This window comes from Nomascus leucogenys, chromosome 9 (genome assembly GCF_006542625.1).
Source record: "Nomascus leucogenys isolate Asia chromosome 9, Asia_NLE_v1, whole genome shotgun sequence".
NCBI classification, from domain to species: domain Eukaryota; kingdom Metazoa; phylum Chordata; class Mammalia; order Primates; family Hylobatidae; genus Nomascus; species Nomascus leucogenys.
The window spans coordinates 52,436,398-52,579,545 of NC_044389.1; the positions used below are offsets into that span (position 1 = coordinate 52,436,398).

Sequence of the window (143,148 nt, forward strand, 5' to 3'; positions counted from 1 at the left end):
AGAGATGTGGTTTCACCATGTTGACCAGGCTGATCTTGTACTTTTTTTTTTTATTATACTTTAAGTTCTAGGGTACATGTGCACAACGTGCAGGTTTGTTATATATGTATACATGTGCCGTGTTGATGTGTTGCACCTATTAACATGACATTTAGCATTAGGCATATCTCCTAATGCTATCCCTCCCACTTCCTGCCACCCCACAACAGGCCCTGGTGTGTGATGATCCCCTTCCTGTGTCCAAGTGTTCTCATTGTTCAAGTCCCACCTGTGAGTGAGAACATATGGTGTTTGGTTTTTTGTCCTTGTGATAGTTTGCTGAGAATGATGGTTTCCAGCTTCATCCATGTCCCTACAAAGGACATGAACTCATCCTTTTTTATGGATGCATAGTATTCCATGGTGTATATGTGCCACATTTTCTTAATCCAGTCTATCATTGTTAGCCATTGGGTTGGTTCCAAGTCTTTGCTATTGTGAATAGTGTCGCAATAAACATAGGTGTTCATGTGTCTTTATATCAGCATGATTTATAATCCTTTGGGTATATACCCAGTAATGGGATGGCTGGGTCAAATGGTATTTCTAGTTCTAGATCCCGAGGAATCGCCACACTGTCTTCCACAATGGTCGAACTAGTTTACGCTCCCATCAACAGTGTAAAAGTGTTCCTATTTCTCCACATCCTCTCCAGCACCTGTTGTTTCCTGACTTTTTAATGATGGCCATTCTAACTGGTGTGAGATGGTATCTCATTGCAGTTATGATTTGCATTTCTCTGATGGCCAGTGATGATGAGCATTTTTTCATGTGTCTGTTGGCTACATAAATGTCTTCTTTTGAGAAGTGTCTGTTCATATCTTTTGCCCACTTTTTGATGGGATTGTTGGTTTTTTCTTGTAAATTTGTTTGAGTTCTTTGTAGATTCTGGATATTAGCCCTTTGTCAGATGAGTAGATTGCAAAAATTTTCTCCCATTGTGTAGGCTGCCTGTTCACTCTGATGGTAGTTTCTTTTGCTGTGCAGTAGTTCTTTAGTGTAATTATATCCCATGTGTCAATTTTGGCTTTTGTTGCCATTGCTTTTGGTGTTTTAGACATGAAGTCCTTGCCCATGCCTTTGTCCTGAATGGTATTGCCTAGGTTTTCTTCTAGGGTTTTTATGGTTTTAGGTCTAACACTTAAGTCTTTAATCCATCTTGAATTAATTTTTATGTAAGGTGTAAGGAAGGGTTCCAGTTTCAGCTTTCTATATATGGCTGGCCAGTTTTCCTGGCACCATTTATTAAATAGGGAATCCTTTCCTCATTTCTTGTTTTTGTCAGGTTTGTCAAAGATCAGATAGTTGTAGATGTGTGGCATTATTTCTGAGGGCTCTGTTCTGTTCCATTGGTCCCTATCTCTGTTTTGGTCCAGTGCCATGCTGTTTTGGTTACTGTAGCCTTGTAGTATAGTTTGAAGTCAGGTAGTGTGATGCATCCAGCTTTGTTCTTTTGGCTTAGGATTGACTTGGCAATGTGGGCTCTTTTTTGGTTCCATGTGAACTTTAAAGTAGTTTTTTCCAATTCTGTGAAGAAAGTCATTGGTAGCTTGATGGGGATGGCATTGAATCTATAAATTACTTTGGGCCATATGGCCATTTACATATTGATTCTCTTCCTATCCCTGAGCATGAAATGTTCTTCCATTTGTTTGTGTCCTCTTTTATTTCACTGAGCAGTGGTTTGTACTTCTCCTTGAAGAGGTCCTTCACATCCCTTTTAAGTTGGATTCCTAGGTATTTTATTCTCTTTGAAGCAATTGTGAATGGGAGTTCACTCATGATTTGGCTCTCTGTTTGTCTGTTATTGTTGTATAAGAATGCTTGTGATTTTTGCACATTGATTTTGTATCCTGAGACTTTGCTGAAGTTGCTTATCAGCTTAAGGAGATTTTGGGTGGAGATGATGGGATTTTCTACATATACAATCATGTCATCTGCAAACAGGGAGAACTTGACTTCCTCTTTTCCTAATTGGATACACTTTATTTCTTTCTCCTACCTGATTGCCCTGGCCAGAACTTCCAACACTATGTTGAATAGGAGTGGTGAGAGAGGGCCAGTTTTCAAAGGGAATGCTCCCAGTTATTGCCCATTCAGTATGATATTGGCTGTGGGTTTGTCATAAATAGCTCTTATTATTTTGAGATACATCCCATAAATACCTAATTTATTGAGAGTTTTTAGCATGAAGGACTGTTGAATTTTGTCAAAGGCGTTTTCTGCATCTATTGAGATAATCATGTGGTTTTTGTCTTTGGTTCTGTTAATATGCTGGATTACGTTTATTGATTTGCGTATGTTACACCAGCCTTGCATCCCAGGGATGAAGCCCACTTGATCATGGTGGATAAGCTTTTTATTGTGCTGCTGGATTTGGTTTGCCACTATTTTATTGAGGATTTTTGCATTGATGTTCATCAGGGATATTGGTCTAAAATTCTCTTTTTTTGTTGTGTCTCTGCAAGGCTTTGGTATCAGGATGATGCTGGCCTCATAAAATGACTTAGAGAGGATTCCCTCTTTTTCTATTGATTGGAATAGTTTCAGAAGGAGTGGTACCAGCTCCTCCTTGTACCTCTGGTAGAATTCTGCTGTGAATCCATCTGGTCCTGGATGTTTTTTAGTTGGTATGCTATTAATTTTTGCCTCAATTGCAGAGCCTGTTATTAGTCTTTTCAGGGATTCAACTTCTTCTTAGTTTAGTCTTGGGAGGGTGTACGTGTCCAGGAATTTATCCATTTATTCTAGATTTTCTATTTTATTTGTACTTTTGACCTCAGGTGATAAACCCCCCTTGGCCTCCCAGAGCCCTGAGATGCCAGGCGTGAGCCACCGCACCCAGCCTATCTGAGATCTTTCTAATTTCTGGATGAAGGTATTTAGCACTATAAATTTTCTTCTTAACACTGATTTTGCTAAAACCGAGACATTTGGGGGAGGTTGTGTGTCTATTTTCATTAATTTCAAAGAATTATCTTATTTTTGTCTTAATTTCACTGTTCATTCATGAATCATTCAGGAGCACGTTGTTTAATTTATATGTATTTGTTTAGTTTTAAGAGCTATTCTTGATATTTGATATCATTTGGCTCTGTGTCTCCACCCAAATCTCATCTTAAATTATAATCCCCATCTGTTGAGGGCAGGACCTGGTGGGAAGTGATTGGATCATGGGGGCAGTTTCCCACATGGTGTTCTTTTGATAGTGAGTGAGTTCTCACAGGATCTGATGGTTTAAAAGTGTTTTGCAGTCCCCAAACCTCTCTCTCTCTCTTGCTGGCTGCCCTGTGAGAAAAAGGTCCTTACTTTTTCTTCACCTTCTGCCATGATTGTAAGTTTCTTGAGGCCTTCTCAGCCATGTGGAATTGTGAGTCAATTAAACCTCTTTTTTTTTTTTTTTTTTTTTTTTTTTTACAAATTACTCAGTCTCAGGTAGTTCTTTATAGCAGTTTGAAAACAGACTAATTGAATATTAAGCATCATTTTTATCACACTGTGGTTCGAGAGCATGCTTTCTAGATTTTGGTGTTATTAAATGTGTTGAGACTTGCTTTATGACTATATTAGTCCATTCTCATGCTGCTAATAAAGACATACCTGAGACTGGGTAATTTATACAGGAAAGAGACTTAATGGACTCACAGTTCCACACAGCTTGGGAGCCTCACAATCATGACAGATTGCAGATGAGGAACAAAGTCACGTCTTACATGGCATCAGGCAAGAAAGTATGTGCAGGGGAATTCCCCCTTTATAAAACCATCAGATATCATGAGACTTATTCCCTTTCATGAGAACAGCAAGAGAAAGATCTGTCTCCATGATTCAATTACCTCCCACCATGTCCCTTCCATGACATGTGGGAATTATGTGAGCTACAAGTGAAGATGAGATTTGGGTGGGGATACAGCAAAACCATATCAATGACTAAGTATGTAGTCAGCCTTAGAATATATTCTATGTGTATATGAGAAGAAGGTATATTCTGTGATTGTGGGGCAGGGTGTCAGTTCCAATTATTCAAGTATTGAGTTTAAGTTCAGATTGTCTTTGTTAGTTTTCTGCCTTGATGATCTGTCTAATGCTGTCAGTGGGGTATTGAAGTCTCCCTCTGTTATTGTGCCATTGTCTAAGTCTTTTTTTAGGCCAATAAAACTTATTTAGGAATCTGGGTGCTCTGATGTTAAGTGCATATAGATCAAATAGTTAATTTCTTTGGATTGTACTCTTTATCATTATGTAATGCTCATCTTTGTCCCTTCTAAATTGTTATTGTTTTAAAGTTTGTTTTATTTCACATAAGAATAGTGGCTCCTACTCTTTTTGTTTCCCATTCACATGGCAGATCTTTCTCCACATTTTCAGTTTGAGCCTGTGGCTGTTGTTACACATGAGATGGGTTTCTTGAAGGCAGCATACGGTTGGGTCTTACCTTTTTATCTAGCTTGACACCCAAGTCTTTTTGGTGGGGTGGTTAGCTCATTTACATTCAGGGTTAGTGTTTATATATGAGATTTTGATTTTGTCATCATATTGTTAACTGGTTGTTACATAGACTTGATTGTGTAGTTGCTTTATACTCCCTGTGGGCTACTTGCTTAGGTGTTTTTTTGTTGTAGCAGGTATTGATCTTTTGATTCCCTGTTTAGCACTCCCTTAAGGAAATCTTGTAAGGCTGGTCTAGTTGATATGAATTCCCTCAGTATTTGCTTCTCTGAAAAGGATTTTATTACTCTTTCACTTATGAAGCTTAGTTTGCTGGGATATGACATTCTTGGTTGGAATTTCTTTTATTTAAGGGTGCTGAAAATATGCCCCCAATCTCTTATGGCTTGTATAATTTCTGCTGAGAAGTCAGCTACTAGCCTGATGAGGTTCATTTTGTATGTAACATGACTCTATTGTGTTTACCTTGGTGCATCTGATGGCTATATGTTGTAGGGTGGTTGTATTGTTTAGTATTTAAGCAGGTTTTTCTATTTTTTTTGAATTTGCATGTCAACCTCTAGTGAAATTAGGAAACTTTTCACGACTATATTCTCAAAAAAATTTTCCATGTTACTTATTTTCTCTCTTTTTCTGTCAAGAACACCAGTGAGTTGTAGATTTGGTCTCTACGTAATCCCATATTTCTCTAAGGTTTTGTTCATTTTTAAAATTCTTTTAAATTTATTTTTTTTGACTAAGTTGATTCAAATAATTCACCTTTGAGCTCTGAGATTCTTTTCTTAGCTTGGTCTATTATGTTGTTAATACATTCTATTATATTATGAAATTACTGTAAATTTTTCAGCTCCAGAAGTTTAGTTTGGTTCTTTCATAAAATGACCTTTTTGTCTTTAACGTTTGGATCATTTTATTGGATTTCTTGGATTCCTTGGATTAGGTTTCAACTTTCTCCTGAATCTTATGAACTTCCTTGCCATCCAGATTGTAAATCTTATGTCTGTCATTTCAGTCCACTTAAGAACTCCTGCTATGAAGCTATTGGACTCATTTGGAGGAAAGGGGACCTTCTGGCTTATTGAATTGCCAAAATTTTTGTGCTGATTACTTCTCAGCTGGGAGGGTTGGTGTCCCTTTAACTGTGGTATAAGTTGAATATAGTCAGTTGGCTTCGTTTCCAGATGTTTTCAAAGGGTCAAGGCTAAGCACAGGGTTTTTATTTGTAGTTGAATTATTGCCCTTGGTTTCACAGGGGATATATTAGTAAAATATCTTTAGTGTTATACTTTGGGTTGTGATTCAGTAAATGGTGCTTAAGAGTAATGGGCAGTAGATAAGTTCTTACTTAGCCACATGGCTCCTTTGGATTTCCTTGCATCTGTAGCCATGTGCTGTGGTGCAATGGGGAGAGAGATGGCCCCTTTACCAGGTCTGCTCCTGGGCCTTAGCGGAACCCCCTCCAATTACTGGCACTGCACTCATATTTCTTTTTATTAGGTGTTCCAGGCCACAGGGCTCACTCACCCTTTCCAGGCTGGCTCTTTTAATGGAAGCACACCCAACTCCTACTCCAGCCAACAAACACAAGCATCTCACATTGCTCAGCACTCTAAGAGTGTGGGCCACTCTTCTGCTCAAATCATGGCCACATAGCTCAGCTTAGCATTTCCAAGCTTCATGCCACATCCATGGGGTTCCAGATCAGCGTGTGGCTCTGTCCTTTGGAGTTAGGGAGCATTTTGTCAGCTCAAAAGTCAACGGGGAAAGCAGGGTCCCTTGTAGCTAGAATCCCAGTAGTCTCATATTTCCTTCGCTTGTTCATTTGCCAGGAGTCATTCAAGAGTGGAAACTAGCTCTAGCATTCGGGTACCCCACACAGGGCTACTGGCTTTTTTCTTTAGCTTAAGTGCTTGCAACATATCTTCATCTACTTTCAGCATTTACTCTATGAAGAGCTTTTCAAATTATTTTTGTTTACTCAAAATTTTGTTCTCTCTGCGGGAACAATTCTTCCTGGCTGAATGTAACTGGCCATCTTTACTTTTTTTTTTTTTTTTTTTTGAGATAGAGTCTCACTCTGTCACCCAGGCTGGAGTGCAATGGCACGATCTCGGCTCACTGCAACCTCCCCCTCCTAGATTCAAGCGATTCTCCTGCCTCAGCCTCCTGAGTAGTTGGGATTACAGGCACCCACCCCTATGCCAGGCTAATTTTTGTATTTTTAGTAGAGACGGGGTTTTGCCATGTTGATCAGGCTAGTCCTGAACTGCTGACTTCAGGTCATCTTCATTTCTTATTTCCTGCACCTTTAATAAGACCTGTCTTTCAAACCCCTAATTGTTATATTTGTTTATGTTTAAATTTTATGCATTCTTGATTTCACCCTAGTTCTATTTTCCATAAGTTTTATGACTACATTATACTTAGTAATTAAATAAATGTATCATCTAATTTAGAGTACTTAATTAATTAGCTCCCTCATATATATAATAGAACTATAATGGTACCTTGGAATACGTTTAATGAAGGAGGTGAAAAGATCTCTACAAGGAAAACTGCACTACTGAAATAAATAAAAGATGACACAAATAAATAAAAACATTTTATGCTTATGAATTGGAAGAATCAATACGATTAAAGTATACTGCAGATTTAACACGATTTTTATCAAACTACCATGGCATTTTTCACAGAATTGGAAAAAACTATTCTAAATTTCACATGGAACCAAAAAGGGGCCTGAATAGCCAAAGTAATCATAGGCAAAAAGAACAAAGCTCAAGATAATAGCACTACCTGACATCAAAATACAATATAAGGATATAGTAACCAAAACAGCATTGTACTGGTACAGAACAGACATATAGAACAATGGAACAGGATAGAGAGCCCAGAAGTAACGTCACACAAATACAATCATCTGGTCTTTGACAAGCTCAATAATAAGAAGCAATCAAGAAAGGACTCCCTAGTCAATAAGTGGTGCTGGGATAACTGGCTAGCCATATGTAGATTATTAAAGCTGGACCCCTATCTTTCGCCATACACAAAAATTAACTCAATGAATTAGAGACTTAAAGGTAAGAACTAAAACTATAAAAATCTTAGAGGAAAACCTAGGAAATACAATTCTGGAAATTAGCCTTGAAAACAAATTTATAATTACATTGTTAAAGCAATTGCAAAACCCCTCAAAATTTACAAATAGGATCAATTAAACTAAAGAGCTTCTGCACAGTAAAAGAAATTATCAACAGAGTACACAGACAACCTACAGAATGGGAAAAAATATTTGCAAACTATGCATTTTATAAAGGTCTAATATCCAGAATCTAAAAGGAACTTAAACAATTCAACGAGCAAAAAGACAACTCCACTAAAAAATAGGAGAAGGACATAAATAGACACTTCTCAAAAGAAGACATACATGCAGCCAACAAATATATTTTAAAATATTCAATATTCCTAATTATTTTTGTTTTTATTTTTTGAGACAGAGTCTTGCTTTGGTGCTTAAGCTGAAGTGCAGTGGGATGACCACGGCTCACTGCAGCCTTAAACTCTGGAGCTCAAGTGCATCCCTTACCACAGCTTTCCGAGTAGCTGGGACTACAGTCATGTGCCACCACATCTGGCTGTTTTTTAAAGATTCTTTTTTTGTACAGATTGAGTCCTACTATGTTGTCAGGGTTGAACATCACTAATTATTAGACAAATGCAAATCAAAATCACAAGTTACCATCTCACACCAGTCAGAGTGGTTATTATTAAAAAGATAAAAAAAAACACATGCTGGTGAGAATGTGGACAAAAGGGAATACTTATACACTGTTGGCAGGAATATAAATTAGTTTAGCCACTGTGGAAAGCTGCGTGGAAGTTTTTTAAAATAACTTAGAGCAGAACTATCATTTGACATAATAATGTCATTAGTGGGTGTATACATACTCAAAGGAAAATGAATCATTCCACCAAAAAGACATACGTATTTGTATGTACACTCAGCACTATTCACAATAGCAAAGACATGGAATCAATGTAGATTCTCATCATTAGTGGACTGAATTTAAAAAATGTGATAAAAGGAATGTTTTAAGAATAAATACAATGGTACAAGAGCAGTTCAGTGCTTGGAACTTATAAATGATTCAGTGGTATTTATTATTGTTATGTTTAGGATTTTAATTGTCTTATTTGGGAGATTATATTCAGCAAACATTTCATGAAGATTATTCTAATTCCTTTCTTGTATATTCACTCAGCTTTCTTGTCTCTCTCAGCTCTCGGCATACTTGTTTTGAGAAATCCCAAGTCTAAATTCAACATTCCACCCATTTTATACTCAAACATGGCTAAAGAAAACACATCGCTATAGTGACTGGTCTCGTTTTAAATTCATGGCATGAACATTTTCCCACGGCTCTTCCTATATTTTCCTACACTTCTAAAAAAATAACATTCCACATCCCCTTTGCTATTTTTCTTTGCTCTACTTTGTGTTTTATTTTTAGGTCCCTATTTCTCATCTTCCTTTTTGATAAATTTGTTAACCCATGCTTTCCAGAGCATAGTGAGCCATGAAAGCCATGCATGTGTGAGATAATTAAATATATAATTTAGTGCAACACATACTGAGGTTCAAGTTTGTGAGGGCTTTGTGATAAAATTATTATATACTTTGGAGTTATTTATCAACACTTTGAGGAAAGACATTTATTCATCATGGGACAAAACCAATACTCTTTAACTCACTAGACATTATGGTGAAGGTAGTTACACATCCTGGTAGCAGGTAAGGATGCCCAAGTTTACTCAGAATTGTAGGGGGACTATCCAGGGTAACTCTTCACAACTCTTAGTTAGACATCGAGCCCCTGAATAAGCTCCAGAGTACTAGAGAGAATTAGTTAAGACAACAAAATAAAGCATAAAAGTGAAAGATACTACCAGTGTTTCAAAAAAAAAAATGAGAGGAAAGAGGAAGAACTACTTTCACATCAGGTGCTCTATAACGATGGTGGAAGTTTGTATTTTTTTCCCCACTGCTTTCAATAGAGATAAAGAGAATGCACTATCTTTTTCACTTTAACATTGTCTGAAAAGTAACTAATCCAATAGGTCTGCAGCCTTCCCAAATATACATGTACCATCTTTCTTTTTCATCTTTTATTAAGAGGGCACTGTATTTTATCAATAAACTTTTGTTTCTCAAACTCAGCTCTAGGATTTTTCAGAAAGTATATGATTTAAGACAACAGCTTGATAAATCTTTCAGCAATTTTTCAAAAACAAGACACCACAGGAGCAGCGACAATAAAAGTTTTAAAAGCCCTGTGTATTCAGCCTTTAGGATTCTAACTCTTAAAGAGTAATCTTACAGAGCTCAGGGACACATGAAAACAGACCTAAAATGATTCACTACCTCAATAGCACTGTTTCATTCTCCATTGTTACACTGTAGTCTTCTGAAATACTCCTATACATAGATGAATTCATATTACATGGTCCAATTTTAATCGGGAGAATTTCCAGTATTGAACTTGCCTTTTACTCTTTATTTCATCGTAATTGCCCATTTATAAATCGATAGTAGGCAGGGTGTGGTAGCACACACCTGTAATCCCAACTACTTGGGAGGCTGAGGTACGAGAATTGCTTGAACCTCGGAGGCGGAGGTTGCAGTGAGCCGAGATCGCAGCACTGCACTCCAGCCTGGGTGAGAAAGTGAGACTCTGTCTCAAAACAAAAACAAAAACAAATCACTGTTAGTACTCAAGAAACTAATTAGTAAATTACGTATTTTAGAAAATATTTTTCTAGTTTTGCCTGTTTTATAGTTCTTAGTCTGGCCTGAACACATTTTCTGTAAATGATTAACTCCATGAAAAGTTATATTTAAATTATTCTATATGCCCTAATAAAGAGTATACATAGAATATACATGCGACTATATCTTTCTGCAGTGTGTGCTTAGAGTTCCATCCTGGTGTGTTAAGGGTGGTAGGTGTTCCTGTTAGTTCCTCTTGATGACTGTACACCCTGTACATTTTATTCAGACAAATATTAATACACATAGGCTGAAATAAATGAACATTTTAATCTCTACTGACTCAAATGTCAGAAAAATAAAATTATAACCATTTGGAGAGAATAGAAAGGAATTGTTATTTTATAATTTACCACTTTCTGTTTTTGCCAAATAAAAAAACAGCCTGGAGCTGACCCACTCATAATATTTGTGAGGTCTAAACAAGAATATGAATGGAAGTGCTAGCCTACAGTAACACCCAACTCCACTCTCCTCCAGAAGGGTCTCATATAAATATATTTGAACAAACCACACCTCAAGTTAAAGCTCTGCCCCACCCTTTCTCCCATGCAAAGAACCACCATTTGCCCCTCCTTTAAGTTAGGGCCGCACATGCTTACAGCCAAGGCCTGCCCTTGGGAGGAGGACCTGGGAAGAAAGCCTCATAGGGCTGCAAGTGGGCCATGACCATATGGGCAGGGAATTTCTGAGCTTGGGACACCTGAAACATGGTCTACATGGAAGGACAGTCTCTGGCTTTTTGTCCATCGTGAGGGATACAGCAAGAGAAAGGCCAGAGTATGAGCCCCTGAAACTTGAGGCTCTCAGCAGATAACAGCCAGGGATGCATTTCTCTCAGTTAAAATGAGACTAACTTATAGGATAAGGATTATGGAGGACTAAACATATGAGGAGATAAAAAGTAAATAGCAATAGCACCATAAATGCCCAGTCTGGTGGGAGATGAGGAGAGTGGGCTTGGCAGTGAAGGAAGGTTTCAAGTATGACATCCTCTAACTGTTTGTGTTTTTATTTTCTATTTGAGTTACAGAGGTTACCCTATTGCTTCAGGGTTTATCCTGCACAACTAAGGCATTTAATCAGGACTTTGCTTTTTTTTTTAATCTACGGTACTAATCAGCTGTCTTACAGCTTTCCTGCATGGCAGGTAAGAACTCATGGCATTGTTTTCTGTGATTTCAATATTACATATAAAACAAGGGAGGAGTAATAAACACTACTTCCTAGAGATTGCACTATTGTTCTGTTTCATAGAATTGATGGGAAAAAAGTAGTCGCAATTACAATTGAATAATATTTGTATTCCAAAAAATGAAATAAAAAGCAATGAACATTTCAACTGTAATAGAAAATTTGTTTCAGTATTAATTATTAATGCTATTTGTAGTGATATTTTTAAATGATGTTAAGTTGTAACACTCTTCTAATGAGAGGGGTCTTTGTTACCTCCCCTTAAGTGTGGACAGGCTTCAATCAAAAGAGTATATTGAAGTGACACTATTTAAATCCTGATTCTAGGTCATAAAATGCTGTGTAACTATCCCTTTGTTGGTCAGAATATTTGCTCTTGGAGCCCTGAGTTGCCGTGTAAGAAGAGGACAGACACTATCCTGTGTGGGAGCTCAAACCATAAGGAAGGTAGCCCCCTGGTGTTCATTACCAGTTGAGTATAGTCTTCAAGTTATCACAGCCCAGGCTTCCAATCTGTGATTGAAGACACCTCCAAAATATTTCAACACCCAGCCATTTGAATCTTCCCAGTGGAGTCCCCCAACATTATAGAGGGGAGCCAAGCCATCTCTCTGTCCCTTGTCTGGATTCCTGATCCACAGTATTTTTAAATATGTTTTCATACCACTATATTTTGGGGTAGTTTGTTGCATAAAAGCAGATAACCTGAAACATTTTAACAATTGTGTGCGTGTGTGTGTGTGTGTGTGTGTGTTCTACACAGGTACAAATATGTTAGATGAGAAATACCCAAATATTACAGAAACTAATAAAGCTATTTATAATTTCATTGCACAGTTGGTTGTGTGTTTACAATTGAATCACTTAGTATAATATTTTGTTGCAAAGAATCAGGTGTCATGGACCTTTCTTGACTTTTCCCATTTAAAGTTCTATAGTTGTGGATTCATTTGTAGAGCTGTGTTAAAATTATTACATATTTTTATGTGTTCATTTTATTAGTGTTTGAAAGAGTAATTTGAAAAATGTTGTGGCATTTTAAATAACATTTATTATATAATATACACATCTGGGGGAAGAAGAAACTGAGATTATTCAATCTTAAGCAGTTTTAGAAGTACTAGCATAGAGATTCTTTAAAACAAAACTTCCTTTCAAAGTTGTAATAAAAAGAAATAAAACAATTATTATTCTGTATAGCAATTACTTAGGTAATCTAGATCTTCAGGGATCTTTACAAGGCTTTAAATCTTCAATCCAACAGTATCTGATTTAGATCTTTATACCTTGGAGAGTTCTTTATTATACATTTTCTTCATTTATTGTTATCTCTATTTTCTATTTTTCCCTCACTTCCCATTTGCTACTGGCCACTGATTATATTATTAGAAGAAAATAACCTAAGTAAAGCAAACAAACTACTGCAGTTCTGCTCATTTTCTTTGCTTTTATGGTTAGACATTTTCTACATTAAAATTTTTATGAGACGAGGTCTAATCCAACCAAACCTCACTTAATTCTTTTTTTTTTTTTGAGACGGAGTCTGTCTTTGTTGCCCAGGCTGGAGTGCAGTGGCACATCTCGGCTCACTGCAAGCTCCGCCTCCCGGATTCATGCCATTCTCCTGCCTCAGCCTCCCGAGTAGCTGAGACTACAGGGGCCCGCCACCACGCTTGGCTAATTTTTAATATTTTTAGTAGAGACAGGGTTTCACTGTGTTAGCCAGGATGGTCTCGATCGCCTGACCTTGTGATCTGCCCGCCTTGGCCTCTCAAAGTGCTGGGATTACAGGCATGAGCCACCGCGCCCGGCCCTCACTTACTTCTTTTAACCTCCTTGCAGATCATCTGCTTGAACATCTCTGGTATCTCCTTCCTCTGGAGACATTTTGGTGTTTTTCCCAGAAGGAACCCTTACTTATGGGAGAATCACATTTGATAATTTTTAGCACTTCTAATGAGTGGGATGGTTTGGTGATTTGGGACAATTATACTCAGATAAAATGTGATTATGCCCAGTCTGAGAAAGAAGAAACTAGGCAAAGAAAAATAAAGTGAGTTTCTAATGATCACATAGCTATTAAAGCAGAATTAGAAATCAGGTTTCACTTCTAAATGTTTCTGCTCAATTCATGCTTTTTATTTTTTGTCAGTCAGACTTTCTAACTCAATTGCATGCTGAAGGATTTTTTTTTAATTCTATCAAAATAGAAGCTCTTAGTAGTATTTTATCTTAATCTGTCACAGTTTAAAGTTTCAGAAGCTGGTTCATTAAAATGCATTTTGAAAAATCGATAAAAGATTCATTTAAGAAAGAAAACCGATTTTCCTACTGATTGCCTGTAATATTTTCATGCATTGATTTTAAATTAAAAATTATCTGAAAATGTGATAAAGTTAATGGGATTATTCTTAACATATGTGTGGTGGGATGAAAGAGGTAAGAATATACTGATATTGCCGGAGAAAGAAAATTTGAGAGCAAAGGAAGAATTTTTTTTTTAATTTTAGAATATTTACCAAAACCCCTTATTAAGCTGTATTCTTTTTACGTAATTTTGCAAGATCTTTGGATATCAGGACAAAATGAGAAGATATACATGAATTTAGTTTGAAAATTATTTATACCTCTTTAATGACACTATATTTTGTAAGATTATTTTCACTTCAGAAAAAAAAAAACAAATTGTCTCATTGGCTTTCAGGACTCAGGAGTTCTTTTGTCTCTAATAAAAAAGCTGTGAAACATAAAGTTACAATCCTGTTTGTTTCTTTGGGTTTCACTTACTCTTTGGAGGATCCACATGAGCTTCTTAAACCTGGCTTGTATAGCATTGTTTTTGGCAATGCTAAAACCATGGTTTTGGCACATCACACACTATCTCGTTATTACTCATGTCAGAATGTTCTCACTATCTGGGAAATTTCCTCTATAAATGCTTTGAACTAAACACACCTGTGATAGCTGGCTGGGGCAGAATCAACACAGCTATGAAATAACGTGTTGCCTAAGGCAGGAGAAGTTTACAACTGCCTTTCAGTTCTAGGCATGTCAGAGTTTGTCTCCCTTTTCCTTTTCTTTACTTCTTTTTGTTATTGTTGAGTGTGTTTTTAAGTGTGCCTTTACACCAGATAATCATATTTAATTTCACATTTCATGGTATACATGTGACAGAAGAATTTGATGGAAATTCATCAAATTTCATCAAAATTGACTATGAGTCAATATTCTACATGTTTCTCACATTAAGATACATTTGTTTCTATTTTTTGTTTCAAAATGAATCATCTGGATGCAATTTTATGATAAGGATTGAAATTCTCATTTATATATTTTAAAGTTAAAAATACATTTCTGTCCATTACAAACCAGAAAAAATGTACTCATGCAAGACATATTTGCTGTGTGAATGTGTGTGCCTTTCTCATCCTGCCATGCTAATTTTTAGACAATTGTCTCATGCTTGTTTTTAGACAAAATTATGTTGCTTTCAGAGTTTTGTTTTTGCCAGGCTAGTCTCCAACAGATAACATTCATTTTCTAAAATGATATTCACTAAAGAGTGAGTAACATTTCTTTAGACCTGCTATGTGTGAGTAATTTCTAAGAGCTTGACATATGCTTACTAATTTTACCCTCATTACACTCTCATGAGTAGCCACTATAATTGTGCTCATTTTTAAGGAAGGAAACTGAAACAGAGGCTAAGCTACCTGATCCATAGCACCCTGCCAGAAAGTGGCAAAGCCTGCATTCTTAACAACTCTCATGTACTACTTCATTATATAATTTCAAAAATAATTGAAATAATAATAGTAATTACCATTTTTACATGTTTTTATGTACTCTGTGTGAGATTTTGCATATTTCATTTTATTTTATTCTCTTCATAATGCTATGAAATACTTTTTAGCAATGTGGAAATAGAATCAGACATGCTAACTAATAAGCCAAGGTTATGGAACTAGGAACTGGGAGCATATAGATGTTAACCTCTGTATTAATCTGTTCTCATGCTGCTAATAAAAAAACCACACTCAAGAGTAGGTAATTTATAAAGGAAAGAGGTTTAATGGACTCACAGTTCTGCATGGCTGGGGAGGCCTCACAATCATGGCCAAAGGCAAAGGGGTCACAAAAGCACGTCTTACATGGCAGCAGGCAAGAAGATGTATGCAGGGGAACCTCCCTTTTTAAAACCATCAGTTCTCATGAGACTTATTGACTACCACAAGAACAGCATGGCAAAGACCCACCCCCATCATTCAATTACCTCACACTGGGTACCTCCTACAACATGTGGGAATTATGGGAGCTACAAGTCAAGATGAAATTTGGGTGGGGAGACAGCCAAACCATATTATTTGGCCCCTGGCCCCATCCAACTCTCGTATGCTCACATTTCAAAACCAGTAATGCCTTCCCAACAGTTTCCCAAAGTCTTAACTCATTTCAGCACTAACTCAAAGTCCAAGTCTAAAGTCTCATCTGAGACAAGGCAAGTCCTTTTTGCTTATGAGCCTGTAAAGTCAAAAGCAAGTTAGTTACTTCCTAGATATGATGGGAGTACAGGCATTGGGTAAATACACTCATTCCAAATGGGATAAATTGGCCAAAATGAAGGGACAAGACACTCCATGCAGGTCTGAAATCCAGTGGGGCAGTCACGTCTTAAAGCTCCAAAATTATCTCCTTTGACTCTATGTCTCATATTCAGGTCACGCAGATGCAAGAGGTGGGTTCCTATGATCTTGTCCCTGTGACTTTGCAGGGTACAGCCCCCCTCCTGGCTGCTTTCATAGGCTGGCATTAAGTGTCTGTGACTTCTCCTGGTGCACAGTGTAAGCTGTTGGTGGTTATACCATTCTAGGGTCTGGAAGACAGTGGACCTTTTTTCACAGCTCCAGTAGGCAGTGCCCCCAAGTAGGGGCTCTGTGTGGGGGTTCACAACCCACATTTTTCTTCCACACTTCCCTAGCAGAAGTTCTCCATGAGGGCTCTGCCCCTGCAGCACACATCTGCATGGACATTCAGGCATTTCCATACACCCTCTGGTATCTATGTGGAGGTTCCCAAACCTCAATTCATGACTTGTGTGCACCTACAGACCCAACACCACCTGTAAGCTTCCAAGGCTTGGGGCTTGCACTCTGAAGCAAAGACCTGTGCTCTATGTTGGCCCCTGTTAGCCATGGCTAGGACACAGGACACCAAGTCCTGAGACTGCACAAAGCAGCAAGGCCCTGGGCCTGTCCCAAGAAACCATTTTTTCCTCCTAGGCCTCCAGACTTGTGATGGGAGAGGCTGCCATGAAGACCTCTGACATGTCCTGGAGACATTGTCCCCATTTTCTTGATGATTAACACATAGCTCCTAGTTACTTATGCAAATTTCTGCAGCTGGCTTGAATTTTTCCTCAGAAAGTTGGTTTTTCTTTTCTATTGCATTGTCAGCCTGAAAATTTTTCTGAAAGTTTATTCTCTGCTTCCCTTTTAAAAATAAGTTCCAATTCCAAACCATATATATGTGAATATATAAAACTGAATGCCTTTAACTATACCCAAATCACCTCTTGAATGCTTTGCTGCTTAGAAATTTCTTCAGCCAGATGCCTTCAAACTCTCTCTCTCAAGTCCAAAGTTCCACAAATCTTTAGGTAGGGGCAAAAAACCACCAGTCTCTTTGCTAAAACATAGCAAGTCACCTTTGCTCCAGTTCCCAACAAGTTCCTCATCTCCATCTGAGTTCACCTCAGCCCTGATTTTATTGTCCATATCACTATCAGCATTTTGGCCAAAGCTATTCAACAAGTCTCTAGGAAGTTCCAAGCTTTCACACATCTTCCTTTCTTCTTCTGGGCCCTCCAAGCTGTTCCAACCTCTGCCTGTTACCCAGTTCCAAAGTCACATTTTCAGGTATCATTTAAGCAGCACCCTACTACCTGGCACCAATTTACTGTATTAATTTCTTTTCATGCTGCTAATAAAGATGTAATTGAAACTGGGTAATTTATAAAGGAAAGAAGTTTAATGGACTCACAGTTCTGCATGGCAGGAGAGGCCTCAAAATCATGGTGGAAGGTAAAGGAGGAGCAAAGGCACATCTTACATGGCAACAGGCAAGTGGGCTTATACAGGAAAACTTCCCTTTTCAAAACCGTCAGATATCTTGAGACTTATTCAATAGCATGAGAACAACATGGGAAAGACCGGCACTCATGATTCAATTACCTCCCACCTGGTCCCTCCCAGGACATGTGGGAATTATGGGGGGTTACAATTCAAGATGAGATTTGGGTGGGAACACAGCCAAACCATATCAACCTCTTTTTATTTTAATTAAATAACAGCTCATTTTACTTTTGCAACTTGCTGTTTTTCTATTTGTCACTTATTTTATATTTGTCTGTGTTCCTCTCTGTGTGAGATCATAACAGGAAAAATGTGGATGGTTTAATAATATACTTCAGCTTCAAATAAAAGATTGAATCTAAAACCAATTGTGCAGACAGAAAATATTGCTTTGAAGGGGATTATATATTTTAGGGAAGAAACTAGATGAGATTTTTCTGGACTAGCCAAAAACTAAAATGCTTTTAATGTCCTAGGCAAGTCACATAAATGTGAGAGAGACTGAGAAGGATAGTGGGGCTTATATTGAACTGGAGATTACATGCCCCCAGGTAAAAATATTCAAATTCTTAAAAAAGTCAAGGTCAAATAAATACCTTAGTACCAACAACAACACTGAAAATTCTACTGGCCAAATAGAATACTTCCAAAGCCAAATTCCAGTGAAGAAATTCTAACTTGCCTCTTCATTGCAGATAATAATCAACACCTCATTTTCAAAAGCTAGCTATTATATTAGAAATCCAAAGTAAGTAAAAGACACTTTTTATGCATTTTGTACATAAAGTTTTCAAAGTAGAGAGAAACACCAATTTGTTAAGGGGAAAGTGAGGAATTCCCAGTATTCCAGGGAAGAGAGGTGCAAAAGCAGCTAATGTGCCCAGATGAATTCGTGAGAAGAGACTGAGGTCCAGGAGAAGGCAGGAGAGCACAGTAGTTAAGACTATGCTCAGGTATTAGACTACCTGGTGTCAAATCTCAGCTCCACTACCTCACGACTGAAATAAAATAATCTTTTTATAAAAAGAAGACCTAGATGGAGCGTAATATCTAACTCAAATGAATGAATGAACTGATGGAATCAGGTAGGTCATCAGAGATAGTTTACTGAGGAAACATTTCTAGCCAAGAGTTTCAGGATGAGCTGTTGTTGTGCCTAACTCCTGTCTACTCCAGTAAGGATGGCACCAGGTTCAAGAGGCCAAAGAAGAGACCAGAGTAAGCAAATGACACATTGGGTTTTTTTGGGGACTTACATACAGGCCTAAAAGTCTAGTATTAGTGGGCTGGACAGGAGAACCAACCACATAGCCCAGTGGTGGCAGGCTGGGCAGAAGACTAGAAGACTGAAACCACTTGCAAAAGGAATGCAGTTTGTATAGCATTTTCACGTAGCACCCTTTCCCTAACAATTTCCACCTTACAACATTTATGCAACCCAAAACTCACTCCCCTGTATGTCCCATGTCCCATAGGAGAAGCCAGGGTCTCAGAAGTTCCTCATAGGCAAGAAACAAATCTCTGGGTGGCTACTCCAAAATTCTCTAGCTCTAGATTGTAACACACATTCAGGTGCATGTGCCATGCAGGGTCATTCTCAGAATATGCTTAATTATTGCTATCAGGTGCATTTACCATACACCTGTGCCTCATCTCAGAGTGGTCAAATCCTACTCCTCAACCTCCCTGATATGGTTTGGCTCCGTGTCCCCACCCAAACCTCATCTCAAATTGTAATCCCCACATGTTGAGGGGGGTACCTGGTGGGAGGTGATTGTCTCATGGGTGTGATTTTCCCCATGCTGTTCTCTTGATAGTGAGTTCTCAGGAGATCTGGTTGTGTGATAAGCATCTGGCATTTTCCCTGCTTGCTTGCTCGCTCTCTTTCCCTGCCCCCTTGTGAAGAAGGTGCTTGCTTTTCCTTCACCTTCCACCAAGATTGTAAGTTTCCTGAGGTCTTCCCACCCACGTGAAACTGTGAGTCAATTAAACCTCTTTTATTTATAAACTACCCAGTCTCATGTGTATCTTTATAGCAGTGTGAAAATGGACTAATACACATCCCTACCTCCTTGGGTCATGTGTTGGTAGGCAGATGAGCCTTCTTCTAAGAAAAGGAGGAGAAAGAGGGCTTTATTGAGCCCCTCTCAAGGACCAGATTCAGCTGATATTTTATCATCTAATTTAATCCTCATAATACTATGATCCTATGACCTATCCTTGATAGACGTATTGTTTGTCCTGGTATTCACGCAATTGAGGAAACTGAGATTCGGCAACAGTCATAACTTGCATAAGATGAAAGAACTAGTATGTGGCAGAGATGGGATCCAACTCTGGTATGTTAGACAGGAAGGCCTGTGCTTGTCCTCTACACTACACCATCTCCCTCTGCCACTTCACTTTACCAAATGACACTCCTGCAACCCTGGCTCTTGGCCCTAACCGTGAGGTTAATTTCTATTCTGCTCAGAACCCTGGTAGAAGAACCTACTGTAGGCTCTGGAAAGCTGCAGGGACACAGTGATCCTCTCTATTAACAGCATCACCTTTTTCTCCAAGGTAGAGGGAACTTAGTTAACCAGGTGCCACACAGGAAACAAATGGCCAAGGGGAAAAGGGAGGGTCATAAGTAAAAACTGGTAAGTATGCAGAGAGGTCACACAGGAACATGATTCAACTTGCTGTCCTCAAAAGATGGTGCTACCTTGGATAAAATTTTCCCTAACAAATATAAGAAAATAGTTTGGGGATCATAAAGAGGAATTAAAACTTAGTTACTCAAGCTATTTGCTTGTGCATCTATGTGATCAACCTGTTAAAAGAGCCTGGATACTTCTCTATTTCATTTATCTTCACCTGACCTCTGGGACACTTGTTTCCATAGGTGAAAGGGATGGGAAAATGCCCTTACTAAGGTCCAGACAATGATTTCAGAAAATAATCTCCAAAGCAATGTGAGCAGGCAATGGTGGATGGGTTCCATGAGACAGAAAGGGCTGTGAGATGCCCAGGAGCTAAAGCCTGGAATCCTGCTCTCTGATTCTATGTAAAAATACAATTGATTAACAAATGAAAATTGTAGATATTCAAGGAGTACAAAGTGATGATTTGATAATCATGCAGTGAGCATCAGCTGTGGTCATCATTACACAATAATCATGTAGAGAGTGTCGCTGTGTAATAACTTGTGTAACGATTACCATAGCTGATGCGCACTGCATGCCTGCTTATCTGCTCTTACTGCAATGTCACAGCACAGAATATTTCACTTTCTGGCATGCAGAAAGCCCCTGTATAAACAGCACTGTCTCTATAATCAGTGGAGCTGAATTTGACGCTGGCTCTCAGGTATCAGCTATAATTTTGTGAAAGTTACTTAACCCACTGAGCTTCAGTATTCTCATCTTTAAATAGGATAAGACAGGAAATAAAATACATTTTTTAATTAAATGATAATAAAACCCGGCACTTCCAAAGTTGTAGTGTGGCAAGCCACAGTGGCTCATACCTGTAATCCCTGAACTTTGAGAGGCTGAGGGAGAATCACTTGAGGCCAGGAGTTTGAGACTGGCCTGGGTAACATATCAAGATGTGTGTCACTATGAAAAATGTAAAAATTAGCTGAGCATGGTGATACACATCGGTAGTCGCAGCTGCATGGTTGGTTGAGGTGAAAAGCTCACTTGAGCCCAGGAGTTCCAGGCTGCAATAAGCCATGACTGAGCCACTGCACTCCAGCCTGGGTGACAGAGCGAGACTCTGTCTCAAAAAACAAAGACAAAGAAGTTGAAGGGTGAAGATAAAAAATGTTTCAAGTGAATTATACTGATATGCACATATTAGAAAATGTAAATCTTGAAATTAGGAGAAATATGTTCTGGTGTTCAGCACAGGTGGGTGACTGTGGTTATGAATATTTTACTGTATATTTTAAAATGGCTGGAAGAGAAAATTTAGAATGTTCTGAACACAAATAATAAATGAGGTGATGGAAATCTCAATTACCCTAATTTAATCATTACACATTATATGCATGTATCAAAATATCACATGTATTCCATACATATGTACAATTCTTATGTATTAACTTTTTTTTTTTTTTTAGGTGGAGTCTCGCTCTGTCATCCAAGCTGGAGTGCAGTGCCACGATCCTGGCTCACTGCAACCTCTGCCTCCCAGGTTCAAGCAATTTTCCTGCCTCAGCCTCCCAAGTAGCTGAGATTACAGGTGCCCGCCACCATGCCTGGCTAATTTTTGCATTTTTGGTAGAGACGGGGTTTCACCATATTGGCCAGGTTACTCTCAAACTCCTGACCTCAGGTGATCTGCCCACCTCGGCCTCCCAAAGTGTGGGGATTACAGTGTGAGCCGCTGCACCCTGTCATATCAACTTTAAAAGCTGAAAATTAATGATCAAAGCTTCTATCTCAAGAAACTTGAAAACACCACAAAACAAGCCTCAATTATGAAAAATATGGATGGAATTTAATGAAATCCTAGATGTGATATCAAAAAAGCCAAGTAAGTTTGGTATTTTTTAAGAGTAATAAAATTGACAACTACCTGGCAAGACATATTAAACAGTAGAGAGGGAGCAATCATCAATATTAGGGATGAAAAAGTGGACATCACTAATATTACCATAGAAAATATAAAGATAAAATAATTAAAGAATAAATAGAAATTTTGTAAGAAATGGAAAAAATGCTCAAAAAGCACAAGTTGTCAAAACTGACAGAGAAATAGAAAACGACAATATTTCTGTATACATTAAAGAGCCGAAGGTACTAGTAAGAACTTTTCCACAAAGAAAATCCCAGTCACTAAAGTCACTAATGGCTTCACCAAAGCTTAAAAGAGAAATATCATCAATCTTATTCACAAATTTCATAGGCTAGGAGTAGAGTAAACACTTTCAAATTCTCTTTATGAGACTCCCATAAATTGATATAAAATATAACATGGGAAATATAAGAAAAAATATTATATATTAGCTTCATGAATATAAATAAAAATATCTCAAAGATTTGTAAATTGAATGTAGGACTAGATAAACAGGATAATCTACAACAACCAGGTGGGTTCATTTCAAAAATGCAATATTTATTTTATGTTATTTTACAAAAAAATAGTCATTCGCCCCTACTAAAAATTATAAAAGGGAATTAAATAATCTCAATACATGCAGAAGGATACAATTCTAACAACACATAATTAAAGAAAATTTTCTTAACAAATTGAAAAATTTCAATTTAAGAAATACAAAAAAATAGAATTAGTGATAAAATATTAAAAGCTTTACTTCTGAGACTGAAAACAAAAGCCTAAGTGCTCAATTCACTGTTCTTTAAAATATTTTATTAAATGTGCTAGGCAGCACAAGAAGAACTAAAAAAATATACAAAGTTTTTAAAGGAAAAATTATCAACTATCATTGATAACTGACATTATATTGTATGTAAAAAGACGATAGAATCTGTAGACTATTAAAATTAACAAATGAAATTAATAAGTTCTCTGGATAAAAGGTTAAACTAAAAATCAATTGCATTTCTACATATCAGCAACAAAAATTATAAAATGGCCTTTAAAGAAAATATCATTTAAAATGATCAAGATAGGTCAAATGTAGAGAACTGAATCTAACAAAAGTATATGATTTCTACACTGAAACAATGAATTATTAGAGGTAAGCAAATAATTCCCAAATAAAACCATAGTTTTTTGTAATCGTGTAATTACTTGACTAATTGATCAATAGATTAAATGCAATCCCAATACAGATCATAGCAGTTTTTTTTTTTTTAAGGGAAATTGGCAAGGTTCTTCTAAAATGTATATGGAAAAGCAAAAGGCCAATAATTGACCAGGCATTCTTGAGAAAAAATGAAATTGAGTTCTACTATCAGTCATTCAGTTACATTAATTAAAGCTATATTAATTAGCTATATTAATTAAAGCTATGTTAATTAAAGCAATATGGTGTTAGTGTAAACATTTATAAAAGACCAGTGGAATAAAGAAGTCCAGATACAGACCCACATTTATAAGGACAACAGATGTATAACAAACATGCCTGCAGTAAAGTGAGGAATGAATGGCCTTTTTAGTAAATTGTGCTAAGTCAACTGGATATCTCTAAGTGGGGAAAACCACTGGAGTCCTACCATATAAATATTCATTCCAGTTATATTTTAGATTTACATGTGAAAGGCAAACAATAAATCCTGTAGAAAAAAAGAGCATATTTATTACCTCGTTGCAAGCAAATATTTCTTATGTGGGATACAAACTGCTTACTCTGCAGAAAAAATTATAAATTGAACAATATTAAGACTAATAATACCAAAAGACACTGGTAAGTGACTAAAAACTCAAGTCGTAGAATAAGCAGATGAAATAGCAGATGTAATATCAAAAATGCCAACAGTTTTGTGTTTCTTAAGAGTAATAAAATTGACAACCACCTGGCAACACATATTAAAAAAGAGAGAGAGAATAATAATCAATATTGAGGATGAAATAGGGATTTCACTAATATTTCTATAGACAATATGAAAATAAGAAAGATTTTGAAAAGAGCAAAGATATAAAAAAGCCTTAAGGAAAGATATATATGTATATATATATACCTACATAAAAATATGTACGTATGTGTAAGCAAACATATGCACATGCACACTCATAAATAGACATGCATATTCTTCAAATCAGTGAAAAAATAGGGCAACACATAAAAAAGTAGACAAAAGATTTAAATGGGTACTTCACAAAAGAGGTATAACAAATAATCAATATGATGAATTAATGTGAAAACTTACTCAAAATGTATCAGCAGTGAAATGTCAATTATAACCAGAACATAATACACATTTACCAAGATGGCTAAAATGAAAATTACATAAAATAATAGGTGATGAGTATAAAATCTGGGACTGGAATGCTTTTGTACAACTGGTGTAATTGTAAATCAATATAACCACTTTGGAAAAGTATATGGTGGTGCATCTTAAATGAATGCACATCACTTTATTTAGCAAATCAATACCTAGGATACACTCAAGGAAAATGCACATAAAATATATATATACCAAAAATGTAAATAATATGTTCACTGTAGTACTATTTGTAGTAAACCAAACTGAAAATTTTGAAATGCTTATCAAAAGCAAATAAATATTGGTATAGTCTCACAATGCAATGCTATATAATAATAAAAATAAAAACTACAACCACATGCAACAACATAGATAAATCAGTGAAATACAATGTTGAGTGAAAAAAGTCGCCAAGTCCACAGAGTCCATCTGTACCATCCCGTTAATATAACTTTCAAAATAAAAGGCAAAAGTAATCCATGGTGTTAGAAATCAGACCTGTGATTTCTATTGGGAGTAACATTGACAGGAAGGGTGAGGCTCCAGTATGCTGGTAATGTTCTATTTCTTAAACATTAACCAAATTAACCACAGACATGAAATCTGGTTACTCAGGTGTGTTTATTTGGAAGGTTTCTCTGTATATCTATGATTTTTGGAGTTTTCTATCTGTATACTATACTTAAAAAAAAGGTAAAACTTCAACGACCATGAAAAATTCAGATATCGAGATGCAATTTTGGTACCCCTAAAATATGCCTCGACCACTAGGCTGCTTTGAACAGACTTTAAATCTATTAATTTTTATTGTATGTTGCTATCCCTTTCTGGTTTGCTTTCTTTGCATTTTGGCTTTGTTGCAGAGGCCCGGTGTGGTTCAAGCTCAAGACCCCAAAATATGACAATAAGAACAACTCAGGCAAAACAATGAGAGAGTATAGTTTTATCACATACTAATCTATTCAGAAACTTAGCTTTCAAAAAATGGAAGAAATAATTACCCAGGGATTAAGAAAAAAAATGTTCTCAATGAAACCCAATTTGTACTCATTGTTTAAGCGAATGAATAGTTTACACACTAAGCAAACTGTACTGGGAAAGTTACACATTTATTTTATTTTGAAACACACCGCATATTTGGCTAAAGGCCAGTTTTAAGTTATGTGATTCAGTTAACTTCCTCTTTCCCTTCAAATTATATTTAGCCATTGGCTTTAAGTTTTATGTTTTCATTATTTTATTTTTCTGCATTTCTAAATATGAATTTCATTTGTACAAAAAGAGCTACTTTGTAGCTGTTAAATCTATTACTTGCAAAATGAGTAGTTCATCTCTGTCACTTGGAAATTGCAATATATAATACAGCTATTGAGTCACCTCTGGTGTTTTATAAAATGTGTAAATTAGAGTCCCACTCCAGGCTTTCTTAATCAGAATCTCCAGAAAGAGCTACAAGAATCTTTCTTTTACAAAAACTTCTAATATGCACAAAATTATTGATACTTTTGCCAACAGTTCTAGAGGAAGGGAGGGAGGGGATATAGAGGATGCAAGTTGTGAAAAAATAGTTTGTTCCCTCTCCTTTTTTCCCATATTCAAAGTTACAGGAGAAGCTTTTTCATAAGATTTGTGACATCTTGTTCTCTTTCTCTCAATAGAAGAGAACAGGACAGGGTACAGTTAGTGCCCTTCTTATGAATAGGCTGCATTATCTTATTAATCATTTGTTGGGACTCTACGCATTTTACCAGAGACATTCCTTTCTAATGAGTAAGTTTTAAAATCAACACTTGAAACTCAAATTAACCTAGATGAGTTTGAACTATGGTATTGCCGTCATTATTTAAGACTATAAACAAGCACCAATTATGACATAGTTTATAGAGAAAAAGCACTCATAAATCTAATTTTCATAAGTTCTCAGGCAGTATCCTTGCCATGTGAGGTCTCTAAGAGAGAATAGAACTTGTAAATTTAACACTGTCAGCTTAGGCACCTTTACTTAATTATTTCCATGACATATTTGAGAGGTAATCTCATATCTGAAGGTGATTATTTACATATAATTCTACAAAGTATCATGTAATGTTGAATGACATTTTGAAGACAAACAGACTTATATTTGAATCCCAGTTTTAAGTCTCAGTTTGCTTGCTTTAAAATGGAACATATTGATACTTCTACAGTATTGTCTGATATCTAATAATCAATTAAAATGGTAATAAAATATAAAATATACTATTATATATCATTCTACATATCATATTAATGTTGAATTAAGTTACACAATTGCATATATCCAATTCTATTATCATATTCTATAATTATTAAGAAAATTATTTCTTCTTGTAGACTAATGAGAAAAGGCTGTGATCAGCCTTAGGTAAGATGATAAAGTAAGAGATAGAGCCCATTTGTGTTTAGCCATTTCCCAATTCCTGACCAATAAATTTATGATTATAATAGGACCAAGAAAATTTGCATTTAAGATTTTCAAGCACATTTGAAAATCATTTTCTATGTGTCCACTGGCGTTTTCTAAAAAATGCTGAGACACGGCATTTCCTAATTTATACCAAAATGATTACAAAGCATTACTGAGAGAATATATATGTGAATTTACATGACACCCAAATGCTAAGTTTGACAATGTGGACTTTATGGCTGGGCATGGTGGCTCATGCCTATAATCCCAGTGCTTTGGGAGGCCGAGACTGGAGGATCACTTGAGGCAATGAGTTTGAGAGCAGCCTGGGTGACATGGCAAGAACCTGCTGTACAAAAATACATAAATAAAAATTTAAAATTTAAAAAATAGACTTCCCCATGTAATCAAATTCCCACTGAGAAATTTCAATCCACCTATGTCACAGTATCTAACTTATCTTTATTTTTTCAATAGCTGGATTATTACAACCTATATATCATTTGCAGTGTTATTCCAATCTTTATAGCCTTGCTGTGCTTTTCTATTGAATGATGATCATTGACACACATTGAAAATATTAAGTACTTGAGAGTAATGCCTTAAGCAGGAGTACTTGACACACGTGAAAAATTTAACTTGGTAGCAAACAGCAAAAGAACAATGGTAACAGTAATAAAGCCAGAAACCTCCTTGCCTCCCAGTAATTTGCAAAATATTTGTACATTTTGAAGCCAGCTAGCAGTGTGGAACAAGAAATCTGATGCCTCAGTCCCATTTAGATAAATAAAATTTCAAGATTTTCACAATGATTACCTTCATGGCAGCTAATATTAAATGAGCACACTGAAGTATGCTAGGCACTGTTTTGTTTTATATATTATTTCATCTTTGCAAGAAATACTCATTGTCTACATTGTACAGATAAGGAATTGAGCGCAGAAAAGTTGTGACTTGCTCAAGTTTTCATGGTTAGAAAGTGGCAAAGACCTAATTCTAAAAAGGCTTTATAATTACAGATTTTGTGCTCTTATCTTTTGTTCTATACTGCCTGGTCTTCAATGTTGCCTCAAATCCCCTCCTGATTTAGCCCCTGCTCCATGCACAAAAATAATATGCAGAGTTATTAACTAGGGAAGAAGCTATTAATTTTTATGATTTTCCTACTACAAAGATACTCATCTGTATTTTGAGGGTGGAAAATTAAAATAGCCACAAAAAACAGAAATGAGATTTCAAAATATAAGCCAGTTAAATGTCATAATGGCATGCAAATAGTCATCAAATAGTCATCAATAGTTTATTGTAGCAAAATACAATAAATTATATTTTATTGAATTCATTAAGTGGCAGCTAAAAAAGGATCACTTCGCTGCTGAAAGTAATGTCTCGATAATGTGGAAATTTTACATATATGTATAAAACAGTTCTAATGATCATACATAAGAAGACATTTATGAAGACAGCTTACATAATAAAAACAATTTATACATGGGTCATTTATAACCACCAGTCTCTCTCCCTTTCCCCTGGCCTTTCCCAGTTATCTGAAGATCGCTGCACAAAATAATTGTTTTCCCATATATCATTAATATCAAGCATTTTGAAGAAATTATAGTATCTTTTTTTCTGTATATGAAAGGAATTACAAAATATGAAGAAGAGTTGTATGTTGATTAATGGTGAAATGGGGCGTAATAATTAACCTTCAAAAGCCTCCAATGATGCAGTTTTTATCACACAGAACATAGGGTCAATGGGAAAGAGAATGAAGAATGTAGATAGAAAATAATTTAGGAAGATAACACAGTAGAATAGGGTGGAGTGAAAGGGAATACATGACACTTCCCTTTGAGTGTATGAATCTGAGTGTCTATCCATGTCGTGATGAAAAGTTCTTGAAAGCAATGCTTTGGCTTTTTAGAAAACAGCCCTTTAGTTGATTAAGGAGAATTTCCATGGATGAGGAAATAATCATATCATTGTCAGATATTTGTTATCACTGTCCTTACATCATGGTTCTGTTAGAGAAAGATAGTAATATGGGATTATTTTAAGTGTTTTCATTTGGAAATTGTACTGATGATTCAATAGGAGAAATAATGATAAAAGCACTGTTTTAGAAAAATTAATTTTGCAGTGTTCTGATTGATTTCAAAGGATATCAAATGTATTTGAATCATAGAAGTGCCACTGTGTGGTGTTAAACATAAACTGAGGAGGAATTAGGATAGTGACATTTGCATCATAGAATAAATACATAAGAGGCAACAATCTATTAAATAAGTAAAGGAAAATCTAAATTCTATTTTTATCTCCACTCTTCACTCAGTGCATAGAAACATACCTAAGGCACAATTACAACTTACTAAGTTTTTGTTGAATACAGTCCAATTACAGACTTGTTTCTACAGAGTAAAACTAGAAAAAGTGGAAATTATTTTATCTTGCTAGTGAAGAAAGTATAGCTAATCTATTTACACAGATTAGAGGATAGTTTAGTGGTGTTTTTTTCCCCCAGTAACAGACCATAGTATCAGAAATCTGTATATATTCAGGCCACATTAACTTATTATTTAATAAAGATAATAGAGGAAATTGATACATGATTTTAGTTTACTTCTTGTGGACAATGGTATTGGAGAAAGCTGGAACTAGTTCACAATACTTTTAGATAGTCAAGATTAACTCCTATAAAATATGTTTCCATGGAACATAAACACAAATTATATACTCTAAAATACTTCATAACACATATTGTAATAAATCTATAGAAGCAACTATCTCCAGAACAATAGGTGTACTATTTCTATGAGGTTTGTGATTGCCGTTAGACCAATCCTTTGCTGGGGTTGGAAAAGAGAAATGTGACAGCCTAAGGAGCTATTTTAGCTATTCCTGGCTAATAGCAGAGATTCACCTGTGAAGTCAAAATACCATAAGCCATAGCTACCTAAGTTGTGGCTCAGAAAGTCTAATGATGTGTCCGAAACCACCACCCCCACCCCTTTCAGAACAAGTAAGGGCCCAGGGTACTCTACCTTCAACTTGAGAACCATGGCATGGCGTATAACTTGGCACATGTGATCGGATCTCAGGAAAAAGACTTTGCTGCATATGGAGACATAAACAACTACTTCTAATGCAAAGCTGGAGTTAAGATCAGAGCAGAACTGAAGGAGATAGAGAGAGAAAAAACCCTTCAAAAAATCAATGAATCCAGGAGCTGGTTTTTTGAAAAGATCAACAAAACTGATAGACCACCAGCAAGACTAATAAAGAAGAAAAGAGAAAAGAATCAAATAGACGTAATAAAAAATTATAAAGGGGATATCACCACCGATCCCACAGAAATACAAACTACCATCAGAGAACAAACACCTCTACGTAAATAAACTAGAAAATCTAAAAGAAATGGATAAATTCCTTGACGCATACACCCTCCCAAGAATAAACCAGGAAGAAGTTGAATCTGTGAATAGAAAAATAACAGGCTCTGAAATTGAGGCAATAATTAATAGCTTACCAACCAAAAAAAGTCCAGGACCAGACAGAGTCACAGCTGAATTCTACCAGAGGTACAAGGAGGAGTTGGTACGATTCCTTCTGAAACTATTCCAATCAATAGAAAAAGAGGGAATCCTCCCTAACCCATTTTATGAAGCCAGAATCATCCTGATACCAAAGCCTGGCAGAGACACAACAAAAAAAGAGAATTTTAGACCAATATCCTTGATGAACATCGATGCAAAAATCCTCAATAAAATATTGGCAAATCAAATCCAGCAGCACATCAAAAAGCTTATCCACCATGATCAAATGGGCTTCATCCCTGGGAGGCAAGGCTGGTTCAACATACACAAATCAATAAACGTAATCCAGCATATAAACAGAACCAAAGACAAAAACCACGTGATTATCTCAATAGATACCAAAAAGGCCTTTGACAAAATTCAACAGCCCTTCGTGCTAAAAACTCTCAATAAATTAGGTATTGATGGGACGTATCTCAAAATAATGAGAGCTATTTATGACAAAACCACAGCCAATATCATACTGAATGGGCAAAAACTGGAAGCATTCCCTTTGAAAACTGGCACAAGACAGGGATGCCCTCTCTCACCACTCCTATTCAACATACTGTTGGAAGTTTTGGCCAGGGCAATCAGGCAGGAGAAAGAAATAAAGGGTATTCAATTAGGAAAAGAGGAAATCAAGTTCTCCCTGTTTGCAGATAACATGATTGTATATCTAGAAAACCCCATCGTCTCAGCCCAAAATCTCCTTAAGCTGATAAGCAACTTCAGCAAAGTCTCAGGATACAAAATCAGTGTGCAAAAATCAGAAGCATTCTTATACACCAATAATAGACAAACAGAAAGCCAAATCATGAGTGAACGCCCATTCGCAATTGCTTCAAAGAGAATAAAATACCTAGGAATCCAACTTACAAGGGATGTGAAGGACCTCCTCAAGGAGAACTACAAACCACTGCTCAATGAAATAAAAGAGGATACAAACAAATGGAAGAACATTCCATGCTCATCGGTAGGAAGAATCAATATCATGAAAATGGCCATACTGCCCAAGGTAATTTATAGGTTCAATACCATCCCCATTAAGCTACCAATGACTTTCTTCACAGAATTGGAAAAAAAACTATTTTAAAGTTCCTATGGGAACAAAAAAGAGCCCGCATTGCCAAGTCAATCCTAAGCCAAAAGAACAAAGTTGGAGGCATCACGCTACCTGACTTCAAACTATACTACAAGGCTACAGTAACCAAAACAGCATGGTACTGGACCAAAACAGAGATATAGACCAATGGAACAGAACAGAGCCCTCAGAAATAATGCCACACATCTACAACTCTCTGATCTTTGACAAACTTGACAAAAACAAGCAATGGGGAAAGGATTCCCTATTTAACAAATGGTGCCATGCCGGGAAAACTGGCTAGCCATATGTAGAAAGCTGCAACTGGATCCCTTCCTTACACCTTATACAAAAATTAATTCAAGATGGATTAAAGACTTACATGTTAGACCTAAAACCATAAAAACCCTAGAAGAAAACCTAGGCAATACCATTCAGGATATAGGCACGGGCAAGGACTTCATGTCTAAAATACCAAAAGCAATGGCAACAAATGCCAAAGTTGACAAATGGGATCTAATTAAACTAAAGAGCTTCTGCACAGCAAAAGAAACTACCATCAGAGTGAACAGGCAACCTACAGAATGGGAGAAAATGTTTTCAATCTACTCATCTGACAAAGAGCTAATATCCAGAATCTACAAAGAACTCAAACAAATTTACAAGAAAAAAAAACCCCATCAACAAGTGGGTGAAGGATATGAACAGATACTTCTCAAAAGAAGACATTATGCAGCCAACAGACACATGAAAAAATGCTCATCATCACTGGCCATCAGAGAAATGCAAATCAAAACCACAATGAGATACCATCTCACACCAGTTAGAATGGAGATCATTAAAAAGTCAGGAAACAACAGGTGCTGGAGAGGATGTGGAGAAATAGGAACACTTTTACACTGTTGGTGGGACTGTAAACTAGTTCAACCATTGTGGAAGTCAGTGTAGCGATTCCTCAGGGATCTAGAACTAGAAATACCATTTGACCCAGCCATCCTGTTACTGGGTATATACCCAAAGGACTATAAATCATGCTGCTATAAAGACACATACATACATATGTTTATTGCAGCACTATTCACAATAGCAAAGACTTGGAACCAACCCAAATGTCCAAAAACGATAGACTGGATTAAGAAAATGTGGCACATACACACCATGGAATAATATGCAGCCATAAGAAATGATGAGTTCATGTCTTTTGTAGGGACATGGATGAAGCTAGAAACCATCATTCTCAGCAAACTATCGCAAGGACAGAAAACCAAACACCGCATGTTCTCACTCATAGGTGGGAATTGAACAATGAGAACACATGGACACAGGAAGGGGAACATCACACACCGGGGCCTGTTGTGGGGTGGCGGAATGGGGGAGGGATAGCATTAGGAGATATACCTAATGTAAATGACGAGTTAATGGGTGCAGCACACCAACATGGCACATGTATTACATATGTAACTACCTGCACGTTGTGCACATGTACCCTAGAACTTAAAGTATAATAAAAAATATATATATATATATAAATATATATATATATATAAATCTTCCAAGAAAACATAGATCAGAGACCACACAAATAGACATAAGCATGTAATAATAAGTAGAAGGAACACTGGGTCAGGAGGAGAGAGCAGAGATTCAGCCTAGAGAGTCTTCCTTGGGCACTAGATTGGGAAATATTCTGCAGAGGTTATTATCACGTCTAGGATGTTAAAGGTATCCAAATCTATTCAAACATGAGATTAAGTAACTGAAGTTCCCAAATGGTGACCAGAACAGAGCAGTAGGTGATTTCTCTGAAGTTTAAACAGATCTGTTGGGAAAAAGAGGACTCCCCATAAGAACTACGTCACAGCTCTCAGGGCTGGTTTTCAGAACAGAGCTCCAGTTCCCAGATAAGAATCCTACAGAGACTATTGTAGGTGTTTGCCTTTCGGAGACTTAGACATTAGGTATGATATAGAAAAAACATTTCCAAAATCTGAACTACATGATCAGGGACATGAACTATGTTATCCAAATAGAGGCACTGCAGGAAGATGATCTATGACTCAGAGAACAACTTGAAACTCTGTAGACAGCAGTGGAACACAGTGTCCTGGGTCAAATTTTCAGCAAAGGGAAATTGGGGCAGAGTTAGGAAATACAGTCTCATTATGAAAACAGCATTTCTTGGACCATGATACTAGGGAGGGGAACTTAATTCTAAATCATAATATATGGGAGATAAGTAAACTAAATCCCTTCTTTCTTATCAGTACTAGTGTAGAAAAAGGCAGGAAGAGTCTGTGGTTACATTGTTCCCTTGTTATAAAAAGTTAACAATGAACTTTAGCCTTAGAGAATTTGGAACCTCGGAATCAAAGGAACAAAACTGGGATCTGATTAATAACATTGAAAAGAATCAATATATTAAAAGCATATTATTCTCCTTTATAAATTCATTTGATTGCCCAAATCAATTCATAGCTGCCCTCGTTTCAATCAACTACAGAGAATTTCTTATTTCTTTAGATTTGTGATTTAGACACTTTAAATCTCTGTGCGGAATTGAAGTGCAGTTTTGGACATTTCTGTCTTATAAATAGCATCAAATTTCTCATTTTGGGCCACGGTGAAGTAATTCTTCCAGTCACCAGCCGTCCCTAAAGATAAATAAAAAAACATAGGAAAGAATAAAATATTTCCATAAGAAGAAATCAGTATATACCAAAGGAAAAGGTTAGAAGGCCTAAAGAAAGACCTTCCTTTTATTTGAATGAATTCAAACAGCCTTTAAATTGTACTAACCTTTAAATTTTTAAGCCTTTTAAAAATTGAATAATTTTTTTCCATCTGGAAAGGTGGTTTATAACTAAATAGAGTCTGACATTTGAAGAGGCATTCTGAGAAAGACTAATTTTCTTGTTTAAATTCCTGGGCTTTACAATAGTTTCCCAAGAGTGATAATTTTACTGTTTCTTATGGTCGTGGGTCATGAGATTATCACTGAGCACTTGGATCAATAGTCAGGCATATTTTATTTCATAAAGTAACTTTTGGAAACTAGACAAAAAATTAGTCATCAGCACAGCAAAACTGTGAAATAAAAAGTTGATAAGTATAATTTCCTAGAATTTATGAACAAGGATGCTATGATATGGAGATGAGAGTTGTTTTTCCTAAATTCATTAGGCTTGTTCTTTATTTGCAATTTAGGTGGGAATAATAACATTAATATCAAATATATAACATCCTGGAACCATGTTTTTTAAAGTAAATCTTTGAGGATAAAAATTTAAATTTAATCTCTCATACTTGGGTATTTATAAATATGTATTTGGAAAACGAATAAACTTTTAATGTACTGCCAATATTTTTAGAGAAAAACATCTCACTATTTTATGAAATAGTAATACATCATATTAAATTACAAGCTATATTAATCCACAGTGGTTTGATAAAACTTCCAAGTCTTTTAAAAGAAAAACATTCGTATAGATATGCTTGTTTCCCTAGTTGTTACATTTCATTCTATGTTCAGCAGATGTCAATAGCTCTGGAATTCAACATTGGGTTGAATAAGGGTTCAACATAAACATATTGGGGCTAATGCATCCGTAAGGATGTCATTAAAAACAGAGGAGAACACAAATTTAAGCAATTAGAAGTTATATATAAATCACTCCAATGATCTGATCTGCATATAAATTTTATAATATACACAAACACATTTACTTCACAAACGAACTTTTGATAAATGCTGGCCAAAGGCCAGGTTTTTCTGTTTGTTATAATTTAGGATATATGAATAAACATTGGACATAATCTATCCCACCCTCATAATAATAACACTGATTTATCTAATATGGCATCTTTCAAGATTCAGTGTGCCTGGCACATTTGCTCATAGTTCACTTCTTTCAGCATTCATTTATGCACATGCCCTTTGCAATACATTGTGAGTTTCTTGAGTCAAAGATATGTATCATTTACCTTTGAATATTTTAAAGAATATGTGATGTATATAGTTATTCATGAAGAAGTTTTTCTGTATGCAAATTATTGAATGAATACTCTAAATGTTTACTGGATACATCAGGGAAGGAAAGAAGGAAGGAAGGAAGGAAGAAAGGAAGGAAGGAAGGAAGGAAGGAAGGAAGGAAGGAAGGAAGGAAGGAAGGAAGGGACAAACTATTTAGACTAATAATAATTTTTACTTCTGTATGCATTATTTATTGTAAGAAAATATCCTAAATGCTTACATATCATTTACCATAATCCTCCCCAGAAACTTTTGTCACAGGTGTTATTATATTATCTATTTTGCCAGCGATGTAATCAGAGCTTTGGCAGGTTAATTAATTTATTCAGGGTAATAGGTTCAGGGAATGGCGTAGCCTGGATAAACCTCAGATCAATCTGACCACAAAAGTATGCCCTTAACCCCCTAGAGAGGGGACATAAAGACTGCCTTCAATATTAGAACAGCACGTGCTTTTTTTCTGTTGAGGTTGGAGAAGCCATAGAATCCAGACACTGAGCTTGTCTTCTTTATGTCTACATCATAATTAAATGTGATGAAATGGCATCAATTTTCATATGATTTGAGATAAAATTTCTGGGAAATTATATTCAGGTATCTATCACAGTGATAATTTGCCATGTTTAATAAAGATTTATTTTCTAATTCTTCTACCAGGAAAAAGAATATATATGTACATGTACACAAATGACCTTTGAACAATACAGACTTGCGCTGGCCAGGTTCACTTACATGCAGTTTTTTTTTCAACTAAAAGCAATAAAAAATACAGCATTTGCATGATGAGAAACCCACCCACATGTTTGGAGTGCCAACTTTTCATATAGGCAGGTTCTAGCATATTCAGAGGCAGAGTTCCTGGAACCAATCCCCCACATATAACAAGGGATGACTGTCCATACACATACATTTACATCTGTGTATAAGCATAGAGATGAGATATATATACATCAGTCTTCTTTGCTCAAACTTATAACGCATACAATTTTTGATGAAAAACATACCTGCTTTGTTACTCTAGAAGTTATTTTTAATAGGTTAAATATATTGTTTTTAGAAAAGAAAGAGCATAATTTGGAAACACTAGGACTATTTGCTACCTTAATAAGTTAACAAACAACTTTTCAAAAAATTAATCATATTACTCAAAATCGGTGGTTTTGTTTCATATGTTAATATGCACAATACATTCCTAAGGTTATGCTTACTTCCTAGCATATAAATTGAAATTCTATCCCTCTCCCTCCAATTCAATCAAAGATATTGAAAACAGATCATGGCATTATTAGGTGGATAACTTCTCAAAGTTATTTAAGTTAATAATTTGTTAACACTTTTTGACATATATTATGTATAATAAACCACAATAAACAGACTGCTTAAATGGAAGTAACATATTTCAACAGTAAATGCCATATTCTTCTAAGTTAAATTTAGACTCTATGTTACTAATAGTTTAGACAGTATTTGCAGAGGGCTAAAACTTCTTATAAGGTCAAATAACAGTTTCTCCTTTCGGTGAATTATTTTTAATGCAATTACCATGGTTTTCTAAGTGATATGGGGACCTTAAAGACTATGGTACTGTACTAAGTGAAATTAGTATTTCACTGAGGAGCGGAAGGAAGGAAGCTTGTCTATGCCACCTTAGGCAAAGATTTAAGGGAGTTAGAATGACAAATTTGGAATTGCTCACATCAGAATTGCCAAAACCACTCTCATTTAGCACAGTAGTAAATAGAAGAATAAATATTTATGGTACATTCAAGGTATTCTAATAATAGCTTTAAATACATTGTTTCATTTAATAATTTTGAATCTCAGCAATTTTTGGTGGTAGGTATTTACTATAAAGCTTAAACAGGCTAAGAAACTTAGTAGAGATCACAGAACTAATCTTTAGCTCATGATAATTCATAAGAAAGTACAAAACGGAAATTAAACCCAGCAAAGTATTTACCTTTACGCATAAAAGGGGATTTGCTATGATCCATCACTGTAGTTGGTAGATGTGTATAATTTACCAAAGGATTGTCCTTCATCACTTCAAATGAGGTGTGATGGATGATCCTATCCAAGATTTCATCATTCAGGTTCTTCTCTAGAAATCTAATGATCTTCTTGATTTCCTCCTTTGGATTCTATCAGTGGGTAAAACCCAAGACAATAAACAAGTAACTCACACAATGTGAATATTTATAAAACATTTATAATCTGATTTTTTAAATGTTGACTCTGAATAGTATAGGAAATCCATATTTGTTTGGGTTTATTTTTCTCAATTTTTAAATAAACTAATCATAAAATATTAAAAATCAAGAATATCTGTTATATTTTCTGTGTCAGTCTTCTCTGACAGAAGAATAAGATCAGAACTTACGGTGTGTCAGTGGTTAGAATGAGTAAAAGAGCAGACATGATGATAGTAGAGAGAAGCCCAAAATAAAAGATAATAGTTTTGCTAGAAAAACAAAAAAAACGAAAAACACATAGATGGACAGGCAAATAGAAAACATTTTCTTTTTGGGGTCAAAAATATTTAGAGAATAATTTGGCTAATCCTAAAATATTAATGGTGATATTAGTCCAGGGGTCCCCAACCCACTGGCCGCAGATCAGTACCAATCAGTGGCCTGTTAGGAACTGGGCTACACAGGAAGATGTGAGTGGTAGAGGAGCAGGCACTACTGCCTGAGCTCCAACTCCTGTTAGATCAGTGGTGCCATTAGATTCTCATAGGAGCATGAACCTTATTGTGAATTGAGTATGTGAGGGATCTAAGTTGCACACTCCTTATGAGAATCTAACTAATGCCCGATGATCTGATGAAACAGTTTCATCTGGAAACCATCCATATGCAGCCCCCTTGCACCCTGTTCATGGAAACATTGCCTTCCACAAACCCGGTCCCTGGTGCCAAAAAGGCTGGGAACTTCTGTGTTAGTCTATAGACCAGTAGAAGTTAAAGCAGAGTCCTGGCTCTGACTGAATCTTCCCCTGATCTGTTATTCTTTTATTTCACTTATTAGGAATTAATGTAGATACTCATAAACATGTTGTAAATTACTGGACTTTTTTTCAAATTTTATTATTGATGTATATTCTATAATTTTCTTCCATTATTGTTGTTGCATTAAACTTCTCTATAATGTTATCTACAAATGATTGTATGGTAGAAGAGAAATATTGTCTGTTAATGCAATGTATGTTGCAAGTTTGAAGAAAATTATAAATATATGGATATGCTTACAAAGGTAACCGGTTAGACCATAAATCAAAATGAGTAAGTTTATTTGAATAAAGCATTTTAGCTAAATAAAGACAGAAATGGTCTCAAATATTATGTGGGAAACAGTGTAATTGTTGATTTGGAATTTGAATAACAGCCAGACAGAAAGAATGTATTTCTTAGTCTTATAGAGAAAAGGGACTATTGCCAGAAGCTAAAATTGTTCTTCTCATAAAGCTTTTAAGTGCTGCTCTGCTGTCCAAAACATGAAGAGAGATATTTGTTAGAGAGCTGGAATAATTTTCTCTCTTATGAAGAATTTGTAATTTATCTCTGGCTAAACAAGCTCTCAAGAGACATATCACTTTGTTACAGTAGTTTCATAAACCATGCAAGGTTTTGCAGCTGTGTGGTATGAGCAAATTAACATTAATACTCTCAAACCCTGTGTAAAGGGACAATGATAAGACATAGATTACAGATTCTTTATGGGATGTGGACAACTGTGATGGAGAATGAAAGCTTGGGCCGTGAATAAAATCTCAGAGGATTCTTTGTGCTAAGATACGAGAAACCCCTGGGAGTTTCTCAAAACTACCTAAAGCAAGTAATATTTCACATGGGGCCAAATTTCTGTGTTATGCAAAGTAAGATTAATGCCATTAAAGTTTTGGATTTTACCACTCACTCATTTATTTATTGAAGCAATCAATGATCCATACAAGTAACCTTGAGCCCCTGTTTATGTTGTATGCACTGTATTAAGTACTGGGATGTAGTTACAAAGAAGACAAACTTTGTAATTTTCATTGTAGATCTGAAAGTATTCTAACTTGTATGTTCAGGCTTTTATAAGTAAGGAACTAATTTCAACATGTTTTCCTGTTGTGTGTATGTCTGTGTGTATTTGGCCAATTTAAGTAGAAGAGTTCCATAATAGTGGCATGAAGATTTGTAGTTGTATTTAATTAATACTACTTCATACTAGATAGAAGATTACAAGTTTCTACACTAAGAGTGAGGTAGTAAGGAAGTAAAGGAGGGAATACTTTGAAAGATACAATAGATACACTATCTGAACCAATTGAAGGTGCAAAATATAGGAAACAAGGACAATAAGAATAACTTTTGTTGTTGAGAGGGAACAAAATAGTAGAAATATTACGTGTTGGAGAGAAAGAAAATAAGTTTAGTTTTGAGCATGTTAAATTTAATACAAGCATGGGCTGGAAAATCGAGGTAGAAGTGAAAATGGCAGTGGGGAAATTATCCAGAATCCATATCTACCATTTTACCTCTTTCATATCTTCATAGTACAAAAAAAGTATTGGGTGTTCTTCCTTTTTCTTCCACCAGTTTTTAACATGAGTAAACCAGGAACCATAGGCCACTAAAACCAGATAAAAGTCTATTTTCATAAACATTCATCAAATTAAATATTTCTGTCTGAATAATCAAATTGTGAAAACATTTTGTGGAATTCAGTAACCAAAGGAACTGAGAATATGAGGACAATTTTAAAAAGTAAAATTAGCTACTTATGGATATATAAACATCAGTTATTTTTTAATGTCAAGTACAAAGAAAGCATTTCAGACAAAAATACACTCACCTCCAAAAAGTTATAGTCTCATAAAGAAGAAAACTATTATCTTACAAAGTACTCATATCAACTATTTACCTAAGTGCTATAAATATGACATATGCATTAACAGATCTAACTAATTGCTTAAGCAAGTTAAACAATGTCCATTGTGAGGAGAGACTGAGAATGGATTTCTAGCAACCAAGAACAGATTATAGAATACTTTTGTATGCCAATGATTAATACCAGTTTTATAAATTGAAGGTCATAGTAAAAATATTAGATGCATTAGATTTAGTTTTTTAGATAATATTTGAACATACTTTTCACTGAGTTGGAAAAATAAGTATTTTGAAAGTCATAAAAGTTATTGTTAATAGTATTATTAAAATAAAAAATACTTATCAATTTTAAGATAAAGTCCACATACCTTTTCCAGTTAAGAATTTCTCCAGATATTCTTCCCAGGTACCAGGAAAAGGTTGTAAATTATTCATTATGTCGAAATGGTAATATGAGACTGAAACATCCTTGGCATTACGAGCCAGATAAATCATCTGCAGTGGGGGGCGGGGGTAGGAGAAAAAAATAAGATAAAAGACATTTTGTTTAGGAAAAAATTAACCTATATGCATGTAAAATAGCAGAGTACTTTTTCAAATAGAAATTGTGGGCCAGGGAGGCCCTTCTATTAACAGCTAAAATATAGAATCAATTCAAGTGGTTTTCAATACAGCAATGCATTTTTGAGATTAGAACCACTGAGCTGTAGAGGTTTTGAAACAAAGATTTCAGTTTCTGGCCACTTGACACTGTGAAGCACAAATAGACCACTGTGGCTTCTGGAAGATCTGCAAGGTCCTAGAACACACATTGTCAAGAAAATGACACCGTGACTAAAGAGAATACCAGCAAATTGAAAATAACAAAACTGTGGGAAAAAAATAAAAGTTTTCACTTTTCACTTCTACCAGTGAAATACCTAGAAAAATATTAGGTGCTGATAAAAATATATAGAAAGGAAAAGAAGGTAAAGATATTAAAAGGCATTAAAATAAGTTTGGGGGCATCCAGTTCAGAAACTAGAAGGTATAGAAATAGACTCACTATTTTCTACTTCGCTACTCTTTTTTTTCTTTCTCTTTTCTTTTCTTTTTTTTTTTTTTTTTTTTGAGACGGAGCGTTGCTCTGTCGCCCAGGCCAGAGTGCAGTGGTGAGATCTCGGCTCACTGCAAGCTCTGCCTCCCAGGTTCAGGCCATCCTCCTGCCTCAGCCTCTGGAGTAGCTGTGACTACAGGCGCCCGCCACCACGCCTGGCTAATTTTTTGTATTTTTAGTAGAGACGGGGTTTCACCATGTTACCAGGATGGTCTTGATCTCCTGAGCTCATGATCTGCCCTCCTTGGCCTCACAAAGTGCTGGGATTACAGGCATGAGCCACCGTGCCCGGCCTTCTCTATTCTTAATGTCACTAAAGCCCTGGAAATTACTCGAGATACAATGACACAAGAACTCTAAAAGCATACTGGATAAAGAGCTGAGTAATACCAATGTGGTGAGTTCCTCCTAGGTGTCCTTTTTATCTCCTATATACTCTTGGATTGGGCAGCAAAAAAGACTATGACCTGGAACCATTTACAGGCATACACGAAACAAAAAAATATCTAGAAAAACCTGCTCTCCCTGGTCAAAGGATTAGGAAAGAGGAAGCCCAACAGAGACATAGCAGAGAATTCCAAACTCTGCTCCACACCCGGGGTCTCTGTAGGTGAACTAACTCACTGCCAGTAGTGGCAATGAAGTACTGGGCCATTCAAACTACTGCGATATAAATGGGGCTTCATGGGCAGTCCCACCCATTCACATTGATGACATCAGAGAAGCCCCATTTCTCCCAGGCCCCAAGGCTTCTCTCCGATTTTCAAAAAGTCAGCCAACAAGAGCAGGAAGTCCAGGAAAGTACCTTATACCCCTTTTATGTGTCATCAGCAGAGATGGTACAGTATGTCCAGCAGCCCCAGAAATCAAATAAGCAAGAAAAACAAAACTGAGATGAATGAAATGTTAAATTATCTGACAAAGATTTAAAGTAGCTATCATAAAACAGCATCAACATTCCATTAAAAGTTGTCTTGGAGGGTGGACCAATCATCCCCCACACCTCAAAAGGAATATCAAATTTGCCAACTACCTATACAGAGAAAGTACCTTCAAAAGAACCAAAAATCAGGTGAGCACTCGCAGTACCTAGTTTTAACTTCATATCACTAAAACAGCCACTGAAGATGACAGGAAAGACAGTCTTAGAATTGCCATTGCCATGCCTCCCCCAACCCTTAGTAGCAGCTGTGTGGCATGGTGAGAATCTGTGCGCTTGGGAGAAGGAGAGCACAGCAATTATGAGACATTGCATTGAACTCAGTGCTGCCCTGTCACAGTGGAAAGCAAAACCAGACCAATCTCAGCTGACAGCCTTCCATGAAGGAAGCATATAAACCAATCCTATCTAGAGGGGAATCACACATCCCAGTGGTAGAAATATGAGTTCCAGCAAGTCTCACCACCATAGGCTAAAGTGCTCTGCACCTGTAAATAAACTTGAAAGACGGTCTAGACCACATGCTTGTAGGCATGTTCCAGTGCTGAGATGGCCTCAGAGCCAGTGGACTTGGAGGTTACAAGGCATACTGAGACATACAAGACTAAGGGACTGTTTGTGCCACCCTTCCCCAAACTCCAGGCTGCACAGTTGGTGGATTCAAAAAAGATCCCTTCTTTCCACTTCAGCAGTGGGAAGAGGGAAGAGCAAAGAGGACTTTGTCTTACATCTTGGATACCAGCTCAGCAACAGTAGGATAAGGTACCTGTCTGAGTTATGAGGCTCCTATTCACACAAATATATATACATATGGTGTACCCAGAAAAATTAAAAATTGAAAAAAAATTTAAAACAAATGAAAAAATAAAAAAGAAATTTGAGCTATATTTGTAAAGTTAAATATATGGAAATTACAGCTCTGCAATGTATAATAACTGAAATAAATAAATAAATCACTAGATGGACCAAATAGTATAATGGCAATGTTAGAGGACAGAATCAGTGAACATAAAGGTATATCAATAGAATTTACTCAATGTTAACAACAGAGAGAAAATAGAATAAAGACAATAAAGAGAAACTTAGGAACCTGTGGGACAATAACAAAAGGCCTAACATTTGTATATTTAGAGTTACACAATGATAGGTGGAAGAGTAAAGAAGTGAAACAGTATTTGGAGAATTGGTGACCAAAAACTTCCCTTAAGTGTTGAAATAAATAAATCAATATATCTAAGAAGTTGTGTGAACTCCAAAAAGGAAAAAAAAAACTTTGTCAAGAAACATCATAAAAATACTTCTAAAAATTAAAGATGAGTAAAACTCTTAGAAAAAAAGCCAGATAGACAGCATATTGCATAATAAAGATCACCAATTCAAATGACAAGTCTCTCATCTAAAACCATAAAGGCCAAAGAGAAATAGCACAATAGTTTTTCAAGTGCAGAAAGTAATATATTGTCAATTCCAAATCCTGTATCCAGTAAAACTGTTCTCAGTCAAGAAGGGGAAAAAGACATTCTCAGAAAAAGGAAAACTAAGAGAATCCATTGCTAACAGACTATCTTATGGAATAGCTAAGGGAAGTTCTCCAAACAGAAAGAAAATGACAGTAGAAAGATGAAAACTTTAGAAAGGGAAAAGAAAAAGAGAATGGGTAAAAATAGAAGTAAACATAATAGCTAATCACTCACCCAGTGAATTTCTTAAGTCATATTTTACAGTTGGGGCAAAAGTTACATTGTCTGATGCAGTTTTCAGTTTATGTACAGGATCACTTGGGACCATTATGTTGAAAATACAGAGAGAGTAAAGGGGCCTAAATGGAAGTAAGATATCTACACTTAAAGTGAGAAAACGTTGACACCATTAGGCTGTGATGAGTTATGTATATTTATGGCAATACCTAAAACAGTCACTAAGAAAACTATACAAAAATATATTTAAAAATATTATAAATAAATAAAAATGAACTCCAAAATGTTTAGGTACAACAAAGGAAAGGAAGACAAAGAAAAGAAATGAGATACAGAAAGAACAAACCAATAATGCAGTAGATACAAATCCTAAAATGCCAATAATGTCTTCATTTATTTATTTATTATTTTTAACCTTTAGGTCCAGTGGGTACATGTGCAGATTTGTTGCATATTTGTGTGTCACTGGGGTTTTGTGTACAAATGATTTTGTCACCCAGGTAGTGAGCATATTACCTGATAGGCAGTTTTTTGACTTGTACCCTCCTACCACCCTTCACCCTCAATTATGCCCTGGTGTCTGTTGCTCCCATCTTTGTGTCCAAATATACTCAAGGTTTACCTTCCATGTGTAAGTAAGAATATACGTTATTTGATTTTCTGCTCCTAAATTAATTTGCTTAGAATAATGGCCTCCAGCTGCATCCATGTTGCTGCAGAAAACATGATTTCCTTTTCTTTATGGCTGTGTAGTATTCCATGGTGTATACACACCACATTTTCTTTATGTGCATCACCGTTAATGGGGATTGTATTAATAAGTTCTCACTCTGCTGTAAAGAGCTGTGTGGGACTAGATAATTTATAAAGGAAAGAGGTTTAATTGACTCACAGTTCTACACTGCTGGAGAGGCCTCAGGAAACTTACAATCATGGCAGAAGCAAAAGAGAGGCAGGCACCTTCTTCACAGGGTGACAGGGTGGAGTGAGTCCAAGCAGGGGAAACACCAGACACTTATAAAACCATCAGGTCTTCTGAGAACTCACTCACTATCATGAGAACATCATGGGGGAAACTGCCCTCATGATCCAATTACCTCCACCTGTTCCCTCCCATGACACATGGGGATTATTACAATTCAAGATGAGATTTGGGTGTGAACACAGAGCCAAACCATATCATCCTGCCCTAGTCCCTCCCATATCTCATGTCCTCACATTTCAAAACACAATTATGCACTTCCAACAGTCCCCCAAAGTCTTAACTTAATCCAGCATTAACCCAAAAGTCCAAGTCCAAAGTCTCATCTGAAATAAGGCAAGTCCCTTCTGCCTATGAGCATGTTAAATGGAGTCATTTATTACTTACTAGATAGAATGGGGGTACAGGCATTGGGTCTACACACCCATTCCAAATGGGAAAAAACTGTCAAAACAAAAGGGGCTAGAGGCTCCATTCAAGACAAAATCCAATGGGGTAGTCATTAAATCTTAAAGTTCCAAAATGATCTCCTTTGACTCCATGTCTCACATCCAGATTATGCTGATGTAAGAGGTAGGCTCCCAAGACGTTGGTCAGCTCCACCCCTGTGGCTTTGCAAGGTACAGCCCCTCTCCTGGCTGCTTTCACAGCTGGGGTTGAGTGTGTACAGCTTTTCTATCAGGGAACCTGCCCCGATAGTCATGTAGGTGCTTTTCTATTTTCCTTAAGCATCGGCTGCCTTGAGAAATAAAGGGACAGAGTACAAAAGAGAGAAATTTTAAAGCTGGGCATCTGGGGGAGACATCACATGTCGGTAGGTTCCGTGATGCCCCACAAGCCGCAAAAACCAGCATGTTTTTATTAAGGATTTTCAAAAGGGGAGGGAGTGTGCAAATAGGTGTGGGTCACAGACATCAAGGTAATACATTAGGTAATAGAATATCACAAGGCAAGTGGAGGCAGGGCGAGATCACAGGACCACAGGACCGGGGCAAAATTAAAATTGCTAATGAAGTTTTGGGCGCCATTGTCATTGATAACATCTTATCAGGAGACAGAGTTTTGAGAGCAACTGGTCTGACCAAAAATTTATTAGGCAAGAATTTTCTGTTCCTAATAAGCCTGGGAGCACTATGGGAGACTGGGGTCTATTTCACCCCTGCAGTCTACAGACCATAAAAGATGGCCACACCTACGGGGGCCATTTATAGACCTATACCCCCAGGTGTGTATTCTCTTTCCCAGGGATGTTCCTTGCTGATAAAACGAATTCAGCCATATTTCTCCCATTTGCTTTTGAAAGAAGAGAAATATGGCTCTGTTCTGCCCGGCTCACCAGAGGTCAGAGTTTAAGGTTATCTCTCTTATTCCCTGAACAATTGCTGTTATCCTGTTCTTCTTTCAAGGTGCACAGATTTCATACTGGTTCAAACACACATGCTCTACAATTTGTGCAGTTAATGCAATTATCACACGGTCCTAAGGTGACATACATCTTCCTCAGCTGACAGGATTAAGAGATTAAAATAAAGACAGGCATAGGAAATCACAAGAGTATTGATTGGGGAAGTGATAAGTGTCCATGAAATCTTCACAATTTATGTTTAGAGATTGCAGTAAAGACAGGCATAAGAAATTATAAAAGTATTAATTTGGGGAACTAATACATGTCCATGAAATCTTCACAATCCATGTTCTTCTGCCATGGCTTCAACTGGTCCCTCTGTTTGGGGTCCCTGACTTCCTGCAACACTTTTCCAAGTGCACAATGCAACTCTCAGTAGATCCACTATTCTGGGGTCTGGAGGATGGTGGCCGTCTTCTCACAGCTCCACTAGGTGATGCCCCAGTAGGGACTCTGTGTGGGGGTTCCAATCCCACATTTCCCTTCTGCACTGCCCTACCAGAGGTTCTCCATGAGAGCTCTATCCATGAAGCATACCTCTGTCTGGACTTCCAGGTGTTTCCACTATGCTTTGAAATCTAGGCAGAGGTTCCAAAACCTCAATTCTTGACTTCAGTGCACCCGCAAGCTCAACACCATGTGGAAGTCACCAAAGCTTGGGGCTTGCACCCTCAGAATCCATGGCCCAGGCTGTACATTGGCCCCTTTTAGCCACAGTTGGAAGGTCTGGGACACAGGTCACCAAGTCCCTAGGCTGCACATAGCAGGAGGGCCCTGGGTCTGGCTTATGAAACCATTTTTTCTTCCTAGGCCTCTGGGCCTGTGATGGGCAGGGCTACTGCAAAGGTCTCTGACATGCCTTGGAGACCTTTACCACATTGTCTAGGTGATTAGCATTTGGCTTCTTGTTACTTATGCAAATTTCTGCAGTCAACTGGCTGGAATTTCTCCCCAGAAAATAGGTTTTTCTTTTCTACTGCATCATCAGGCTGCAAATTTTCAAACTTTTATGTTCTGCTTTCTGTTGAATGCTTTGCCACTTAGAAATTTCAAAGTTCCACTGATCTCTAGGGAAGAGGCAAAACGCTGCCAGTCTCTTTGATAAAGCATAGCAAGAGTGACCTTTATTCCAGTTCCCAACAAGTTCCTCTTCTCCAACTGAGACCACCTCAGCCTAGACTTCATTGTACATATCACTATCAGCGTTTTGGTCAAAACCATTCAATAATTTTCTAGGAAGTTCCAAACTTTTCCACATCTTCCAGAGTTTTGAGCCCTCTACATCTCTAGGAAGTTCCAAACTTTCCCACATTTTCCTGTCATCTTCTGAGTCCTTCAAACTGTTCCAACCTCAGCCCATTACCCAGTTGCAAAGTCACTTCCAGATTTTCTGGTATGTTTAATAGTAGCGCCCCACTACCTCAGTACCAATTTAGTGTATTAGTTTGTTCTCACACTGCTATAAAGAACTGCCTGAGAATGGATAATTTATAAAGCAAAGAAGTTTAGTTGACTTACAGTTTCCCATTGCTTGTGAGGCCCCAGGAAACTTACAATCATGGTGGAAGGCAAAGGAGAAGCAGGTGTCTTCTTTATAGGGTGGCAGGACAGAGGGGGTTTTAGCAAGGGAAATTCGAGGCACTTATGAAACTGTCAGGTCTTGCGAGAACTCACTCACTATCATGATAACAGCACAGGGAAACCAACCCAATGATTCAATTACCTCCACCTAGTCCTGTCCTTGACACATGAAGATTATTACAATTCAAGGTGAGATTTGGGTTGAGACACAGAACAAAACCATATTAGGCATCTAGGTTGATTCCTTTGCTATTGTGAATAGTGCTATGATGAACATACAAGTACATGTGTCTTCTTGGTAGAACAATTTATATTCCTTCAGGTAACTAGTCAGTAATGGGATTGCTGGGATTCATGGTAATTCTGTTTTAATTGTCTTATTTTGAAAAGTGCTGTTCATGTCTTTTGCCAGTTTTTAATTGGGTTGTTTTCTGCTCATTGATTTAAGTTCCTTATAATTCTGTATATTAGATTTTTGTCAGATGTGTGGTTTGTAAATATTTTCTCCCATTTTCTATGCAGGAACTATTTAATTTAATTAGATCGTACTTCAACATTTTGGTTTTTGTTGCAATTGCCTTTAGAGACTTAATCATGAAACCTTTCTCAAAGCCTATATCCAGAATGATATTTTCTAAATTTTCTTCTGGTTTTTTATAGCTTTTGGTAATACATTCAAGTCTTTAATCAATCTTCAGTTTATTTTTTGTATATGGTAATAAGGGCTCCAGTTTCAATTTTCTTCGTACCACTAGTCATTTATCACAGCATCATTGATTGAATAGAGTTATTTCTTCATTGCTTATTATTGTCAACTTTGTTGAAGATCAGCAGGTTGTAGGTAGGTGTGCAACTTTATTTCTAGGATCTCTAACCTGTTCCATTGGTATATGTGTCTGTTTTTGTACCAGTACCATGCTGTTTTGGTTACTGCAGCCTTGTGGTATAAAGTTGGATATTGTGATGCTGCTGGCTTTGTTCTTTTTGCTTATGGTTTCCTTAGCTATTTGCGTTCTTTTTTTGTTCCAAATGAATTTTAAAATGGCTTTTTTTCTAGTTATGTGAAGAATGTAATTAGTAATTTGATAGGAATAACATTGAATCTGTAAATTCCTTTGGGAAGTATGGTCATCTTAACAATATTGATTCTTCCTATACATGGGCATGAATTTTTCTTCCATTAATTTTTGTCATCTCTGGTTTGTTTTAGCCATGTTTTGTAATTCTAATTGTAGAGATCTTTTACCTCTTTGATTAGCTATATTCCTAGTATGTTTTTTGTGACTATTGTGAATGAGATTATGTTTTGATTTGGCTCTCAGCTTGGACATTATTGGTGTATAGAAATGCTACTGATTTTTATACACTGATTTTGTATCCTGAAAGTTTGCTGAAATTGTTTAATCATTTTAGCAGCTTTTGGGAAGAAACTGTGGAGTTTTCTAGCTAAAGAATCATAGTGACTATGAAGAGAAATAATGTGACTTCCTCTTTTCCTATTTGAATGCCTTTTATTTCTCTTTTTTTGTCTGATTGCTTCAGTTAAATCTTCCTGAACTATCTTGAGAAAGAGTGGTGAAAGTGGGCATCCTTGTTTTGTTCCAGTTCTCATGGGGAATGCTTTTAGCTTTTTCCTGTTCAGCATGTTGGTTTGTCATGGACTGCTCTTATTATTTTGAGGTATGGTCCTTCAATACCTAGTTTACTGAAGGTTTTAATATGAAAGGATGTTAAATTTTATCAAAAGCCTTTTTTTAAATTTATTGAAAAGATTTTATGGTTTTTGTTTTTAGTACTTTCTGTGTGAATCACACCTATTAATTTGCATGTATTGAGCCAACTTTGCATTCTAGGAATAAAGCATATTTGATTATGATGGATTAGATTTTTGATGTGCTCCTGGATTCAGTTTGCTAGTATTTTGTTGAGGATTTTAGCATCTATGTCGATGAGGAATATTGGCCTGAAGTTTTCTTTTTTGTTGTGTCTCTTCCAGGTTTTGGTATGAGAATGATGATGTCCTCATAGAATGAGTTGTGAGGAGTCCTTCTTCCTTGACTTTTTAAAATAATTTTAGTAGGATTGGTATTAGCTCTTTTTTGTACATCTGATAGAATTCAGCTGTGAATCTATCTGGCCCAGGGGGTTGATAGATTAGTAGGTTTGTTATTACTATTTCATTTTCAGGACTGGCAACTGGTCTGTTCATGATTTAAATTTATGGGGGTTTCAATCCTAGTGTTATGAGATCCTTGGGGTTTTGCTTCACCAGCCAGAAACCTCTGTGGCCAGTGGCGCCTCTGTCCAGGTTTGCTCTGGCCCTCTGGGCTCGTTCCGATCACTCAGCCTTGCAGGCTGCACTTGGCTCATGCTCCCAGCCTGGATCTCATGCATGCCAAGGGCGAGCCAGGTGTGGAGCAGCAATGGGTGTGTGAGCAAGCCTGTAGTCTGGCCATTGTGCAGAGCCCTGCCTGCCAGCTGCTGTGGGGGGGCAGCTCCAGGCATCAGCATGGCCCCAGCCTCAGGGCCCCAGCCCTCTGCAAGGCTGCACCTGGACCAGGCACACCATAAACAACCTCCACAGCTGATACCGGGGAAAGCAGTGGCACCCAGAAGCTTGGAGACACCAGGAGCCACAGAGCCCTAAAGAGGGTGTCACAGCCCTGGCTCAGGGAGCTCCTAAGTCTGGGCTCCTTGAAGGACCACAGCTCTTCTCTCTTTCTCTCTTTGGTCTTTCTTGTCGCACACAAAGTGGTGAGCAAGGTGTGTGTCTCAGGCCTGTTTGTGTTACTGCTCTTTCAGCCCTGCCATTCGGCGGTCTCAAGTTCCTGTCCTGCATCCAGGAAGACTGAGGTGTACAAACAAATGGAGGGTGAGCAAGATTAAGGGGAGCTTTATTGAGCACGGTAGTCAGGGTTTCCGGATGAGTGTTCAGTCCTCAGCAAAGAGGGTACCCTGGGGTGAGTAGCTTCTCTCTGTAGCTGGTCCTCCCGTCATCTCCTCTGGTTGCAGTCTAGGACATTTTATGGGCCTCAGAGGGGAAGAAGTGCAGTCCCACTGGTACATGGGCAGCCATGGGTGGGCCCAGAAAAAGCACCACAAGTTCCCATTACGGTCCACAGGACCAGCAGCCCAGCTCCCAGGCTTCAGGCCCTCCCCAGCTTGAAAGTGGGGCTTCACCTGGGACCCACCCCCTTCTGCCTAGGAGCCTGTCTACCACCTGCCACACTTCATAGCACCAAGGCTGTTACTGCCAAGGGTTGCCAGCAGGCCAGCTTCGACCTGCCCTCAGCAGCCCCTCGGCTTTCCTCCTGTGTCCTGTGTACCCAAAGTCCAGAGGGCACCGAGATGGCAGGGGGCTGGTGTGTCAGAGCTGTCCCAAGTGTGCACACATCCAGCTGGGCTATGACAGCACCCGGGCTTGGTGTCAACCATGCTCCAAGATTGGAGTGTGTTCCACGAGCAGGCAGTGGCCAGATAGTGGGAGCAGACACCTCTGAGCCTGTGGGAACAAAGTGGGGGCCTTCCTTGGCCTCCTAGATTGCAGAAATGCCTGGGTCAACAGCTGCGCATGGGTGGCTGCAGATGCTCCCAGGAAGGCAGTGCTCCTGCCTGCTCCTGGTCCCCAAAAGCACAGGGAGCCCTGGGTCCACAGCCATTACTCGGGCTGCTGCAGCTGTGCCCAGGAGGGTGGGGCTCCTGCCTGCTCCCTGCTCCCGCTGGCTTCGTGAGCAGGCCACCACCCTTGGCCCAGCTCTGCCTTGGAACCCCTCTATGCCCTTCCCTCCATGTCTAACCACGCTGCTCCCCCATCGGCGGGTGACTCGGCGCGGCCTCATAGTGGTAGTAGGGTGATACCAGGGCAGCAGGCTCTCGGGGGAGTCCCACGGGTGGACTGTAGGGACTGACTGCCTCCTCTCTGTGTTTCCCCACAGCTGAGGCGCAGCGGCCCTGGCCAACTTCGTACAAACGAACCCGACACAGCGGAGGCTCTGGGCCTGGAAGTGGGTCCTGCCCGGCCATGCAAAGGTAAGGGTGGTGCAGTAGGCTGCTGTGGGGTCATGGGGCACTGGGGTCCCACTGCCGCCTTTGCTGTTCCTGCAGCCGCTCCTGCCACCACCACCCATGTCTCCCCACTGCAGCCGATGTGATGGAGCAGCCACTCTAGACTCCCCGCCGCTGCCATCATTAGGAGGTTGTATGTTTCCAAAACTGTATCCCTTTCCTTCTAGGTGTTCTAGACAGCATGCATAAAGGTGTTCCTAGCAGTCTCTGCAGGTTCCTTGTATTTTTGTGGTGTTGGTGGTTATTCTTCCTTGTGTTTATTTGGATTTTCTCTCCTTTTTTCTTTGTGAATCTAGCTAGTGGTATATCTTATTTATTCTTTCAAAAAACAAACTTTTCTTTTTGTTGATTTTTTTGTCTGGATTTTCACATCTCAATTTCATTCAGTTCTGCTCTGATTTTGGTTATTTCTTTTCTTCTGCTACTTTTGGTATTGGTTTGCTCTTATTTTCCTGGTTCCTCTAGGTGCAATGTTAGGTTGTTAATGTGAGACCTTTCTAACTTCTTGGTGTAGGTATTTAGCACTGTAAACTTTCTTAGTACTGCTTTAGCTGTGTCTCAAAGATTCTGATATGTTGTGTCTTTGTATCTCTGTTTTCGTTTGTTTCAAAGACTTTTTAAAAACTTTCTGCCTTAATTTCATTATTTACACTGTTTCAGGGGCAGGTCATTTAACTTCTGTGTAATTGTAGGGTTTCGATAGGGCTTTTGGGCATTAATTTATATTTCTGTTATGCTGTGGCCCGAAAGTATGGTTGGTATGATTTTGGTTTTCTTGTATTTATTGAGAATTGCTTTATGGCTGAGTAATGCATGTGGCCAATCATACAATATGTGCCGTCTGCAGATGAGAAGAATGTATATTCTGTTGTTGGGTAGATGTCTGTTAGGTACATTTAGTCAAGTGTCGAGTTTAAGTCCTGAGTGTCTTCCCTTGATGATCTGACACTGTCAGTGTGGTGTTGAAGTCTTTCACTAATATTATGTGGTTATGTAAGTATCTTTGTAGGTCTATAAGAACTTGTTTTATGAATTTAGATGCTCTAAAGTTGGGTGCATATGTATTTAGAATAGTTACTTCTTGTTGAATTGAACCTTTTATCATTGTATAATATTATTCTTTGTCCTTTTGATTGTTGGTTTAAAGTCTCTTTTGTCTGAAAAAAATAGCAACTCCTGCTTTGTTGTTGTTGTTGCTATTTGCTTGATATATATTTCTCCATCCCTTTACTTTGAGACTATGGGTGTTGTTGCACGTGAGATGAGTCTCTTGAAGTTTGAAGGCAGCAGAGTTGGGTCTTGCTTCTTTATCCAACTTACCAGTCTGTGCCTTTTAAGTTGCTCATTTAGCCGATTTGTATTCCAGATCAAAATTCATATGTGAAGATTTGATCCTGTAATTGTGCTGTTAGATGGTTATTATGTGGACTTGATTATGTAATTGATTTGCAGTGTTAATGTTCCGTGTATTTAGGTATGTTTTTGTGGTAGCTGGTATGTCTTTTGTTTCCATGTTTAGCACTCCCTTAAGGACCTCTAGGAAGGCAAGTCTGATGAGAATGAATTCCTTTAGTATTTCCTTTTCTGGAAGGGATTTTATTTGTTCATCACTTATGAAGCAATTTGACTGGATATGACATTCTTGGTTGGAATTTCCTTTCTTTAGGAGTACAGAATATGGGCCCTCAATCTCTTCTGACTTGTAAGATTTCTGCTGAATAGTCCACTGCTAGCCTGGTGAGGTTTCCTTTGTACATGGCCTGCCCTTTTCGCTAGCTGTCTTTAAGATTTCTTATTTCACATTGACCTTGGCGATCCTCTTTCACTCTATATTTTGGGAATTGCTGTCTTATGTAATATCTTTTTGGGGTTCTCTGAATTTTCTGAATTTGCATGTTGACTTCTCCATCAAGGTTGAGAAAATTTTTATTGACAATATCCTCAGATATGTTTTCCAAGTTAATTGCCTCTCTCTATCTCTTTTAGAAATTCCAGTGAGTCACAAGTTTGGTGTCTATATAATCCCATATTTCTTGGAGGTTTTGTTCATTTTTTATATCCTTTTTAAAATTTTTGTCTGCCTGTGTTGATTCAAAGGAACAGTCTTCCATCTCTGATATTCTTTTCTCAGCTTGGTCTATTCTATTATTAATGTTTCCCATTATATTATGAAATTCCTTTAGTGCATTTTTTATTTCCAGAAGTGTAGTTTTGTTCTTTCTCAATGTGTCTATGTTTTCTTTCTGCTCGTTATCAGTTTTACTGTTTTCCTTGGATTGGGTTTCAACCTTTTTCTATATTTCATTGAGTTTCCTTGACATCTAGGTTCTGAATTATATGTCTGTCATTTCAACAATTTCAATCTGGTTAAGAACCATTGCTGGAAAGCTAGTTAGGTCATTTGCAGGCAAAAAGACACTGTGGCTTTTAGAGTTGCCAGAATTCTTGAACTGTTTCTTTCTCATCTGTGACAGCTAATGTTTCTTTAATCTTTGAAATTCCTTTTCTTTGGATGGTGCTTCTTGCTTTTATATTCTTTGTTGCCCTTGAGGTTTTGACTATAGTGTAAATTTGGGTTTATTAGATTGTTTTCCTTTTTGGATGCTTTTAGGGGACCAAGGCTTAATTCAGCACTCCAGGGCTATGTGCTCTGTCTCTAGGGGGATAGAACGAGAACCTTTGTTTTGTTCTCTCCCTCCTTGAGGTCAAGCACCTGCTCTACCAGAGGTACTGATGTGTTCCCAGTCTACTGGCAACAACATTCCAATCAGGGATGCTGGCAAAAGTGCTTCAGTGGGGCATTGGAGATGACATGAGAGAGTGTAATTCAACAGGGAAGCAGGGAGCCAGAGGCACTTATGTAGTGATGGAGCAGTCACGGGCAAACACTTGATCACAGGGTAGCAGGGGTAGGCTGCAGGTTACTGTACACTGGTGGGAGAAGACTGAAAGTGAATCTGCACCAGTAGGGATCCATATGCAAAAGCAAAAAACTGGGTGAAAAACTGGAAGTTAAGGGCTGCTGGCTGCAGAACTATGACAGTGGCTGCTGGCAAGTGCTTCAGCAGAGCAGCTGAGGCTGTGCCCTAAGCAAGTGTGGCTATGCAGGGGCCCTAGTAGAAGCCAGCACAGAGAGGAGTGGTCAGATCAGACTGGCCCTGGCCCATGTGCAAGGCAGGCCTGCTTTCTGCAGACCTGGGAGCTAACAAAAGCTAAAGCCACCTAAAGAAATATGGAGAGCCTTGGGGGATGGGCATCTATGGCCATGTCCCACTGCAGCTATTCCTGCACCAAACCCTCTGGACTCCACACAGAGTAGAGTACTGTCTCTGCCAATTCTCTGGGAAGTTCTCCCTGCCAACTAAAATGTCTCTGGGCGTCCTGGAGTCTCCTGCAGCTAGGATCCTGGAGGTCCATGGTAAGAGTGGGCTGTTCCATGTCTGTTTCACTCACTCCTTCTCTAGGAGCTGTGCAAGGCGAGGAATGAGTCATGGTGCTCAGCAAACCTATGCAGGATTCCTAGCTTCCTCCCCTTTTAGCTGCAGGTTCTGCATTCTCCCTCTATTCATTCTTAATGCCTTTTATCCAAAGATCTTTTTGGAGTATGCCAGTCTGCTTGATATTCTGGTCTTTTTCAGTGGGAGAAGCTCTTCCAGAATTCATCTAGTCAACCATCTTGGCTCTATCCCATAACTACTTTAAATGTGTATAATATACATACATGAATCTAAAGACAAAAATTGGCAGAGTGTACAAAAACAGAACTTAGCTGTATGCTGTTCAAAAGACACACTTCAAACAAAATGACAGTGATACGTTGAGAGTAAAAGGGTAGCAAAAAAAATATGTAATGCAAACATTAATCAGTAAAAACTAGGAGTCACTATATCAATACAAGACAAGATAGAGTTCAGTGGAAAAACAATTTCAAGGGACATTACATAATGATAAAAGGACTAATCTGTTAAGAAGATAAAGCAATTCTGAATTCCAAACAGCAAACAGCAGAACTTCCAAATACATGAAATGAAAACCAGTAAAGCTGAAGTAAGAATAGACAAATCAGTAGTTATAGTTGAGCATGTTTACAATCCACTCTCAGGCAATTGATAGAACTGCTAGACAAAGAACAAGGAAGGATATAAAAGAACTGAACAACATTATTGGTCAAGAGGATGTAATAAAAATATAGAGAATACATCCACCTACAAAGAAGAATACACAACCTGCTCAAGAGCTCAGAAAACATTTAACAAGATAGAACAAGATGAATCATAAGAAATTTAAAAGAATTGCAATTATGTAGAGTATGATCTTTGACTAAAATGGAATAAAATTAGAAATCAATAACAGAATGAAAACATGAAAATCCTCGAACACTTAGAAATTAAATCATACACTTCAAAATCTTGCAGTAAATGAGGAAATTTCAGATAAAATAAAAATGTGCATAGCATTGAGTGCAATTGAAAGCATAACAATTTTGCATTTGAGTGCAATTGAAAGCATGACATATCAAAATGTGTGGGATGCAACTAAAGCTTTACTGAGGAAAAATATTTACAACACTAAATGCTTATTTTAGAATATAGGAAAGAAACAAATCAATAATCTCAGTTCCTACTTAAAGAGATTAGAAAAAGGAGAGTAGAATAAACCCAAAGCAAGTAGATGGAGAGAAACAATAGAGAAAAAAAGCAGAAATCTATGATACTAAAAGCAGATAAACAACAGAAATAATTGACAAAACAAAAAACTAGCTTTAACAATATCAATAAAATTAATATACTTGAGAGTGACAAAGAAAAGAAGGAGAAGGCACAAATAACTGAGATCAGGAACAAAACAGGGTATCAGAACAAATCCAGCAGCCATTAAAATAATAATGAGTATAATATGAACAACTTTTCATTCGTAAAGTCAACAACTTAGAAAAGTTTCTCACACATCACATATTGTCAAAAGTCAGATAAGAAAAAAACACATCATCTACATAGCACTGTAGATATTAAAGAAATAGAATTTGAAATATAAAATTTCTCCAAAAGCAGATAAGCAGGGATAAATGTTACACCAAAGAATTATACCAAATCTTCAAATAAGGACTGACGTCCTCAAGTTCAGTTTTTACAGAAGGCCTGAAGATCTAGGGAGAGTTGGGAAAAAAAGTAGCAATATTGTGCTGAGGTTTGGATTCTGTTGCTGCTCAAGTTTGGAAAACTTGAGTATATAAACTCAGACTAAAACTTAATTTTTAACTGACATATTTCAATGTAGCTCAGTTTTCATGGTCACAAGTAAATGACTTTTGAAGATTTACATACAATATGAGTGGGTATAGTATAGATTGTTGCAAGTATATGGTTAAAGAAACAAAAATATTTTAAAAAATAAACTATGTGAGTGGGTAAAGGGATAGGGCCATACCAAAAAACTGACTTGGAGTCTGGAATATACCTTGCAATTGTTTTCCCAGAAAGATTTAGGAAGAAGATCAGTTGGTAGATGGGTTTTCACAATCCGGGGTGATGGATTCTTCTCTAATTGTTCTATACCTGAGAAATTTAGTTAAGTATAGGGAAATATTAGAGTCTCCAGAAAGGCTACGTTTCCTTATTTTGCCAATCAGTTTTTCAAGACATTTTTGAGCATTATGTAATGCAGATAAATTCTGAACCAATCACAGGCATTTCACCACATTACTAGAGTCAGTATTGTGTAACATTCAAGGATACACATTCTGAGGTTAGTCACCCTGAGTTCAAATGCTGACTCTATCACTTAAGCATTGTGAGACACTTTGAAAGTATCTCAGAATCTCTGTACTTCACTTTCTCCATCTCCAAAATGAGAGATAATAATACCCTCTCTAATAATTTGGAGTTTTATTGTACCTGTGCGTTGCTGTAAATGACTATTTAAATGTTTTCTTCATGCCAAAGAGATATCAACAACTAGTAAGTCTAAAACTGGCTATTGTGTTGTATATCAGGTACTGTAGCATAGATGATGTTAACTTTGTATATCATATCAGCTGTTGTATCTATATTTTCATTATATCCTATATGTGTCATATGTCTCTCCATGTATGTATGGACAGTAAAAATGTGTAATCTTTAGATATTAGCTTAAGTCTCTAAAGTCATACAACGAATATGTGGTAGAACTTGGTTTCAAATTAAGGTCTTAAGATAGATGATACATAAACTTCTTATGCATTCTTTTTTGTTCCACAGTATTACTTATATACAGTCTAAACTCTAGAATACCTGATAATCTTACATAATCTTGCCATCTCTGAATAGAAAGGCAAACCCACACAAAAGTGCATCTGACTCACTCATTGAAAACAATACTTTGTTTTAAATGTTCACAGTAATTCACTGCATATGCTAAGAAGTCATTCAGCCTCTTACATTTTTCTTTTAATGTTCTATAAAACACATTTTGACTTCATAGTTTATTTACTTGTTTGTTTACTGCATGTCCCCATGTCCCTTCCCCAACCTCACTCCTAAACTTATACTAAAATGGAGATTTCATAAGAACAGAGATGTTACTTGTTTTGTTCATAAATAAATGTCCATAGAGAAAAGTGACTAGCACATGGTTAATATGAAGAAGACTATTTAATGTCAGTAGACACAGGTTTGGCAGACAGGAAATTAAAAAATGTGAAAATCCAAGTTAAATTTGAATTATCAGATAAATAGCAGGTTGTTTTTAGCAAGAATATTTCCCTTACAACATTTGGAAAGTACTTATATACTTAATAAAATGGTTATTTATCTGAATTTGAAATTAATTAATTGTCCTGTATTTTATTTGCCAATATAAATGACTGTAAACATAAATTACTATACAACTCCACCAGGGATTTTACTATGCCTCTACTGATCTAGCAGCTACAGTCACTTTACCCAGCATATAAAAATGAGAAATTGTAATCTTCCACAACTCGTTATTACTTAATGCCCATTACATGAACTTATGTCTGTTTCTTTTAAGAAGTTTTTCTCACATCTGTTGTTCCTTGTTCCGCATTCAGCTTCCCTGAAAGATTTCTCAATTTCCCCTATTTTGCAATCATTTTGCCAAGTAAGTCTTTTAATGAACCCTTTATATCCACAAGTATGAGTGTTAGCAATGTATAAAGACAACAAAATTATCCACATTCAGGCTCTAGAGTTTGTTTGTTTGTTTGTTTGAGACGGAGTCTCGCTACTACACCCAGGCTGGAGTGCAGTGGCGCTATCTCAGCTCACTGCAAGCTCCGCCTCCTGGGTTCACGCCATTCTCCTGTCTCAGCCTCCCGAGTAGCTGAGACTACCGACGCCCGCCACCACGCCTGGCTAATTTTTTGTATATTTTAGTAGAGTCAGGGTTTCACCGTGTTAGCCAGGACGGTCTCGATCTCCTGACCTCGTGATCCACCGGCCTCGACCTCCCAAAGTGCTGGGATTACAGGCGTGAGCCACTGCGCCCGGCCTAGAGTAGATTTAAATGCTGCAGTTTACCCTCATCTACCTGATGAACTTCAGCCATTCACTGTCAGGCAATGCTGCATAGCCTCCCTCTCTATCCCCAATCCTGCCTTCCATCTGTTATCCCTGACTCCCATGTCTCTGATTACTTTGGTTCTGTCACTTTTTCATTTCATACTTTCTATGATTCTGAAGTCTTGCCTCCCTCTTGAACTCATTTGGGTTCCTCGCCCCAGCATAATCCCTCAGTTCCAAGCTTTCCAAGGATAGGCATGTTTAAGAACATCAAGCCATAACATAGTCATGTTTAAGAACATCTTGTCATAACCATTTGTTTTAAGAATCTTTGCAGTTTGCATTTTAAGTCCTTGACAGATTAAGCTGAACTTAATGGCTTAGGAAACAACTGGGATTTGTAACTTTGAAAAATTGAATATATTTTTAAAACAAAACAAAACAAAAATTGGCATTTGCTCTCTGAATTCTGGCAATGACATAGAAGGACTGACATCCTGCCAGTTGATCCGTCTCTGCCTATGGAAGTAACTAGTTCATTCAGCCTGCTGAGGGGCACCTCCATTGTAGAAGAGGACTTGGATATTTCTCTTCACATTGGCATACAGGTCTATCACCATCCTACTACTTATTTGTTTCCCAGGATTCCAGCAGTATTTGAGAGTCAAGCTTCACTTCTTGAATACCCCTCTCATTTACTTACAGAACACCATACTCTTGCTTTCCCTCTTAGCTCATTTTTTTTCAGTTTCCTTTGCTAGACTCTCTTTGTCTACCTAATTTCTGCATGTTGATGTTTTTCACAGCTCAGTGCTTCTCTTCTCATATTGCTCCACAGGCTTTCCCTGGGCAATCACATTGATTCCAGTGTCCAATTATGCTGATCATTGCCTAATGAATATATTTTTACAAGCTCCGAATACCATCATTTTAATTAATTATAATTTTAACTGATTTTAATATCCAATGTCATCTCAAAGCTAACGTTTCACAACTGAATTATTAATAACCCTACACCCAGATGTGTTCCTCTCCAAGTACTTTTCCTTGCAAGCAAATGGTTCCATAGTCCACTTGCTTGATGAAAAATAAAACTCATTTTTTTCATTTTCTTCATATTTCTTTTACAGTCTATCAACAAGTCAAAAATATGTCTTATCTAGCATCTTCAATTCCACCTCTACCAAGCAAACTGTGGAGTCTTTGTATTTAAAACAACAACAAAAAACAAAAACTCTATAATTTTTCTTTGCATAAAACCCTTCAATATCTTCCTCAATGTTCTTGGAATAAAATGAGAAAATATGTTAAGAATTACAAGTCCTACATGATCTATCCTAGCCTAATTTCCAATTGTTTTGCATCCCACTTTTTCCTTCGTTCATGGATCATTTTAGTCTGTATCAAGATCTTCCTGGAATATGCTTTCCAGGACTGTATCCTGGGATATTCTTTCCCCAAGTATGTACAACTTTTTAATCTCAATTTGGAGTAGATACCCCTTGTTAAATTAAGTTTAGACTAAAGCTGTCATCTTACATATTTTAAGTTTGGCTTAAAGGTTTCTCTATACATAGTGAATTGTAACCTAACTGGATGTGTAAACATATTACATTCTACTGTTGTGCTAATCACCAAGTTTTGGCCAATCAAAGGTGGCCAACTCTTCAGACTGTGTTCAAATAAGTAAAACACTAAACTTTAACTAAGCCAGCTGTTTCTATATCTCAATTCTGTTTTCTGTATGTCACATTCCTTCCTTCCTTAAACCATGTAGCTGTTCTGGAATCTCTGAGGCTATTTTGGCTCAAGAGGCTGCCTGATTTGTGAATTGTCCTTTGCTCAATTAAACGCATTTAATTTAATTTGTCTAAGTTTTTTTTCCTTTATTACCCACTTAAAGTAAGCTTTCCTATTGTTGACTTCCACAGAACCCTATTATTTGGCTATGTAAGACTACTAACATTGACATATTGTTATTTACTTTTTAACATCAAAATATTGCTGTAAGCTCCTTGTGATACAATATACAATTTCTAATCATTATATCTCTATAGCATAGCACAGTGAATAATTCTTTACAAGCATTCCATAAATATTTTGTGGAAGGAAAATTAATAGTATTAGTGAATTCTATGTTTTAAGAAAATTTGCTTCTTATTTATTAATTACAACAATGTCCTAAATTAGGAACTTACTGATCTAATCAGACAAATTCTACCAAATAAAAGTCAATAAGACATAAAAATATTGTTTATTTTATCAATCAAATTTGTAATTGTTTTGTACAGTAAGACTCTTTCATCTTTGCTATCATACCTGGATATACAACAGACAAAAATAAAGTTTCTTCATATTCTTCAGTTTTATATTGTTTGCCAGCTTCCATTTTATGTTACCAAATCTACTCCAGTTTCAGTGAAAGTCACACATACAATAATGCATATGCTGTCTAAATAATATTACAAAATAATAATTCCAAGTGGGTTAAATTTACCTGATGTTTTTAATCCAGGGAGAGTCATTTCCAACATTGGAACTTTTTCAGTAATAAAACCTCGCTTACATTTTTCAATATCTCCATCATTTAGAATCATGTCTATAATTTCACTAACCCAAGTAGTACCTGTGACAAAAGGCAACATTTTCAAAATAATTACCCAAATTGCACGGGAGAGGGAGAAGAATTTATTGGAAACACTACCATCTTAACACATTCTATTACAAACTTAATTCCCCTTTCTATGCCCCAAATGCCAATTTTAATATACTAAAACAGATGGCTGCACAAAATGAATATTAACTTTATTTACAATGATAATGATTTTATGGACAAGTTGATTTCCAGGAAACAAAAATTGAGGTCGGACTTGAGTTTGTCAGGCCACAGAACTCACCTGATTTAGGATAAGTGGCTATCACAATGTCATCTGGTCTGCTATGGAACCGTTCAATTTTTTCCCAGTTGCTCACAAAAGCACAGGTAATGGGATAACCATGGACCAACTTCAGATCTTTTCGCAGAATATCTTTTGGGGAAAGCATTTTAATACCAGATTGTACAAATATATAATAGATTGACAGTCGTTCTGGAGAAATATAGAGAATAAAAATCAGAATCTGAGTAAGTAATGTTGGTCTTAAGACACTGCAATTTGTCACAAAGTAAAATTGGCCTTTAACATTCTGGGCACATGGAGATCTAAGTACAAAGGGCATATTTTGTGGGCATTAGGTGCAGTAGATTGCAAGAGCAATAACTGGCTCCGTGACAAGCAGGACAAAGGTCTCTAGTGGAAGTTTTGCAAAGAAATGAAACTGCGTATCTCTCTTTGAATTAAAAAAGCATGTTTCGGCCGGGCGCGGTGGCTCACGCTTGTAATCCCAGCACTTTGGGAGGCCGAGGCGGGCGGATCACGAGGTCAGGAGATCGAGACCATCCTGGCTAACATGGTGAAACCCCGTCTCTACTAAAAATACAAAAAATTAGCCGGGCGTGGCGGCGGGCGCCTGTAGTCCCAGCTACTCGGAGAGGCTGAGGCAGGAGAATGGCGTGAACCCGGGAGGCGGAGCTTGCAGTGAACCCAGATCGCGCCACTGCACTCCAGCCTGGGCGACAGAGCGAGACTCCGTCTCAAAAAAAAAAAAGAAAAAAGAAAAAAAAAAAGTATGTTTCACAGAAATATGGCAAAAACAATCTGAACAATCTGACTTAAGGCAAAATAAATCCACTGCTCATTATTAAGACTTCAGCTATACCTCATTTTTCCTTACAGAAAATTTGCTGTCATTCTGACCTTTGATTTTCAGTTGGTAATTCATCTTTTTTCTTTGTGTGCTTCTAAGATTTCTTTCTTTATCACTCATTTTGAGCAAGTGGATTATAATGTTCCTAGGTGTCGTTATTTTCGTGTGTGGGTGCATGCACGTATACATTTTAGCTTTACTGAGCTTCTTGAAATTGTGAGTTTACAGTTTCCATCAAATTAGGAAAATTTTCAGCCATTATTTCTTCAAATATTTTTTTTCTCTCTCTCTCCTTATGAGACTATAATTACATGTATATTAGGCCATATGAAGTTGCCCACAGCTGAGAGATTATCTATTTAGTTTTTTAAAAAGCTTTTCTCTGTGTGTATTTCATTTGGGATATTCTCTATTGCTATGTCTTTGTAATTACTAACGTTTTCCTCTGCAATGTTTAATCTGTCTTTGCTCCTATCCAGTGTATTTTTATCTCGGGCTTTGTATTTTTAATCTCTGGCTGTTCAATTTCAATATGTTTATATTTTTTGTTCTCAACTTTTTAAGCATACTAAATACGGTTATAATGAATTTTTTTCTTTGTTAACAGTAACATCTGTATAATTCTATGTTGTTTTCAATTGATTGATTTTTTTTCTCATTATGGAAGGCTTTTTCTCCTTGTTTACATGTCTGATAATTTTTTATTGGATGCTTGGTGTTCCTGTTACTTCTTCTTGATTAGAAGCTGTCATTGATAAATTTCTGTGTCAACCTGACTGTGCCAAGGAGTCCCCAGACATTTGGCCAAACACTATTCAGAGTGTTTCTGTATTGGTGTTTTAGGACTAGATTAATAATTAAATTGGTAGACTGAGTGATTGTCCTACCTAAGTGGGTGATCTTCATCCAATTAGTTGAAGTCTGAGTAGAACAAAAAGGGTGATGCTCCTAGGAGTATTCCTTCTACCTAATTGCATACATATTATGCAAAAGTGAATGAATATTGAGGGAGCCAATACCCTTTTCATACTGTCTGCTAAAATTATATAGACAAATTGATTCCCCATGTAGCAAGTAGCTTATATCATATATTTATAGCATCATTTCTGGTTCCATTTCATGTCTTGGTTCATCCTTTGCCTTTTCTTTATTTATTCATCTTAATTTAATTTGTACTATTCTTTTATATGCATAAATTGATTTACAATTTCTATTCAAATTACAGTCCATGTACAAGCCCCATGTGTTATTGGCCTTATCAGAGAGCTTGTTAGAAGTGTGGAATCTCAGGCTTCAACCCAGAATCAGAATCTACATTTCAGTAAGATCCTCAACTAATTTGTTTGCACTTAAAACTTGAGAAAATGACTTTAAACTACCTTTAATTATCTAATGATACAGGGTGTAAGTAAATGATTTATCAAAATGAATTCAGGGTCTTTTAAAACAAATTGTATTGATTGTGCTTCGTGTATATGATCTCTAATCATTGCCTATCCTGAAATGATAAGTCTTACTTTCATTTTGTGGATAAGATTAGGAAGCAGATCTTCAGAGCGTCTGCCCAAAGAAACACAGAAAAGGAGTGGCAACCCAGGAATGGACTTTAGTTTGCCCAGCTCCGTTCATGTGATCATACTGAAAATTTACCGTAGGCCCAACCCAGAGTCAAAAATGTCCGTGATTTATCTCATTCAAACAAGAGTATTTACAGATTGGAAGGGATTTTTGCTTTGACAATGAAAATCCCCTGTGACAAAAAGGTCAGGCTTGTCATGCTGTAAAATTGTTGCCGGAGAAGGATGGAATGAGTAAGAAGATGAAAATAAGGCAGCTGATTGTGAATATATGCTAGTCACCTCTGGGAAGTGGGTGTGTCCAATTCAGGAAGCTACAGGGTATTAGGCATGAAATAGCATTACCTTGTCATGACCAGTGGATAAATGAGTTCTGAATAATATGGGGAGAAGAGTACGGAGGGGAGGACTGGAAGATGTCAAATAATTAATATAATTAAACTACATATGCTGAAAGATGATTTATGAAGGACATTTACTTTAAAATCTAAAAATTAGTTCATAAAATATTTTAAACCCTATTGGAAAGGAACAGGCAATTTAAAGTAGTTGTAAATTATACATGGGATCTCAAGACTTCCTACTTAAGATGAGCCATAGGCTGAAAATTAAAATGTCTAAAATTGGCTTTAAGAAATATTAATGGAACAAAGGAGAAAAATAAAAAACAATGCCTATTTTAGAAGAAACTGAGTCATTTAACATTAAAACTATATTTTTCTGTCAATTAGAAAAAACAATTTATTTCATTTGTCATGCTCTGACAAAGTTGAGCTCTATCTGATACACATCAAATCCAGCTACTTAAATAAATGTGGTAAATGACATATTTTATATTCTGGAACGCACCTTAAAGGTGTGCGTATGTGCATATGTGTGCATGCATGCATGTGAGTGGGACTGGATGAAAGATGGGAGCAGAGAAACGAAAACTTGAAAAAGATTTCTTTTTCCTTAAGTGGCTTACAGTTTCATGAGAAGACCTCCATTCCTTGTATGCTTCAGTTCCATTAAATGTAGAAAAATAAAATTGAACATTGAAAGCTTGAGAGATTTTAGACAGCATAAACAACAAGAGTTTCCTATAAGAAAACTGGAATTATGCAAAAGACTTTCTAATTATAGAATATGTTCAAAACAGAAATTGTTCTAAGGCACACAATATTCTGCAGGGGTAGGACAAAACTTCAAGGAAAGAAATTGAAAAGCAAATTTTACCTCGCAATTTAATCCCTTTGTTCAGTTTTCATTTTCAGCCAGTGAAGCTGCTGTAGAATAACCATGGGAAACGGTGGTGATTCTGGCAGGGAATGGGGAGCCCAGGAAGGCTCCTGGCACCAGAAAAAACCAAGTTCAAGGTTTGATCTGAACGTAGCAATCACTGAGTTTACAGGCAGCTAAGATATAAAAAGGTTAAACTATCCACACCCACAATCACACACACATACATACACACACATGAGGCAAGTTCCACTGTTTCAACAGCTAGCAAAGCCAGGAAGCCAGGAAGTGGTTCAGGGTGGTGGCCATAAGACAGCAGGGGCACAGGTTGTTTAGATTCTAAGCTCTCTGCAAGCTTCAAAGGGTCTGAGAAATGCAAAGGGAAAGAACATGAAGGGTTAGTGGATCAAACTTGTTGCTTCTCTGTATCTTATAAGAATGTCTTCTAACAATTTTGGCCATAACAGAAATAAAAATTGGTTTTGTGTGTGTTTGTGCATGTGTCAGTATATGTTTCCATCTGGAATAAACGTGAGTTTCTAATATCATTAAATATCAAACATATTAAAGATGAAATGATTAATTACTTTGGCATCAGAAACACAAATACTCTAATCATTTTTACAACTCTTGGCTTTTTCTTCTTTTGGTAGGCAGAATCACATTGACAAGAAATGAGTGGAAATCAATCCATTTGTTAAGAGCACTCGTCTCAAACTTACACACAACTACAATCACCAAGCTCTTGCCCCTGAGTTATACCTATGAAGGCCTAGGAAAGTCAGGAAGACCAGAGGGAAGCCAGCACATTCCTTTAGACCATCAGTTTAACTTATAAATTTATTAAAGAAATGTAAAGCATATTTTCTTCTTAAAAGATGCTGCCAACAGATTCCTAATCTTTGCCAGTCAGGGTTGTTTTATTTTCATTTTGTAAAGAGGGTGGAAGAGTATTAAAGAGAGAATACAGAGAAAAGGGGTTTATGTGCACCTATTATAGTTGTATTTTGTTGCCCTTATGGGGAAGCATTAGGCCTCCAAATGAATCAGGAACAGGCACATGGAGGGCATTGAGACTGTCATATGTCAATCTGTCTCTCTTTGATTGAGAACCTGAAATGTTTCAATTTTCTGAGATTCCCTAGCTTAGAAAGTTAGCTTTCTAGGCTAACTTGTTTATTTTCTAAATACAATTTTGTGATCTTATAAACTAGGATTTTCTTTTCTGCTTTTGATGACACATAAAACCATTGGCTCCCACAGACCACCTCCCCTTCCTACCAACCTTCATGCAGTCAACTGACACATTCCACAGACATAGAGTCTGTATAGGTCAACTTTCTGCAGTAGTGAACTACCAAAAACAAAAGCTGAACAAATTATATTTTCAATTGAGTATATAAATCTGCTATTGAAAATTATTTTATAGTGTAAATTTAAAACCAATTCAATAGGCAAGATAATATAATACATTCAGACAGCCTGAAATCTGACAAATTTTGGAAACCTGTGGAATTGTACCTCAGGCTTCCTTAAGTAAACTTATCAGTGAAAAAGGTGATTATTCTAACCTAGCCACAACTTGTGAAGCTAGGAAAACACACTGAAGGCAGTGGGAGAGGACTAGTCAGCAAGAGGGTAGGCTATAGCACAAGTCCTGGGCTTTAAATCCCAAACACAATCATTAATCAGCCTTGTGAGAGGGACAGGAAATTTAGCCTCTCTGTGCCTCCATTGCCCCACTGGAAATAATAGCATCTTCTTTATACAGTTGTTTCAGTTTTCTCCTTTTTTTGAGTGTGGGAAAATACATATAGCATAAAATTTACCATCTTAATGAGTTTTAAGTGTATGTTCCGTAATGTTATGTATATTCACACTGTAGTGCAATCAATCTCCAGAACTTCTTCATCTTGCAAAACTGAAACTCCATACCCATTAAAGAACAACTTATCCTCCCTCTGATCCTTGGTAACCACCACTGTACTTCTGTTTCTATAAATATGATTCCTCAAAATACCTCATAAATGTGTAATCAGACAGTATTTGTTCTTTTGTAACTGGCTTATTTCATGTAACATAATGTTCTTAAGGTACATTCATGTTGTAGCTTGTGTAAGATCGCTTTTTTCTTTTAAAGGCTAAATATTTTACAGATACCATAATTTTTTTAAAAGTAATAAAAATAAAGTGGATACTTGGGTAGCTTCTACATTTTAGTTATTGTGAATAATGCTGCTGTGAACAAGAGCATGCAAATTTCTTTTTATGAGATCTTGATTTCATTTCCTTTGGATGTGTGCCAAGAAGTGGGATTGCTGGTAATTATGTTTTTAACTTTTTAAAGAAACCACCATACTGTTTTACTTGTCTATATCATTTTACATTCCCACCAACAATGCACAACAGTTCCCATTTGTCTACATACTTGTTTTGATTTTTAAATGAGTTAATATAAATATTGTGCTTAGAACATATCCTATCCATCACATTCTTTCAAAGAAATTTAGTCATTATAATTAAAATATTTATTTAAAATGTAGTGTTTATTGTTACAGAGATACAAATGAGCTGAAACCTTAGCATCTGTCTTGTGAGAAAACCTTACATATGATTATTCTAGCAGCAGCATATGAGATACAATCTACAAAGCTTAAAGGAAACAGCAGAAGTTTTAAAAAGTATATTTAATTTTCATGGGTCTATACTAGATTATATGTTAATATTTATAGAGTATCTATGATGTTTTAATACATGCATACAATGTGTAATAATCTTTTGCAACCCAGAAGAGAGAATCAAGTTTAGAATGAATTTAAGGAAAAGCAAATTCTAACAAAAATATATTTAAATTACTTAATTCTTACTTGGTGTGAAATTTAAAATCATCTTGGAAGATGAATTGTTACATCATAGAGTCATAGGGAAGAAAATGGTGAGGCTTCATGCTGCAGATATCGACCATGCTGCCCGGGCAGAAAAGGAAGATGTGTCGTTATGCAAGGACACTAGTAATTAGGTCAACTGCATATCTCAACTATATAGAGCAAAAACAAAGCCCCAATGAAGAAATTTCTCATACAATAATTAGGCCTTTTTTATTCTTGTTTACTTATTTGTTTTCATTTAAAATGTAAAAGTAGTATCTGTGTGTGTGTACATGTGCACACATGTGTTAAAATCAAGCAACACATTGTAAAAAGGAATATAAATCCTGGTTGTTGTTGTTGTTTTCTTTTTAATGAGAATAACATTGAACACTTACTGTACTACACTGATGTTAGCTTAATAAGGTTTCTTTATTTGTGTGGAATTGTCGCGTTTATTCGTGAAGAAAAATAATCTTCCATCAGAGACTCTCAGAAACAAATTAATTTCTCTTTAGAAAATATACATATTGAGCTTTCATTAAAAAAATAAAATTTCAATCAACCGCTGCAATGCAAACCTACATGGTTTTATTTATATAAGAAAATAACCTCAGAACAAATTAAGAGATTTGAAAGAAGAGAGTTGACTGTGGAAACTTTAAGAAGCTCAAAATTAGATTTACAGTGTCACTTAAACAATGTTATTATCAACAATGTTCCCACCCTGGAAAAATATTATAAATATATCTAAAAAAATTAACAAACTGATTTATGTACAACCTTTCAGCAACATCAGGAAACTACCCAAAAGGCCTCCAGCTGGTAGCTATGCATAGTCTTCTACAAAATTGTCAAAATTGTAAACATTTATATTTAGGGCTTCTTATGACAAATAAACCAGTGAAAACAACATTGAATTTTTAATCCATATATTCATAAAAGCCAGAGTTCTCAAGATATTGTGCTGACAAAGAAAAGAAGTGAAATTGATCGGGAGTTTAATCTGATGTTTATTATTCTTCAATTCATGCCAAATTCCTAAAATATACTTAGTGCAAAGGCATTTCCTTAACTGATTGAAACAGTTTAAAGACATATTTCCCTTTGTGTTTCTCATTTTAAAGGTGGTCTTTTAATTTTAGAGTAAATATAATAATACAGAAGGAAATATTACATAGATTTAAAGAAAAGATATAATATTTCAAAAATATTATTCTTGAACAAATCGTTTGAGCTATGCCCCTTAACTTTTCTTCTTTCCTTTCCTCGCGCCTACGGGCATATTTACTTTCATCTCTAATTAGAGAGACTATCTTCAATATTAACTTTGAACGGGGCTGACATTAAGTCTGGAGTTGCAAAAACACATGCCTATGAATAGGGTGACCCATCAGTTATCATCCAAACCAAGATAATTTGGGGAATAAAAGAGAGGCTATGAATAATTATGTGGTGACAAAAGATGTCAACTGGGCCTCAGACAAACCTGGAGGATGGGTTACCCATACGTTTATGGAACATTCATGAAACAGTTTGAGATTAAGAAAAGTAATAGCTCGAGCAAAACAATAAACTGATACATGGTCTCTGTTTTGGGAGAATAATATGTTGATAACACTGGAGAGGCTAAGGTCCAGCATATTCTTGTTATGAAGAACAACAAGGCAACATTTTAAAGATTTAGATTCTTCATGAGAAGTGTGCATACAGTAAGTGTTTAAGTATTGATAACCAAACACATGCACCAGACAAACACTTTTGTATGGCACATGACGAGATGCAATTTGCAAACTTTGACATAAGGTATTAGTTACATAAAAATTCTACTTAAATGCACATAGGTTACCTGGAAACCACGTTATTAATTAACTAATTAAACTCCAAATCAGTATTGAAAAACAACCTAGAGAAGAGATTCTTAAATTTTAGAATGCTTCAGAATGACCTTGAAGGGCTTGATAAAATACAAATTCTGCTCCCCCGCCCAGCGACACTCAGTGTTTTTGATTCAGTTGGTCTAGGGAGGAGTCTGAAAATCTGCAATTCAAACACACTCCTAAATGATGGTGAGCTACCAGTTTGAGGACCATACTTAGAACCACAAATAAAAAAATCACTCTTGCTTTAAAGATTTCTATGGTTAATTCATTCATGAATCATTCTTTCATGTATTTGTTCATTCAGTTACCAAATTTACCAGCTCCAAGATACTACACTAGGAAAAAAAGGCATTGGATTTGTCCCTCAACTCATAAATAATAATTTATTGATGGCATCCTCAATCTGTTACTAGCTCAAATTTTACCTATGAGGAAACATATTCAGAGATTCTAAGTGATTTGGTTAAGATCTTATAAGTATTAGGTAAAAAGTCAGGGTCAGAAAACTACTTGCGACTTCTAAGTCATGTAGCCTTAACAAATAAAATAATAGAGATAGAAGAGAGATTTTTAAAAGACTTAAAGACTCATAGGGAATGCATTTTTTTTTCCACTACAATTGGTCCTGAATGCATATCATCCAGGCTACACAGAAGTATTTAAGAAGTTTGGATTCTTTCAACATCACTAAATTTCTAAGAATTTTTTAAAAATCTATTTAGAGCCAGCTAAAAATGAGAAAGTACGTTTTTCCTAGTTTATGTTATAATTTGAGGACATTTGTTTTACTTTTCTCATCTAGAGACATGCATTTTAATATTAGAATGTGTAAATTTTCCAAATTTATTGGTTTATTTACCAGCATTTTTTTCAGTTACCCTTCTTCTGAAAGTGTGAGTTCAAAGAAGCAGCCAAATTTTTGCAGTTATTTGCACCTATATAAATTCCTGTGCACAGGGTTATCATTTTTCTCTTGTGATAGAAAGAGTGGTAAGATTCACATCCTTGACCTCCCTTGTTTCATAATAGCTCATCCACTTGAGAAGTCAGGGATTAGAATGAAGATGAATCTACTTGTCTCTCTGAAGGTGTGTTCCACTGACAGTTGTCACTAGAATGCTTTTTCTCACTTCCTTTTGCACAATTGAATTCTCTCATCTGAATATTGATCTCCCTGTATGCCTGACTTATCTTTAATGAGGAAGAAGGATGGTAACAGTAAAGGGACATTATTAGATAAAGTAATATCCAGAATAAACAAAATTTTGACATTAGAAAATAAGTGAAATATTCAAAAGTAGGCTCATAGAATTTGGATCTTCCTTCTTTAGATACGATCAGAAGAAAAGGAATCTATTTACTCAACACTAGCTCAGTGTCCTTTCATGGCAACACCTCTGACTTTTTCCTCTTCATAAACTCACTGTTTTCAAGATCCCACTTTGGGACACCATGTTATGTGCTGTGATATGAAATTTACTTCCTGGAACTGTGAAGTGCACAACATGCACAATCATAAGTGCTGATGTCAGAGGCTTGTGAAGCAGAACTACTCCATCTTAAATAGGAGCTAGGTAAAATAAGGCTGAGATCTACTGGGCTGCATTCCCAGACAGTTAAGGCATTCTAACTTACAGGATAAGATAGGAGGTTGGCACAAGATACAGGTCATAAAGACCTTGCTGACAAAACAGGTTGAAGTAAAGAAGCTGACTAAAACCCACCGACTGCAGAACTGATTAAACGACTTTGGGTAAGTGGGGTGCATATACCCGGGTAAAGGATGGGATTTGGTTAAAGGCCCAACTTAAGGGAGTTAGAGTGTCTCCTAAGACAGAGTGGGTTAAAGGCTCTTTTCAATAAAAGGCAAGGAAGCTTGACCAACCTTGGGTTAGAGGCCCAACTTAGGAGGGTTAGAGTCCTTTCAAAAATTTCGGGGGTTAGAGGCCCCTCTCGGTAAACTCCCTCTCTGTAAAGTCTCTTTCAGCTAAGAATGGGTTTGGCACTCTGGGATGTTAACTGCTGTTCTCTGGATTGATCTGCCTTGCACTCTTTGCTGATGGCTATGAGTGATAGGATTAGGCATGTACAGGATCGTGGGACATGGGGAATTTTTGCCTCCCTAAAAGGGAAAACTTCAGAGCTGATGGGAATGCTGGAAAAGATCCCTCTGTGACCAAGAAGCAGCCGGCTGAAATTAAAGTGTCACTGCAATGACTAGGTCTTTCTCTGGCCTCCCTGAGTGCTTTGCCTACCCCACCCTGCCACAGGCAAAGCTTTACTCTCTCTCCTTTCCCTTTCTTTTCTTTTCTACTACTCGGGGTAACCTTCTTTCCCAGAGATCACATGTTGAAGCTCCTGGTCCGAGGTTGGATTAATAATGATGGGGCCCAACTAGGGGTAAATTTGAGCCTTGCCAGCTTGATATTGGGTGCTAAGAAGAGTGGCTAATATATATGTTTTGTCACAGATATCTTACTCCAGCTAGAAAGGAAAGAGAGAATTTTCCTTTAGGTTGCGGCTCGGCCCCCAGGGCTGTGGTGCAGCCAGAAGGGTCAGTAGGGTCAGTAATACCCCAGAAGGGTCAGAGAAGGGGAACACTGAAGCCTGGCATGCTGGCCAAAGGGTAAGAATTTCTTACCAGACAGACTTCTGGCGTGTGTGTGTGTGTGCTTGTGTGTGTGTGTGTGTGTGTGTGCCAACTGGATGTGGTTTCCCTCTGGTTCAGGGTTTAATTCTCAGCTTAGGGGAGGATCCTTTGCTTCTATGTATTTATATGTATTATGTGTGTGATGTTTATATATGAACAAGCTTTAATTGGTTTAATAATAATAAAAGCTTAAATCAAATATTTTGTCAGAAAAGCAAAAAGTGTAATGCCTTTTATTTAGTTCATGTGCCTTAATTAATATTTGGGAAATAACTATACCTTTAAACATTATTGGTAAAATAGAAGTATCTTCAAAAATATAAACTTTTGATTTAAGTTAGGTAGTTTAGATCTTAAGTTTGCTAAATGCTTTAAAGTCATAAACTGCTTCTTTGACTCTTGAAAATTGTTCAGTTTATTTCAGACCATTATATTCTAGATAAGGCTTCGGAACATATGGAATTAGCCATGCCTCAGAAGTTTGTAAAGAGATTTTATATAAGAAAAGATTTTGTGTGGCACATTCTTGTCTTAAAGTAACTGTTTGTTTAAAAGAAGGGAATTTATGCAAGAAATGTTGTACAATTTAAAGGTGATTAAACCTCCTAAATGTTTAATTAAATGCCACTATGACTCTTAATTGTACAACCTGCCTGCTTTACAGCTAGGTAAGGCCTGGGACACATGGAGTTAAATGCTAGAAAAAGTAGGCCTTATCTGTACTTCTGTATGCTGTCCTAGGCTCCATACCTACTACATAATTAAAATCCTGGACTTAACAACTTTTCACTAAAAGTAAAAGTCCCTAAGAGTTAACAGTGTAACATGTAATTAAGACTACTGAAGAAACAGTTCTGCATGCAAGGCATGTAAGGAAAGTGAAGTGTATTTTTGGTAAAAGATTATAAGAAGGCATGAGAATGTGGATTTCCTACCTAAATTCAAGGGTTAAAGGATGGTTTCAGGTTAAATAGAATAAAGCTAAACGTTTCTACAAGTTGTGGAAGGTTTATGAAAAAAATTAACTGTAAAAGAAACTGTGAACATACTGGCTAAAGTTAAAGGGATATTATTCAGTTTTTCTGTAAACTGAACTTTGAAATAAAAGCATAACAGGTTTTTCTGAGAGCAAAAACCTGCTTATGATCTGCTCTTTAACAAAATTGTAAAGGGTTGTAAAATGTTTGTGAGAATCTTACCTTATGGTCAAGCTGATTAAGACTGGACAGATTTATCTATAAAGTTTTATTAGGAATTGAGTTTGACATAAATAATGCACTAATAGAACAGTGAAATTTGGCTTATTTGGTGTAAAAATCATACAAGAAGCATTGTCAAATATGAAATGATGTTTGGCTTTCTTTGGGCTATATTTGTATAAATATATTATTGGTATATGTTCCATAATATTGGGAAACTCCTATAATTCTAATATGACTTAGGGTACATTATTAATAGTTATAATTGTTATGTAAAATTGTTATATGCCACAGAAGTAACCAAATTTCCTTATCAGTTGTGACTTTAATAGTGGCTGTCCTAAGACATTTTGTCATCTACAAACAATTGTTGTTTTAACCCTTTTTAGAAGGTGGGTTTATAATCAGCTATAGAACTCTAGCAGGTGTTCTTGAATGCAGGTTTCTGATAACTTTGGTGATTATGACATTAGAATAGAGGGGAAAACTTTCAATACTCAAGGAAAGCTGAAATGTTTATGAATATCAAGCAGAATAAGAGTAAACTGAATTAACTGAACCAATAGAAAACTGAAGTAAACTTTTTAACTCTTTTTGCTTAAAATATTGCTGATCCTTTGTTTTGTTTCTTCAGAGTCAGGGAAACCTTTGAGCTATTTACAGCTTGTAGAAATTGAGTAAAGTGTACTTCTGTAAACAAAATTTGGTATATATTTGTTTCTCTCTACCTGATTTCTCCAGAATTTGGAAACTATTTGTGAGTATCTTAATTTATGGCACTATAATTATTTGCATAAGTGCAATAAGAATCTGTTTTTTTTTTTTTTCAGCAAGACACAGAGAAATTATTTTATCAAGGCTTTGACTGGAATGGTGTGCTTTCCTTAAAGGAATCAAACTTGAATTGTAAAGTCAATAAAATCCCTTTAGGGAACTGGCCTCATACCTTCCCTACACAGTCCCTGTACAGGGTTTCTGACCTGTGGTAATTAAAGGATGTCACTTTTTTTTTTTTTTTTTGAGATGGATTTTCACTCTTGTTGCCCAGGCTGGAGTGCAGTGGCACAATCTCAGCTCACTGCAACCTCTGCCTCCCAGATTCAAACAATTCTCCTGCCTCCCGAGTAGCTGGGATTATAAGCATACACCACCATGCCCAGCTAATTTTTTTGTATTTTTAGTAGAGACGGGGTTTCGTCATGTTGGGCAGGCTGGTCTCGAACTCCTGACCTCAGATGATCTGCCCACTTTGGCCTCCCAAAATGCTGGGATTACAGGCCTGAGCCACCATGCCTAACCAAGAATCTCACTTTTGAACAGGTCCAGGAGCCCCAAGTTATCTTGAGGCCCCAAGGGGAGAGGAATTTACCCAACTCTTAGGTATTTGAGGTACAAATAGCAGGGCTCAACTTCAAAAATGTCTTATCTGAGATTCTTTCTATAGAACAAGGTTTCATCAAAAACAATTTTGAGAAGCCTATGTGAAAAATAATTATTCTTGCTGCACTTTATACAAATAATCAGGCAAAATATAATAAGGCAAATCAGTCTCACCATGATTTGTCTTTAGTAAAAATAGGAAACTGGAGAGAGAAATATTATGTTTCAAGAACTATGGTACATTTGCTCTTAGATTCTAGTCTCCTCAGTTGTTTTTAAATATGTTTCTGCAACTTATGGTAATCCTGCATATTCCTGTGAACAAACCAGTGATCTCTAACTGCTGCTCAGGAAAAAAAGAGGAATCGGTTATGTAAAAATCTGGATCAATATTCTTATACTGGGCATATCCTGGAGTCACTTAGCAACCCCATATCAGCTTGGTTCCAACAGTTGCCCAGTTCATGGAAAGCCCGCTAATTAATTTACTTGGGATAATTTTACTTATTTTGCCTTACTGTTGTGGAATATATTGCTGTTTTAGTCTTTGCATAGGTATTCAGGACAAGCTTGCTGAATGTTTTATTATATTGAAAACTTATTAATCTTCCAGTAATCATCTTTTGTCAGAACTCGGAGTTATATATGGCACTAGCCATACCAACACTTTCTGACTGAGCTCCACTCTATTCTAAACACAAGAGACCCTCATGGTTAGGCAGGAATAGCATCACCTTTATTCAACAGAAAAAGTTACAGAAGATGGATGTTCATCCCTCTGCTCTCTTAGGATAAAGGGTTCTCCTGTAAAGAGGAGGGGGCAAATGTCAGAGGCATGTGAATTGGAGCAACTCCATCTTAAATAAGAGCTAGGTGAAATGAGACTGATACCTACCAGGCTGCATTCCCAGACAGTTAAGGCATTCTAACTTACAGGATGAGATAGGAAGTTGGCACAAGATACAGTTCATAAAGACCATGCTGATAAACAGGTTGCAGTAAAGAAGCTGGCTAAAACTCACCAAAGCCAAGATGGTGATGAGAGTGACCTCTGGTTATCCTCACTGCTATGCTCCTACCAGTGCCATGACAGTTTACAAATGCCGTGGCAATGTCAGGATGTTACCCTATATGGTCTAAAAATGTGAGGCATGAATAATCCACCCCTTGTTTAGCATATCATCAAAAAATAATATAAAAATGAAAAATGGGCAACCAGCAACCCCCAGGGCTGCTCTGGCTGTGGAGTAGCCATTCTTTTATTCCTTCATTTTCTTTTTTTAAAAAAACTTTTCTTTTTTTTTTTTTTTTTTGTCATCCAGGTTGGAGTGTAGTGGTATGATCTCAGCTCATGGCAAACGTTGCCTTCTGGGTTCAAGCAATTCTCCTGCCTCACCCTCCCAAGTAACAGGGATTACAAGCAAGCACCACCACACTCAGATAATTTTTTGTGTTTCTAGTAGAGATGGGATTTCACTGTGTTGGCCAGGCTGGTCTCAAACTCCTGATCTCAAGTGAGCCACCCTCCTCAGCCTCTCAAAGTGCTGGGATTAGAGGTGTGAGCCACCAAAGCCCAGCCTCCTTTACTTTATTAATAAACTTGCTTTTGCTTTGTGCTGTGGACTAGCCCTGAATTCTTTCTTGTGTGAGAGCCAAGAACCCTCTCTTGGGATCTGGATTGGGACCCCTTTTCTGTAACACTGGTACTGTAGACTAAGACTGATCCTAGTCTTTAGAATGTACTCAGTAAAGGTATTTCTGAATGAAAAGCTGTTAGGAATATGTTCACAATCATAGAGTTATGTGACATATAATAGGAGTTTTTAGTCCTAGGTATAGAAAACAGATTAATTTTATTGAGCCAATTGTACCTGGTAAATACAATCATGTAATTGTTATCACAATTGTTTTATCTCTAATTATTTATTTGACCCCAAACCAACTAATCAACCTTCAATGAAAACATAGTACAGTGGTGAGATCATGAACTCCAGTATCAGAAAGATAGACTTGAGTTCAGATCAAGATTCTCTAACCTACTTGTTGCTTGTTGTGTAAACACAATTGAAACCAAAATGAGCACAAAAGTAAATTCTCATACGCAACTGCCACCAACCAATATGTTCACTTCTTTCTCAAGAAAGGGAGATATATGTGGTTAGGCCAGACAAGGTTCTTGGGGCTAAGCAGATGGGTATTTTTTTTTTCTTTCTCGTTGTTAATAAAAATGAGTCTATAGAACACTAGACAATGAATGTCTCAGTACCAAAATTGTAGTAATCTTGGGAATTACATGAGTGCTTACTTTCTTAGCTGCCAAAGAAAGAAGACCTGTTTGAGGGCTATAATTTTTCTATTTACTTCCGGCCTATTTCTTGCCCCTGGAGAAGGAAATAACAAAGCTTATTACCTTATGCCAATTTATACATAGGTTTTTTTTCCCCACTTACACACACTCAGTTCTACCTACAGCACACATACACTCACAATCCTTTTCTCGGCAGAAAAAAAGAGGATAAGAGAGTTACTACTTCCTTGGGAATCAGACCAACATGCTCTCTAACTCACAAAAATACAGGGAGGCTCACCTGCTTCTTGTTTACCATAAAAGGGATTGAGTTGCAGGACTACCTCTCCTTTTTATGCCAAGGTTGGGAAGAAGCAAGGGGAGACACAGATGGCCCTTTTATTCTTTTCGTAGCCTTAAGAAAGGTGAGCAGCTGCCTCTATTGCCCATATATCTGCCTGTGGTTTCTATTTCATGAAAAAGAAACAAAAAAAACCTCTCTTAAAAGAGTATGTTTTTACCCTAAGATCTCTTAGGTGGCTTCAGTAAAACATAAAAATTATATTTGCACTTTGATATCTCCAACCTTTACCCCATTATTCCTCCCTCTGTTAACTCTTCACCTTTGGAGATACTGGCCACATCTCTGATCTTCATCCATTCTCAGCTTGATAAAGTTATTCCAATCTTTGCCTGTTACCCATTTCCAAAGTCACTTCGACATTTTTGGGGATGGAAGAAACCACCCCCATGACATGATCACTTCCCACCAGGTCCCTCCCACAATACGTGGGGATTATGGGAACTACAGTTCGAGATGAGATTATGGGGAAACAGCCAAACTATATCAAAGTATGCAGCTGGGCAAGTGTCCCTATTGAATACATTGCTTCATGTAATTTTTAACAAATGAAGACTGTTTTATGTATTAGATTGAATGTAGTTCTTTGTACGTACATCAAATGAATCAAAATACCACCAAATCAATTTTTAAAAATATATTTAGAAATTAATATTTTACAGCTGAATAAGTCTTTAGAAGAGATTCCTGCTGCCTTTTATCCATCTGCTTTCTAGGCTTTCCTCAGATTGCCTTTGCAGATGATTAGCATCATTTACTTATTTAAAAGTTGTGCATAGCAGGGCGGGGTAGAACCCCAGCCCCTCCCAAAACAGCCTCTCCTTCTCCCTTAGACCCTCTTTTTCCTCCCCTTCCCATGGTAGGAACATAGCATGTTTGTATTTTATGGCCAAACTATTTTGAATTTTGTTGTCTGGCCCTCAGTGCCCTGCCCTCTCCCTTACCAGGACCACAGCTCTGTTCCTTCAGCTCTGGTCCTCTCTGGTCCCCTCCTGGGTTTCTTACGTAGTTTATTTTTCCTCTTTAGCCTCCCCCGAACTGTGCCCAGCCCTGTGGCCCCTACCCTTCTCCTACTCTCTGTGGCAGTTTCATATTTGCTGAGATGAATTTGCTCATTAAACATTTTGTTGTACTTTACTAAGAAAAAAAAAAGAAGTTGTATTAAATCTTTTGAGAATTTTGACTTTCCTAGCTAGGTAAGGTAAACTTACCAAAGAGTGACTAGTCTAAAATGATTGTTTTATGATTATTTAAAAAACAAAATAAATGACTACTTTTGTTTACCCACAGGAAATAAAATGTATCTTTTTTATTTTGAAAGGTATAATAATGATTTATTTCAGTTTTAGTAAAATTAAGGTGATATTATGTATTACAGCTGTTGAACTTTCCAAGTTTACATTAAATAACTTAAGATACATGAGACCTTTTAGGTGTTTGTATATTTTTAAAGAAATAAAGAGGTGGGTCTAGAGTTAATTTTGTGTCACTTGGCTATACAATGTTTAACTGACATAGGTGGTTTAATATATACCCTGTACCTATCATAGTGTACTCATAAAATAATAAACTTTAACCAGTAAATAAACACAGAATAGTGATTCAGACTTCTAGCATAGCTGGCCCATTTTTAATCTTTCCTGAAGAGCTTTAAGTTCATGGACAGGTTGAATATACTGAAAATCCATAAGGGGTGAAGTAGAGAAAGCATAGGATGCTGGATTGCAACTCACCCACTACCTGATGCACAATGTTTTTGTGTCTTTCTTTCCAGGATATGCCTATGTTTTATTTTGTCACAAGTTTATTTTTAATTATCCTTAACTTTCTGGTTTATACCACCTTTTTGTCAATTACATTAGAGATTTAGGGTTGAAAGTCAGAATTCAAGATACTTTCTAACCTGGTCTCTGCTACTTTGTTATCAGTATAGCTCATGAAATACCTTTTAACAACTCTAGTGTCAACTTTCTAATTTGTAAAGTATAGATTTGGGGTCCGGATAAGGTAGGATTTTTATAGCAAAGTAGAAATGTCCAGTTTCAAATCCCAGTTCTGTCAGACATTGAGGAAGTTACCTAATATCTCTTTCAATTTTATTATATATTAACGGGGATAATACTGTACCTAATCCACAGAGATGGTATGCACATTTTCAAAGATAATGCTTGTGAAACACTTAGTACTATCACTGATGATCAGTATTATGCAAGTATAGGATTTTGTAATTATTATTTTTGCATTCACTTTCTCATTAAGTAACAGGAGAAGCTAGAACAATGAAGATGGCTTCTGAGCAGTGGGTTATGGGGCAAAATAGGCTATTTAGTAGAACTTTTAATGACCCAGATATAGTTATGCTCACAAAGAACATTGTTCATGACAGTAGGGACTGTATCTCTATGGGAATGTCATTGTGACTGGCTTCCTCCTCAACTATGCTACAGCTACTCTTCTTTAGAGGTCCATTCTTAGAACACATTTGGTTTTTTCATTGCATTGTGCTAGAAAACTCCATTCATGCTACTACTATATACCTACATGTACAGATAAAATTTCACTGTATGTGCACTTCCTTCACTTTCTCCAGTTTTCTTACTATTCTTCCACTTTTCTCATAACACCTCAACTCAAAAACTCACATACCGTAAACATCCGCAGCCTCTGTTATTCCCTACACTGTTCATATTTGTTCTTACTAAATTTACTCTCAGGAATTTTGAAGCCATCACAGTGCCTCAGATGTAGAAGCTCTTACTGTGGACCCTGTATATCCTTTAGAAATTCTGGCCTATATTTTATTAAAAATGTATTTGCTTTTCAAAGAAAACTATACCATGAATTTCTGAGTTAAGCTATAGTTTTGATTTGTTAGGCTTCATGTTATAATCTTTAGCAGCTATCTAACAAGGGGATGTGAATAGGGCACAGATATCATGCAAACTGATTGTCAGAAACATGCAGGAACAGATGTTATCCTTCTCTGACACTGTCTGAAAATGAGGAGTGTTTATGAGTTGAGAGTGAAGTCAAACATATCGCTTCATAATTACTAGAACTTCCTTAATATGAAGCTGTATCTTTTTTTTTTCCAATATTGCTCTGGCTGAACACTAATGGAGTCTGGTCTCATGGGTACACTTTTGAGAGTGTTGCTTGCAATAGAAATCATCACAAATATTCAGACCACAGCAGTCATTCAGAACATAGTGCTGTCTATTGAACAATAGAGGCCAGAAGGTAATAGAGTAACATATTTCCAGGACTGTGAGAAAATATCTGTGAAATTCAAATTGTGTGCACCAAAATGTTAATTGAAGGGATATGTAGCCTGTTAAGACAAATTCTAATTTTATTCTATTATTCAGAAGCAAAATTTAAAGAGTTTGATTATTTTTATTTATTTGTTTATTTTTCTTCAACTTGTATTTTAAGTTCCGGGGTACATGCGCAGGATGTGCAGGTTTGTTACATAGGTAAATGTGTGCCATGATTATTTTTTAACTTTGTTAATTGTACATGGATAATTTTGAGAGAAGCTACTGAAACAACAAAAAAATTAAAATAAGAAACCATATAACTTCCAAACAAGTAGAGGTAGAAACAAGAGTAGAGAAAAAATAATTCAAAAGAATTAAGAAATAAAAAAGAAATAAACGAGAAAGAGGAGGAGGATGGAGACAAGTTGAGTAAAATAAGAACAAATAGAAAGTATAAAATAAAATGGTAGAAATAAATTCAAATGTATATGTATTTGAAAAATATTTAAAAGGATTTAATTTTACCACCTAAAATATAGAATATTACATCAAAAAATACAATAAAAGTATTTTAGAGTAAAATACCTGTAACATAAAAACAGACTAAAAGTTAAAGAATGTTTTATATTTGCAAAATACTAATCAAAGAAAAATTATGTTAGCCATATTAATATCAGGTAAAATAAGAACACCCACAATTTCTATGGAAAAGCAGGTCATTGAATAGTGATTTTATATATATATATATATATATATATATATATATATATATATATATATATATATATATATTTCAACTCACTAGAAAGCTATGATCATTCTAAAATTGTAGGCTACTAGACACAGACATTACTACACCTTTCACCAAACTTAACAAAAATGAATCACAGATCTAAATGTAAAAGGTAAAACTGTAAAACTCCTAGAAGATAACATAGGGGAAAATCTAAATGACCTTGAGTATGGTGACATTTTTTGGATATGACACCAAAGGCATGATCCCTAAAAGAAATAATTAATAAGCTAAACTTCTTTAGAATTAAAAGTTTCTGTCCTATTAAAAATACTGTCAAGAGATGAAAAGACAAACTATGGAATGGGAAAAATATATTTTCAAAAAATATATAGCTGATAAAGGACTATTATACAAAATATACAAAGAATTCTTAAAGCTCAAGAATAAGAAAACAAATAACTTGATGAAAAATGGGCCAAAGACCTTAACATACACCTCACCAAATAGGATATACAGATGGGAAACAGGCATAGGAAAAGATATTAGTCATCATGGAAATGCATATACACAGCTATTAGAATGGCAACACCTAATGATTAAGAGGATGAAAAGCAGTAAGAACTTGAGTTCATTGCTGGTGGAAATGCAAAATTATACAGACATTTTGGAAGACAATTCCTTATAAAACTAGAAATACACTTACCACATGATCCAGAAATCTAGCTCTTTACGCAAAGTAGTTGAAAATATGTCCACTCAAAAACCTGTACACAGGTATTTATTGTGACTTTATTGGTAATTGCTGAAACTTGCAGGCAAACAACATGTCCTTCAGTAGGTGAATTAATAAATTGTGGTACACCCAGACAATGGAGTATTATTCAATGCTTAAAAGAAATCAACTAACAAGCCATTAAAAATGTAGAAAACTTAAATGTATATTACTAAGTAAAAGAAGCCAATCTGAAAACGCTATATACTCTATGATTCCAACTATATAATATTCTGGAAAAGGCAAAACTATGGAGATGGTAAAAAGGTCAGTGATTGCCAAGGGCTAAGGGGAAGGGAGGGATGAAGGGGCAGAACACAGAGGATTTTTAGGGCAATAAAACCACGCCATGTGATACTATAGTTGTAGATACATCATTATAAATTTGCTCAATCAAATACAATGTGTAATACCAAGAGTGAACTCTAATGTAAACAATGGTCTTTGGATGATAATGATGTGTCCATGTAAGTTTATCAGTTGTAACCAATGTATCAGTCTGGTGGGGTATGTTGATAATAGGGGATGCTATGTATGTGTAGGGGAAGAGCATATATGTGAAACCTCTGTACCTTCCTTTCAATTTTGCTGTAAACCTAAAACAGCTCTAAAAACTAGTCTATTAAAAATTGTAAGCTATTAAAAATTTTTCTTGAAATGTTAAGAAACACTAACCATCCCAGAGAAATTTCATAAACCATCATATCTTTGGAGGATGCAACATACATTTCTGAGTTAAGAGACTAAGAAGAACAAAATATATAAGGCTATGGAAGACTTAGATGGAATAACACAGAACCCTAAATCCAAGCAATCAAGATCATATATTCTCTTAGGTTTGCATAAAGCCATTACACGTTTTAAAAAGTTGAAATCACATAGGTCTCATTTTCTGACTACAGTGCAATAATGTTTCAAACAAAAAGTTAACATAAAATATCAGCATTTGAAAAATAAAAATCCCATTTTTATGTCATGTGTGATACAAAAAAGAAACAGTGGAGGTAAAAATGCAATTATTACTCAAAAATAATGAAAGTAACTACATATCAAATTTGTAGAAATCAGCTAAAGCAGTACTAAGTAGCACATGAAGCAAAATGTATGGCCTTATATATTTACATTAGAAATAAAATGCGGCACTATTCACAATAGCAAAGACTTGGAACCAACCCAAATGTCCAACAATGACAGACTGGATTAAGAAAATGTGGCACATACACACCATGGAATACTATGCAGCCATAAAAAATGATGAGTTCATGTCCTTTGTAGGGACATGGATGAAGCTGGAAACCATCATTCTCAGCAAACTATTGCAAGGACAAAAAACCAAACACCGCATGTTCTCACTCATAGGTGGGAATTGCACAATGAGAACACACGGACACAGGAAGGGGAACATCACACACCGGGGCCTGTTGTGGGGATGGGGGAGCGGGGAGGGATAGCATTAGGAGATATACCTAATGCTAAATGACGAGTTAATGGGTGCAGCACACCAACATGGCACATGGATACATATGTAACAAACCTGCACGTTGTGCACATGTACCCTAAAACTTAAAGTATAAAAAAAAAGAAATAATATTCAAAAGATGATGAGTGAAGTCCCAATAAAACCAACAAGAAATAACCAAAACCAAGTAGAAAAAAAGGAGTTACTAAATAGATGAGAATTAAATAAAACAAACAAGACATATTCACTAGATAGGATCAGAGAAATAAAAGATTTTACTTGGAGCAGTTTAATAGATTATAAATATCTCTGGAAACCTTGGCTGTAAAACAAATAGAAGAGAAAAACAATATTAGGAATAGAAGAGACTGTCACAAATTACAGAAGTTTAAACACAGATGAGAGAAATTTATAGATAATTTCATGCCAATAAACATAAAAAATAATAGAAATGAATAAATCAAAAGAAAAATTATGCCTAATAACTGATTCAAGAAGAAATAGAAAAATGTACTTTAATCATTAAGGGAATTACATTTGAGATGAAAATTCATCCCAAAAGGAAATCGCCAAACCTATGTGGTTTAAGGCCAAAATTATGATTAAAAAATTTTTTTAAATGTTTTTGTTGCTGTTCAAAAGTTTGACAACTTTTTAAAATATTTCCATTATTTATAAACTCTTTCAGAGAAGAAGGAAACAGAGAGTACATCCAAGTTTATTCTGTGGAGCTGATACAACCTTAGTATCAAAACCAGATAATGACAATCTGAGAAAAAATACATACAGGCCAATCTCAATAAATACAAATGCAAAAAATAAAATAAAATATTGTCAAACAGAATTTATAAAATGTAAATGATGAAACATATTAAAACTAAGTTACTTTATTTCTGGAATGAAAGTTTTGTTTAAAAGCAAAAGAAAATCCTTATTAATGTAAATTTTTCCATTAATATCTTCATGGAATAAAACCATATAACTACCATGACAGCTGAAAAAAGTCAATAAAATCTGACAGTATTTTATAAAAATATCTAACAAATTAGGAGTAGAAAGGAATATTTTAATGTAATTTAAACTTATTAAGCTTATCTATCAGAATCTATAATGAACCTAATGATAATCCTTTAGATAATCCTCTATAAAGTCAGGATAAAGATATATACTAACTGCTGCTTATATTTAAAATAGTGAAAGGTCTCTGGTGCTAAAATAAGATAAGAAAACAAATCATAATGCATATAATTGGAATGAAAAAATAAAATTTTATCATTGGAAGATGCTATCATTGGAAAGCTAAAAAGATTACACTGACCAATTATTAGATGACTAAGATGCTTCAGCAAGTTTGCTGTATAAAGAACAACATACCAAAAAGAAATCGTGTTTTCACACTACCAACAAAACGTAGATTATGTTTAAAATATTGATAATCTACAAAATTATTAAAATAAAAATAAATATAACATCATGTGAAATATGGAGAAAATATAAAACTGTAAAGATACTAAGAAGATCTAAATTAATGAGTGAATTTCTATTATCAAGGTAACATGAATACTGCTAATAAAATGAATTTCCAATTATTCATTATTGTTTCCGTCTTTTCCTTTATATGAGTCTTTTGTCAGTTTGTTTAGATAAGTCATCACAATTTTGATTAATATCATTACAGTAATCTTCTAATTTTCCCAATATAACCAAGTATGTTAACTTATAAGCCATAGTAACTAAACTTGTCTTTGAAAAAGTGAATCTGGCCATGATCAAATTTCTTAAAATTATTCAATGAACCTCCATAACTTTTGGTTGAATTTATAAGACCTCATATTTACATAAATATGGTACTTCTTAAAAGTCATGGTTAAGACTTTCCACTTTCTTTGACAGAGTCTCTCAAATGTTTTTTTCGCTTTGAAAAATTAGAACCCCCAGACCATACTAATGTGTAGGATTCATAAGGTTAGTAATTTTTGGTTTGAATTGTTCAATAAATTACGCATAATTCTATGCTTGTTAAAAATGATCTAGCAGACAAATGCTGGTTTTTATTATTGATAAATTTTGTCTCCCTATGGAAGGTAAATAAATGGAAGGAATGAAAGATAAGTTTATCTTTCTCAGTTTTCATGCAGTAGTCTTGTGGGAGACCCTGCGTAAAACATGGCATGCTCTGTCTCTTTGTCTGTCTCTCACCCTCTCTCCCTCACACACACACACCACACACACACACACACACACACAAATTCTTTACAATTATTTTAAAAATAGATTCCTCTTTTAGAATGTAATATTTTATAAATATTATTTTAACCTAGTTATTGTTCTGATTCTAGTAATTCTCCCCACATATTCTCAGTCCCTGACTTTTCACATACAAAGCAGAGTTTAATTGTTTAGAACACATTAATTTTTTAGAATTCTAAATTAAAATACTCTTCTCACTCTCTTTCTAGAGACAAAAGGGGTGTCAGCGTACAATATGCACTCTGTCTCTTACAGCTGAAATAAATAACATATCAGAATTCCTGAGATATGTAATGTTTGAACAACACAAGTGAGCATTTAATATGTAGTCTCACAGTTCATTTTGATTCATTCATTTGTAAGCTCCCCAAAGAAAAACAAGTCATGTGCTCTGCATTTTTTTGTTCTTTTAACAATGACTAATAAAGTGATAAAAATATAGACACACATGTTCATTAACTGATTGATGGAAATAAGTGAAAATCAAAAATAGAAAAATAAGCATTAGAGAAAAATTTCTGACAATGATTCTTTCAGAATTCTCTTTATTTACATAGCTTTAATTTTGGTAAATATCTCTATTTTGGATAAAATATTATGAAATTATGTCATACATATTTTTATTCCTGTTTTTATTTCTTAGCAGTAACATTAGTTTTTGGTTTACTTTCTTTGGATTCCGCATAGGCAATAAATATCACACAACATTGCCTAAAGTTACTTCACTTTGTGTGTATTTGTGCACATGCACACACATATTAATCTTTTATGGTCATTGAATTTATGGAACATGTTGCACACTTTATAGTTATCAAGTTATCAACTGGAGAGTGCCTATTTACAATTATGTAGCAGTAGGTTATTAGTTTGCTGAATTAATTAATATCACAATTAAAAATAATTATATATCATTCATTGCAACACAGTAGGACAATTACTTTGAACAATCACTTACAATCTTAACCTTAAATATCTATTCCTTATGTTCTCATTTTACCTTTAGAAGCATCATGTGGCTGTACTTAGAATGATATCAGAGTAACTGTCTTATTATTTGTCTTAGTTGACTGTGAGGTACTCAAAGCAAAACTATCTCACTTTTTAGTAGACATCAGGATCATGCCAAGCTCAATGACTCAACCACTGATTCTCCTAATTCCAGTCAATTAAAATTCCTTCATCTTAAATTAGAGCTCTTGATGATTTTTCTAAAATTAGAATAGTTGAGATTTAAAAAGGACTTAAATATTAAAATCATAGGAGATTACTGTATTTATCAATAAAAGTCCCTTCACATCATTTTTATATCGAATGTTTTACATTAAATGTACATTTCAGATAAAAACCATTTGAACACTTCCATTCCAACTGAGTGATGTAAATGGACAATACTTAATATTTTAATGCCCACAGTGTTATTTTTCTTCTAAGTCTAAGAATTCTAAGTGTAGTGCCATTGTATTCTGAATCAAAATACTGGTGACATAGCCTGAAAGCTACTCACATATATACAAGGGAAAGAAAACAAAATATCTGAAATGAAAGCTATTATGGGAAATTTTGAGTGTGTGGTTATTATAGCTCATAGCACTGTTTTCTTTACTGTGGATGCTGTGTTTATAGCTGCAGCTATGTTGGGATTCACTCAGGATGGTGGCAGAAATATTAAAGGGAAATATGAGGGAAAGTTATAAGGAATAGTCACAAACCTTTTGGAGGGCCAAAAGGTTACATAGCTTGTAATAATTGAACAGGCTGAAGGCAGCCAGTTCTTACCTTAGAGCATTAGGTCATAGGGTAAATACTAGGGACAACAGAGGCTCCCCCAGTTAAGTCTGTTTACCCTACCTCCATTAACTAGCCTTTGAGCCAGATGGCCCTCTGAGGGGAGGTCGACTAGGGATATTGCCCCCTAATGGTATTTACCTTAGACCGTGGATACCTGAGCTATAATCATTCGTAGAAATACTCTCTTAACCACGTTAATTATCCACAAGTGTGTTGACTCAAAGCTTCTGTTGTTAATTGTATACTAAATAAATGCCTGAAGTGTGAACTGCTTAGGGTCGGCCGCAGTGACAAACCTCTCTTGGTGTGTAGGCGGCCGGACACTCAGCAGGACTGGCAAAGCAGAACATCTGTGTGCCAGTGTATGTTTTATTCATCCGTCGTTTGGGTCAGGGTCTGCGGGCAGACCCCCGCAGCTGATGCCCTCAAGTGTGAGGAGCGCCACCTCAACTGGTGCCCCGTGTGAGGAACCGTGTGAGGAACGTTAGGGGTCTGCAGAAACAGACTCCCTGCAGATACAGCCCCTCGTGGGGCAAGCTGCGAAGGAAGCGTGAAGAGCAATACCTCAACCGGTGCCCCTTGTGAGGACCGCCCTTTGAGGAAAGCCGTGCGAAGAGCTGTACTTCACAGCAATAATGTGGAATGGGATTCATATTCTATCCACAGTTGAAAGACGATTGTATTTTCTATCAATTTTAAGTGTTTGATGTCCCACTGTTATTGTACAAAAAAAAAAATTCTGAAATCTAGCATATTTTAAGCCAAAAAAATAACATATTGGTATATTCAAAATGATGGCAGCCAGGGCCACCTGGAGCAGCTGCTGCCATCATGTTGACCACCGCAGGGAGGTCACGGGAAGGAGGTGGCCAGCCACCCCACAGCCCACAGCCCACAGCCCACAGCCCTGGGGGCCGCTTCAATGGGGCTGGGCTGGGCTGCCCTCTGATGGGGGAGCAGCGCAGTCAGGAAGAGACGGGCTCCAAGGCAGAGCTGGGCCTGGGGCTGTGCGGCACTTGTACATGGTCCACAGGGGCGAAGCCTGGGGTGTGGAGCTGGGGCCACGCTTCTGGGACCAGGGGTGGGAAGTGGGAGCAGTGCCTGCTTCTGGGACCTGGCCAGTGGCGCAGCAACTGCACCCACCCCTCCAAGGGTGCCTGGTTCCTGTGCCTTCAGAGGAGGCTCTGTGTGGAGTCACATCCCTGGATTCTGCCCTGCCATGGGTGACTGCTGAGCCTGACACTCCTGATGGCTGGGCCCAGGGCCTGCAGCCCACGGTCTGCTCCATCCTGGGCAGCCTGGGAGCACCCGGGCAATAGGGGAAGCTCCTGGCGATGTTCCCTATGCCCTGAATGCAGACCCTGCTCCAGTGAGGATATGGAGCTCCTGGCCCAGGCTGCAAGGGGGCATAGCCAGTATGCATGCTCCATGAAGCCAGTAGGAGCTGGGAGCAGGCAGTAGCCCCACGCTTCCAGTCAGGGTTGTAGAACCGGGGCCTCTGTGTGCTCTTGTGGGTCCAGGAAGGCACCATCCTTCCCTTGCTGGCTCAGAAGTGCCTGCTCCTACTGACTGGCCTCTCCCCACTCCCAGTGCCCACTCTGATCTTGAAGCAGGGTTGGGGCCAAGCCCAGGCACTGTCACAGCCTGTCTGGGTGTATGCACCCTCAGCCTCTGCCACCTTGGGCAGGCATGTGTCTTGGGAGGGGTGAAGGGGAACCAGAGTGGTGGGACAGACGGTGGCTTGGTGCTGGCCTGCAGATGACCCTTGGCACAAGCAGCCTGGATGCCATGGACAACAGCAGGAGGCAGACTGGCTCCTGGGTGGAAGGTGGCCAGTCCCTAGTGAGGCCCAACTTCAAGCCAGCAGGGCTTGGCTGCTAGTTGCTCAGACTAAAGTAGGGACTTGTGGTGCCTTTTCCAGGCCTGCCCATAGCTGCCCATGGATCAATCAATGCACACTTTCTCCCCCATGGGGCCCATAAAAGCTCCCCCTGGGGCCCATAAAAGCCCCAGGCTCAGCCAGAGTAGAGGAGAGGATGGAGAGAGGATGGGATGACCAGCTGCAGAGAGAAGCTAAGCTCTCTGCTGATAGCTGAAACTTGTTGGGATGCCTGCCTGCAGAGAAGAGCTACCCTCTCTGCTAGGAGCTAAACACTTGTCAGGACAACCTGGCTACAAAGAGAAGCGTCCCACTGTGGGTCTTCTCTGAGCTGTTCTATTGATCAATAAAGCTCCTCTTCATCCTGCTCATCCTCCATTTGTCTGCATACCTCATTCTTCCTGGTCACAGGACAGTAACTCAGGACCCACTGAATGGCAAGACTAAAAGAAGTGCTGTAACACGAATAGGGCTGAAACATGCCCCTTGCTCGCCACATTGTGGATAGCTTTCCCATTTCAAAATACATGTTTTTTTTTTAACCTAGGAGGAATAAATTTCCTGTTTGCATGTTTCACTTGATTAGAGGAACACAGTTAAACAAATCTAAAATAATGAGAAAATTTGTTGGAAGTAATTGTATTTCTAAGGCAGGCAGGAAGTAATTGCATTTCCAAGCCAGGCAGGCAACTATGTAATATTCTAAACTATGAACTGAGAAAGTCTGAATAACTTTTAGAATTTCACACTTAAAATATAGTAGAAGTTTTAGAATTGATGCAAAGCAGCACTTTCAAAATAGGTAAGACATTTGATTTTACACTGGAGAATGCACTGAGAAGCGTTGCTCTAAGGATGGAAAAGGTGTAATTAAGGAGATGTAAAAAAGTAATTAAGAAGAACAAAAAGGCAATGAACCTTGCCTCAGGAAATAAGGAAAAGATTTACCCCCTCTGGCTTAAAAGACCCAGTCTTTATACCTCAACAGGGATATATTCCTTTTCTTTTTGGAACAACCTGAGTATAGATTTTTTTTCTCCCTGGGAACTCAATCTCTTTAATCAGCTTACATTAATCCTCCTTCTTATAAGGGATTAATGATAAATCATTCACTCACTACTTTATATGTAACTGAATAAGGTGAGAACATTATTGTAAGGCCACCATAGTGCTAACAGGTATTATTTTCCTGAATTCGCTATGCCAAAAACAATAATGGAAATGTCAAACTACCGAGAAAAATATTTGGCCTAACCTTATGTCAGATACAGGATATTAAATCAAGAATTCTTCACATACAGATGCAATCTCCACAGAAATCCTGTATTGAACCCTGGTGTAATTAGAGAGTCAGGTCATATGTAAAATATAAGAGAGGCACAGGATTCACAACCATGAATGTGATCAGTTAAACTGGATTTTATTTTATATCATTTTGAAGGGTCAATTTTGCTTTCTTTTTCTGTGATGACTAACTCCCTGCACCCTGACTTCCTTTTCTCCCCAACTATGATGGGAAGCATAATTATTGCAAAGCAACAGAACATCCTAAATGCATGCCTTGGTTTTGTGGCTTTGTGGCAAAATGATTACTCCCTAATCCCTCTCACCTCTCTACGTTCCATTCTGAAGAGATTGTATAGTTGTGTGGCTGTTTTTCCACACTCAGGGAATACTGGGTCATGAGGTTAAAAGAGGCTGCCTGGATCCTTGCCCAAAGTCTTTGTAGTGAGAGCAGCTTTTGAGCCAAAGAGACAAAGGAAACCAAACCCAATAAGCAAAGCTAAATGCTAATCTCTATTGTAAGAAACATTATTTTTATATATCTGGGAAATTTCCTCATCCCTGAAACCAGCGATTCTCCAAATAAGTAGGGAGTCTCTTTCTTGAGAGTATGTAGTATGGGAAGAGCCTAGAAGTGCTGGAAGTAAAAATCATTGTTATTTTTACCTGAAAGAGTTCTATGCACATATTCAGTGGAAGGCAGAGAGGATTTTGCCACTTGCAGAATATCTTTTGACCAAATGACATCTTTGTGATACTCCTGGTGTGATACTAGTAATAATTACAACCATTCCCTTTCTTTCTTTTTTCTACTTATTTTATGTCATATATTTTGTACCTATGATTTATTATTCTTGTTTAACAGTAGCTTTTTCTTAATCTCTTACCAAACCTAGAATACTCTTTATTCATTGGGCGCTAAATACAATAAAATCTTGTATAGTCTTCAGGTTTACATCCATGGACTGAAAGCAATTCAGACACAAAACAGTGAGTGGGTCCTGAAATAGATGAGGCTTGAATGACCAGATAAAATAATAATAAGATTGACCTGGCGGCAAAAAGCTGCCACATATAGTCATTATGGACAAGTCAATAGAACACAATTAATGTAGTGTACAGTCCTATTCAAATTCTGAGGGGCAAAGCCATGGATCAGAATTATGTTAGAAGCCAAAGCTGAGCCACACACTAAAAGAAAGGCATGGATGGGAAGCATGGCAAACCAAAAACAAGTAGGGATAATAAAAATATCTAATAGCAGGCACAAGCAAGTAGGCAAGAATGTTGACTCCCTCAGTTGTGTGGTACTAACATATGAGAAGCTTTCTGTAATTTCTAAAGTTATAGATCAGTTAGTACATTGGAGTGAGGCACTGAATATGGTCAAGCTTTCTAAAGGAATTAAATATTTCAGGGTATAGATGAAGTTAAGCTAGTTAGCACTTGATAATCACATGGAATTATCTGATCATTGATCTAATTTTAGGTCACTGTGTCAGACTTCAGAGAAATTTCTCTTTTTAGTATAAAAATTTCACCATGGGAAGTGCAGAGTTCTTGGGTTATAGCCAATATAATGCTAATGAAATTTAGAAGGTCAGGATTCATTCTTTGCAGTAAGGCCTTTGCTATGAAAAGTCCCCTTTATACAATTTAGGAACTATTTGATTTCTATAGTAACAGTATGATTAGCTTTGGGAATATCTAATGTCTACATTTCCCAGAATATGAGTGATTGCTTAGTATGCATGGACTATTATTTTCTTTTTTTTCCACATTATAGATTCAGAGCCTGTCATCTACTTCTCTGGGCTAAGAGTAGAATAGAAGAATATTCCTAGTCAGGAAGCCAAATAAAATGCACATTAAAAGATAGATTTCTGCAGTGTCAATCAAGAACATTCTTCAGCAAGCGCTAAGGTTTGAATATGTCCCTCAGAGTTCGTGTGTTGGAAACTTAATCCTTTTAGTATTTTAAAGTTAATATTTTAAAAGTACAGCATATTCATTTCTGTATCCCTAGGGCTTAGAGGCAGCTGAACCCTGTGCTCAGCTAACCAAATGCCCAGTAACTAGCAGATGTGTTTCACTTTAGGGCTTCTAAGCCCTAAAGATGTCCTTTACCAAAGTTTAGAACCCTCTTAAATTCTACCATAACTAATTTTCTTTCACTAGACTTTATTTTAGGCTATAATTACCATCACTTGCTTAAAATTGTTCTTTATTTGTTTTCATTTTATTTTATAATATTTTAGAGATGCGGTCTTACTGTGTCACCCAAGCTGGAGTACAGTGGTGTAATCACATCTCACTATAGCCTCAAACTCCTGGGCTCAAACAATCCTTTCACTTCAGCCTCCTGAGTATCTAAGATGACAAGTGCACACAACCACCCTCAGCCAGTTTTGTTTTTTTGATTTTTTGTAGAGATAGGGTCTTGCTATGTTACCCAATCTGGTTTCAAACTCCTGCTGTCAAGCAATCCCCCTGCCGTCAAGCAATCCCCCTGCCTCTGCCATGAAAAGTGCTGGGATTACAGGTGTGAGCACCGCACACAGCTTGTTCTTTTTTTTTTTTTTTAATAAAATTTCAAGATAATTGTAGGTTTACATGAAGTTTTAAAAAGTATACAAAATCACAAATGCTCTTTACCCAGTTTTCTCCAGTGGTAACATGTTGCAAAACTGTAGTACAATATCAAAACCAGAATATGTATACAGTTAATATATGACTATTTCTATCACTACAGTATCCCTCAGGTTGCTCCTTTATAATTATATCTACTTCCCTCCTATCCTTTTCATAAATTCTGGCAACCATTAATTGGTTCTCCATTTCAAGAATGTTATATAAATAAAATCATACAGTATTTTAACTTTTGAGATTAGTTTTTTTTTCATTCAGTGTAATTCCATTGGTATCCATTCAAGTTGTTTTGTGTATCAATAATTTTTAGTCCTCAATAGTGAATCTTGGATAGAAGGGTTTGTATCTCAACTAGCACTATTCAATGTCAGAGGGAGCAATGCTACAGCAGAAGCACCCTGATATGGGCTGGAAGCCAAGTGAAGAAGAGAAGAGGTCTGACTGAAATGTGATTCATTGTGTATGAAGACCGTGACAGAGGTGATTCAAATCTGATTCAAATGTTGTGAACAAGAAGGTAGTCATTGATGGGAATATTTTGAACAAATATCACCAGACACAGCAGTTGAATTTTACAATAGCTTCGATATGTGTCATGAAGAACACAAATCATTAGATTACCCTAACTTTCCTTGCTTTAGATGCTACAGAATTAGTTGTGTTGGCTCATTCTTTTAAAATTTAATGTATCTGAACTAGCCATAAAGGGGAAATGAGATAGTCTGACATCATCAGCTTGATTATATTGCCTATGTCAGTCATGACATCTTAAGATATAAAATAACATCAGATTAAGTTAAAGAGTTAATTTGAGTTTATTTAATGTAAGTTCTGTCTAGGTGGTAATCTAAATGCCAGAGACAACAACCTTCAGAAACCTGGGTTGTAAGACCATGAGAGACTGAGTAAAAAGTAATGGGAAACTTTTAGTCACTAAAATGTAGTTCAATGTGGAGCCTTTGAAAATAATACGTTGGCAGTAAAGAACTGAAGAGAAAACTAGTTGATAAACGTTCCTGAAAGGCAGATAACAAGTAGAGGATTATCTGTGATTTACAGGATTGTTCTTTAAAGTAACATACATACACTCCAAAGAGTACCTAGGCTCATAAAATGTGGTTCAAGAAGAAAATGTTAATTGATTTTCTATAAATACATGTGCATAGACATATATTTTATTCATGTACAAATACTTCTCTAGTATTTGTACATGAATACTCAGGATGTACATGAAGCCTCAGGATGAGGCTACATCCTGATATACCCATCATAAATAAAAAACATTGTAAGTTGAAAATGCACTGAATGCTGGCAAAGAACAGATAGTCCCCAATTTACAATGGTTTGACTTACAATTTTTCAATTTTATGATGATGCAGAATGTGTTATTCATTCAATAGCAACCGCGATTCCATTGTAATTTTTAAAGAACTCTTAAACTTACAATGGGACCGTATCATGATAAACCCATTGTAAAGTGGAAAAATCGTTAAGTCAAACCCTCATAACTTGGGCACCGTCTGTTTACACACACAAACACACACACACACACACACATATATAGACAGTCCCCAGTTTATATGATTATATATAATTATACCTATATGTAATGATTATATATAATTATACATATATAGTGATTATATATAATTATACATATATAGCGATAATATATAATAATGACAAAAATAAGAAAGAAATTGATATTTATTCCAATACAATTTGCAGATTCACATTAGAATCCTTATTTGTTCCCTATGTCAGATGATTATGAAGTATGTACAGTAGTACCACCAATATTCTAAGAAAAGGGAGTTCCAAGAAGACAGAAGAATTGACAGCGGCATTTTCAACTGTTTTGTCTTGTTTTACTTTCAGTGCACTGAAATGGGTTACTGTTTGCGGAAAATTGGCTATCATATATATAACTAACTTTATAAACACAATGCTCTTAAAGAAGAACAAATTTTACCCTTTAAAAAGATGAAGATAAATCATACAAATATTTAAGCACAAAAGTTTTACCATTTTAAAAATTTATCCTTAAAAATGTCCTTTCAAATTGCTGACTCTTTATGAGAAAAATGCTTGTCAGTTATATGTTTTCAGAGAAATTTAATATTAACAATGAATAGGATAATAAGGACTTCTTAAAACATAGGTCAAAAGTGAACTAAGGAGAGGGACTTTTGAAAATTTTGGAAATTGACGGTGACAATAATGTAAATGTATTATTTTAAAAACTCTAATATAAGTGCGTTTCCAAAAACTGGAAAACAACATAGCTATTTAACTCGTTTAGAAATGCTCATGGACTTTCAGTAGGTTTTGATCCCCCTTGTTAGAAACACACACACAAAAAAATGCAACATGAATGATATGTTGCATAAAGACAGAACAAAGATAGAAATGTATTACCTTATTTCAGCAAAAACCTTTCCTGAAAAGGTGAATAAGTTTTAGTGGGCATAGGAAAATTTCCAATTCTTTCATTTATACCTATTTTTTCATTTTTATATTCACTGCAACAAAGTGCTGAAATAATTTGAATTTAGAACCATGATTCCAAATCAAGGTGTCAAACCAAGATTTCTTAAATTAAGAAAGACATTTTAATCACATTTTTCTCATTCTAAAGTATAACAATTAAAATATTTTAGTGCGAACAAATGTACTTTTTATAGTTAATAAAATATATTCTAGATTTTTTTATATTCTTTTTATTTTTATTTATGTGCGTTCCACAATATGATTAATATATTCATACAACATACATATGTGTAATTTCCAAGAAATGAATGTGTGTATATTTTTGGAGAGTACTCAAAACTTTTTATTGCAATGGTGAATATTTCAGAAGATTTGGAGATTGCTAGATTAGAGCAGCAAACAGTCCCATAGAAGATATGAGATCTGCTATTTTCATGTCAGAAAGGATTTTCAGCTGTCTTTGTAAATGTAGTCACATCTGAATTAGCTATAAATTAGAAGATCTGATTAACCTGCAATGGCAGATATATGAGAACATAAAAGAGACAGGATACCTACTAAGGGTTTAGGGGAATAAGAGTGAGTAACTGAGACTCTTAACCCATTATGAAGAAAGGCCAGGCGCAGTGGCAAAATTATCATGCCTGTGAGTAGCCACTGCACTCCAGCTTGGGCACCATAGTGAGACCTTGTCTCTTAAAAAAAAAAATAAAAAATCAAACTATTCTTTCTCCACGTTTTTACTGAATATTTTACAGTGTGCTTGGATATTTATTACCCTCTCTGTCAGTTTACTTCAAGTAAAATTAGGAAAAATTAAAATATATATGTTAAAGACTTGAAAGGATGTCAGTTGAACTGAAGCTATGTAAATTGTATAGCATAGTTTGCGGCACAATTTAAGTACTCAGTAAATGTCAGCTGTTAGTATTGTGGCTGTTTTGTAAGTTGTCATAATTATTTCTTGTGTATATATTTTTATTTTGTTTTTTTTTTTGAGAGACTCTTAGTTTTTTAAAGCAGTTTTAGGTTCACAGCAAAATTTAGCAGAAGGGACAAAGTTTCCTCATGTTGTCTTTTTGTCTCTCACCTGACTTAAAGTTCTTTGCATTCAGGGTTACTGCACAAGAGGTATTTAATATATTTTAATCACTTGGATGTCATTATAACTAACTGATTTTTCTCTCTGACAGTAGATAACACATTACTATGCAAACAATACTTCATTCAACACATTTTCCGATTACTTGTTTGGTACTATTTTAGATCATTAACATATAAAATATGATAGTAAGATACTATGAATAATAAACTATTCAAAATTTAATCTATAGTAAACCATTCTAGGGCAATAAATTTCAGTGAATTTCTTGTACAAAGATGTTGTCAAACTTATATTACACTGGGATTACTCTCAGCATAGAACAGAGAGAAATTAAGCCTTTTTTTGTTCTGATCCATTAATCTTGAAAACTGGCCTAAATGTTGTCTTAGCAAGTCTAGCAATTCAGAATTAGATTTGAAAAATAAAGCAGGCAACTTTGTACATTTTAAACTTTATTTTATACTTTAATTTGTAAGGCTAGCAAAAATAGAGTGGAAGGAAATTAAAATCATAGAGATACCATTGGGTTTTCCTATGTAGACTTTGCAATTTTTTTATTATTCCATTACAAACAATCTGGGTAAATAAGAGAACACATCACTACTGAATTTTCCTTTACCAAATACAGGAAAGATTTTTTTCTTATAAATTAAGTGCTAACTAAAGGAGATTGAGAAAAAGCAGGTACTTCTTAGATTTCTGACCGAAACTGCAGTGTGGACTCTTTCATTTTTTTTCATAATCTTCTTCAAATTTCTCATACTGGGCTACAGTGAACTGATTCTTCCAGTCTCCTGAAACACCTAAAAAGAAATATAAAATAACACATTTGAGACTACTGTAAAATGTTTCTTCTGAAACAAGTTTTAATTTGAATTACTATACCCTTTATTTTTGCCCCTTTAACTTTTGGATATCATATCGGTGCCATATCTCTCATCCTAAACTTCCACTCCCATACTTCTAGACCTTGTTAGTCTTCAAAAAATTCCCACGGATTTTTTCAGTATCCTGTGTAAATAAACAATCCCTTAAATAGCTTATAGAAATGTCACTGGGAAAAAAACACATCTCAAAATCTTGATTCTTTGGCTTCAAGAATTTTCTTAACAAAAGATATAAAGGACTTTTTAGTCCTTTTAAAATTATGTTTTCTGGCTGGGCATGGTGGCTCACACCTGTAATCCCAGCACTTTGGGAGGCCGAGGCGGCAGATCACATGAGGCCAGGAGTTTGAGACCAGCCTGGTCAACACGGTGAAACCCCATCTCTAATAAAAATACAAAAATTAGCCAGGTGTGGTGGCATGTGCCTAAATCCCAATTACTTGGGAGGCTGAGGAGGAAGAATCACTTGAACCCAAGAGTGGGGGCTCCAGTGAGTCGATATCACACCACTGCACTCCAGTCTGGGGGACAGAGCGAGACTGTTTAAAAAAAAAAAAAAAATATATATATATATATATAAATATATAAATGTATATAAATATATGTAAACATATGTATAAATACATATAAGCATACATATATATATATATGTTTCCCCATGTCAAATGATAATTTATGAAAAAAAAGTTTTATGGTCAAGTAAGATTGGACATTGCTGGGTTAAATGCAATTAAACATTTTTTTTTCTTTTTTACCACAGAATTTCCCAGTCTTCCAAATGTTATCCTTATCAAAAACCTTACAGGAAGGATATAGGACATAGCATTTACAATAAATAGCTGATGAGAAAAATTAATGCCATTTTCATAGAATATCTCACAGGGTAACGCAGATATGTAGTTGGAAGCCTGGTTGTAGGAAAAAAGAGGGAAAAAAATGTCTAAATATCTATGTCAATCTGGCTCAGGATTTCTCAACTTTGGCATTTTACTTAATTGATTTAAGTATTCACTGTTGAAAGTTGGAGCCAGACAATTCTTTGCTGGGGGAAGGGAGAACTGTCTTGGGCATTGTAGGATGTTTAGCAGCTTTCCTAGCCTCTATGAAATGCCAACAGTCTCCTCCTGGTTGTGACAATCACAAATGTCTACAGAAGTTGCCAAACATCTCCTGAAAGACAAAATTGTACCTGTCCAAGATCCAGATATTCCCAGCAATACTTACCCATGGCATACTTACTAATTAAAATTAAAAAAAAAAAATCTGAGACCTGTGAAAACACATTATAATTACCATTACCCTTTATAGCCTATAGCCAAAACACCTGTCTCTCAAAAAATGTCTTACATTTTTTTACTGCTAACAATTATTTACTCCCTTCTTTACCATACGAAGATTTTACACCCCTGTTCACCATCATGTGTTGTGCCATTCCTCCTTGCCTCCTTAACTTTGAGCTTGGATTTCTAATATGCTTTGGCCAATGAACTTTGAATATATGTGACATATACCACATCTGAAAAGAAGTTTCAAAAGATATTATAAGTTTCATTGACTCTCTTGCTCTTTCTCTCTATCATGATATTGGGCATATCCCACATATGGGCAGCAATTTCAGCCTGGGTTTCAGAAAGAGAAAATCCAGGAAGCTGAGCCCAGGAGAGCTCAGTGCAGTGGCCATAGGTGACTAGTATCCACCAACATGTTACTGAAATGAGAAATGAAATGTGTGGTTTTATGCCACTGAGATTCTTTAATGAGGAATGAATAATTTACCATAGTCATAGCAACAAATTCAAGGAGTGGACACTCTTTTATTAATTTAGTATGCGTAACATTATTTAAGCTAGCTACCTAACACAGTAAAATTTTTAAGGAATGTAGAGAATATCTATATGATTCAGACAAAGGGCATTCTTCTGACATAGAAATGGGTGCCAACACTCATGCTTATTGATACACATGCTATTTAGTAAACGTTTCTTATTGGAAGACTTGTCTTACGTATTAGACTTCCTGAGAAAAAAGAATGTCTTTGCCACCGATTATTTCCTCTAAAATTTTTTTGTTTTGTTTAGTTTTCCATTTTTCTCTCCCCAGTATACCAAATTTCTTTCCATTTCCTACAATATTGCTGTTATCTACTCTCTCCATGATCACAATAGCAAGCTGTACGGAAACCAGTATATGATGGCCTCACCCTTTCTCATGAAGGGAAACACAGAATGGTCCATCTCATTCTTTCCCATAGTAGTATAATTTGTACAAGAGTTCTGCTGCATCACATCAAAAGAGCTGTGATGGAGGATTTTATCCATAATTTTTTCTGGCATGTCTTTCTCTAGAAACTTTAACACCTTCTGAATTTCACACTTAGGATTATAAAGAAATTATAGAGAAAAATAATCATTTCAGGCAGATTTGGTCATGAAGCAGAGAATGCATTTACCAAAGTTCTACTTATAACAAAGTAATAGATAAAATAATTTTAGATTTTTATGTGCATTTTAAATTTTGCTTTTCTAAGTACATATTCTATTCTTGATTATATCAAGCAAACCATCTGCTAAAAGAAATATTTAAACTGCAAAGAAAAAGATTAGGTTAATATTCAAACTTTCAAATTCAAAAATAGAATTCACCTTTAGAATAACCAGTGGTAACAGAGCAACCTGTTATTATCATTAGGTATAATTTTTAAGATCTGTTAATCTACTTTACTAAGCAAATTTAACATCAAGAATTGATACCTATCTCAAGAATTCTCTTATAGTGGAAAGAAGATTCTCTTTCTACCTCTCATACCTACATAGATTATTTGATAGTATGAATATATAAAACGGAAAGTGAAATAAAGTATTGTCCATTTTCTTTTTTTATATATATTTGAAATGTTATATTTGAAAATCTCTTTACCTTTTTTTATTATACTTTAAGTTCTAGGGTACATGTACACAATGTGCAGGTTTGTTACATATGTATACATGTGCCATGTTGGTGTGCTGTACCCATTAACTCGTCATTTACATTAGGTGTATCTCCTAATGCTAACCCTCCCCCTTCCCCCACATTTTCTTAATCCAGTCTATCATTGTTGGACATTTGGGTTGGTTCCAAGTCTTTGCTATTGTGAATAGTGCCTCAATAAACATACGTGTGCACGTGTCTTTACAGCAGCATGATTTATAATCCTTTGGGTATATACCCAGTAATGGGATGGCTGGGTCAAATGGTATTTCTAGTTCTAGATCCTTGAGGAATTGCCACACTGTCTTCCACAATGGTTGAACCAGTTTACAGTCCCACCAACAGTGTAAAATTGTTCCTATTTCTCCACATCCTCTCCAGCACCTGTTGTTTCCTGACTTTTTAATGATCGCCATTCTAACTGGTGTGACAATTTTCTAACCTAAAGAATGGTGGGGAAGATAAAGACAGCAATGAATAAGAGATATTTATTTGATATATTTCTTAAAGTTTCCCTTCTCTGTGCTTCAGACTGGACATAGGAAGGCATATTAGATACAATGAAGCGTGACATTCTAGACAGAGTTTGTGCCCTGCTACCTGTCAGGTGGGTGTTCTTCTCAGTGTTTCAAATCAAACTGAGGCATAAAGCCATAACCTTAATTACCTAGCAAGATCAAGCAGAAAGACAACCTGAGATTTAGCTTTCCTGAGTGACTCATGTCAATTCAATGAAACAGAACCAGAGTTTCTATGAATGGCCCTAAAAAATCTGTTTCTTGTAGTCACAGAGCTGAAATTGTTGAAAATTAGACACAAACCTTAACTTGTAGAAGTTGAATTCACAGTTGTTCCAAGTCTAACATGTGAAAGTTAAATTTGAGAATGATGAAGAAAGGGTGGAATGCTCAAGCTCAGAATGTGAATATTTATTGATTTGATGACACAGAGAATCATAAACCCTTGAGTAATTATGAAGTTCTCTTCCAGCACATGTGGATTCCTTCTCATATTTGAGGAGACTAAACTTCCTTTGCTTGAAGACCTTATAATGGCCCGACGTAGAGAAGAGAAGTTTTCTTTCAATATAATTCTTACCCTCTTAGAGACCCAAACACTTCTTGTTGCTTCTTTTTTTTTTTTTTTTTTTTTTTTTTGAGACGGAGTCTCTCTCTGTCTCCCAGGCTAGAGCGCAGTTGCGCGATCCCTGCTCACTGCAAGCTCCGCCTCCCAGGTTCATGCCATTCTCCTGCCTCAATCTCCGGAGTAGCTGGGACTACAGGTGCCCACCACCATGCCCGGCTAATTTTTTGTATTTTTTAGTACAGACGGGGTTTCACCGTGGTCTTGATCTCCTGACCTCGTGATCCGCCCGCCTCGGCCTCCCAAAGTGCTGGGATTACAGACGTGAGCTACCGCGCCCGGCCTCTTGTTGCTTCTTGACCCATAAATAGAATAATATCTGATATATCATAGTTTGGATATTTGTCTCTTCCGAATCTCATGTTGAAATGTAATCCCCAATGTTGAAGGTGGGGCCTGATGGAAGGTGTTTGGGATCATGGGAGCAGATGCCTCATGAATGGCTTGGTTCTGTCCTCACAGTATTGTGTTCTCCCATGATCTAGTTGTTTAAAAGTGTATGGTACCTCCCCATTCTCTCTCTTGCTCCCACTTTCATCATGTGACATGCTGGGTCTTCATCGTCTTCAGCCATAATTGTAAGCTTCCTAAGGCCCTCACTAGAGGCAGGTTGCCAGAACCATGCTTTCTGTACAGCCTGCAAAACCACGAGCTAATTAAACCTCTTTTCTTTATAAATTACCCAGCCACAGGTATTTATCATGATGCAAAAACTGACTAATACAATATCTCACTGTCATTCAGAGTGACAGGTACAAAGTAGTTTAAGCAGGATGCAGAAGATGATGAAAATTTGACTAAGGAACCCACCAGAGGCAGATATCTTAGCTGAGTCAGGTGGTTTCTCTTGAGATGTACAACAGATTTATCAAATTAGAGATAAATGAGAGTAACAGCTATCTTAAAGGAATTTAGAGAAAGCTAAGGGACCAAGATGAGACTGAGTGAGGGCTGCTGGACCTTAAGCAAATTAAGGAAGGTAGACTACAGTAACAGTTTTACCTAACACAGGCTTCAGTTTTGAATACAAGTATGACTCACAAAGTTCACATGACAAAGATCTTAAGAATAAAAAAAGGTTAAATGATAATTAGTAAATAAATTTTTTCAGGTACACTCAGTGAGTAAAGGAAAGGTGGCATAAGAAGAGGTTGGAGAAATAGATGGGGATGAAAGAATGTCACTCTATGTATGCTTTTAATTATTATTTTATATTTTATGTAGGGACCAAAGCCGTTAAGAGATTTGAAGTATGGAATGGCATATTAGGATTTAGGACCAGGACGGCAGCATAGGACTCTTTGGTGATCATGCCCTTGCAGAAATATCAATTTGAACAACTCTTTACACACAAAAGTACCTCCACAAGAGCTAATAAAGTCAGGTGAGAGACCACATTACCTAATTATAGCACTATAATAATAAAATATACATTGACGAGAATAGAAATAAAAGTTTTGCATTATCCATGTCATTCCTTTTCCCCCTCCGGGCAACACAAAATGGAGAGAGATACAGTGTACTTGGATTAAAGAGAAGCAAGTAAGTATAGGACTTTGTCTTGGATGTCACAGTAAAATAAAGCACTAGGTAGAACCCTACAGGCTCAGACTCCAAACCTGCCCCCACACCAGGTAGGAACCTGTATCCCCTGTGAGGTAGACTCAATCTTCAGTCTTTATCACCACTGGTCAACTACAGCAGCCTTGGGCTCTGGAGAGCCCTTAGTGGCGGGCAGACCTCAGTGGCCATGGGGTTTTGGACATGCCCCAGTGCTGTGCTAGCCTTAGTTGCCACAGAATTTTAGCCAAGCACCATGCCAGCCACAGTGGCCCTGGGCTTAGAGGTTGCCCATAGTGCTGCAACAATTGCAGCACAGTGGCCCCAGGCTTAGGGTTTACCCCTAGTGCTGAAACAAGTGTAGCACATGCTTCTTTTAGCCAAGCATGGTGCTTGGCTAAAATAATAACTGCAACACTAGGACTCACTAATGCTGCAACAACTGGTACTTACGGTCCATGCCAGATGGCACATCCAAAATCTCTGAACAGGCTTAGTGTTAACAGGCATTCCCAAATAAAGACAGTGTGAAAAGACTATAGTAAGCACCTACCTGTTCAAATGTGTAGACATTGTTGCATGACAGCAAGGATCAAGAACAATCAGGAAAACATGATATCACCAAACAGACAAAATAATCTGCCAGTGACTGACCCTAAAGAAATGGACATATATGAATTGTCTTACAAAGACTTCAAAATAGTTCTTTTAAGAAAGTTCAAGGAATTCCATAAAATACAGAGAATTTAAAGAAATAAGGTAAATAATAAGTAACCAGAGCAAGAAATTTGACAGAGAGATTGAAATCATAGTGAAGAAATTATTAAGAAAAAAAAAAAAAAAAAAAAAAAACAAGAGAAAAGGATGTGGAGGAAAATGAGTGCACTAGAATCTAAAATAAAGAGTTGAACTTTGATAATAAAAATAAGGATGACATTCTATGGACAAAAAAATTAGTCCAAGCAATGGCATGAGTAAATCTATGTAAGATATTATTGATATGTATCTGCCTGAAAGATAAAGTTTATATAGAATATTAAATGAGAATTAAAGGTAGAGTTACTACTGTGGATGTGAATATGTTTCCCTGAGGAAGAGAATACAGAGATAGAAGAACAAACTCTTGAGAAAAAAAACCTTTAACTCATTTTATATAGTAAAAATAAAGAAATGGTAGATAAGAAAGGATTTTAAAATATGTATAAAATTTACTTGTGCAGTGTAATGGATAGCAAGAGGAAAGTGCTTAAATAAATTGCCAATAGTCACTAATCATGAATAAAATGATGAGATCAGGGACTGAAGTATCTGTCTGTCACTTATAACCCAAAAGTCCTTTAAGGAAAGAGACAATAATATATTCTGCTTCCTCTGTAGTCTTCCTAATGCATTAGTAGAGTGCTGGCTACATAATTGGTTTATAATAAACACAAAACATATTTAAAATTTATATCTCTTTGCAAAAGAAGGCTTTTCATTACAGAGCTCCATGATTAAATGATGAACAGGACTCACACTTTCCAGTCATGAATTTATCCAGGAACTCCTCCCAAATTCCAGGATCTGGGTGCATTTTTGCCATCTAGTGGAAATAATAGTAAGACCCAGCCACATCTTTGGCATTCCATGCCACGTAGATCATCTGTGGAGAGATTTGAAAAAGCAGGACTTTGTTTCTATTGTCTAATAGTTTTTAAGTTTTTGCTCACTTTAACAGAATGCTTGTTTTCTATTTCCTGATTTTGGCATTTATATCTATATCCTGTTGTAGGATACTCAACAATTGTATGTTGTTGTAACATGAAGAGTTCTCATCTCTCACATGCCTACTTTTTCTTTATCTCTCAAAAAGAAAAGAAAAGAACATCTCTCTATCTTGTTTTTGTTTTTTGTTGTTGTTGTTGATGTTCTAAGTGGGAGGTCTCTTTATAATGCCCAAGCTGATCTTAAACTCCTGGGCTTGAGCAATTCTCCTACCTATGCCTACGCCTCACCATAGCAGGATTACAGGCATGTGTCACCACGCCAGCAAAAGTATCTCTTGAAACATGGAAAATCAAATCTAAGAATTATAATAAGTACTAAATTAATAAAAACTTAGCTAATATTATGCTTAAATTCAGAATATTTTTCTGCATCATTTATTAAAACTACTAATAAAAAGAATAAGCAATTTTTTAAAAGATGAAAAAATGCCCAATATTTTATTGCAAATAAATTATTACTTGGATAAACTCAGAGTCACAAAAGACTAAAACTTCTTTATTCTACCCATGATCATGGTTACATAACAATCATTCATACTTGTAATTACTGGTGTGAGATTGTAATTCAATTTACATATGTGGCCTCAAGTCTTCTTGAAGGCACAAATGATATTGTTATGTCTCACTGGTAATCAGGTTCGGTTCTCAGGCAAAAATCTATTAAACCTACTTCTCACTTGAAGCACACCTAATAATACTGAGGACTCAGCCACCTATGCAATAAATATATTCCTAAGGGAGTGTGCATTCAGGAAGAAGCCATCTTCCATCTAACATCTTCCATCTGACTTCCTTCGTCCCCAAGTGATGGGCAAATAAAATAGGAACCTTTATATTCCCAAGTTACTGTTAATAGTTCTCATAGTCTGAGACAAGGATTTGGATTAAAAGGGAGTGGCTGAAAAAGGGTTTTTCAACAGCTTGAGTATATAGCTCTAAGAGTTGAGACTCTTGCTGGCATAATTTCTTGAGAAAATAGTGAACCTACAAACATTTCCAGTTACTTCTTATTTCAATTCCAAGAGACTACAGTAATAAGCCAACTGTGTACCTATCATCCTCACCTGTAACTTTCTTAGTAGGAACTGTTTCTGCTAGCCTCAGTGTAAAAAGAAGACTATTCAAAGATATCCTCCAGTGCTTGCTCAGGCACTGTGGCTCATACCTGTAATCTCAGCACTTTGGGAGGCCAAGGCAGGAAGATAACTTGACTCCAGGAGGTGCAGACCAGTCTGGCCAACATAGTATGACACTGTCTCTTCAAATAGAATAAATTAGCCAGGCGTGGTGTGGGACACCTGTAGTCCCAGCTACTCAGGAGGGTGAGGCTGGATGATCGTTTCAGCCCAGGAGTTGAGGCTGCAGTGAATATGATCATGCCACAGCATTCCAGCCTGAGTGATAGGCAAACCCATTTCTGAAAAGAAAAAAAAAAATTAAGATATCTTTCAGTTTTCCTAAAAGCAAGCCATGGGTTCCTGGGGCTTCTATAGATTTTTAATACTGGAATTAAGATAATAAATTACATGTCTACTCCCTTATCTCTCTTGTTTTTAATTGGACTTCGAAAGGAAAAAAGAAAGTCACACATAATCACAAGTATAAAAACTTTTTGTACAATAATGATGAAAATATCAGGTTTTCAAATGAAAAAGAACAGCTATTTTCCTCTTTCTATTAAAGGTGCCGGGGTAAAGATGTACTCTAAACATCTCTCTCAAACGTAGGGACTTAGTGATTGTCTACTTCCCATATTCATTTTCACCACTTTACATTTTACACATTGTACTTAACCATTTGTAGATCTCTAACATATCTCTTGCTGTTTCACATCTCTTAACCTATGCATACACAGTTTCCTCTCTGTGAAATGTCCTGTATATGTGGAAATGTCCTGTATATGTGAAAATGTCCCTACTCTTTCTTCAGGATGTTGACCAATTTTTTTCTCTATGAGACTTCTTTGCCAAATGGAATCTTTTTTACTTAATGTTTTAGAATATTTTCTAATACATTAAGAAATGGTAGATAAGAAAGAATTTATCTTATTGATAGGTAATTATTTTTCAAATATATCTTACTGATAGGAATTATTTTTCTTACTGATAGGTAATTATTTCTCTTACTGATAGTTATTTTATCTTACTGATAGGTAATTATTCTTCAAAGAGATCTGTCTTTTTCATACTACTTAACGTATTCCACAGGACTGCATGCTAAGCAGGACAAAGGTCACAGACTTTTTTAACCATTGCCCAGTAGAGTACAGGGAAGTGACTGGCATGCAGAAGAAGCTTGATGGTATTTGTAGAAATTAAATAAAATTCAATTCGATGGCAGATAATGTATTTTTTATGTTTGCATTTATAATACCAGTCACAATATTTGGTAGATACACAGTAACATTTCCATAAATGATTACTGATTAAATGCTTATTGACCGATTTTGGTTATAAAAAAGCTGAAACAGACAGAGTTGAAAGGAGAAATAAAGAATTTATAGTCAAATGTCAATACACTTCTCCAAGCAACTGAAAAAATATTATTGAGAAAGTGGGCCAGCCATGGAGTGGCTCATGTCCTTAATCCGGGCATTTTGGGAGATGGAGTCAGAAGGATTGCTTGAGGCCAGGGGTTCGATACCAACCTGGGCAACACAGTAAAACCCCATCTCTACATTAAATTTTTTAAAAAATTATCCAGATGTGGTGGCACATGACTGTGGTTCCAGCTACTCAGGAGGCTGAGGCTGAAGGATCACATGAGCCCAGGAGTTTGAGGCTGCAGTGAGCTATGCTTATATCACTATACTCCAGTCTGGGTGACAGAGTGATATTTTATCTCTAAAAGAAAATTATTTCTTTTTATTATTATTATTATTATTATTATACTTAAAGTTTTAGGGTACAGGTGCACAATGTGCAGGTTTGTTACATATTTATCCATGTGCCATGTTGGTGTGCTGCACCCATTAACTCGTCATTTAGCATTAGGTATACCTCCTAATGCTGTCCCTATCCCCTCCCCCCACCCCACAACAGTCCCTGGTGTGTGATGTTCCCCTTCCTGTGTCCATGTGTTCTCATTGTTCAATTCCCACCTATAAGTGAGAACATGCGGTGTTTGGCTTTTTGTCCTTGCGATAGTTTACTGAGAATGATGGTTTCCAGTTTCATCCATGTCCCTACAAAGGACATGAACTCATCATTTTTTATGGCTGCATAGTATTCCATGGTGTATATGTGCCACATTTTCTTAATCCAGTCTATTGTTGTTGGACGTTTGGGTTGGTTCGTCTTTGCTATTGTGAATAGTGCCGCAATAAACATACGTGTGCATGTGTCTTTCTAGCAGCATGATTTATAGTCCTTTGGGTATATACCCAGTAATGGGATGGCTGGGTCAAATGAAGTATACATGAAGAGTGAGAAAGGTGACATCTGGACAGATTTTGCAAATATTAAAGGAATATTGCAAACAACTTTATTACAAAAATTTGACAATTTAAACAAAATAGATCAATTTTTTTGAAAGACACAAAATACCGAACATTAAGTCAGGAAAGGAACATAACCAGAATGCTCCTATTTCTGTTAACTGCAGTGACTTCGTAGAAAAACAAAACAAAACAAAAACAAACAAAAAAAGCCTTTCAGACAAAGAAAATTTCAGGTTCAACTGGCTTCAATGGTACAAATTATTTAAGACTGAAATGACAATGATTTAACCAAACGCTTCTGAAAAATTGAAGAAGAGCAAATACTTAAATATTTTCCAACTCCTGAGGCCAGAACTACCCTAATATCAAAGCCATTGCAGCCAATGACAAAGACATCACAGAAAAATAGAACTATGGATCAGTATCATTCATGATCAAAGGTGCATTTATAAACTAGATAACCAAATCAAAGAATATATTAAAATATAATAATACACATAACTAAAAACAAAGTATGCAAACTCATTTTAACATTTGGAAATCAACTGATGAAATTTATCATATTAATTGACTAAAATAATGGAAAGTCATATGATAGATCTTAATGGAGAAAAAGCATTAGACAAAATTCAACATATACAAGGTTGTTTTAACATTGAAAAATCCGAATGAGTGCGGTGGCTCATGCCTGTCATCCCAGCACTTTGGGAGGCAGAAGCAGATGGATCACCTGAGGTTAGGAGTTCAAGACCAGCCTGACCAGTATGGTGAAACCCTGTCTCTATTAAAAAATACAAAAGTTAGCCAGACGTGGTGGCATGCCCCTGTATTCCCAGCTACTCGGGAGGCTGCCTGGAGTGCAGCCTGGACTCCAGAGCGAGACTCCATCTCAAAAAAAAAAAAAAAAATTCAGTTAATGTAATTCATCGTATTAAAAGAAAAAAATGATGATAAACCATATGACAGATCTTAATGGACACCAAGAAAGTATTAGACTGAATCCAGGATGCATGCCTAATAAAAACCTTGGAAAGGAATTTCCTCAGCCAAACAAAGTATCTACAAAAATAAAACGGGTAATACCATCATACTTAACAGTGAAATATTGCATGCACTTTTCCTAAAATCAAGAGTAAGACAAGATGTCTGCCCTCACTACTCCTATTTGACATTATAGTAGACGTATCCAGTTTATTAAGGCAAGAAAAAGAGGGAAATGTACCCGGATTAGGCAAAAGGAAGTGAGAATACTTTTATTTGCTGACAGCAGGAGCATACATGTACAAAATTAAATGGAATTTATTAAAAAGCTACTAGATTTATTAAATAAGTTTAGCAAGATTTTAGAAGAAAATATCAAATTGTAAATATTACTTTTATGTCTATATATTATTGTGAAATTGAACTAAGCTTGAACTAAAGCTACCTCCATGCATAGCAAACAGTAACCTCACTTAATGCATAAACACCCTGCAACCTAACCTGAGTGTATATTCTCCTAACAAGTTGCTGAATTTCAACCAGTCATAGCAACCAACTGTTAGCCAATCATAGGCTGAAAGCTGCAAACTATGACCAAATAAGGCAACTGCCAAACTGCAGCCTATTAAGCTGTTTCTGTATCCCATTTCCATTGTTTTTGTTATAAATATTGTCTGCTCACTTTGTGGGATATAGCCTCTGAGCCACTTTTGATCCCGAATTCTATCTGGTTCATAAAATTTGTTCTGCTCAATTAAAATCTGTTAAATTTGACTTGTCTCAGATTTTTTCTTTTACACTAGCAGAAAACATTTGGAAAATAACACATGGACTTGTGCATGTGTACAAGGGAGAAAGAGTGAGACTGAGAAGTACTATTTTGTTAGAAATTTTTAAAAAGACTGTCACTCCTTATAAGTACAGATATTTGGCTCTAAAGGTAATAACTAATACAATAAAGCCTCTAGATGTAAACAGAAGGGAGAATATCTCATGATTTGGGGTAGGCATTTTTAACAACAAATAAAAAGCCCTAACCATAAAGGAAAAACTGTATATATCCATCACAAAAAGAAAAGTGAAAATACAAAAATAAAACAGTAAGTTTAGATATAAGAAATATAATCATCTCATCAAAGAATTTACATCCAGAATATGTAGAGAACTTCTCACTTAATAATAAAGAGAAGGGACCCCCTACAGGAAAAGAGGCAAAAGATTTAAATAGGTATCTCAAAAAAGACATCTGGATGGTCAATAAACCATGTAAACGTGCTTCATCTAATAAGTCATTAGGGAAATACAAAGTAAAGCAGCAGTGCAATGCCACCAGACATTTACTAGTATGGCTAAAATTAAATATTATAGCTATATTCTGTGTTGGCCAGGATGTGGCATAACTTCAAATGTTAGACAATGCTGATCAAGGTGAAAACTGGTGTATATGTTTTGAAAAGCATTTGGAAATATCTCCTAATTTGGATAAATGCATAACCTAAGATCCAGCAGTTTTATCCCAAGATATATAACCAAGAGAAATCTGTAAGTGTATATGAAATAAAAGACTTGTATAAAAATGAGAATAGCAACACTGTTTTAATTACTAAAAACTAGCAACAATCCAACTTCACATCAATAGTACCATGATGATATGGTTTGGCTGTGTTCTCACCCAAATCTCATCTTGAATTGTAGCTCCCATAATGCCCCTGTGTTGTGGGAGAGACCCAGTGGGAAGTAATTGAATTATGGAAGTGGGTCTTTCCCATGCTGTTCTCATGATAGTGAACAAGTCTCACAAGATCTGATGGTTTTATAAATGGGAGTTTCCCTACACAAGCGCTCTCATTCTCTCATCTGCTGCCATGTAAGATGTGTCTTTAACCTTCTGACATGATTGTGAGGCCTTTCCAGTCACATGGCATTGTGAGTCCATTAAATCTCTTTTTCCTTATAAATTACCCAGTCCTGGATATGTCTTTATGAGCAGTGAGAAAACAGATTAATACAGTAAATTGGAACCAGTAGAGTGGGGTGCTGCTATAAAGATACCCAAAAATGTGGAGGTGACTTTGGAACTGGGTAAGAGGGAGAAGTTGGAAAAGTTTGGAGGGCCCAGAAGAAGACAGGAAAATGGGTGAAAGTTTGGAACTTCCTAGAGACTTGTTGAATGGCTTTGATGAAAATGCTGACAATGATATAGACAATGAAATCCAGGCTGAGGTGGTCTCAGATGGTGATGAGGAACTTATTGGGAGCTGGAGTAGAGGTGACACTTCCTATATTTTAGCAAATAGACTGCTGGCATTTTTCCCCTGCCCTAGAAATTTGTAACTTTGAGCTTCAGAAAGATGATTTAGGGTATCTGGGGGAAGAAATTTCTAAGCAGTAAAGCATCAAGAAGTGACTTGGTTGCTGTTAAAAGCATTCAGTTTTAAAAGCAAACACAGCAAGAAAGTTTGAAAAATTTGCAGCCTGATGATGCGGTAGAAAAAAGAAAAACACATTTTCTAAGGAGAAATTCCAGCCAGATGCAGAAATTTGCATAAGTAATGAGGAGCCAAATGTTAATCATCAAGACAATGGGAAAAATGTCTCCAGAGCATGTCAGAGATCTTTGTGGAAGTCCCTCTCATCACAGGCCCAGATGCATAGGAGAAAAAAATGGTTTCATGGGCCAGCCAGGCCTCCCTACTGTGTGCAGGCTAGGGACTTGATGCCCTGCATCCTAGCTGCTCTAGCCATAGCTAAAAAGGGTCAAGGTACAGCTTGGGCTGTAACTTCATTGGATGCAAGCCCCAAGCTTTGGCAGCCTCCATGTGGTATTGAGCCTGTGGATGCACAAAAGTCAGGAATTGAGGTTTGGAAACTTTCGCCTGGGTTTCAGAGGATGTATGGAAATGCTTGGGTGTGTCCAGAAATAAGTTTGCCGCAGGGGAAGGTCCCTCATGGAGAACCTCTGCTAGGGCAGTGAGGAAGGGAAATGTGGGGTGGAAGCCCCCACACTGAGTCCCCACTTGGGCACTACCTAATGGAGCTGTGAGAAGAGGGCTACCATCCTCCAGATCCCAGAATGATAGATCTGCAGACAGATTGCACCTTGTACCTGTAAAAGCCACGGAAACTCCCTAACCAGACTATGAAAGCAGCTGAGAGGGAGGCTCTATAGTGCAAACCCAGAGGCAAAGTTGTCCAAGACCATGGGAACCCACCTCTTGCATCACTGTGACCTGGATATGTGACATGGAGTTAAAGGAGATAATTTTGAAGCTTTAAGATTTGACTGCCCCACTAAATTTGTACTTGAACGGGGCCTGTAGCCTATTTGTTTAGTCAATTTCTCCCATTTGGGACGGCTATATTTACCTAATGCCTGTACCCCCATTGTATGTAAGAAGTAACTAACTTGCTTTTGATTTTACAGGCTCATAGATGAAAGGGCTTTTCCTTGTCTCAGATCAGACTTTGGACTGTGGACATTTAAGTTAATGCTGAAGTGAGTTAAGACTTTGGGGAACTGTTAAGAAGGCATAACCAGTTTTGAAATGTGAGGACATGAGATTTGGGAGAGGCCGGGACAGAATGATGTGATTTGGCTTTGGGGAGGGTATCCCCATCCAAAGCTCATCTTGAATTGTAGCTCCCATAATTCTCACATGCTATGGGAAGGACCTAGTGGTAGGTAATTGAATCATGGGGGCATGTCTTTCTCATGCTGTTCTCATGATAGCGACTAAATCTCACCAGATCTGATGGTTTTATAAAGGGGAGATTCCCTACACAAGCTCTCTCATTCTCTCTTGTCTACCACCATTTAAGACGTGTCTTTTACCTTCTGCCATAATTGTGAGGCATCTCCAGCCACGTGGAACTGTGAGTCCATTAAACCTCTTTTTCTTTGTAAATTACCCAGTCTTTATGAGCAGCATGAAAACAGACTAATACACATGGATACGTAACTTGTGGAATATTCACATACACATAATGGAATGGTTTCAGTCAATCATAGGTTTTCAAATGTTAGAATTAATCAATTTCACTTGGGGGTCTTGTTAAAACTCGGATTTCTGAGTCCAATCTCCATAATATTTGATTCAGTAGGTCTGAATGGGGAATAAGATTTTGCATATCTAACTAGCAGCTTTTTGCTCCCATCTTGGGATCCAACAGGCTTCATCAAAGGAAACAAAACAAAAATAAAATAGCAAGCACAACAGTGATAGATCTCACAAATATTATGTTGAATGGAAGAAGCCAAATATTCAAGAGTATATACTCTACAATTACAGACAAAAAAAAGGCAAAGTAATTCATGAAAACATTCAGGATAGTGGTTATCTTTGAAGATAAGGGTTACTGACTAGAAGTATGCAGGAACTAAGCTTTTGGGGTGCTAGCAATGTTCTATATTTTTTATCTGGGTGCTGATTTCGTGGGTACACTCACTTTGTTAAAATACATCAAGCTGCATATATAGGATTTATGGACTTTTCTATCTAAATACTACACTTGAATTAAAATGTTTATTTTTAAAAGTTTAAAATAAATTTTTAAATATAAAATCTTATATTATTTGTAGCCTGTACCCAATTATAAATTCATATTTGTAAACTACAATTATGCTAAATAATGAAGAAGTAGTTCAGGAGTTATTTGAATATCCGTTGTTTAAAAGCAACTGACAATGAGTCAAAGGATTTAGAGAATGACAGGCATGTTTGAGAGAAGTTGATAGGTTCTCAGTGCTTGGGCATTAAGTGTAACCCCTAGCTACAACATTGGTGTCTGCTGGTGTTACTTTGATCTGTGGGATATAGGAGCCACATTATTATTTTGCAATTACTTATCTAGAGGTTGCAACCCCTCACCTTGTGTTTCTGCATAATTGGTAAAAAAAATTTACAACACAAATAAGAATTATTTCTCTTTAAAATTTGCTACCTTACAGTCATTCTTCCAAAATGAAGAAGGGGGAAGTTGAACAGGCAGGTGTGTTTTCACTAATCGAGGAGACTGCATGTTTTTCAACTGCTCAACACCTACAATCTCAAAAAAATTAACAAACTACCACGTAAACGTGGAATTATAAATATGATTTACAATATAAGATTTTCTAAACCCCACTATATGGCTTAAAATGGCTATATGACTTCATATACTCTTAAAATCTACATTGAGACAAAAAAATGATAAACTCTGAGAAGACTTTTTTATGCCTATGAGCAACATAAGACTATTATCTTCATAAGTGGCTATAAAATCGTCAGATAGAACACCTTGATGAGGCAGAAAGAGCTACAGGTCAAGAGTCATAATGTCTAGAATTTTTCTTCATTTATATTCTTCTGTTTATCATTTATGAGAAAATTGCACTAGAGGATTTCAAAATCCCTTTCCAGTTCTCCCATATTTGAATTCTAAGATTGAACTAGGCCATGAAGCTTATGGCTATTTTTTTAATTAGTAATGCAAGATCGTATATTCATATCTCTTTTCCTTGAGTTTATAAATATGAGATAACTAGTAGTATATATGATTCTATATTGAATCAAATATTGAAGTTTGTCTACATAATGATTACCTAATAATTAAACACTGAAAACTTCCATCTGTCTTTGAAAGAAAACATGCTACATACATTAAAATCTTCTCTAATGCAGATATTACCCTTGGATGGAGGAAGAATATAATATGATTATTGGCACAGTCAGATTCTGACTCCTCTATTACAGATGCTTATGATTCAATTGTCCAAGCTTGTCATTTTCTATCATGACTCCTCCAGATATGTTAAGAAAAAAGCGGGGGGGAATTTACTCATAGTGAAAAGAAACATTTAAAAAAATACCATTTGTGAGTCCAGGAATTATAAGTTCCATGAAAGGCACTCCCTTGTATATTGCATCCTGTTTACATTTCTCTGCATCCCCATTGTTAAAGATCAAATCCAATGTTTCACTGATCCAGGCCATCCCTAAGGAAATAAAATGTTAACGAAACTTTAAACTTTTCTGTCAAAAAGAGTATAAGATAATCAGTGGCTGTAGAGAAGTTGTGTAACAATATCTAAAACAAAAATGTGCTCTTTATTTCCACTCCCTTTCTTCTCTCCTTTCCTAGGAACCATCCTTATCTATCTTTTGTTTTTGTTTTTTGACATAGGGTCTCACTCTGTTGCCCAGGCTGGAGTGCAGTGGCAGAATCATGGCTCACTATAGCCTCAGCCTCCTGGACTCAAGCAATTCTCCCATCTCAGCTTTCTGAGTAGTTGGGACTAAGTTGTGCACCATCTCTCCCAGGTAAACTTTTTAATTTTTTGTAGGAAAGGGGCCTCACTGTGTTGTCCAGGCTCTTATTTATCTTGAACATACAAATAATTTTTTGTGTGTATGTAAAATGTGATGAAAATATCATACAAATAAGACCCCAAAAGGAGGTAAAACAGGAAGCATTAAACAGACAGGTTGTGAGTAATGATAACGTACTCTCCGGGGTAAAATGGGTGGAGGAAGTAGCCAACTTCAATGTCTATCAATTTGTAAATTTCCTATTAATATCAAAAAGTTTATTGGAATTGAATTGCATTTCAGGTAAAAATGTTCTAGATTTGGTGAAAGGGTAAAGAAGGAAAAGAAAAAGAACTTGGCAATTTTCCATGCAGTCACCAGTGTGCCACTCACAAAAAAAGACAACAGATTCTGATTGAGTAGAGTGGATCAAGATACTCTGACCCTTATGATATTGCATCTCACCTGTTATTTGAGAAATGTATCTAAATCATATGTGCCTACGGTGTACTTAATTGTACATTCAACAGTCAGGTTATTGAGGCACTGCTAAAAAAAAAAAGAAATATAAGACATAGGAAATAAGTATCTCCTTAACTGTTCCCATTTTCTTCCTCTTTACCAAAGATATAATGATAAATTAAATAATAGTAGGCAGTAACTAAAATATTAAGTTAATTAGTTAATCATTTGATTAAGCCATGCACACAACATTTTTAAATAATGATCTATATGTAGATACACATTTGGATTGCACCCAGATACTACAGCACATTAGGCCCCCTTTTTGGTCTTTTCTTGTGGTCAACTCTTCCTCCTTCTTGTCCCCAAATCATGAGTTCCTGTACTAGGCAATCTCCCCAATCCTCTCACAGACAGATTTAGTACTAAAAAACAGAAGAGCCAAATCAGTACCAACGTTGAACATTTTGCTGCTTGACCTGGTTTAGGCTTAAGCAATGAATCATGAGTTAAAAGAGAGAGAAGGAGAGAGACCTAAATTTCAAAGTACAATTTAACTCATTTTATCTCTTATTGGGGAAAGGTTTAAATTGTGGCCCTTGAAGTCTGATTGAAAGAAATACCAATTTAGCTATTTTGTATGCTTTGTAATGAAAAAGTTTGTGGACTTTGTAGAGAAAAACAATAGCACATAGTTTAGCTCATCTAATGAGATAGTTAACTTGTACCTTTTGTAACAATGTTAATAAGACACTAACATATTAATAATTTTAAAACTTTAAGACATTTTCACACCCATGTGTAAAGGAAACAATGACAAAAACCTACCAAAAAGAATGTTAAACTATGTGTATACTTCTCTGCAGAGTTCACAGAAAAAAATAAAAATAAAAAATAAACTGTGTGTAGCCATTTAGCTTTTACTATACTAGAAAAACTTTAGCTTCAATGAGTATCTTGTAGATGAACTATTTGTATAATGTTACCTTTCAAAGATTATCTTAATGGTTTTCTTCTTTTGAATATATCCAAAAATAGCAAAAACAGAAGGACATGTACATTCTCAGTAACTGACTTCCCTTCTCTAAACACTTAATTTCAACAATGAAATGAAATGCAGTTTTGGTCTTAAACAATTTGGGTGTGGTGAACTACTCAGAAAGCAACGTAAGCAGTAAGAAAATAAAGATGCTTTGTCAAAACAAGTTTGTTTTTTACATGTACCAAAGTCTGTACTGTGCATTGTTTACTTCCTAGTAGAAGCTCTTTGTTCTCATACAGGTTCATAATTTTGGCAGATTAACATCCCTCAAATTCAGGGCTTTCCTCCTGAGACTTGTTACACATTACTTTAAAATAATTTTGATATTTTTGATAATTTTGATATACATAATATAAAATAATCAGTACACAATATGTTTATTTGAAATGTATTTCTTTAAGAAATTAAATAGGAATATAAACGAAAGTTGACTTTAGGGGGTTTGGTAATTATGGAATAGTTGATTGTGGACTAAATTAATTTAATTGAACAAAAGGCTAGAAAGAGCCTCATTTGTGATATATCTCTGCACAAATATCACTGGGTAAATCAGAAGATTCTGTCATAGCAGATATGGAGAAATAAAAATTGTTGATTCTTAATAAGTCATCTTAAGTTTTTTTTTTTATACTTTAGGTTTTAGGGTACATGTGGACAATGTGCAGGTTTGTCACATATGTATCCATGTGCCATGTTGATTTCCTGCACCCATTAACTCGTCATTTAGCATTAGGTACTATCTCCTAATGCTGTCCCTCCCCAATCCACCAATCCCACAACAGTCCCTGGAGTGTGATGTTCCCCTTCCTGTGTCCATGAGTTCTCATTGTTCAATTCCCACCTATGAGTGAGAACATGTGGTGTTTGGTTTTTTGTCCTTGCAATAGTTTACTGAGAATGATGTTTTCCAGTTTCATCCATGTCCCTACAAAGGACACGAACTCATCCTTTTTTATGGCTGCATAGTCCATGGTGTATATGTGCCACATTTTCTTAATCCAGTCTATCGTTGTTGGACATTTGGGTTGGTTCCAACTCTTTGCTATTATGAATAGTGCCGCAATAAACATACGTGTGCATGTGTCTTTATAGCAGCATGATTTATAGTCCTTTGTGTATATACCCAGTAATGGGATGGCTGGGTCAAATGGTATTTCTAGTTCTAGATCCCTGAGGAATCGCCACACTGACTTCCACAATGGTTGAACTAGTTTACAGTCCCACCAACAGTGTAAAAGTGTTCCTATTTCTCCACATCCTCTCCAGCACCTGTTGTTTCCTGATTTTTTAATGATGGCCATTCTAACTGGTGTGAGATGGTATCTCACTGTGGTTTTGATTTGCATTTCTCTGATGGCCAGTGATGATGAGCATTTCTTCATGTGTTTTTTGGCTGCATAAATGTCTTCTTTTGAGAAGTGTCTGTTCATGTCCTTTGCCCACTTTTTGATGGGGTTGTTTTTTTTTTCTTGTAAGTTTGTTTGAGTTCATTGTAGATTCTGGATATTAGCCTTTTGTCAGATGAGTAGATTGCAAAAATTTTCTCCCATTCTGTAGGTTGCCTGTTCACTCTGATGGTAGTTTCTTTTGCTGTGCAGAAGCTCTTTAGTTTAATTAGATCCCATTTGTCAATTTTGGCTTTTGTTGCCATTGCTTTTGGTGTTTTAGACATGAAGTCCTTGCCCACGCCTATATCCTGAATGGTATTGCCTAGGTTTTCTTGTAGGATTTTAATGGTTTTAGGTCTAACATTGAAGTCTTTAATCCATCTTGAATTAATTTTTGTATAAGGTGTAAGGAAGGGATCCAGTTTCAGCTTTCTACATATGGCTAGCCAGTATTCCCAGCACCATTTATTAAATAGGGAATCCTTTCCCCATTTCTTGTTTCTGTCAGGTTTGTCAAAGATCAGATAGTTGTAGATATGTGGCATCATTTCTGAGGGCTCTGTTCTGTTCCATTGATCTATGTCTCTGTTGTGGTACCAGTACCATGCTGTTTTGGTTACTGTAGCCTTGTAGTATAGTTTGAAGTCAGGTAGCGTGATGCCTCCAGCTTTGTTCTTTTGGCTTAGGATTGACTTGGCAATGCAGGCTCTTTTTTGGTTCCATATGAACTTTAAAGTAGTTTTTTCCAATTCTGTGAAGAAATTCATTGGTAGCTTGATGGGGATGGCATTGAATCTATAAATTACCTTGGGCAGTATGGCCATTTTCATGATATTGATTCTTCCTACCCATGAGCATGGAATGTTCTTCCATTTGTTTGTGTCCTCTTTTATTTCATTGAGCAGTGGTTTGTAGTTCTCCTTGAAGAGGTCCTTCACATCCCTTGTAAGTTGGATTCCTAGGTATTTTATTCTCTTTGAAGCAATTGTGAATGGGAGTTCACTCATGATTTGGCTCTCTGTTTGTCTGTGATTGGTGTACAAGAATGCTTGTGATTTTTGTACATTGATTTTGTATCCTGAGACTTTGCTGAAGTTGCTAATCAGCTTAAGGAGATTTTGGGCTGAGACAATGGGGTTTTCTAGATATACAATCATGTCATCTACAAACAGGGACAATTTGACTTCATCTTTTCCTAACTGAATACCCTTTATTTCCTTCTCCTGCCTGATTGCTCTGGCCAGAACTTCCAGCACTATGTTGAATAGGAGTGGTGAGAGAGGGCATCCCTGTCTTGTGCCAGTTTTCAGAGGGAATGCTTCCAGTTTTTGCCCATTCAGTATGATATTAGCTGTGGGTTTGTCGTAGATAGCTGTTATTATTTTGAGATAAGTCCCATCAATACCTAATTTTTTGAGAGTTTTTAGCATGAAGGGTTGTTGAATTTTGTCAAAGGCCTTTTCTGCATCTATTGAGATAATCATGTGGTTTTTGTCTTTGGTTCTGTTTATATGCTGGATTACATTTATTGATTTGCATATGTTGAACCAGCCTTGCATCCCAGAGATGAAGCCCACTTGATTATGGTGAATAAGCTTTTGGATGTGCTGCTGGATTCAGTTTGCCAGTATTTTATTGAGGATTTTTGCATCAATGTTCATCAAGGATATTGGTCTGAAATTCTCTTTTTTGGTTATGTCTCTGCCAGGCTTTGGTATCAGGACGATGCTGGCTTCATAAAATGTGTTAGGGAGGATCCCCTCTTTTTCTATCGATTGGAATAGTTTCAGAAGGAATGGTACCAGTTCCTCCTTGTACCTCTGGTAGAATTCAGCTGTGAATCCATCAGGTCCTGGACTCTTTTTGGTTGGTAAGCTATTGATTATTGCCACAATTTCAGAACCTGTTGTTGGTCTATTCAGAGATTCAACTTCTTCCTGATTTAGTCTTGGGAGGGTGTATTTGTCGAGGAATTTATCCATTTCTTCTAGATTTTCTAGTTTGTTTGCATAGAAGTGTTTGTAGTATTCTCTGATGGTAGATTGTATTTCTGTGGGATCAGTGGTGATATCCCCTTTTTCATTTTTTATTGCATCTATTTGATTCTTCTCTCTTTTCTTCTTTATTAGTCTTGCTAGCGGTCTACCAGTTTTGTTGATCTTTTCAAAAAACAAGCTCCTGGATTCATTAATTTTTTGAAGGGTTTTTTGTGTCTCTATTTCCTTCAGTTCTGCTCTGATTTTAGTTATTTCTAGCCTTCTGCTAGCTTTTGAATGTGTTTGCTCTTGCTTTTCTAGTTCTTTTAATTGTGATGTTAGGGTGTCAATTTTGGATCTTTCCTGCTTTCTCTTGTGGGCATTTAGTGCTATAAATTTCCCTCTACACACTGCTTTGAACGTGTCCCAGAGATTCTGGTATGTTGTGTCTTTGTTCTCGTTGGTTTCAAAGAACATCTTTATTTCTGCCTTCATTTAATTATGTACCCAACAGTCATTCAGGAGCAGGTTGTTCAGTTTCCATGTAGTTGAGCGGTTTTGAGTGAGTTTCTTAATCCTGAGTTCTAGTTTGATTGCACTGTGGTCTGAAAGATAGTTTGTTATAATTTCTGTTCTTTTACATTTGTTGAGGAGAGCTTTACTTCCAACTATGTGGTGAATTTTGGAATAGGTGTGGTGTGGTGCTGAAAAAAATGTATATTCTGTTGATTTGGGGTGGAGAGTTCTGTAGATGTCTATTAGGTCCACTTTGTTTAGAGCTGAGTTCAATTCCTGGATATCCTTGTTAACTTTCTGTCTCGTCGATCTGTCTAATGTTGACAGTGGGGTGTTAAGATCTCCCATTATTATTGTGTGGGAGTTTAAGTCCGTTTTTAGGTCACTCAGGACTTGCTTTATGAATCTGGGTGCTCCTGTGTTGGGTGCATATATATTTAGGATAGTTAGCTCTTCTTGTTGAATTGATCCCTTTACCATTATGTAATGGCCTTCTTTGTCTCTTTTGATCTTTGTTGGTTTAAAGTCTATTTTATCAGAGACTAGGATTGCAACCCCTGCCTTTTTTTGTTTTCCATTTGCTTGATAGATCTTCCTCCATCCCTTTATTTTGAGTCTATGTGTGTCTCTGCACATGAGATGGGTTTCCTGAATACAGCACACTGATGGGTCCTGACTCCTTATCCAGTTTGCCAGTCTGTGTCTTTTAATTGGAGCATTTAGCCCATTTACATTTAAAGTTAATATTGTTATGTGTGAACTTGTTCCTGTCATTATGATGTTAGTCTGTTGTTTTGCCCATTAGTTGATGCAGTTTCTTCCTAGCCTTGATGGTCTTTACAATTTGGCATGTTTTTGCAGTGGCTGGTACCAGTTGTTCCTTTCCATGTTTAGTGCTTCCTTCAGGAGCTCTTTTAGGGCAGGCCTGGTGGTGACAAAATCACTCAGCATTTGCTTGTCTGTAAAGTATTTTATTTCTCCTTCACTTATGAAGCTTAGTTTGGCTGGATATGAAATTCTGGGTTGAAAATTCTTTTCTTTAAGAATGTTGAATATCAGCCCCCACTCTCCTCTGGCTTGTAGAGTTTCTGGTGAGAGATCAGCTGTTAGTCTGATGGGCTTCCCTTTGTGGGTAACTCGTCCTTTCTCTTTGGCCGCCCTTAACATTTTTTCCTTCATTTCAACTTTGGTGAATCTGACAATTATGTGTCTTGGAGTTGCTCTTCTCAAGGAGTATCTTTGTGGCGTTCTCTGTATTTCCTGAATCTGAATGTTGGCCTGCCTTGCTAGATTGGGGAAGTTCTCCTGGATAATATCTTGCAGAGTGTTTTCCAACTTGGTTCCATTCTCCCTGTCATTTTCAGGTACACCAATCAGACATAGGTTTGGTCTTTTCACATAGTCCCAAATTTCTTGGAGGCTTTGTTCATTTCTTTTTATTCTTTTTTCTCTAAACTTCCCTTCTCGCTTCATTTCATTCATTTCATCTTCCATCAGTGATACCCTTTCTTCCAGTTGATGGCATTTGCTACCGAGGCTTCTGCAATCTTCGCGTAGTTCTCGAAACTTGGCTTTCAGCTCCATCAGCTCCTTTAAGCCCTTCTCTCCATTGGTTATTCTAGTTATGCACTCTTCTAATTTTTTTTCAAAGTTTGTAACTTCTTTGCTATTGTTTTGAATTTCCTCCCATAGCTCAGAGTAGTTTCATCATCTGAAGCCTTCTTCTCTCAATTCGTCAAAGTCATCCTCCACCCAGCTTTGTTCCGTTGCTGGTGAGGAACTGCATTCCTTCGGAGGAGGAGAGGTGCTCTGCTTTTTAGAGTTTCCAGTTTTTCTGCTCTGTTTTTTCCCCATCTTTGTGGTTTTATCTACTTTTGGTCTTTGATGATGGTGATGTACAGATGGGTTTTTGGTGTGGATGTCCTTTCTGTTTGCTACTTTTCCTTCTACCAGACAGCACCCTCAGCTGCAGGTCTGTTGGAGTTTACTAGAGGTCCACTCCAGACCCTGTTTGGCTGGGTGTCAGCAGCGGTGGCTGCAGAACAGCAGATTTTCGTGAGACCACAAATTCAGCTGTCTGATAGTTCCTCTGGAAGTTTTGTCTCAGAGGAGTACCTGGCCGAGTGAGGTGTCAGTCTGTCCCTACTGGGGGGGTTCCTCCCAGTTAGGCTGCTCAGGGGTGAGGGACCCACTTTAGGAGGCAGTCTGTCCGTTCTCAGTTCTCCAGCTGCGTGCTGGGAGAACCACTACTCTCTTCAAAGCTGTCAGTCAGACAGGGACATTTAATTCTGAGGAGGTTCCTGCTGACTTTTTGTTTGTCTGTGCCCTGCCCCCAGAGGTGCAGCCTACAGAGGCGGGCAGGCCTCCTTGAGCTGAGGTGGGCTCCACCCAGTTCGAGCTTCCTGGCTGCTTTGCTTACCTAAGCAAGCCTGGGCAATGGCAGGCGCCCCTGCCCCAGCCTCGCTGCCACCTTGCTACTTGATCTCAGACTGCTGTGCTAGCAATCAGCGAGACTCCATGGGCATAGGACCCTCCGAGCCAGGTGCAGGACACAATGTCCTAGTGTGCCGTTTTCCAGGCCCGTTGGAAAAGCGCAGTATTAGGGTGAGACTGACCCGATATTCCAGGTGCCATCTGTTACCCCTTTCTTTGACTAGGAAAGGGAACTCCCTGACCCCTTGGGCTTCCCGAGTGAGGCAATGCCTCGCCCTGCTTCGGCTCGCGCACAGTGCGCTTCACTGACTGTCCTGCACCCACTGTTTGGCACTCCCTAATGAGATGAAACCGGTACCTCAAGACAGAAATCACCTGTCTTCTGTGTCGCTTAGGCTGGGAGCTGGAGACCGGAGCTGCTCCTATTCGGCCATCTTGGCTCCACCCATCTTATGTTTTTCTGAGATTGTATACTGAAATCAGCAGTTGTCTAAATATATAAACGAAATATTTAAATATCAAAATGTATAGAATATATATATTCTAATATATCTGGTATGTGTGTATATAATGGAATATACATATTCTAATGTATCCAAAACATATATATATACAGTTTTAATAATTTGTATTTGAATTTAAAAAGACAAACAAGAAAACAGCATTAATTTTTCTCTCAGATGTATTCTCTATTCAATTACTAGCCTTTCAGAATAGGAAGTAAATTAGTCTAACTTAAGATGATACTCTGTCAGCAACCACCACAGGGTTTCCTCAAAAAATGTTTAATAATTTCAAATTAGACCTGACTAATAATCTGTAGATCAGTGGGTTTACACATATGGATCACTATCAAATCATTGTGTACAAACAAATGAAAATGTCTTACCAGATTTGGGATAGGTAGAGATCAGAATATCATCTGGTCAGGCCTCAAACAATTCTACTTGAAACCACTCTTCAGCAGAAAAGGAGAATCCCCTGAACATCCACTAACTCCCTTCTGAAGACACGCTGCTCATTGTCCATTTTGAGGAAATTAGATTTTGACCAAAGTATAGCATCAATCAAATCAAACAATAGGTTAATATTTTAGTAGTAGTATCATTACTCTAGATCCAGCAGCATTAGATTTTAATACTATGGGTTTTGCACTGTTCATTTATTACATAAGGCTAGCACTTTTTATTGGCAAAATTACTTTTATAGCATTTCCTCAGGCAAAATTTTCTGGGATACATAATAAATTTACTGAACTTTGGAGTCAGGTGAAAAGTGCCTTAATTGCAGTGCCATTGTGTCAGGCAGGTATTGTTAACACAGGCCTCCATAACAACTGTTTCAGCACTGACTGAGTGGTTAATTTAGATATTAAAAGCTCATAGAGGCAGTGCCCTTATACAAAGGCTAGAATGTAACAAAAGCCCACCAAGAGTTTTGGCTAGGCCTTTCCTGGGCCTTGAAGGATGACAAGATAAGGAAGGCATTCTTAACAGGACCCATTTAAGATTAAACTTTCCTGGGCCTTGAAGGATGACAAGGAAGGCATTCTTAACAGGACCCATTTAAGATTAAAGTTTCCTGGGCCTTGAAGGATGACAAGATAAGGAAGGCATTCTTAACAGGACCCATTTAAGATTAAACAAGCTTTATTGCGAGTCTGAAGAAAGCCCTCAGGCCTCCACAAACAAGTTTATTGGGGGTCTGAAGGAACTCCCTAAACCTCCATGATTTAGCAACAGACAAGGATAATCACCCCAGCACTGGGACCCATTTAGATTAAGTAAATTTACTGAGACTGCAAAGGAACGTCTTCAGGACTCAGATCTTAGTTATAGATTAAAAGAAGTTAATCACTTATGCCTTGAGATAAATTTGCAGTTACATGTAGACATGTAGCTTAGAAGGTGTATAAGCTCTGGAAAAACTGTGATTTTGAGTCGATCTGGCAATAATCTCCAGGCCTTCTCCCTGTAATCGGTTACAGAAATAAAAACTGCCTTCTCTCTCAGTTTATCTGCATCTGGTTATTGGGCCATGAGAATAAGCATCCCAACCCTCAGTTTGGTCCGGGAACAACATCAATTCATTGCAGCAGGAACTTAAACAAGTTCTGTAACTGCACAGATCTTCTTAACTATAAAATCAAGGGTGGCCTAATCAATACTTCCCTCCCTTAAATTATAGGTGGTCTGGTGAATTATTCTACCTAAATTATCTATAACAGACCAAAGTGTGCCAGAAAATGCGCATTCGGGTGCGGCAGGGTCTAGCAAAGAAATTAATGACAAAAGGATAAGGTTAAAGAAACAAGTTTAAGGTAAGTGAAGTCTCGGAGAGATAATGAATACCTTGTGTAAGAGTTAAAGAAAGAGGAAAGAAACACGAAAAACCTCTTGCTTCTCAATTTCTTCATTTATAAAATAAGAGATTGAAATATATTCTGACAGCGAGCTCTTCCAAATCTATTTTTCTATGAATCTGTGACTATTTTTGAACTCTAAATCATGGGTTAGCCAAAACGAAAGTCTGGTTATGATCTACATTATGATGCTAAAAAATCTAAACCCTACAGATGAAATACAGTCAAATATATCAGATGATTTTTCAAGAGATCATATCACAGTACATTTATACTGAAATTACATATTAAAGTGTGCATACATATATATAAAACACACTGATCAGCACATTCACTTCACTGAAAGCTTTAAATATAATTTTCTATGTATTATGGTCAATAGTTATTGAAGCACCTACCATGTGCAATGCACACACAGCTATTGCTTATTTTTGTAAGATCTGATCTCAACATATGTGCACTTCTCTTTTTTTTTTTTTTTTTTTTTTTTTGAGATGGAGTCTTGCTCTGTCACCCAGGCTGGAGTGCAGTGGCACGATCTCTGCTCACTGCAAGCTCCGCCTCCCGGGTTCACGCCATTCTCCTGCCTCAGCCTCTCCAAGTAGCTGGGACTACAGGCGCCCGCCACCACGCCCGGCTAGTTTTTAGTAGAGACGGGGTTTCACCGTGGTCTCGATCTCCTGACCTCGTGATCCGCCCGCCTCGGCCCCCCAAAGTGCTGAGATTACAAGCGTGAGCCACCGCGCCTGGCAAATGTGCAATTCTTAAAAATAAAAATGTTTATATCCCAAAGCTAAATGGATTTAAGTCTCACAAAATAGAAGGATACAATGATAAAAATTCAAAGAAGGAGAACATCTAATTGGGGACACTATGAGAAACCTGAAGAATTGTGATACCATTTGAGATCAGGTGTCAGAGATTGGTAGGAATTTACTGAGCATAGACACTATGATCATTTGTGTAAGTGTGCAATGCATGAACAAAGGTAAAGGAGAAGAAAAGTGTGAAAAAAATGTCCATTGTAGAGTGAGTAGATCGTATTGACCGGAGCTTACTACATGATCAGGAGTGTAGCTTATTCATTCATTGATAACTTTAATAATATCTATTAAGTGCCAACTATGTGCCAACGATTGCTCTGGCATAAGACAGAAAAGATTTTACCTACACAAAATTTGCTTTCTAGTGGGGGATAAAAGATATGACTAAAAAATTGTTTCCATTGTGGACAGTTGCGAATTTTGGGCTTCTAAGGGCTGCTTAAGATTGTGAACAGAGAAACGATATGATGTAACCGGTAAGGAAATGTGAGAAAGGGTTAAGAGGGGACGAATATAAATAAAGAAATGTGATTTTTCTCATAAACTCCCAATGCCCTTTCAATGTTGAAACACAGTATAAACAGTAAAATCCATATGTGTTCTTTATTTTTATATGGTATTTGATATTCTCGACCATGTATTTTCCTTGGAACTCTCTTCTCTTGATTTCCATGTTACTGCATTCTCAATTTCCCAAAGGAGTATTTCTATTTTATTTAGGCCAGAAATGTTATTCTTCCTTGGAGCTCCATACTTGGCTCTTTTGTCTTACTTTACACACTTCCCCATGGTTTTAACAACCATCTATAAGCTGATGCCTCAAGAATGTAGATTTATCTTTAGTTTTATTTTATGGCCTGAGTTCCAGACCTATGGAGCCAGCTACTCTTGCCCATTTTCCTCTAGAAATTCCCTGGGCATTTCAAATTCAATAACATAAATTTAACCCATTAGCCTTACTCTCCACTGAACCAGTTCTTGTCCCAGATTCCTGTGTACTTAACATTTTAGTGAAACTATATTTACCCTTTTGCACAACTCAGAAATAAGGGAATAATTTTAGAATCTTGCATATTCAATTGACTCACAAATCTAGTTGTTTTATCTTCTAAGTATCCTTCAGAATAACAACTTTTCTTCATGAAGTGGCTTAGTGGTTAAGACTATAAGGTCTCTAGATTCAGAGTTCATATGTTAGGTCTTCCAACCAATGTGATTCTAGACAAATCATGAACCTAGGTTTCATTTTCCTAATCTTAAAAGGGAAGTAATAATTTACTTTATAGAGGTCTTGTGATGAAGAAATAAGATAATGGGTTCAGTGTGTATGTTGATAAAACATAATAAATGGTAGCCATTATTAATATTACCATTATTATTGCCAAAAATAACCTGCCCTAATTTATTTCCTTACTATCACTTATCTTGTACTATGGCAAAGGTCTTAAAATTAGTCCTCCTATTCTCAAGCTTAGTTCCTCCCCTTCCCCATTGATTGAGATCAATGAGATCTTCCTAAAACCTGAACACAACACCATCATCTAAATGACAAAGTTTAAAGATCTTTACCGTGGATTTTACATTTAAACTTCTCCGACTTTCCCCGTTTCCCTCTAGCACACTTAGGCTTTAGCCTTCAGCAAGAAGGCCATATATACATATATATATATATATATTTTTAAGCATAGATCTGTCCCCCTCACACTAAGCTGTTGCACTTGCATGCCTCATTTTTCAAGCTAAGATCCTTAATTTCTTTGTCTACCTAGAAAACTATTCATTTCTCAAAAACCTTTTACAAGTCACATCCTCTGAATAGTCTTTCCAGTGGTCCACAGACAAAATGAGTTATTCTCTTTTCTCCATTTCCATATCTTGAATATGATGCTATTATTTCATATATTCCACCGTGTTATTATTACTTAATCTGTTTCTCCAATTAGAGTTTAGATTTCTTGTATTAGGATTGGGACATATATTTGACTTTCTAATTCCAAGACCTGTACTTAAGGTAAATAAATGTATATTGAAATGAAATGAAATTTCTCTAGTACACTAGGTAAAACAATCAGGAATTAAGTTATTTATGTTTACCATCGTATAATAATTTTGATCATCAAGTTACCACTTTAGGATATACTGAGAAGTATTAGTAGGTGTAGTGAATTCTTATAATTTTATGTTTTTTCTGCATCCATTTTGAATATAAGCCATATTTTATCATACCAGAAGCAGTAGGCACCCTCGACACAGTTTCCAATTCTGTTCCCCCTGTCAGTCCCTCAGTGTAGTGACCACCTCCCTATGGGACAGCAAGAGACAACCTACTTACTCACCCCACTAATGTGCCCACCCTACATGGACTGCACAGATACACTGCAGGGACCATCTCTCAGTCACAATGTGCACATGAAACTTGCTCTTGCTTGCCATGAACCCACCAATTAAAACTTCCTGTGGGAAACCTGCTTGGGTAAATCCCTGAACCCCACTAAAGGATTTGGCCACAACTCCCTCCCTCTCTCTCTCTCTTTTGCTCCCCACTTGCAGACTGAGCACAAGTGTCCTGGACAGCTCCCTCCTTCCCTTTGGTGCTGTGTGGCATACTGCCCTCTTCTCTTTGGATCTGTAAGTAATAAACTACCTCAGTTATTTTATGTGTTTTGTTGATTTGCTACTCTGTGTCTATCTGACTGACACACCCAAGTCTAACTTCTTTCCTAGTCAGAGCTTTCACAGATAATGGTTATCTTGGTAGGAATAAACTTGACATTGATCAGATAAGAGCCACAGGGTTGTCTGCCAGTGTAAACAAATTTCCTATGAGAGAGATACCTGGTCTCAGGTCAGATCCTTAAGCATTAGATTGTCCACCAGAATAAAGAAGTATCCTGTGAAAAGCACATTGTAAACATCCACATCCAAATACTCTGGAGCCCCAACAGGGCACAGCTACATTTTATAGCCATTCTCCTGAGAGAGACCTCAAGACGAAATTAAAGAAAAGATAGAGTCCCAGTCAAAATGAAATTATGATATTCTACATGATTATTCAAAACAAACACAGCAGTGCGTATATTATATTTTTAATCTTCATTTAAGAATCTACTAGGTTTAGTTATATAATCCAATTTTAAGGCTACTCTGTCAACAAGTGGCAGAGTAGATTGGATTGGAACCCAGATAGTTTGACTCCAAGGCCTGCAATCTTAATCACTATTCTATACTGTGTTATAAACATTGAAAAGACAAAAAAATGCAAGGTTACATAAGAGAAGTGCCAAACTATGGTGAGGTGGTTGGCAAAGCGATAATTAAAGGCTATTGACCATGAAGTTTGGTTAAATGAAGGTACAGAAGAGTATTCTAGATTGAAAAGATAGGAAAACAGTATCATATTTGGCTCAATATCTCATACAATGAAGTACATTATAAATATATGAGAGTGTATACTCATATGTGAGGTATATACTAAAGAGCATATTAAATAACTTAGAAAAGCTGAATCACACTACTAATTTGTTGTAATAATATTTGTCCTTTAGTACTCACATATTTTACCTGATTATATAAAATGTAAAATTTAATTTGCAATCATTTCTGATGGGAGAAATTATACATTTTGAACCTTGTTTCATGTGTGAAAACCATTATGAAATACATTTTAATTTGATTAACATACAGTTCTTTGTAACTTCTGAAATACGTGATTTGTGAATATATGGTGATTATGGAGCACACTTTGAAGGGGAAAAATCAAATAAACACGTTTTAATATTTCCTGAATCTGATTTAAATTTTGCATATGAGTTCAATATTCTAGATTAGCATGATTATTCCTAAAAGACTCACAACCAAAGTATGTATGGAAGAAATGTAGTCAAATTAAACTTACCTTTAAATTCCTGAGAGCTTTTAATGAATATTCTCAGATGAAGAATCAGAGCCAAAAATTCATTAAAATGATAGTGCCCTTGAGTGGTATGTAACTTAATATGTGAAAGAAATTGAGTTGTTGAAAGCTCAGGAAATGTTGAAAGAAGATGATTGTTTCCCTTAGGCCTCTTCTTTGTTTACTTCTCTGAACATGTCCCATGAAATATAGTGTCCTCTGGAGGATAATTATAAGACCTTGGGAAAATGCAATATTCCACATGTTGATAATAGTCAGGGTTAGTCTATGTTAACCTGAACAAAACTATTGACACGCATATCCATTAATGAGTTAAAATAAGCAAATATTGTACCAAAATATATTGTGTGCATTAACCATAAAAAGTGAATACTAAAGTGATAATAGTCAATTCATTATTCTCCTAAAAAGTGATATTTTTATATTCAACAGATCCTTGACATAGACAAGACAGGCTTTATTAACTCCTTTTTAAATATGTAAAAACTAAAATATTTTAATAGTTGGAATGCTGTTAATTTCTGGGCCTCTTCTAGGCATAAGATTGAGAGCCTGAAAAGAGGTATTTGGGTCCAGTTCTTCCACAAACCAGCAGTATGACCCTGAGCTACATATCTCATATTGCTGAGCCATATTTTACTTGTCTAAAATAATATGAGAAATGTATAAAATGATCACTTCAGTTCGTTTTCTTTCTTTCTTTCTTTCTTTCTTTGCTTTTTAGTGACTCTTTTTTAAAATTATTATTATATTTTAAATTCTGGGGTACATGTGCAAAACATACAGGTTTGTTACATAGGTATACGTGTGCCATAGTGGTTTGCTGCACCCATCAACCCATCATCTACATTAGGTATTTATCCTAATGCTATCCCACCCCCTAATGTTCCCCTCCCTGTGTCCACGTGTTCTCATTGTTCAACTCCCACTTACGAGTGAGAACATGTGGTGTTTGGTTTTCTGTTCTTGTGTTAGTTTGCTGACAATGATGGTTTCCAGCTTCATCCATGTCCCTGCAAACGACATGAACTCACCCTTTTTTATGTCTGCATAGTATTCCATGATGTATATGTGCTGCATTTTCTTTATCCAATCTATCATTGATGGGCATTTGGGTTGGTTCCAAGTCTTTGCTGTTGTGAGAAGTGCCACAATAAACATACATGTGCATGTGCCTTTATAGTAGAATGGTTTATAATCCTCTGGGCATATACCTAGTAATGGGATTGCTGCGTCAAATGGTATTTCTAGTTCTGGATCCTTGAGGAACCACCACACTGTTTTCCACAGTGGTTGAACTAATTTACGCTCCCACCAATAGCGTGAAAGCGTTCCTATTTCTCCACATCCTCTCCAGCATCTGTTGCTTTCTGACTTTTTAATGATCGCCATTCTAACGTTATACAAATCTAAGTAAAATGAATGTTCTTTGATTACTAAATTATATGCTTTAATAAATCACAACAGCAGAAACAAGAAACAAATGAAGAGTTGAACAAAACACTCCTTTATTGCTAGAAAATTCCAACAGAATATCATCAGTTAAAACACTGTTTTTTAATAAATCCCAATATTTATATAATTTATAAAAATTTAAAATTAATGCAAAACTATCTTACATTTTTCACACAATGTTCAGCAGTTTATCACTGTAATAAATAATCCAATTTCATATCTTATGATTACAGTTTGTTTAATAGTTTGTTGATACCTAAGAATGAGGCTGTATTATTTTTCCATACACTATACCTTATAAAAAATCTTAGTTCATATTATCAAATTTGATTGGCATAAAACAACACAGAGCAACATTAAGACATAGATATGAAAGGGGTAGATTTGAAGTTAGAACTATTCTTCCCTTATGCAGCCAAATTATCTGTCGTTTGAATATCCTTTGCTTTTCTTCACTTTTCTCCTGTCAGTTAATACAGAAGACAGTTTCTCTATCAATGAAGATCCGTGGCCATCATACCTAGATCATTCCATCCTGACAGATACTTTCATTCGTGTGTCTCTAACCTCCAATCCTTAGCAGGATGTTCTCCTTCCTAGCATGGGAACCTCAGGCTACCCAGCTGTCCCTGGCTACTTTTACGTGTGCATTAAACAATGTAACCATGGATATATTAAAGATATGATAGTAAATATGTTTTAATTCTAATCTCTTAGTTTCCATTTCCTATTTTCTGTCACATCAAAGAAATATAATTTAAAGCTTTGGGGGTAAATGGGAAAGGAATATTAAAAGCTCATAACCATTACATTGAGGTTTGATAATTAAATCAACAGATATTACAACTGACATATCAGAACTATATAGTTGTAATAGTCAGGTTGTTGTTAATTATGTATAGTTGCTCACTTGTGAACTATCCAGATGGAATAACTTGCAAAAGCAAGAATGGTCCTTCTATGCTCTGGATCAATATTAATCTAGCTATAACAATGGAAAAGAACAAACATTTATACATTACTTTTTATTAAACTAATATCAATTAGGTCTTATGTAATTACTGTGATATAATTAATTCCCTCAACAATTCTGTTGTTGGTAGACAATGAAACAGATCAGGGTAACTTATTCATTTAATCCAACCCCAACTTTTAAGGTAGGTACTATTATTACCATTTCACAGGGAAAGATACTGAGGCTCTAAGTTAAACTATTTGCCTAGTTTGCAGGAATAGTAAATAAAGGAGACATTGGTGGCTCACACGTGTAATCTCGGCACTTTCAGAGGCCAAGGCAGGAGGATGGCTTGAGGTCAGGAGTTCTAGACAAGCCTGGGCAACATAGCAAGACCCCATCTCTACACAAAATACTAAAAATTAGCCAAATGTGATGGCATGCACCTGCAGTCCCAGCTACTCGGGAGACTGAGAGGCTTAGGTGGGAAGATCATTTGAGTGCAGAAGTTTCAGGTTACAGTGAACTGTGACCATGCCAATCTGGACCCTGTCTGTAGAAAAAGAACAGAAAAGGAGTCAAGAATTACTCTAGGCTCTGTACTGCAAGATTTTTACTACTTTGTTACGGTGTTTACTGTCTACAATCACTTTTATTCATCCCCATCTTGTTTTATGGCCACTTAATTACATGGTTTGTCTTCTTTCTAGACCCTAAGTTATTTGAATGTGGAATCCATTTCTGATTTAGCTTCCCCCCCAACCATTGTATCTGTCATAGAGAACTGCTGTGCATAGGAGATGTTCAGAAGAATATGTATTGCACGAATAAAGGAAAAAGTGAAAAAAAAGGTCCTGCAAAATTAATGTAGAGCAGAGGATAATGTTTATTTTACTTTTTACAACAAAATGGCCCTGAAAGGCCGTGCTGAGTATATCCATAATTCCTTGTGGAATTATGATGTGATATGAGGAAATACAGCAGTTACTTTGGTGCTATTGTTGCAGAAAAATCAGGAGGGCAAGAGAGACCTCAAGGTAAAGCAGGAGAATCTTTATTGAGTGCACTCAGACCCAGCAGACTCAATGTCCAAAGACTGGGCCCCGAACAAAGACAAGGTTTTGCCTATATACCTACTCCTAAGTGGTGTGAAAACTAATGTACAGAAGCAAGACAATGGCACTTAATCAGGCTATGACAGGCTCATAACTCAGGTTTAGTATAGCCCTTACCATGCAGCACAGATGGTCATTATCTGGGCCACTATTTCAGGTACAGCTAGCCTTCCACTGCAGAATTTTCACCATTCTCCTTCAATGTAGCTTCCATTCTCTTGGGCAAACTAAGCTCTTTCATTTGGAATGTAGCTTAGGGTCTCCGGGAGGGGAATCTCTGGGAGAAGAGGCATAGTTAAGGCTTCCTCTTTAGAAGGTGGAGTCATCATTGCAGCCCACTTTGCCTTTTTGTCTGCCTTTCTGTTTCCTTTAGCCTCTAATGTTCCTGCCCTCTGGTGCCACCTACAGTGCATCACTGCCACCTGCTTTGTGGCCCATACAGTGTCTAAGAACTGTAAAATTTCTTCCTTGTACTTTGTTTATTTTCCTCCAGCAGTTGAAAGTCCTCTTTCTTTGTAAATAGCCCCATGAACATGCAAAGTGGCAAAAGCATATTTAGAGTCTGTGTAAATATTTGCCTTTTGGTCTTTTGCTAGCTGGAGAGCCCTTGTCAGAGCTCTTAGCTCTGCTATCTGAGCAGAAGTTCCTGTAGGCAAAGACTGTGCCTCTACTACTGAGTCCAAAGTCACTACTTCATACTCTGCTCGGTGGACACCCCCCAGAATGAAGCTGCTCCAATCAATAAAATATTCAATGTCTGGGTCCCTGAGGGTCTGATCTGTCAAATCTCTCTGGCTTGAGAACACTTCATCTACCACATCCACATGGCAATGAAGGGCACTTCCTGGCAATGACTCATTGGGGAGCAAGGTAGCCAGGTTTAGGGTGTTCACTATCTCTAAAGTTATTCAAGGATTTTCACATAAGAGCCCTTGGTATTGAGTCATTCTCAGATTTGATAATCAATGGTACCCCCTTTGGTCCATCAAAGTTACACCTGAGTGTGGTACCTGGATTATCAGTTGCTGTCCTAAAGTCAGTTCATTAGCTTCCTGTGCCATCAGAGCAGTGGCAGCTAGTGCCTTAAAACAAGGAGGCCATCCAAGTGCCACAGAATCTAACTTCCTGGATAAGTATGCCACCAGGCAGTGCCATGACCCTATGACTTGGGTTAGGATCCCTATGGCAATTCCTTTTCACTCATGGACATAGAAAAAGAAAGGATTAGTTAGATCTGGCAGCCCTAAAGCTGGAGCCTGAGTCAAGAGTCCTTTGATTTCTTTAAAGGCCTTCTCCTGGTCAGCCTCCCAGAGGAGGAGCTTCTTTTTCCCAACTTTGTGGCTTCATATAATGGTTTAGCCACGAGCAAGAAATTTGGGATCCAGATGCAGCAGAACCCTGCTGCCGCTAGTGAGAGGTGAAGCCGGCTGGGGTTCTTGGTCGAGTGGGGACTTGGAGAACTTTTGTGCCTAGCTAAAGGATGGTAAATGCACCAATCAGTGCTCCATGTCTAGCTAAAGGATTGTAAATGCACCAATCAGCGCTCTGTGTCTAGCTAAAGGATTGTAAATGCACCAATCAGCACTCTGTAAAACGCACTAATCAACACTCTGTAAAATGGACCAATCAGCACTCTGTAAAATGGACCAATCAGCAGGACGTGGGTGGGGCCAAATAAGGGAATAAAAGCTGGCCACCCAAGCCAGCAGTGGCAACCCACTGGGGTCCCCTTCCACCTTGTGGAACCTTTGTTCTTTCACTCTTCACAATAAATCTTGCTGCTGCTCACTCTTTGGGTCTGCATTACCTTTAAGAGCTGCAACACTCACTGTGAAGGTCTGCAGCTTCACTCCTGAAATCAGTGAGACCACTAACCCACCAGGAGGAACAAACAACTCTGGATGTGCCACCTTTAAGAGCTGTAACACTCACTGCAAAGGTCTGTGGCTTCACTCCTGAAGCCAGCGAGACCATGAACCCACCAGGAGGAACAAACAACTCTGGATGTGCCAACTTTAAGAGCTGTAACACTCACTGCATAGGTCTTTGCCTTCAATCCTGAAGTCAGCAAGACCACGAACCCACCAGAAAGAAGAAATTCCGGACATATCTGAACATCTGAAGGAACAAACACACAATCTTTAAGCACTGTAACACTCACCGCGAGGGTCTATGGCTTCATTCTTGAAGTCAGCGAGACCAAGAACCCACCGAAAGGAACCAATTCTGGACACATTTTGGAGACCACAAAGAGAAAATCACCAAGCAGTGAGTAGCATCAGACCCCTTTCACTTGCTATTCTGTCCTATTTTTCCTTAGAATTAGGGAGTTAAATACCAGGCACCTGTTGGCCAGTTAAAAGCAACTAGCATGGCCACTGCACTAAAGACATGGATGTCAGGCTTTCTGAGAAAGGATTCTCTAACAACCTCCAACTCTTTGGAGTTGGGAGCATTGGTTTCCCTGGAACCAGCTTCTGCTTTTCCTGTACCTCTGGGCTGAGCCTAGGGTCAACAGAGAGGAAAGCCATTCAGCTCTGGGGTCCCGACAACAAGTCCGTTGACCCTGTGGCCATAAGTGAAGCTCTCAAAGTCATGTGACCCAAGTGAGACTCGCCCATCTATCCTGTATATCCTGATTCTTGCCTCCTGAGTCCTAATGCCTGTCAGACAAACTTCCTCTTGCCTCTCTTCTCCAAGGCTAGTCCCACTTCTAAAAACCACTCCCTGTTTCTGGTGCTTTTCTAGTTCCTCCTATAAGAATGATTTCTGGTATAAACACCAGGACTCTATTCCCTTCTTTAGGCATCCAGGCTCACCAATAAGAAAGACATAATTTTTGCCAAAAGCCCCATCATAGGGGGTATTATCTGGAATTTTAGGGTCCCTCCTCAGACAAGCAGGCCTAACAAAAGCTATTCCTGAAGCTAGGATATGGGGAGCCTCAGAAACTGTATACCTCCTATTCATATGAGTGAGGAAAAATGGCATCACTCTTCCAACCCTGGAGATTCCTTCCCTCCCTCAGGGTATGGCCCTTAACTTCATTTTGGGGGCATAACATCTTTATAGGATGGGGTAAAGTCCCAATACTAACAGGAGAATGCTTAGGACTCTAACAGGTTTTCGAGAATGCGTCCATAAGGGCCACTAAATCTGATTTTTCTCAGTCCTCTTTGTGGTCTAGGAGGACAGGCAAGGGTGCAGGTTTTTGAGAATGTGTCAGTAAGGGCCGCTAAATCTGACATTCCTTGGTCCTCCTTGTGGTTTAGGAGGAAAACTACTGTTTCTGTTGCTGTATCAGTGAGTGCAACTATTCTGATCAACAGGGTCCAGAGACTGTTACAGGTTCTTGGGCAGGGCGAAAAAAAGCAAAACCACGGGTCGTTTTGCCTTTCAGATGAGAAACACTCAGGCATCAACAGGCTCACCCTTGAAATGCATCCTAACTCATTGGGACAAATTTGACCCACAAACCCTGAAAAAGCATGGCTTATTTTTTTCTGCACTACAGCTTGCCCCCAATATTCTCTCTCTGATGGGGAAAAATGGCCACCTGAGGGAAGTATAAATTATAATACTATCCTGCAGCTTGAACTTTTCTGTAAGAGGGAAGGCAAATGGAGTGAAATACCTTATGTCCAAGCTTTCTTTCCATTGAAGGAGAATACACAACTATGCAAAGCTTGCAATTTACATCCCACAGGAGGACCTCTCAGCTTACTTCCACATGCTAGCCTTCCTATAGCTCCCCTTCCTATTAATGATAAACCTCCTCTAATCTCCCCTGCCCAGAAGGAAACAAGCAAAGAAATATCCAAGGGACCACAAAACCGCCCCCAGCTATTGGTCATGTCCCTTCAAGCTGTAGGGGAAGGGGAATTTGGCCCAACCCAGGTACATGTCCCCTTCTCCCTCTCTGATTTAAAGCAGATCAAGGTAGACCTGGGGAAGCTTTCAGATGATCCTGATAGATATACAGATGTCCTACGGGGTCTAGGGCAAACATTCTATCTCACTTGGAGAGATGTCACGCTATTGTTAGATCAAACCGTGGCCTTTAATGAAAAGAATGTGGCTTTAGTTGCAGCCCAAGAGATTGGAGATAGCTGGTATCTAGTCAAGTAAATGATAGAATGACAGCCAAAGAAAGAGACAAATTCCCTACCAGTCAGCAAGCTGTACCCAGTACGGATCCCCACTGGGACCTCAACTCAGATCATGGGGACTGGGGTCACAAACATCTGTTGACCTGTGTTCTAGAAGGACTAAAGAGAATTAGGAAAAAGCCCATGAATTATTCAAAGATGTCTACCATAACTCAGGGAAAGGAAGAAAATCCTTCTGCCTTCCTCAAGCAGCTACAAAAAGCCTTAAGGAAATATACTCCCCTGTCACCCGACTCCCTTGAGGGTCAATTGTTCCTAAAAGATAAGTTTATTACCCAGTCAGCCACAGATATCAAGAGAAAGCTCCAAAAGCAAGCCCCGGGCCCTGAACAAAATCTGGAGGCATTATTAAACCTGGCAACCCCAGTGTTCTATAATAGGGCCAAGAGGAACAGGCCCAAATGGAAAAGTGAGATCAGAGAAAGGCCGCAGCCTCAGTCATGGCCCTCAGACAAACAAACTTTGGTGGTTCAGAGAGGACAGAAAATGGAGCAGGCCAATTACCCGGTAGGGCTTGTTATCAGCGGGGTTTACAAGGACACTTTAAAAAAGATTGTCCAACGAGAAACAAGCCACCCCCTCGTCCATGTCTGCTATGCCAACCCCTCATCCATGTCTGCTATGCCAACGCAATCACTGGAAGGCGCATTGCCCCAGAGGGCAAAGGTTCTTTAGGCCAGAAGACCCCAGCCAGATGATCCAACAACAGGACTGAGGATGCTTGAGGCAAGTGCCAGCTCATGTCATCACCCTTACTGAGCCCCAGGTACGTTTAATCATTGAGGGTCAGGAAATTGTCTTCCTACTTGACACTGGTGAGGCCTTCTCAGTGTTAATCTCCTGTCCTGGATGACTGTCCTCAATAAGGTAATAAAAGCTGGCCACCCAAGCCAGCAGCGGCAACCTGCTCAAGTCCCTTTCCACGCTATGGAAGCTTTGTTATTTCGCTCTTCACAATAAATCTTGCTGCTGCTCACTCTTTTGGTCTGCACTACCTTTAAGAGCTGTAACACTCACAGTGAAGGTCTGTGGCTTCACTCCTAAAGTCAGCGAGACCATGAACCCACCAGGAGGAATAAACAACTCTGGATGCGCCACCTTTAAGAGCTGTAACACTCACTGCAAAGGTCTGCAGCTTCACTCCTGAAGTCAGCGAGACCACAAACCCACCAGAAGGAAGAAACTCTGGACACATCTGAACATCTGAAGGAACAAACTCTGGACACATCATCTGTAAGAACTGTAACACTCACTGCAAGGGTCCATGGCTTCATTCTTGAAGTCAATGAGACCAAGAACCCATCAGAAGGAAACAATTCTGGACACACTAAGAACTCTCTTATTTGTCACCAGGTGGTTGGAGTAGGAAGTGCACAAACAGCCTGCTTCCATTCACTACCGAGCCGTCTTTTCCCTTGGCTTATATAGAAGCCTAAACACTGGACACTCAGAGAGCAGATTTGAGCCTTTTTCTCTGACACTTTATATCCTGTCTTCCATAACATGTGCAGGAGGTCTTGGGTCCCCTGGGAGCAGTCCTCTTGGGTCAGGGCTGCTAGAAGGAGACCATCAATGTACTGGAGCAAGACACAGTCACTGCTCAGTGAGGTGCAGGCTTTAAGATCTGAGGCCAGTGCCTCTTCAAAGATTGTGGGAGAGTTCTTAAATCCCTGTGGGAGTCTTGTCCAAGTGTACTGTGATTGACCCCACTGGAAAGCAAAAATACACTGACTAATCGGTGCCAGCTGGAGACAGAAAAATGTATCCTTTAAATCTAGGACTGTAAACCAAGTGGCACTTGCTGGAATATATCCCATTAAAGTATACAGGTTTGGCACCACTGGGTGGATGGTCACTATAGCTTGGTTTACCACATGCAAATCCTGCACTAGCCTATATTCACCAGACGGCTTCCTCACTGACAAGAGAGGGGTGTTCCATGGTGACTGGCATTTGACTATGATTCTATGCCTATGAAGTTGCTCTAAGTGTTTGTGGATTCTCTGTATGGCCTTGGGAAGTAGTAGTGGGTACTGATGGACCCAAACCAGAGTTGCTCCCGGTTTTGAGCCCACTACAATTGGTGCCTGATTTACTGTCAGTTCAGGCGGGTTACTTTCAGCCCAAACTCTGGGAATTTTATAAGTAATATGTGCATTTCATTTACTCCTGTTTCCAGGTTCTTTTCTGCATATAGCCTCCATTCTTCAGCTTTCAGGACAGTAAGGGTTAACACCATAGCCTCCGGGTGAGATAAGTTTAAAGTTACATTCCCTTGCCACCCAAATGTAATCTGTGCCTGAAGGTTTTGAAGCAGATCTCTTCCCAGCAAGGGAACTGGACAATTTGGAAGGCATAGGAATTCACATTGGACTCCTTGTCCTCCTATAACAAACCTCTTTGATCGACAGAAAGGCCTCCTTTCTGAGACTCTAGTGGCTCCTGCAATAGTTGTGCAGTTCTAGGATAGTGGCCCTATAAGTCAGGTCACTACCAAGTGCTCAGCCCCAGTATCTACCATAACGTCCATCAACTGGCCCCCTACTTCCAAAACGACCATAGGCTCCTGGCTCCTGGAGGCCCAAAGAGATAGAGCCTGGTCTGTCCTAGTCCTCATATCCCTCAGCCCCTGCCAGTCCAATCAGATCAGTGTCTGGTTAGTCCTGGGTGTCGTAGCCCCTGTTGGTGGCCTTCCCATACCACAGCCCTGACCATTCTCCTTGTTATCATTCTCTGGACACTCGTCCTTCCAGTGTCCTTTCCTTTTGCACTGGGCACATTGATCTCTTTCTAGTCTCAGCTGACTCTCAAATCCCTGTCCAGTCTGGCCTCTTCCACACCCATGTTTGCGTCCCCTTGCAAAGCCAGCTTCCCTTCCTATAAGGGCTGCT

General features: G+C 37.1%; 1 protein-coding gene across 1 annotated transcript; it reads right to left on the minus strand.

The window, feature by feature from the left end:
* Positions 1-34,033: 34,033 nt before the first annotated feature.
* SULT1B1 (sulfotransferase family 1B member 1) lies at positions 34,034-66,569 on the minus strand. Its single transcript, XM_003265693.2, has 8 exons — positions 66,316-66,569; positions 62,671-62,862; positions 62,271-62,399; positions 57,732-57,829; positions 40,877-41,003; positions 40,157-40,251; positions 37,593-37,773; positions 34,034-34,253 (listed from the first exon to the last, which is right to left on the minus strand). Exons 2-8 carry the CDS (start codon positions 62,816-62,818, stop codon positions 34,141-34,143), a joined length of 891 nt encoding a protein of 296 aa, XP_003265741.1. The 5' UTR covers positions 62,819-62,862; positions 66,316-66,569; the 3' UTR covers positions 34,034-34,140.
* Between the last annotated feature and the right edge of the window lie 76,579 nt (positions 66,570-143,148).

Coding starts and splice junctions, on each gene's coding strand:
- SULT1B1 (XM_003265693.2), bottom strand. CDS start 62,818: ATGCTTTCCCCAAAAGATATTCTGCGAAAAGATCTGAAGTTGGTCCAT. Junction 57,830..62,270: donor CCCTGGATTAAAAACATCAG/GTAAATTTAACC, acceptor TAAATTTCTCAG/GTATAGAACAATTAGAGAAG. Junction 40,252..40,876: donor GAAATTCTTAACTGGAAAAG/GTATGTGGACTT, acceptor ATCTGGTTTTAG/TGGCCTATGGTTCCTGGTTT.